General features: G+C 43.9%; 4 protein-coding genes and 3 non-coding genes across 7 annotated transcripts; 5 read left to right on the forward strand and 2 right to left on the reverse strand.

The window, feature by feature from the left end:
* Nucleotides 1-16,787: 16,787 nt before the first annotated feature.
* Nucleotides 16,788-37,057, reverse strand: ZWILCH (zwilch kinetochore protein). The gene is made up of 18 exons (XM_070953584.1): nt 37,012-37,057; nt 29,275-29,326; nt 28,352-28,447; nt 28,150-28,265; nt 27,578-27,774; nt 26,479-26,558; nt 25,994-26,164; nt 25,648-25,719; nt 25,173-25,266; nt 24,828-24,880; nt 24,212-24,308; nt 23,989-24,068; nt 22,277-22,433; nt 21,793-21,821; nt 20,916-21,052; nt 19,322-19,417; nt 18,070-18,188; nt 16,788-17,484 (listed from the first exon to the last, which is right to left on the reverse strand). Exons 3-18 carry the CDS (start codon nt 28,352-28,354, stop codon nt 17,399-17,401), a joined length of 1,587 nt encoding a protein of 528 aa, XP_070809685.1. The 5' UTR covers nt 28,355-28,447; nt 29,275-29,326; nt 37,012-37,057; the 3' UTR covers nt 16,788-17,398.
* Nucleotides 37,058-37,435: 378 nt separating this feature from the next.
* RPL4 (ribosomal protein L4) lies at nt 37,436-43,281 on the forward strand. Its single transcript, XM_070953332.1, has 10 exons — nt 37,436-37,537; nt 39,028-39,199; nt 39,795-39,901; nt 40,250-40,388; nt 40,976-41,100; nt 41,431-41,560; nt 41,816-41,972; nt 42,632-42,715; nt 42,913-43,033; nt 43,124-43,281. The coding sequence occupies exons 1-10, from the start codon at nt 37,535-37,537 to the stop codon at nt 43,205-43,207; spliced, it is 1,122 nt and encodes a 373-aa protein (XP_070809433.1). The 5' UTR covers nt 37,436-37,534; the 3' UTR covers nt 43,208-43,281.
* On the forward strand, nt 38,855-38,956 carry LOC139324223 (small nucleolar RNA SNORD16). Its single transcript, XR_011601059.1, has one exon. It is a non-coding gene; the product is annotated as a small nucleolar RNA SNORD16 (small nucleolar RNA).
* On the forward strand, nt 40,090-40,188 carry LOC139324228 (small nucleolar RNA SNORD16). The gene has a single exon (XR_011601064.1). It is a non-coding gene; the product is annotated as a small nucleolar RNA SNORD16 (small nucleolar RNA).
* On the forward strand, nt 41,618-41,689 carry LOC139324227 (small nucleolar RNA SNORD18). Its single transcript, XR_011601063.1, has one exon. It is a non-coding gene; the product is annotated as a small nucleolar RNA SNORD18 (small nucleolar RNA).
* Nucleotides 43,282-44,541: 1,260 nt separating the features above from the next.
* On the forward strand, nt 44,542-53,519 carry SNAPC5 (small nuclear RNA activating complex polypeptide 5). The gene is made up of 3 exons (XM_070953629.1): nt 44,542-44,653; nt 50,599-50,688; nt 52,919-53,519. Exons 1-3 carry the CDS (start codon nt 44,564-44,566, stop codon nt 53,018-53,020), a joined length of 282 nt encoding a protein of 93 aa, XP_070809730.1. The 5' UTR covers nt 44,542-44,563; the 3' UTR covers nt 53,021-53,519.
* Nucleotides 53,520-55,459: 1,940 nt separating this feature from the next.
* On the reverse strand, nt 55,460-107,524 carry MAP2K1 (mitogen-activated protein kinase kinase 1). Its single transcript, XM_070953574.1, has 11 exons — nt 107,153-107,524; nt 86,508-86,718; nt 82,869-83,015; nt 77,680-77,757; nt 75,207-75,258; nt 66,981-67,105; nt 64,318-64,525; nt 63,141-63,205; nt 60,790-60,851; nt 59,663-59,708; nt 55,460-56,790 (listed from the first exon to the last, which is right to left on the reverse strand). The coding sequence occupies exons 1-11, from the start codon at nt 107,230-107,232 to the stop codon at nt 56,677-56,679; spliced, it is 1,188 nt and encodes a 395-aa protein (XP_070809675.1). The 5' UTR covers nt 107,233-107,524; the 3' UTR covers nt 55,460-56,676.
* Between the last annotated feature and the right edge of the window lie 3,381 nt (nt 107,525-110,905).

Here is a 110,905-nt window from a genome sequence, read left to right on the forward strand (position 1 = left end):
CAAGGCTGGTGCAACCTGGGGGGGAATGAGGACTGGCACTGCTCCCGTCTGAAGCTGGTTTGACGGGCTGAACTTACCCACAGGCGGGCAGTACACGCTGCGCTGCCATGCCAGTTTTTAAGGAATCCTTTGAATGTTCTCTTGACCTTCACCTTGCGGCCCTAACCAAATCCTGAAGTTCCCTGCAGGCACCCAGCTTTCCTACAACTTCGGAGACAAGAGAATTTGGAGCAGATTTCCCTCTGCTGGAGGGGAAGAAGCAGTGGTGAAATCCAAATTTTTTTACTACCAGTTCTGTGGGCATGGCTTGGTGGGCGTGGCTTAGTGAGCGTGGCATGGGAAGGATACTGCAAAATCTCCATTCCCACCCCACTCCAGGGGAAGGATATTGCAAAATCCCCATTCCTCCCCACTCCTGGGGGAAGGATATTGCAAAATCCCCATTCCCTCCCCACTCCAGGGGAAGGATATTGCAAAATCCCCATTCCCTCCCCACTCCTGGGGCCAGCCAGAGGTGGCATTTACCAGTTCTCCGAACTGCTCAAAATTTCTGCTACCAGTTCTCCAGAACCTGTCAGAACTTGCTGGATTTCACCCCTGGGAAGAAGATTGTATTGGATGTCAGAGAAAAATATCCAAAGTGAATTTCCCAGAAAGCTGGGTGCCAATGAACAAAGTTGGAAGGAAAATTTCTATGCATTTCCCCGGGAGAAGGAGAAATTCTCCCATCAGGTCTCAAGGACGGGAATTCTCCTTTCAGGTACTCCTCAACTTATGACAGCTGGATAGAATTTCTGTTGCTGGTTGTTGATGACCTTTTTTTTTTGCAACAGTTGGTAAGTGGATCACTACTGTTGTTAAATGAATCATGCAGTCGTTAAGTGAATCTGGCTTCCCCATGGCCTTTGTTTTTTGTTGAAAGCCACCTGGGAAAGTAGTGAATCACATGAGCCCCCAGGATACTGTAAATACATGTCAAGTTGCCGAGTGCCCGAATTTTGATCATGTAACAGTAGGGAAATGCTGCAATGGACCAGTTGTAAGTCACATTTTTCAGTGCGGCTGCAACTTCGTTCGCTAAACAAATGATTTTAAATTAAGAACAGCCTGTGGTCCTATGCTTTTATTTTGATTTCAGATCTCTGAATCCAGGGGAAAGATTTTTAAGGTGAATGTTAAAAAGTACCATTCGTGGAAGTTTCATTCCATGAATTCATTCAAATGACTCTCAGCGCTTGAGAACAATTAACTTGTGGGTGCTCCATCAGTGGTGGTTTTGAAGAAGAGCTTCAAAGAAGAGGACACTAGAGGGTCTCCTGCTTGAGCAAGGGGTTAGGCTAGAACAGTGTTTCTCCACCTTTGTAGCTTGAAGATGGGTGGACTTCAACTCCCAAAATCCCCCAGCCAGCAGTGCTGGCTGGGGGATTCTGGGAGTTGAAGTCCACCCATCTTCAAGCTACAAAGGTGGAGAAACACTGGGTTAGAAGACCTCCAAGGTCCCTTCCAACTCTGATATTCTGTGAAATAGGAAGGAAAAATAAGACAAACCCTGAGCCTTCTTATGTCTACTCCAATTCGATCCTATAAGCTGCCCTGACGCGAACCCATCGCTAATGCTGCAAATTCGGGATAAACAGGAATAAGAATGGGCGAGGGAGTCCTCAAAAGATATGCAAGCTTTGGACTTCTCCAGAATTCTTCATCGGGCAAGAAGCTTTAAAGAAGCGGAGATAAAGAAGCAGCAAAGTTCCCAAAAAAAACTAGGCCAGATGTAAACGATTTCTTCTTAAGTTCAAAGATGACGTTGGCGACAAAATGAAATTTCAGTGCTGGCATCAGACGATGCTTACTTTCCAAGGACAGAGGAAATGGTGTCTCCTTCCCATCTCTGAAAACAGGAAGTCCATAATCCCTGCACTGAGAGGGGTTATGATAGCCGGCAAATCTCTCACAGGAGGAAGCCAAGAACTGTTTTCTCCTTATTCCAGAGTTCAGGACACCAAAACTATAGATTTAAATGACAGGAAGACAGTTTCCAGTGCAATGTTGGGAAAAAAAAAAAACTTCTCAGGAGACCAATCAGTTGCCCCAAATGAAGTCCTTCACTAGAGAGCTCTTTGTCCGGGATAATTTATTTTCTATTTCAGAATAGAAGCTGGAAGAGACCTTGGAGGTCTTCTAGTCCAGCCCCCTGCTCAAGCAGGAAATCCTATATCAGGGGTCTCCAACCTTGGCCACTTTAAGCCTGGCGGACTTCAACTCCCAGAATTCCCCAGCCAGCAAAGCAAAGCTGGCTGGGGAATTCTGGGAGTTGAAGTCCGCCTGGCTTAAAGTGACCAAGGTTGGAGACCCCTGCCCTATATTGTTCCAGATAAGGGACTGTCTAGTCTCTTCTGGAAACCCTGCTGTGGTGGAGCATCCATGACTTGTGGAGGCAAGCTGTTGCACTATTAATTAACAGAATAACAGAGTTGGAAGGCACCTTGGAGGTCTTCTAGTCCAACCCCCTGCTCAGGCAGGAGACCCTATTCCATTCTAGACAAATGACTGTCCAAGCTCTTCTTAAAAGCCTCCAGTGATGAAGCACCCACAACTTCTGGAGGCAAGTTGTTCCACTGGTTAATTGTCCTCACTGTCAGGAAGTTTCTCCTCAATTCTAGGCTGCTTCTCTCCTTGATTGGTTTCCATCCGTTGTTTCTTGTCCTGCCTTCTGGTGCTTTGGAAAATTTAAGACACTGAGCAGGTCTTTTGCCCAGTGGTTTAAATCCAAATTTCTTTACTACCGGTTCTGTCGGCGTGGCTTGGTGGGAGTGGCATGCCTTGGTGGGTGTGGCTTGGTGGGCGTGACAGGGGAAGGATACTGCAAAATCTCCATTCCCACCCCACTCTGGGGCCAGCCAGAGGTGGCATTTGCCGGTTCTCTGAACTGCTCAATATTTATGCTACCGGTTCGCCAGAACCTGTCAGAACCTGCTGGATTTCACCCCTGCTTTCGCCCTAAGTAGCCTACGGTACAGGGGTGAAATCTAAAATTTGTTACTACTGGTTCTGTGGGTGTTGCTTGGTGGTGGGAGTAATGTGACTGGGTGGGCGTGGCCAATTTTTTTTTTTTTTACTTTTAAAACCATTTTTTCTACAACCTCTTCAGCGAAGAGGTTGTAAAATAATGTTTTCAAAAGGCTCTGACGATCCCAGCTGAGTTGCCTGATCGGCAGAGGATTTTTTTCTTTTAAATGCCTCTGACGATCAGGCAACTCAGCTTGGATTGTCAGAGGCATTTAAAAGAAAAAAAAGGGTTTTTTTTCTTTTAAAAGCCTTTGACGATCCCAGCTGAGCCGCGCAATCATCAGAGGCTTTTTTTTTCTTTTAAAAGCATTTTTTCAGCTGAAGAGGTTGCAGAAAAAATGCTTTTAAAAGTAAAAAAAAAACCTCTGATGATTGTGCGGCTCAGCTGGGCATGGGGGGGGGCAGGGATTTTTGCTACCGGTTCTCCGAACCACCCGCCGCCATCGCTACCAGATCGGGCGATCCGGTCTGAACCAGGAGCATTTCACCCCTGCTATGGTGTCTTCTTTAACCAGAAGAAGTTTTCTCCCCCCACTCCCTTTCAGGTCCTGGAAATATAATATTTGCTTCCTTATTTGGGAATGGGGCCAGAGCCCTGGAATCCTCTTTCCTGGATGAAGGCTGGGATGGAATAGATCCCTCCCTCGTGCAGCAATCAAGTGAATGGCAAACAACATCCTTTCAATTTCATGCGCAATGAGAACATGGCCATCCCAACGGCCGGGGGCTGCCCAAGTGAAGAAAGGCTGGCAGGGAAAAACCCCTTTGAAAGAAAGCAGCCTTGAACGTAATTGGACAAAGCACCAGCGCTACATTCTTGGAGAGTTAAATAAGCAAGAGAAATAACCTATGAATTGATCAGGAGGCCCTGGGCTTCTTCTCCTTCTTTGGAACCCTTTGCAATTCCAGCCTTGTTGACAGTCACCAGAGGAGGTCTTGAGGAATGATGGAACACAGAACAAAGCCCCGGAGTTTGCACACTTTGAAGCGTTTTAGAGAAAATCAATTATGGAGGAGGGACCCATTACATCACATGCCAGCAGCATGCTTGGCAGGATGAGCGGAGATTTCATTTGGGCAACCTTTGGCTCCTGGTGGATAATGTTATATAGCAATAACACTTAGACATATATATTGCTTCATAGTGCTTTTATAGCCCTAAGCGGTTTGCAGAGTCAGCATATTGCCCCCAACCATCTGGGTCCTCATTTTACCCACCTCGGAAGGATGGAAGGCTGAGTCAACCTTGAGCCTGGTGAGATTTGATCTGCCAAATTGCAGGCAGCAGAAGTAGCCTGCAGTACTGCACTCTAACCACTGCACCACCTTGGCTCTTTTTATATATGCTCCATGCAGGAGTGGTGAAATCCCCTTACACTCAAGGCAATAAGCAGTTGCTAATGTTATTATTTGTACTCGGAGGATAATAAGGATGCTTCTGCATTACTTGTCAGGGGTTGCGATTGACAGTATATGTTGTAATTGGAACCTTCACTTCCATATAGCTTCTAAAGCAGGGGTCTCCAACCTTGGCAACTTTAAGCCTGGTGGACTTCAACTCCCAGCAAAGCTGGCTGGGGAATTCTGGGAGTTCAAGTCTGCCAGGCTTAAAGTTGCAAAAGGTTGGAGACCCCTGTTCTAAAGTAAACACCAGGAACACATCCATGAACGGAAGAGGAGGAGGAGGAGGAGGAGGAGGAGGAGGAGGGCATTGACTATGTTAAAATATTAAAATATTGTTAAAATATGTTAAAATATTGCTAATGCAATCCTAAATTGCATTAACAGTGGGATACAATCAAGATCAAGTGAGGTACTAATACCGCTCCATAAAGACCACACCTGGAGTACTGCACCCAGTTTTGGTCACCACACTATAAAAAAGATGTTGAGACTCTAGAAAGAGTGCAGAGAAGAGCAACCAAGATGATTAGGGGACTGGAGGCTAAAACATATGAAGAACGGTTGCAGGAACTGGGCATGGCTAGTCTAGGGAAGAGAAGGATCAGGGTAGACATGATGCAGTCTTCCAATATTTGGGGGGTTGACACAGAGAGGAGGGGGTCAAGCTATTTTCCAAAGCATCCGGACGCCAGACAAAGGAATAATGGATGGAAACTGATCAAGGAGAGATTTAACCTAGAAATAAGGGAGAAATTTTCTGACAGTGAGAACAATCAACCAGTGGAACAGAAGTTGCCTTCAGAAGTTGTGGGAGCTTCATCACTGGAGGCTTTCAAGAAGAGACTGGACTGTCACTTGTCAGAAATGGTGTAGGGTTTCCTGCTTGGGCAGGGGGTTGGATTAGATGACCTATAAAGTCCCTTCCAACTCTGTAAATCTAATCTAAAATGAAATGTCTGCAAGCCAACACTCAAGCTTGGCGCACCAAAAAAAAATCCTAGGTAAAGATTTTTGGGGTTCTAAACTTGATTGTTTGCTTGGAGACCTTTGAAAATAATCCAGATGGAGTAATATTTTCTGGTCATGGACTTTGATGGATACAAAACAGATCTGTGTGCATGGAAGGCAGATAGTTCAATTAATATTCTATTCGGGGTTTCCCCCCAAAAAACATCTTAGAAAGATTGCGAACCTCTCAACAAGATGGAAGATTGTAGAATGAAGAAATGGAGGAAAAGGAATGGAAAGGGAACTGCTTCTCCTTTTGAAAGACGGGACGGGAGGTACTTCTCCCCAACCTTTACTGGACTGTGCACGGAGAAGTCCCACTAGGGGGGAATGGCTGGACCCCACCCCCCCACCCCCAGCCAAGCAAAGTGAAATATGCACATCTGCACGGCTGATTTTTGAATTGTGTGTGTGTGTGACAGAGAGAGAGAGAGAGTGAGTGTGTAGAATTGTTTCACACTAGCCTGTTTCATACTTTCCTTTTTTTGCATGGCATCAGGCGGAAGAGAACAGCCGTGCCTTTGCTCAGGGTATTCTCCAAACAGGGCTATCCGCCTCTCTCCCGTTTCAAAGCTTAATGGTCCTTGGATTAGATTTGAACCAAGGAAGCGCATCCACCGCAGCACGCTAAATCTTTGTCAGGCAACTGTGAGCCTGCCTTTATTTTAAGGAAACGAGGCCGGCTGGGAATGAATTCAGGTCAACACCAATGTGCCAGAGAAACGGTGAAGTCTATTTTTGGAGCAATTATATGGCGCCTTTGCGTTTTTATGCGTGCTCTGCTCCACGCAGGAGCTGAGGAAGGAAGGAGTGGAGAATTCCCTTCCCTCTGTTAATGGACAGGTCCTTCGGGGCCATCTTTTCACAGTTTCTCCCTATATTGACACAACAAAAGTTGCATATTTGCTCCGAAGATTGGCAAAGAGAGAAAGCTGAAAAAATAAGCAGGAGGGACTTCTGCCTGGCTCAGCTGCCTTCCACAGATACATACATACATTCCTCTTTCCCTTGTGCCACAACTGAAGTCTGTGGGATGAGCCACAGAGGTATTTTGTGGTTTGTAATGTGATCCAACACACACACACACACACACACACCACTTTCTTCTTTTTAAACACCTTTGTTTTCCCAGGAACTTGGCATTATGAATGCTGAAAGGATTTCGGTACACAGAAACTCAATACATGTCAAAACATTTGAAAGACGGAGAAAGGAGAATGTTTTGTTCTTGAAACCCACCTTTGTCCCATATACCTCTCTGCAGGTAGAATCTTTTACAGGTAGTCCTAGACTTACAACCACAATTGAGCCCTAAGTTTTGGTTACTAAGGGAAACACTTATTAAGTGAGTTTTGCCCCATTTTACAACTTTTCAGAGGTGAGAGAGACACCAGACAATTGTTGCCTTTTTCACAGCATCTCTTGTGATCACCAGAACAACAGAGCAGAAGACCATATGGTATACCATTCCAGACAATTTGCTGGCCAGCCTCTTCTTAAAAGCCTCCAGTGATGGAGCACCCACAACTCCTGGAGGCAAGTTGCTTCATTGGTTAATTGCTCTCACCGTTAGTTCTGGTTAAATTAAATTAAAATTTTAAAGACATTAAACAGAAATAAGGTATATACTATATTTCTGATCCTGAGGTTCTGCCAACTATAGGAGATAACCAGGCTGAGCCTGAGGGAGGGATCAAACACATAATCAGTTTGGAGGGGTGAAATGCTCCCGGTTCGGACCGGATCGCCTGATCCGGTAGCGATGGCGGTGGGTGGTTCTGCGAGAGACCATGATTTTGGAATAGCCTCTGGAAAAGCAGGACCAGCAAATTGCAATTTTTGCTTTGATTCTAACCAGAATCAAAGCGTGAGAAAGTGGCTGTGTTCCCAAATTAGAGAAAAAGATGCCATTGGTCCCTGGGTAAGAGAGGATTGGAACCTGGGTCTCCCCATTGCTACGTCAGTCAGCCCCCTCCCCCATGTAGCGCCTTGGCTCTCTCTTTGAGGACACTCGCACACAAAGCATTGTGTTCTCTGGTGGTTCCCCTTCTCGTGCCAAAGACGGGGTGTGTTGGCAAACAAGGCTGCTTTCAGAGGCGGAGAAGTCAGGCTCTCGTTCAATGAAGTGGAGATGGAGATGGCTTGATGTACATAAAGACAGAATCCCAAAATGTTGCATGCCGGTAACACACACACACACACACACACACACACACACACACACACACACAAGGTACCAAAATAACAAGAGTCGGAAGGGACCTTGGAGGCCTTTTAGTCCAACTCCCTGCTCAAACAGGAGACCCTATATCAGGGGTGAAATCCAGCAGGTTCTGACAGGTTCTGGAGAACCAGTAGCAAAATTTTGAGTAGTTCAGAGAACCAGTAGCAGAAATTTTGAGTAGTTCAGAAAACCAGTAGCGGAAATTTTGAGTAGTTTGGAGAACCGGTAGCGGAAATTTTGAGTAGTTCGGAGAACAGGCAAATACCACCTCTGGCTGGCCCCAGAGTGGGGTGGGAATGGGGATTTTGCAGTATCCTTCCCCTGCCACGCCCACCAAGCCACGCCCACAGAACCGGTAGTAAAAAAATTTGAATTTCACCACTGCCTTATATCATTTCAGATAAATGGCTGTCCAATCTCATCAAAATACAAACTCCAAGAAGGGGAAAAAAAAAAAAGAACAGAGATAAACAAGACATAAAATAAAATAAAAAATATAATTGTGCATACAAAAAGAAAAAAGCAAACATATACATAATACATATACTTAACAAAAAATCAAATACACAAACATAAACATAACAAACATGTACATAATAACTAGTTGAATACTGATAGATACATTTCAAAAATAATACTCTCCTCACCTTGTGGAACAGACCCAGAGTTTATGAACTTCTACAACTCTTATTTACACAACCAATTTGACCCTGACATCCATCTACTATATACAAAAACATAGTTAACAAGTAAAGCCAAAACAGCAAGGTTAAACTTCAAAACCCTTTGTTAACAATCTATTCTCATAGGTCCCTCACAGAAAATCCACCATGGCTTCTAATCTACAATAAACCACAATCGTTATCTCTGGTCCATCCAGGGTCAAATACCTTTGATCGATTCTTCACGATGAAACTTTTAACAGGGATCTTTCCTATAAGTGTACAGATAATCCTCAATTTACGATCACAGCCCAAAATTTCTGTTGCTAAGCGAGACATTTGTTTAGTGAGTTTTGCCCCCTTTTATGACATTTTTTGCCATAGTTGTTAAGCTGGTAACACAATTGTTGTGAATTTGACTTCTCCATTGACTTTGCCTATCAGAAGGTCACAAAAGGGGATCACATGATGCCAAGACATTGCAACTTTCAGAAAAATGAGTCAGTTGCCAAGGATCTGAATTTTAATCACATGACTATGGGGATGCTCCAATGGTTGTAAGTGTGAAAAACAGTCATAAGTCACTCTTTTCAGTGCTGTCGTAACTTTGAACAGTCATTAAACGAACTGTTGTAAGTCAAGGACTACCTGTAGTCCAAAAGGTACCATGGTGGATGTTGGACCTGAACTTGGAGCCATTCTGGGCCAACACGCTAACCACTACTCCTGACTGTCTCTTGCAAAGTAGGTGGGATTGGTTTAGGATGGGTGAGAATTGCTGTGTTCTTTTTAATTAAATTATTTTACAGCACCCACGGGGTGTATTTTTCATCTTTCCCAGCACAAAATGACGGATAGCCATGTGGCCAATTTTCTGCAGCCGCATCCAACAGTTTGATGTTCCCTGGAATAGAATAGAATAGAATAGAATAGAATAGAATAGAATAGAATAGAATAGAATAGAATAGAATAGAATAGAATAGAATTTAGAATACAGAACATGTGAATAGAATAGAATAGAATAGAACAGAACAGAACAGAATAGAATTCTTTATTGGCCAAGTGTGATTGGACACATAAGGAATTTGTCTTTGGTGCACACGCTCTCAGTGTACATAAAAGAAAAGAATTGGGAACGGGAAGTGTTTCAGTACGAATTCATCTCTGGGGCTCCGTCTTGCCCACTGAATATAAATGTAGAGATGTCAGGGATTTTACACAAAGCTCAGGATAAACATTCCCTAAATAATACTGGGGTCTGGATGACGCTGGAGTCCTGTGGAAACCCAGATGAGACACCCTGGTCTCCCTCCAAGCAATTCAGCCAAATCAAGGAAGGATGTATCTTAATTAGCTGTCAGCTGTACCATTAACAGGGAGCTCAATTAACTGTTCTAAAATTGTAGCTTTTAAGTAAATTAAGATAGGCATTTACATTTTGCCTGGCTGGTGAGGGAACAGACGGACCAAGAATTAAAAAGACACAAACTTCCCTGGAAGACACCTGAGTTTGTTTCATTACTACAACTACGTAATAATCCACAAAAAATAAAGTTATTTTTCTTTAAATGAAGCCAAAAATCTTTGGAGGATTACCACATACCTCGACTTATGACCACAATGGAGCCCAAAATTTATGTTGCTAAGCGAGTGTTGTTAAATGAGTTTTGCCCCATTTTATGACTCTTCCCGCCACAGTTGCTAAGTGAATCACTGCAATTGTTAACTGTAATATGGTTGTTAAATGAATCTGGCTTCCCTGTGGACTTTGCTTGTTAGAAAGTCGCAAAAGGGGATCACATGACCCTGGGACACTGCAACCGTCATAAATATGAGTCAGTTGCCAACCATCTGAATTTTAATCATGTGACCATGGGGCTGCTGCAACCGTGCAGCAAAGTGTGGGAAAATGGTCATAAATTCGCTTTTTTAGTGCCATTATAACTTTCAACGGTCACTAAACGAATTGTTGTAAGTTGCGGACTACCTATATGTACAAATAGACCTTAGGAAATGTAAGAATCCCAATCTTCAGTTGTGCCCCATGAGACTTTTTGTCTTTGTGACTGGGAGAGGAGGCATCGAGGGAGCCATTTTTGAAGTGGGCAAGGCCCCTATCTTTGCAAGTGGCCAAAATTGTACTCTTAAGCAAGGAAGTGGATTGCAGAAGAGGCAACCTGGTTTAGCTTGCACTTGGCATTTCTTGGAGCCCCAGGTTTAATTAGCAACGGTGATTCCCTAGCTGTGTTGTTTGAACAGCATAGGAACTCACGCAAGGGAGTAAGAGCTTCGCTAAGTTATTAGCCTGATTTAAATATCTAAGGATAGGATAGGATAAGACAGAATAGGAATGAATAGAATAAGAATAGAATAGAATAATAATAACAAGAGAATTCAGGAATAGAACAGAATATAGAATAGAATAGAAAATAATAATAATAATAATAATAATAATAATAATAATAATAATAATAATATAACAACAACAAATAATAATAATAATAAATTCAGGAATAGAACAGAATATAAAATAGAATAGAATAAGAATGAATAGAACAGTACAGAACAGAATAGAATTTGGAAGGGACCTCGGAGGTCTTCTAGACCAACCCCGCTTGAGCAGGAGATCCTATATTATTTCAGACAAATGGTTGTCCAATCTCTTCTTAAAAAGTCTCCAGTGATGGAGCACCCACAACTTCCGAAGGCAAAGCCATTCCACTGGTTGATTGTTCCCTCTGTAAGGAAGTTTCTCCTTAGTTCTAGGTTGCTTCTCTCCTTGGTTAGTTTCCATCTATTACTTCTTGTCCTGCCTTCAGGTGCTTTGGTTGATCCTCCTTCTTTGCAGCAGCCCCTCAAAAATAGGTATACTACGATGTCACCATTAGTTCTTTTCATTAAACCAGACATACACAATCCCTGCTGTTCTTTGTACGTTTTAGCTTCCAGCCCCCTATTCCTTCTTGTTGCTCTTCTCTGCACTCTTTCCAGTGTCTCAACATATTTTTTGTATCATGGCGATTCAAACATACCTTCTTTTACACCCCAGTTACAACCATGATCTCCCCCCACCCCACTCTTTTGGCTTCATTCTTCAAACAGCCTCTATTTTATCATTTCCTATTGGGTGAGTGGGGAGATATTTTATGACTGAGGCAAGCAATTTACAGAGGTCTCTGTGTAATATAAATGCCTGTATGATTCTATTGGGTGCAGAAAAAAAAATTAAGACCAAAAAGCTCAACATCGGAACCCAATCCTTAAGAAGGGGGTGGGGGGAGGATTCAGGCTTGTGAGTTCGTGCCCAGTTTTGCTATCGCTGCACCGGATGCTCATGTTTTAAAGTCTACTTTGCTGGAGAAAATGGAGGGGGTGTTGGTGGTGGCTGAGTGCTGAATTGTTGCCTGGGGCGTTGTGTCGATGTCAGCGATACCAACTAAGCCTGAAAGTATCCGTTGATTACCAAGTGTGATTAACCAATTAATAGCTTGATTACAGACTAAATATACAGCTCTGGTTAATTGGTGCTGGTAGCCCACTGGTATCTTGCCTTAAGCCCTCTCCCAGGCTCCAAGTTAATAAATTATTGTTCACTTCCAAGGACTTCTATTTTTTAAAACCAGCCGCTTTTACATTTACATTTACTCACTGTTTGCAAATGTGAACTGAAGCCTCAGAAGCTCCAAAAGGATGAAGGGAAGGATGCCAAATGGAGCTGTCAACTAATTTCTCTTGATAGTGCTATTCTCCCTCCTTAAATTAAAAAAAAAAAAAAAAAGAGCAATTGAAGGCAAACTTAACTGGCAGAAATTTAAAATATCAGCTTTGGGACTTTCAACCACTCTGGATTACAGCCATCTTTTAAGCTGCCTATAGCTGACACAACAAATCACGAAGATTGTTTTCAGGGGATGCAACGGCTCTACAATTAATGAGCCTTAACATTGTTTCTTGATCACGCAGGATTGAAGGTTTCTTACCACACGGGTTAACCTGCTTAACCAAGGAAGAACATCTGGGTCACATTAAGCACTGTGGGAATGCTCACCAACTACAGACAAGTGCGTGTACATTCCCTTTTCAGGACTCGAGTCCCTGCCTGCATCAAATAGACTGTCAGCCACCAGAAATGTATGAAGCAAATATCTAAGTTGCCATAAAACTGTTATTTTTGGCTGCAAAGAGCTTCAACAAGGGTGCACCCTTATAAATGTTCTGGTGCTGCCATCTTGTGGCCTCAGCCAAACCTTACAGTTGCAAAGCCATCTTAACGCACTGCCACCACCAAAGTGCCGTGTCCCCTATTTGTGTTCCCCCACAAATACACTCCAAATGTGTTTGGGGCACAACTCCTGGCTTGGGGGCAGGGCAAAGGGCACAACAGGCAGTCCTTCCAACCGAAAAGCAAAGGAATTTGCACTCTCTACCCTGTTTCTCCAAGCATGGCTAAGAACCAAGTTGGTGGGCATTTGTTTTCTGTTTCCTTGAAATGCGCCCCACCACATTTTACTAATTTGGGGCATAACCAACCACAGAGGTGATTTTGTTGTGTGAAATTCCTGCCTTCTGGCATGTTTGGGTTGGCCACAAAGAGCATAGACAGTCCTCGACTTATGACCAAAATTGAGCCCCAAATTTCTGTTGCTAAGCAAGACATTTGTTAAGTGACATTTTTTTGGCCATAGTTGTTGTTAGTAACCTGATTGCTAAATGAATCTGGCATTCCTTGTTGACTCTGCTTGTCAGAAAGTCGCAAAGGAGGATTACGTTACCTGGGGACATTGCAACCGTGATAAATACACGTCAGTTGTCAAGCTTCCAAATTTTGATCATGTGACAGACCCTGGGCCTGGAGACCCAGCCTTGCAAGGGTTGTAAGTGGGAAAATTGATTATAAGTCACTTTTTTCAGTACTGTTGTAACTTTTGTCAGCAAACAAGTTCTTGTTAAGGCGAGGACAGAAGAAATAAGTGGGGTTTCCGTATTTCTCTGCTTGGAATTTTGTAAATGAAACACATGCTAAAAATCCATTTTTGAACTCCTGCTTCAGCAGAGGGTTGGACTAGAAGACCTCCAGGATCCCTTCCAACCCTGTTATTCTATCTTAGAACCAGAGCTGTTTCCAAGAGCATCTGCAGGAGGACTCCAAGAAGCCAAGATGGCAGTTGTGATCACAGGTGCCTAAAAAGAACAGGGCTTTGGCCCTCACCCCCACCATCACTCCTATTTCCAGAAATCTGCAGACAGGAAAATCAAAGCACCATACTGTCAGGGATGGGCAACTATGGCCCCTTTACAACCTGTGGAATTCTGGGAATTGAAGTCCACAGGTCATAAAAGTGACCTGTGGCCACCCTGCTATACGTAGAATTTAGGCATCGGAATGGAGCAGCAGCCCATTTGGAAGGAAAGAAGGGATATCAGCTGATTCACACACACACACATACAGTTGCAAATTTATTTTATGTTGCATCATATTTTGGCTGCAATGCTCACCTTCTTCCTGGTTCATCTCAGCAATTCCTTGGCTGCTTTGCAGAGGATGGAAAATCTGTCATCTGAAACAAGAGTTGTTCTGATCCAAGAGTTTCTACCGGCAACAGTGGCTAAGTTTTGCTTGGCTAGTAACAGGATGCTGGTTCAAATCTCACTAATTTTCCTTCCTTCTTTCCCTCCTTCTCTTTTCCTAGCTATTTGAGGGCTTTTTTCCAAGGATAGAATGCAACACTCCAACATTTATTCCTCTGGACACTTGAGTGAAAATAATTATTTCTATGAAGTTTCTGCTGGATGTCAAAACTGCAACCTCTTACATAGTAGGTAAAGCTCTTAGCCACCAAGCTGTAGGGGAGATTACTAAATTTATTAAGAGTACAAACTGGCTGGGAAGAAGCTGCTTGTCGTGCATATTAATTTTATAAATTAATTTGCATTTTAATTTACTACCTAGATGGAAATAAGTTAGTATGTATCAACCTGAATATTATTTTGCATGGGTTTGTTTTTAGGTTTATCTATGTGTGAGCATTTGCACATGTACTACAGGCATATATACACACACTTCCTCTCAGAGAAAAGCAACTGGTTTTCCCAGAGTAGAAAAGTGGGATGGCACAGCAACAAGAGGATGTTGTAGCCTTGGGTTAGGACTCAGAGTATGCTGCACATTGTTGCCAAAGTCTAGGCAGGGTTTTTTTAAGCCTGCGTGAGCACAAGAGGAGCAGTTTAAATTTTAAGTGTGCATCTCAGGGGTGTCCAACCTTGGCAACCCCTGGGCTTCACCTCCAAGAATTCCCCAGTCAGCATGGTGTATATCTAAACATATACATAGGCTCCCGATGCTCTCCGAATTAACTGAATTAATGGCAAGGTGGGTATGAAATGAAAAATAAAGAGAGAGAAAAAAACAGTGGAGGTTCCAAAATAATATATTTTACTTTTGCAGGCAAGAGCTTGAAATTGCTTAATATTTTTTTTGGCTAAGAGGCACTTCCCAAAAGCTGATTGTTCCCAATTCCAAGATTTGGCTGGATCACCATCACAGTAAGAGGAAATCTCCACAGAAATCAGACCCCAGTAGGATTCCAAAATGCTCAAGTGTTCCTTGAATTACCCTAATGTCATTAATAAAAGAAGGGAAGCCTTTTTGCTGCATCTCTCATCTGCTTTTTGTTATTCGGAGCAGTGAGGAGCTTCTGAGCTTTTGACAGCTTTCCTTCGATGGGGAAGGAAGCATCCATCAAGGGCAGTTATGGCTGTTTTTCAACAGGTACAAACGCAGCATCTGTTAACAGGAGCTGGCAAGCAGGACCTCTGCTCTTTATTTATCAAAAGCCGATGGATTAACTAAAATAAAACTGTAGTGGGCCGGCAGGGAGTTTTCTGTAGTCAAAGGCCTTCGGCTCATACCACTCCCATAGCAGTCATCGTAAATTTCAGGAAAGCAAGATGCAGAGGTTGCAAAATTGGGAGGGACAGCTAATACTTTAGAAGACAGAAGTAATATTCGAAACAATCTGGGCAGGTTAGATAAAAAGAGACCACAGATAATGTTTACAAAAGCAAATGCAAATCTTTCATTCAGGCAACTGAAACCAAACACAGGAGTACAAGAATAGGAATTCCAAGCTCTTCAGGATCTTGGAACTATAATCAATTATAAACTGACTACCTGGCAGCAGCATGATAATGGCACACAATTCTAGCTTGTTAGCAATAAAACTACTGCCTGCAAAAGGGTGGTAGGATTCCAAAATTCCGCTCAGTTTAGCATTGGTGGATCCTAGCTCAGTCCTGACCAGTTTTGTGTAACATGCTTTAAGAACTGATAATAAACTGGTTCATATACTACAGTGGTCTCCAACCTTTCTGGCACCAGGGATTGGTTTTGCACAAGACAATTTTTTCAGAGGGGTGTATGTGTGTGTGATTTTTCACACAACGTAGATCCCGTGCATGCACAGATGAAGATTCACTCGCTCAGCCACTTGTGTGGCCTGGTTGCTAACAGGTCAAGGACCGGTACCAGTCTGCAGCCCAGGAGTTGGGGACCCCTTATATACCAAGAAGGGCAGGAAGGTGCTTGGGGAACTAGACACAAAACTGTATAAGGAGACTAAACCCGTTTAGCCTTGAGAAGACTGACAAGGAAAGGGATCATTTTTCTGAGAGCTGAGAAAAATTTAAAGCAGTTAAGAGCAGTTGGATGGTGCAAGCATCCAAGGCAGGTATCAGAGATGGATTTAAGTGCAGGCTAGACAATCTACCTGCAAAGGCCAACAGTTGTACTCGATGCCAGGACTTCAGTGGTAATTCCAATTCTATGAAAAATTAACAACTTGCAATGCCACAGAAGTGAGAAGCTGTAGTATATGTTTATTTGGCAAATATATATGCCACCCAATCCTTGGTGGCTCATAAAATACATTTCAATGAGGCAATGCTAAAATTCCCAACAATTCCAAAACTAGTTAAAAGCCAACTTAACTCTTATGGCTGGGCACAAAAATGCAGTTTTTCCTACTGAATTCAGAGGCACAGCGTTTCAGAAATGCCACCAAAATCATTCCTGATGGGCTGCAGCTCGATAGAATCAGAACATGGAACCTTTTCTTGGCCCCAGGATTTGGCTCAAACAAAATCTGGAAGGCCTCTTGGTCAAAGCTGCTGGGCTTTCCATCACTCGGCTCCTCTTCCCTGGGCTGTAAGCCAGGCTGCATGTCAATCTTCCCCTCCTCCCCTTAGTGACCATCACTGCTTATGTCCTTGCCTTTTTTGCCCCTCTCCCTTCCACCCTAAAACCTTCTGCCTAGCACACACATTTTAGTCCAAAGTTGAAACTTGCATAAATATATATATATATATATATATATATATATATATATATATATATATATATATATATATATATAGCATACGTGATGTTTTGCAGAAAATTTTGATCTACCTTCTTTTTTCTTTCCTTGACCTGTTCTCCATATAATTGCCTCAGTTGACCTTCTCCTTTCTTCTCAACCTAGAGGTATGTCCACTTTGGGTCCAGACCCAGAACTTCCTATTCTGTGCACAGAACCTTTTGTGTAACCTCACCATCAGGAATGGGGACTACAAAAAAGTTGAGGCTTCTGAATTGTAGTGTTGCAGAAAATGGTTGAGAATATCTTGGAGTGCAAGAAGAATAAACTGTTCCCTATTAAATGAAATAAAACCAAACTGCTTCTTCAAAGCACTAATAATAAAAGTTCAGTGTTTTGAACAGAGAATATGAAAGCAATAATCAATGTGGAAGACTCACTGAAACACTGCTAGCAAAAAATACCCCTCTTTACAGAGGTTGCCACCTTTCTTTCCCCAGACATCTCATGGCTAGCTAACTCAAATCAGCTTTTCAATCAATATTGGATCCCTTAATCCAATTCCAAGGATTTATAGCAATGTTTCTCAGCCTTGGCAACTCAGTGTGGACTCTAACTTCCAGAACTCCTCAGCCAGAATTCTGAAAGTTGGAGTCTACACACCTTAGAGTTGCACATGTTTAGGTGAAGTCCACTTGAGAGCACTCAGAAAGTGTGATAAAATGCTTCTCTTTCTTGCCACAGATTTCAGTGTCATCCAGTGAATCTGCAGAACAAAAGGCAATGGTAACAAACATGGGGGAAAACTCAAAAGAAAACATTTTAACCGCTTTGGATGGGAGGGTCATTTATGAGGGCTCTTTCACAGTTACAGGGGAATTTTATTGACATTTCTACTGGGAAATACACCCACGACTCAGATTTGGAGAGTCTCCCAGCTATGAAGCCAATTAAAATTATGCAAAACAAGAAAGTCATTCACTCTGGAAACTAACTTCCCCAAACATAAGAAGAAAATAGGACAGAAGGTCAACTATGGGTTCTAGTTATTTTAACCAAAAGGAAAACAAAACAAGGGCAGTTTTCTCATAGACAGAAAACACAATTTTATCTAGATCTGTGGATACCACCTGTTAGAATAGAACACCCAAAACAAATAGATAGATACATTCCACAGATAAGAAGCCAGAGAATAAACAGAGGGACGCAAAATATTACATGCCACCAAGTGATCTGCTAATAAATTCCAGAAGGAAATTTCAGAACAGGGCTTTGTTTACAACAGCAGCTATAATGAATGAAAGGTAAAAGCTAAAGCCATTCTAGATTCCAGACTGCAAAAGTTCCTCACCTCCATTGGCTGGCTGCATGTGTTCAGCTGGAGGGGTGCTGCTAAGCTGCCATATTGTTTTCACCCTTTTTGGTCCTTGACCGCTGCTGATTTCCACTCTCCATATTTGAGGATGAGCACTGTAAAAAAAAAAAAAAAGGTAAGAATTGATAATATTAAAGAGGTGCGTATATTTGGAAAGTTCTGTGGTAAAAAAAGTCTCCTGCAGGTAGCCAGATCTCAAGACTATCTCTGAATGTTGTAGCTATGAAGGAAAGCTGCGAGTCTTGAGCCCTAACCAGAGAGAGCAATGACTTACAACAATTCTTGGAAATTATTGTTTGGAACTAGACTCTCTCGCTTAGCATCTGAATTCACTTGCCTGAATGGACTAAATAGGAATTCTATAAGAATTTGTTTTAATATTGTTCTGTGCTGACAGTGAGGGCTGGAATGAGAAGCATTTTCTTCAATGGTTCTCCTTCCCCAATGGCTGCTTCCAGTCAAATGAGACAGTGAGGAAAGGTCAAGCTGTCAGTCTCCCCATTAGTAGTTGTCAGGCGCAAAGAATCAGAACAATTCTGTGAATAGGCCAACATTGATCGGTTATTGCTGATCACCTGTTTATCAGAATCTCGCCAAACTGACTGCATACCCCTGAGAAACTGGAGCTAGTCTTTCATAGTCTAGCCTCTGTTGTTTCCTCTCCTGGAGCGATTCCATACTGGAATGTCTTTTTACTCCCTCCCTCCCTCTCCCTTGGCAGGTAGTTCCCCCAATAATTCCCCCACAGACGGATTACTGTAGTATGTTCTAGGTTTGACTGTTCTGGAAGATCAACTGGAAACCCCAGCTAGCACAACAAGCAGTGGCCCAGGTAATCATGGGCACATTGTGGTTTGTCCACCCACCCCATTATAATGGGAGCTGCACTGGCAGCCTGTTACCGGGTTTCCCCAAAAATAAGACCGTCTTGTATTTTTTTGAACCCTGAAATAAGCATTTAGCCTTATTGCCATGTGCTCAAAAGCCCGATTGGGCTTATTATCAGGGGATGTCTTATTTTGGGGGAAACAGGGTAACTTCTGATTGCAATTTGGGATGCTGGTTGTCACCTCGGAAGCCCTACATGACATTACAAATGTTATCTTTCCTCAAAGACAAAGTTTCAACTACTGCCCATGTTTGACTGACAAGGAAACTTCTATGCCATTTATTATTGCTTCTCTGCCAATTGATAGATGGCCCTTAACTCTCTGAGGACTTAACTTACTTTTGGTAAAATTCCTTCACCAAACATGTCCTGACTGGTAGCTGAAATGCATGCTTTTCATTCAGAGGATTTTCTTTATAGTAATTGATACAAGTCCTACAAAAACAAAAATAGTTTCACTCAACCAATTCTTAGATAAAATATTAGAAAAGTTATATAGATTACAATGTAAATGAAAACCAGTGGCAACTTCAGATTTCTGTTCAATACATACAATATAGTGTATGTATACACACACACACACTACATATACCGTATTTTTTGGACTATAAGACACACCTTTCCCCCCAAAAAAGAGGGTGAAAATCTGGGTGCATCTTATACTCCGAATGTAGCCCCGTCCAGCTTCTCAAACGGAGGTTTCAGAGGCTGAAAAAAGCATCAGAAACGAAGCTTCAGAAAAGAAGCCCCCAAACAGAGCTTCAGAGGCTTTTTTTCCTGAAGCTCTGTTTCGGAGCCTTTCAGAGGCAGGAAAAAAAAAAAACGGAGTTTCAGAAGTTTCAAAAAAAAAGCAAGGCCCAGAGCTCACAACCAAGGAACCTGTTGCTAAAATTCACCTCTGGGAACAGCTGATTGGGGGTATTCCGGGAGGCCGATCCACCTGCCAATCAGCTTTTTTCTTATTTTCCTCCCCAAAAACTATGGTGCATCTTATACTCCTAAAAATACGGTACACACACACAGAGATATAGTTATATAAATAGCAATTTAGATAGGTACCATGATGAATAAACTTGGACTGAACTGAATAAAAAGCAAAAGACACTAATTATACCCAAGCCTAGAAGTTGACCCACAAGGTATCCTATATAAGCCACAGAATAAGCAGATCAAAACAAGTGGGCAAAGCTAGGCCAAAACCTAAAGTTGATTTCATTTTTAATATTTAATCAAATGCAATACATACAATCACTTTCCAGTCATATTAAATACATTTCTGTTCTATATTAAAGGTTTAAACTTTGGTAAGAAATAGGGATATGCAAGTCTCAAAATATTTGTTTTGTGACAATTTTTTAAAAATTGGTTTTCTATTAAGTACATTTCTTAGTGCTTAATGAACATCGTGTTGTCTGGAAAATTATTTGTTCTGTGACAATTGAGAAGTCTTTTAAATTTGAAAGACTCATTTTCAGGGATTGTTCTGAACTTTAAACCCTTGCAAAAAATGGATCTCACAGCCAGACCTTCAATTTCAAAGTATTCCCCACTCAATACTCCTTGGAGATGGTTTTTAAATAGCATACATCAGGGAGAACTCTCTCTTTAAAAATAAATTGTGTTGTGACTTTAGGGACATAATGGGAAGAATAAAGTTTCTTCCCTTGCCTCTTGATTTAATACAGAGATAGGAATGGAAAATGAAGGTAAGAACGAAATGCTACTCCTAAAGGATCAAAACAATCGGTAACTATTAATTTATGGGTGTTCCCCATGCTGCTGAAGTATTCCTTTAGCCTTCCTTCTCCAAATGCAGAAAGAAGCGTAGGAGCTGCGCACTTTTTGCACAGCTATATGAAACAAAACCACCCCTAACATCACATTTATTCAAGGGAACCCTCTTATTAAGAGAAAGTTGCTGGCAAGCAATTACTGTGTCAGAAAGATGAGGTTCTCATGTTCTAGTTTGATAAGATCCAAGCAGTTGTCCACAATTTCCAACATGTGGTGTAGTTTCTGGATACGATGAACCTGTTCCTGAAGATCTACTGATGTGGACATGAAGTAATCCTTTAAAAGAGATAACAGAGAACAAACATCAGGAGCTATTGACAGCATCCCTAATCATAACCAAATGCTCGCTTTCCTAAGGATTGGGTAAATAACAATATGTAGACAGCCTCAGTTGCAAAAATCCAGTAAGAATCTCTCCAATGCTCTCCATGCCAGACATCTGTCGCTATTTAACTCTCAAGTAGAGGTAGTCCTCGACTTATAGCCATTTGTTTAGCAAGCGTTCAAAGTTACAATGGTGCTGAAAGTGACTTACGACCAACCAATTTTGCACTTTTAACCACTGCAGCATCTCTGCAGTCATGTGATCAAAATCCAGGCACTTGGCAACCAGCCTGTGTTTATGACACTTGCAGGGTCCCAGAGTCATGTGATTGTTATTTGTGGCCTTCCTCACTGGCTTCCAACAAACAAGCAGTCAGTGGGGGAACTTGGATTTACTTAACAACATGTGATTCACTTAATAACTGTGGCAAAAAAGATCATAAAATCAGATGTGGCTCATTTAACAATCAGTCTGCTTAGCAATGGAAATTCTGGTCCCAGTTGTGTTCATAAGTCGAGGACTACTTATATAATATTATTTCAGGGGTGTCAAACTCACGTCATCACCACATGATTATTGTGACTTTTCCCCCCTTCGCTAAAATGGGCGTGGGCGGTGTGTGACACATCCGCCCTGTGGGCCGCGAGTTTGACACCCTTTTATTATTTGGAAAGTGAAGACTATGACTTACCAAATGAGTCCGTATGGCAAATTCTTTGCCTGAAACACAAAACATAATTTGTATCACAATTTCATACAAAATAAATGCTAAAAACTGCAATGCAAGCCTTAATTTATTATTTATTACAAAATTAGAAAACCAAAAGCTGGAGAGAATGAGATTTGCCTCCATTTTTGCATTATTGGGGCCAACTGAGAAACTGAAAGAAAAACTGGAGTAAGGAGACAGCTAAAGAGTTTTACCTTCCATAGTTCAGAGGTTAGCAGGGGAAAGTGACGATGGGGAGGGATCCAGCAATGTCAGATAATCAATTTTGTTTAGAAAAAAAATCTCTATTTATTAGTTTGTAAATTAAATCAATACAGCTTGATGTCTGATAAGTAATTTGCTCACCACTTGTATTAGTTGACAAGATACTAATATCTGTTTTTTACAGAGAAAAACAAATCATTTGGACACAACTACCCAAAATCAGGATGGGTACCCAACATACCCACAAAATAGCTGATATAGTCTCTCTTCATTTTATCCACGCCTATTTCTACAAGCATTTGAACGGGAGAATCTCCATCAAGAGAAACTGTTTCCATCTTTCCATGATAAGATTGCTTGATCAATTTGCTCAGTAAACTGTTGCTTTCTTGATGAATCTACAAAGAGAACAAATGTTTTACATAGGTCTTCCTACTCTTTATAGTATATATCCCGAAATATCTCAAAATAACCATTTAAATAAATCTAATTCCAAATACTACATAAATTACACATTTTAAGTGTGCAAAATAAACCTCCTGCACCCATCATTCAACCAAAATATAGTCGCCAATCATCATCCTGTCTCATGTTAAGCTCAGTTTGGAAAAGAATCACAAAATGAGACCAGAATATTTGAGACTCCCTAATGCACAGGGCACAGATTAAATCAGGATAAAAAAAATCTGAAACATAAAGACTGAATCATGGAACAATGGGGGAAACACTTCTAGAAGCTGGGGTGTTAAACACATGGTTGTGGCTGCCATCTTGACTTTTTGAGCACCTAATAAGATATATCTGCTGTAAAGATCAGGAGGAAGAAAAAGGAAAACAAACTAAGTACTTTTTAGTACCATACCCTAACATTACTTCTAGCAATTAAGTACATATATTAAGTACATATATTTCTAGCAATTAAGTACATATATTTGGCCAGGTAAGACTATTTGACTGGATTGATATCTCCTGCCAAGCCACATTTTATTTAACTATGGTTTGGGAAATAAATGTGGAGTTTCTTAACAGGTATAGACCTAAGTCAGAATTAAAGAAACTACATGATACTGTTGTGTCATAACAGGCTGCTTCTCTGGCAACCAAAGACTAAGGGATTTGAATTCTATTAACTGCTCAATATAATATTATTGAGAAGATTTGAGGATGGAGGACCCATTAACCTCTATCAAGCAATTCCAAATCAATTAGTTTCCAATTTATACATTTCTATTTTTTTTTAAAAAAAAAACAAACATCTGTAGGACACGCCTTCTCTCCCCAGCCCCATGCGGCTCTCCAGCCCTCCCCTTTCCTGAAGTGGCTAAAGTTGCCCTCTCTTCACAAACCTTTCTGAAGGTAGCATAGCTTTAGCTATGTGTAGGAAATGTTTGCCAGTGGCTGGGTCTGAAAATGAGAAAGCAAATGCAGTGAAGTGCTGGGCACAACAGGTGAAAGAAAGGTTGGTGGGCAAGAAGGCAGATGGGTAAATGAATGCTTGCTGAGGCTTTCTGGGCATGGCAGCAGCCGCAGAGCTATTAGTTCTGGGAGCGGTTGCCACCCCAGAAGGCAGGGTGCAGGGTAGCCAAAAGAGCAGAGATGGGGAGGGGGGGCGACTGTGGTCAGAAGGGCAAGTGGGCTACCAAGTGCTTGACTTCTGATCACGTGACATGGAGGTGCTGCAATTGCTGTAATTTGGGGCACAGGTCGTAAGCCCATTTTTCAGTGCCATCCTAATTTCAAAAAGTCACTGAACAAATGGTCATAAGTCAAGGAATACCTGTAACTGCATTCAGCTTAGGTTTTGATTTGGTTCTGCCTAGTTCTTTCTCCTAATCTTGCCCCTGGTTTTAGGGAGTGCATCCTTTTGCACATCACATCAACTCCTGGTTCGAAAAGGCTGGGCATGCTGAAGTATAGGAAGTATAGCATTCCAGGTCTGTTACTCCGACTCACCCATGTCTGCAGTTCTCCATGCTGAAGGGCTCTTATTACCAACGATAAACACTTCACCAGCTCCTCATGCGAAGCAACGTCTCGGGGGAGAAACGTCAAGTATTAAATAAAGCAGTAGCCAACTCAACGTAGACCAGGTGAATTATAAAAATCCTTCCCTGGTCCCCTTAAAGACTGAGCATCTCACAATGTTTTGAGAGACAGAATCTAGAAACATACATACTTCTCCATATATTACACCACAGCAATTCAAGGAAATCAAGGTCTCCGCGCTGACTAAAAAGCGTTTTCATGGAATCAATGACTGCAGCAGTGTTATCCTGGAGAACCAGCAAAAAATGAATTTCAAATTTCAAAATGAAACTGGAATTACTATTTTAGTTATTTAAACATTACAGTTCAAAGAAACTTTACAACCATGTATTTACATTAATAAGAAAACTAGAAATAGAATTTTAAAGGTTCAAAATAACAAAGTGCATTAAAAAGCTATGAAGGTGGCAGGAAATATAACACTCTTGTCATCAACCCTCCAAGAAAGGGTGATTGACACTTCTAATATAACTTCTCCCATTTCTAGTTAAGTTTAGAGGCGTTGAGTAATTGAATGGCCACTGAACAAGGCAGTTGCTAAACAACAACTATTTGTATCAAATTTGGAAATAGGTTTCCCAAAAGGATGCCTATTAGTTTTGCCATTCTAGTTGAGACAACTCAACTAGAAAACTCACTGAAAGCTTCAATATTGAAACAGTCTTCAGTTTGCATCCAAGGTAAAATATTATGTCAATCTAGTGTTTTGAGGGAATATTTTTTCCATTCACTATCTTACCAAATACCTCAGTATCATCTTCATTTTGTGATGTCAGTCCATCTACTACATCTTTTAAATCTAAAAGAAAAAAAATGGCCATCAGCTTTAATGTAATGGAACATACTTTGTTCTCATGCAACTCTGGCTGGAAGGAACATTTCCTGAACACATCAATTCGTGATGACATGGCACACTTGCCTCCATGCCACTTATTGGCTCATATCTGGTGTTTTCCATTTGGGATTAGTGCACTGTGTGAATCCAGCCACTCTAATTTATTCAGCAGACCAAGTGTGCAATGCAAACTCAGCCATTACACATATTTCAGTTAAGACTTCAAGGGAATTATTTCCAAAATGCTTAGCTTTACCTTTCAAAAGTTTCTCTACTAGTTCAACAGCAGACTTTCTTCCCAGTGCCTTCGGCCATTTTATTACTCCATTCTTCAAGGTCTCAGCCAAACTCTAATGCCATCATCCAAAAACAAACAAGTCTAAAGTCATGGCTTGATACAACAGAGTGCAACACACAATGTCATTCGTGGCTATTTAAGACAGGCTGCTGCCTCAGAAGTAGACTGATCCAATTAAGGGGGTTTGCTCTTCAGTAGAATATATTACATATACTTATGTGCCCAGATGCACACACACACAAAATAAAAATGCTACTGAAATTACCAGGACGTTTAAGTGTTAACACATTAAAAACATTCATTTAAAGCATGTTTAACAATTCTACCGTGATTCCATTTCAAAGAGGACTGTCGAGTAAAATCTTGCAATCATCCCTGCTATTACTCAGCTAAGCATTATTTTCTGACTGGGAAATAAAGTCGCAATACTCACCAAGAGAAACTGCAATTCCCTGTTTGGCTCATATACAGAACTCAAGGGGCTCCCAGAGGTCATCTGAAGTGTCTGAAATTTTCAAAAATAAAATGATTCATATCTATATCTCTATCTATCTATAAATATGTGATCCCCTATATATAGGTTCTAGGTCTAGAAAGAATGAATCATTTACTTATATTCATTATTTCTTGAATTGCCTGTTTTGAGATTCGAATGTTATACAACAAGATCATTTGCACACTTCCTCATTTACCCTGTTCACAATTAAATTATTCCTAAATTAGCAGCAACATTTCAGCATCTGTTATTATCACAGTATTGAAACTGTTGATTTCCTTACCAACAGAGCAGAGGATGAGAGGGGAGGGGTCTCCAGCATCATTTTCACACCCTCCCAAGCAAAATCTGCATATATATTTCTCTCCAATGGAATAAGATAATCTTCCTGAGTCGAGGAGTCCAGTGAAGTGGATTCGAGAAAGTCATAACGGGCAAAGCCTGTTATTGTCAGCTACGACACAAGAGAGTTTACAGCTATAGCCAGCCATGCTGAATGACTGTAGCCATGAAAACATTATATTTTATAAATTACCTTAAAATCAGGTTAAGACTACAATAATAAAAACTCCCTAAAAGCCGCACTGAAAACAAAGGCCTCTCTCTGCATTCAGTATATAATGATCCAGCACATATTAAATTCAAAGTTATTGTGCTATGTATTAAAACACTATATACTAAACTCAGAAAATGTTCAATTGCGGTTTGTTTCATTTTTAAAATTTTTAGTATATATTTGGTTGTGAAGAAAAATCAAAATAAACATACATCTGAAGCATGATGTCTCATTCTATGATTTTCTTTCAGTTCTTCCAAGCCAATAGAATAATTATTATTTGAAACGGGACCTAGGGAAAAAAACCGAATGAGGGCTAACTAATTATCAAAGCTTGATAAAAAGCTTTGATTTCATTTTTAAAATCTTCTAATATTAATTCTATTATTCCTATCAGCAGCTAAAATGTAGTGGAATACTGTATCAAAAATTGTAATTAGCAACTAATAACATACCTCAATTAATCTTTAAGTTTGAAGTAGCAGAGAAAAACATATATCCAAAAGCAGAGAGATATTTCCAGAGGCTACTCTAAATAACCAATCCTAATTACATACAGTTTTAGCCCACAACTTCAAGAATAACACTTTGTTTGAATCAATTTGCTAAAACAGGTTTCATTTTAGAAGTACCCGTATTTTTCGGAGTATAAGACGCATCAGACTATAAGACGCACCTTGGTTTAGAGGAGGAAAACAAGAAAAAAATAGTTTTTTGCCTCCGTGCATTCCATTTTTGCCCTCCCCAGCATGCAGAAGCACTCTGCAGGCCAAAAACGCGACTGTTTTTGGCTTCTGGAGGCCTCCCTGGGAGGGCAAAAATGGGACCCCCGGAGGCCAAAAACAGGTGGATTGGCCTGGAGACTGATTCTGCATGCCGGGGAGGGCAAAAACGGGACACATGGGTTTGGGAGGGTAAAAATGGGCACGTATTTGCTGTATAAGACGCAAACACATTTGCATCCACTTTTTTTGGGGGGGGGGGAGTGAATCTTATACTCTGAAAAATACGGTATATACCCTAGATTCTGACTTTTTAAAAAAACATTAGTAGATTTTTCCATTTCTTCTACTCATTGCTGATGGAACCTCCCACCACAGGCCAACACCTTACCACCGCAATCCCAAAGGGCTTTTTCAAAAGGCAGCTGGGCTTTGTTTTTCCTTGAAGATGTTTTGTTCCTCATCCAAGAAGCTTCTTCAGTCTTCTCTCTTTCCATCTTCAAGGAAAAACATAGTCCAGTTGCCTTTTGAAAAAGCACCTTTTGGACAACCATGACCTGGATGACTAAGACTCTCCATAGACACTTACCACTGCAATTAACAGTGTGAAGCCTGATTCCCGAAAGGTTATTTCCATTCCTCAAAGGTTCTGCTCCAAGCCAAATTGTCTGTTTTGGGTCAGAAGGTTCACATCGTACCCAGAGCGGAGGAAGCTGCACTGCACCGTTGATTTGTAAATGTTTCATGTTTGGATTTTGTGACATTGTGTAGAAAGAAATCAACTGCCTATCAATGGTGAAAAGACATTATATCAGAATGGAAGATTGCTAATTACAAAGTATTTGCTGTATTTTAACTTTTACTTTTTTGTATCCCAAAACAGTTAACATTAATTTAAAAAGGAAGGTAGTGCTTATTCCATTAGGTATGTGAATGCTTATTATATACACACAAACCAAAGGAATCTTATAATTGTCCCTCTTTGAGGAATTATTGGTACAAAATTCTACTCGCTCAAATATTAAAAGTTGATACCATTTTGTAGAAACTAATATACGTTGAATTATAGCTGTTCTGCTAGGAAGTAAAATTAATTTTTGCTTTAGGAAGAATATATATTCTAAAGGATAAAGATTAAAATAATCACACAAACATGCATACCTGGCTTTTGAAAGGGCCAAAGGAGATGCTGATAAATTCTCTTTCAGGAAAGCCTCAGAAACAGAAGGCTCACCATTTTGCCATTCTTCCAGACTGCTGGTTTCTTCATATGATCTCTGCAAAAAAGCAGCTGTGCTAGAAAATTTGCTAAGTTCCAGAAAGGTGGAACATATAGAAATAGTCAACTTACTTACCAACTTACCATTTTCTCTACAATAAAAAACCCTCCATTTTGGTCCCAAAACTTTTCTAAGGGATTTGTATGGCCTTCATTGATCAAATGGACTTGTAGGTCAGTCTGGTAAAAAGCAACAAGTTGTTTCCATAGTACTTTTCTCAATTTAAATTTAAAAATAATTTTACTTACAGCACCATATGCTTATGCACTGAACGTATGGAAGGCAAATTTATAGCAATTTCCATTCATGCACATCCTTTCCTTTGCAGCCTAATCTTACTTCAAAGTAGCAGATGTCAGAATTACAGATTTTTCAGTAACTTTCTATAGTCTGGGATCTCCTTAGAGGACAGAGGATAAAGACTGTGTGTGAAGAATTAAGATGTTTTTCCACCAGACTATATGAGAGTTTTAATGTTGATACATGCATAACTTGGCAATCATGCTTTATAGCAGACTCCAGGATTTATGAATAATCCTTCCCTAGCAAAATAAAATTTATTTAAAGAAAACAACCATAAAACTATATAAAAATAACACAAACCAAGCTACAGAGAAAAGAGAAAATAAATCTATATTTCCTTTCATAGAATGTATTCAAATTAATTTGTATCAACAGTTGAAATTTGCAATTTGAATTATACAACATATCTGTTAAGATGACTTGTCATTTTTATTATTTATTATACTTATATCCTATGTTTCCCTCTGGAGTAAAGATATAGCATTACCTCTCCAAATTTATCCTTACAACAAGAAGGAACATTTCACAGACTTAAAAAATATAAATAAATTAAACTTCTTTCAGCATTATATATTTTCCCCTTCTAGAATCTATATCTAACATTAAACTATTTTAAATCTTAGCATTTCTAAACTTCACTACCTTTAACTGCAAAACATTTCCTGTCAACTAATACTATGTTTAAAACACTTAATAAACATACCTCAAAAGTAAAAGGGCCAGTTGTATTATTCTGCTTTCTTTCCTCATATACTCTGAAATATAAATAGTGATTTACTTATTTTTTCTGAATACTGGAAACAGATCTCAAAGAGCAAAATGAAATCCTGGTAGAATTTTCAGAATGTAACCACTGCTAAAATGCTGTTTGACATGAGATGTGCCTATATACTAATGTTACTTTTAAAGTCAGTCTACCATGTAGCAACCTAGAACAAAATAAGAAAATTCCATCCATCACCTTCCTGCTTATTACCAGCAGAGGAAAACACAAGACAACTCTACACCATTCTCTTGACTAAATTCCAAAGTATTTGATAACTATAAGCAAAATGGCAACTACATGCACACAGAAGAAAAGAAAGAGCTGAAAGATACTGGAAAAGATAATAAAAAAACAGACCTGCCAATACCTAGAAACCAGTAAAGTAATAACTAGCAGTCAGCACGGGTTTGTTAAAAACAGATCATGCCAAACCAATCTTATTTCATTTTTCAACATAGTGACTAAATTAGTAGACCAGCAAAATACTGTGGACATAATATACTTAGACTTCAGCAAGGCATTCGACAAAGTAGACTACAACCTACTTCTTTGTAAGCTAGAAAAAAGTGGGATAGCTTCACCACCAGATGGATTCGCAAGTGGCTGACAAACCGTACTCACCGAGTAGTCCTTAATGGGTCTAAGTCTACATGGAGAGAAGTAAGCAGTGGGGTGCCACAAGGTTCCGTCTTAGGCCCAGTACTCTTCAATATCTTCATAAACGACTTAGATGAGGGAATAGAAGGGGAACTTCTATTTGCAGATGATACTAAACTGGCAGGAATAGCTAACACCCTAGAACAGGGATGGCTAACCTTTTTGCCGTCGGGTGCCAAAAGTGGGGGGAGCACGGGGGGAGGGGGGGTCAAACACGTGTGTGCCCACACCCATAATTCAATGCCACCCATGCCCCCCTTCCCCTCCCCGCTCATGCATGTGCGACCTCCCCCGCACTCTCCCCGCTTTTGGCACGCGATGGCAAAAAGGTTACCGGTTGGCCAGGTCGGCCTGTTTTTCACCCTCCCCAGGCTCCAGAGGCTTTTTTGGAGCCTGGGGAGGGCAAAAACGGCCTCCCACACCCCCTCTGGAGGTCCCCCGGAGGCCCTCCAGAGGCCAGAAATGGCCCATTTCCTGACTTCTGGTGGACCTGGAAGGACTGAAAATTAGCTGGTTGGCACGCGCATGCACACTGGAGCTGAGCTAGGGCAACACTGGCGTGCCCACAGATATGGCTCCGTGTGCCACCTGTGGCACGCGTGCCATAGGTTCGCCATCACAGCCCTAGAAGATAGGCTCAAGATCCAGATGGATCTTGAGAGACTTGAACACTGGGCCCTATCTAACAAAATGAAATTCAATGTAGAGAAAAGTAAAGTTTTACACTTAGGTAAGAAAAACCAAAAGCACACATATAAACTGGGGGAAAAGATCAAGTGAGGTACTAATACCACTCTATAAAGCTCTAGTAAAACTACACCTAGTGTACTGCATCCAGTTTTGGTCACCACACTGTAAAAAAGATGTTGGGACTCTAGAAAAAGTGCACAGGAGAGCAACCAGGATTAGGGGACTGGAGACTAAAACATATGAAGAACGGTTACATGAACTGGGCATGGTTAGTCTAGTGAAGAGAAGGACCAGGGGAGACATGATAGCAGTGTTCCAATATTTGAGGGGCTGCCACAGAGAGGAGGGGGTCAAGCTGTTTTCCAAAGCACCTGAAGGCCAGACAAGGAATAATGGATGGAAACTGACCAAGGAGAGATTCAACCTAGAAATGAGGAGGAACTTTCTGACAGTGAGAACAGCTTGCCTTCGGAAGTTGTGGGAGCTTCATCACTTGAGACTTTCAAGAAAAGATTGGACTGCCATTTGTCAGAAATGATATAAGGTCTCCTGCTTGAGTGGGGGGGGGTTGGACTAGATGACCTATAAGGTCCCTTCCAACTCTGTTAATGACAACATAGAAAGATTGATAGTTACCCATAACAGAGCTCTCAATAGACCTCATTTAGCAACCATGTTGGGAGCAGCAACAAATGAAACCACAACTGTGCTTATGTTCTTACTTCAGGTTCCTTTACTTTACAGACCTGTGAAAGTCATACATATGAGTCGAATAGTTACTTTTTCATCACAGTTGTAACTGTTGTCGCTAAACAAATCAGTCACCAAATGAGGACTACCAATAAACTATACAGGTTCCAGCCAATATTCACAATGCATCTTGTAAACTACTACAGTTCTAATATCTGTCTACAGATAGACAGATATTAGATTTGCCTAATTCTTCCTGTAACACACAACTTTCCACCTGTTTGAGGCTTCTGAAATGCATATTGGATGAGACTAGGTAAAGCTGATCCTTTACTGGGCTTCCTGAGGCTGAAAACTGAAGTCTGAACTATATCTTTATTTAGAAAGATCTGGCAGAATACCTTCCTTCCTTCCCTTTGTATGCTGCCCATCTCCCCTATAAGGTGACTGGTATGGTAATTTTAATGTTAAAAGACTCACAAGGAATCAAAGTCAAAAGGAGGCAGCTCATTCTGTCCAAAGAATAGAAAGATGTTTGGGGTTTTGGGGGGATTTGAGTCCCCCAAATGAGCCCTGATGACTGTCTGGACTAGACCCTGCAGTTTTCTTAGCAAGATTTTTGGAAATAGCTTCCTTCTGCTTTCTTCTTAGGGTTGAGAGAGAGAGTAACTGGCCCAAGTTCACCAGATGGATTTTTCTGAGGTGTTTATAAAACTTCCCAGTCTAGTCTATTGCCCTACGATTTCTTGGGAGTGTCCCATCCAAGACTAACCCTACTTTTTATGCAACATTCATTTATACATTTCATTCATCCAGACCTTTTAGGAAACATATTTGGCCTGTGTGTGTATTTTCTTTAATTGGTTACACTGTGTAAATCTTTCCTTAAATAGTTTTGCCAAGGTACATGTTACATTTTTTCACAGCCACAGTTGTAATTTGAACCTAATGAACTGTGCACGAAGGGGGCATCACCCAAAGCGGATAAATATAGAAGCAAACCTCCCCCCAAACCTAAGAAAATGGAAAAACAATTGATTTGATATAACTAAATGTAATTAATTACACAATTAATTAATTGAGTTTAGTAGTTATTCTTATGGTATTATTTATTATTTATTGTGAATACATGTGGTGTAAAAAAATTCCCCAAAACAATATGAACAGCTTCCATTAAAATCCAAGCAAACATATTCATACGTTACTGAATATTTGGCCCCTCTCCAATCTTTCTAAATGGGAACAGAATACAGGTAGTCCATGATTTCTAACCATTTGTTTAATGTACATTGGAAATTATAACAGGACTGAAAAAGTTGACTTATGACCATTTTTCACACTTACGACCATTGCAGCATCCCCCTGGTCACATGATCAAAATTTGAGCGATTGGCAAGTGCCTCATATTTATGATGTTTGTAGTGTCCCCAGGTCCCCAGTGATCACGATGACAAGAAATGGGAAAGCCAGATTCACTTAGCAACCATGTTACTAACTTAACAACCATAGTGATTCACTTAACAACTATGGCAAGAATGGTTGTAAAATGGGGCAAAACTCACTTAACCTCTGTCTTCCTTAGCAATGGAAATTTTGGGCACAATTGTGATCATAAGTCAAGGACTGCCTGTATAACTCTCTTCTGGTACATTAAAAATACAATTTGGCAGCATTTTTCAAAGAGCCTCTGTACCACATAAGGCTTTGTGTTGCATGGGGTCCTTCCCACTGCATCACACACCTGAAAAATCAGCCTGGAAATATTGGCAATCCACCAGTCAAATGGTATTTGCATACAGGTAGTCTTCATCGTATGACCACAATGGAGCCCAAACTTTTTATTGCTAATTGAAGACAGTTGTTAAGTGAGTTTTGACCCATTTTGCAGCCTTTCTTGCCACAGTTGTTAAATGAATCACTGCAAGATCACTGAAGAGCCTTGGTAGTACAGTGGTCTAAAGCACCCTGTTATTAAGACCAGCTGCCTGCAATTACTGCAGGTTCGAATCTCGCCAGGCTCAAGGTTGACTCAGCCTTCCATCCTTTCTAAGGTAGGTGAAATGAGGACCCAGTTGTGGGGGCAATAAGCTGACTTTGTATAAATATACAAAAGGATGAAGGCTATTGCTGAGCACATTGTAAGCCGCCCTGAGTCTCCGGAGAAGGGCGGCATATAAATCAAATAAAAATAAAATAAAATAAAATAAAATAATTACATTTGTAACATGGTTGTTTTTTTTTTTAATAAAAAAGTTTTTATTTTCTGATCAAACAAGTATACAATATAAACAATCATTCATACTATCATCAGAAAAAAAGAAAAAAAAATCAATTTGGTAAACTCAATCTTCAACCCCTCCTTACCACCCCCCACCCCCGACTTCCCAGAACAAAAACAGGGCATAGATTTCACCAAACATTCGCTAAAATAAACTAGCTAACTGCAAGATTTAATAACTCCCAAGACCCCTTAACTCCCCTTTTACAATTTCATCAACCTCCCTTTATATAAACACAAAGTAACATGTAATCCAATAACTCTAAAAATTTTAAAACCATTAACAAATCTTAAACATTCAAACCTAAAAACATTTTTCCCCCTCCTATTTTTCTCAAAGTTCAGATATTTTGAAATCTCATAACAAAAAATAAACCTTAGATATTCACTAATTAAATTTCTACATTTTTATAATTAACCATTAGTACATTAACTAGAAAACCAAAAAAGATTAATCAACCATTAATACATCATATTTAAAAATCAATATTCAACTTTATACTTTTTCCCCCTCAGTAGTTATAACACCTAAAACATAATCAATTTAAACCATGAATAGAACAACTGCAAAGCCAAAAAAAAAAAAAAAAAAATCTTCCATTCTTGGTTTCTTATTTTGAAATCTCATAACAAAAAATAAACCTTAGATATTCACTAATTAAATTTCTACATTTTTTAAGTTTCTAAATTTCCCCCCTTCATTATTCCTCCCTCCAATTTTTAAAATTTAAAAGATAATCAACAACATAATTAACCATTAATACATAAACTAAAAAACCAAAAAGGATTAATCAACCATTAGTACATCATATTTAAAAATCAATATTTAACTTTATACTTTTTCCCCCCTCAGTAGTTATAATACCTACAACATAATCATTTTTAACCATGAGTAGAACAACTACAAAGCCAAAAGAAAAGGTTAATCTTCCATTCTTGCTTTCTTTTTATATTTTTTCCAATCTTTCTGCATCCCTCCTACTTCTATTTTGAGGAGGTTTTTCATTTTAATTTGAGGTTGATATAACTGCAAAAATTGTCCCCTTTTTAAAAAAGTTTCCTCTGATTTAGAGCCCCCAAATCGCCTCTTCATGCTTATATAAATCAGTTCATTCCTTCGTCTGTAAAACCAAAGTTTGTCAAGAGTTTGTGAAGAAAAGTTCAATTGTTTCTTTTCTATTAAATGTATAGATGCCACTGACAAGTCTCCTTCATCTTCTGAAACTTCGAAAGTCTGGTCATTTACTACTTTTTTCCAAACCAAGTCATAATTTTGAAGGATTCTATCAATTTTTCCGAAAAGAGCAGAGAGTAAGCTCAAAAATTCTTGAGAAAATTCTTCCACCCTCTCTGCTGCAATATCTCCTGAGTTGTCATCATGCTCCGTAGTTGTTTTGATTTCCTCAGTCATTTCTGTTGTTATCCCTTTAAGAATTGCTATTTGGTTACTTATAGCTGCAGTATGATTATTCATGGCTTCTTTTATAAATTCTGTAAGTTCTGCATCAAAATCCTTACAACTCTGTAAATCAGACAACTGTTTCGTTTCTGACACCTCCAAATAGCATCCAGCACTTTCAAGATCTCCTTTCTTAGAAGCCATTTTATTTTAAAGAAATTTTCTTTCTTCCCACAACCATAAAATCATAAAGTCAGAGCCATCCTTTTGAGCAGCATTCAGCAATTTCTTTATAAACAATCTTTTCCCAAACAGCTCTTCAAAATCTATTCCAGCAACTTAAAGCCAGTCTCTGAGCACGAGTCTATTAGCAAAAACTTTTTCTAACTTTCCCTTTTAAAATCGCAACAAAGAAACGCCATCTTAACTTCCAGCTCAGAAAATCCAATTAGAAACATTGTATCCCCGGAGTTAAGTGTTATACTTGCAAAAAGCTTGTCCTCCTGCTTCTGTTCCGCCTGCTTTTTTGAAATCATTTAATCTTCTGTTTGACAGCAGAAATTGGACGCAACACCTAGCTCTGTAAAAAAAACAGAGTCCCCCCGGATCCGGAGCTTCAGTGGGCTGAACGGGGAGCTCTCACCCTCCTAACCCCTGGAATTAATCCAGGGGTTTTCAGGGAGCTCTACCCTCACCCACCTGCTCTCCTCCCCTTCTTTTCCCGAAGGGGAGATTTTCAAGCCGTTTGACAGCTGATTAACGCTGTCAGAACGGCTCAACGGAATCACGGGGGCGGCGGTCTAAAAAGACCGTCAATGGTGCTGCGGAGCCAACCCGGAAGTCTGTAACATGGTTGTTAAGTGAATCTGGCTTTCCCACTGACTTTGCTTGTCAGAAGGTCGCAAAAGGGGATCATGTGACTTCCCAGGAAACTGCAACGGTCATAAGTATGAACCAGTTGCCAAGTATCTGAATTTGGATGACATGACCATGGAGATGCTACAAGGGTCATCAGTATGAAAAAACGGCCATAAGTGTGAAAAAATAAGTGTGAAAAATGGTCACTTTTTCCCAGTGCTGCTGTAACTTCGATCGTCACTAAATGAATTGTTGTAAGACTACCAATATTAGCATTTACTGAGAGCTGGAGAGAAACCATCAGGGTCTTCTTTAATTGGTCACACTGTAAACCTTTCCTTAGTTTTGCCAAGGTACATTTTTTACATTTTTTTCACAGCCTCCACTGAAAGCCCCCACGAATTTCAGCCCATTCCAGTATTTTAATAATAATAATTATAATATTTAATAATATTTAATAATAATAAGCTGACTTTGTATAAAAAAGAACAGCGCTTGGGGGGGGGTGAAAGCCCTACTAAGCAGGTATATACAAAAGTATGAAGGCTATTGCTTAATGCATTGTAAGCCACCCTGAGTCTCCAGAGAAGGGCGGCATATAAATCGAACCAACAAATAAATAAATAAATTTTCATGCCCAGCCTTGACAGGACAGAGCCTGGGTTCAAATCTTCCCTCAGAGCTAAACCATGAATGGCAAATACCAATCCAGGAATGATATTATGGGTTGTAAAAATTACAAAATAACTAAATCTGGGTAATTTCAGTTTACTTGATATTTTTTTTTTAGTTAGTTGTATGAGGCAAAAGAGCCCCAGCAGAAACCTAAATGCAATTATCTGAATGGCAGACTTTATTAGCAAGAGAATAAAAATGAACTAAATCATAATAATCGTCCTCTTACTGTATTGCAAGGCTAGTAAGGCTGCCTCCTGGTGTTTTTCCCCCTCTCTATTTTTATAATCATCCATTAAACTGGAGCTCCGTGAACCCTCAGCTCTGCCTTTCAAGCCTACCTCGCTGGGTTGTTGTGAGGATAAAGCGGAGAGCTAAAAACCCTAATTTTTTTTAAACAGTCCCAAGATTAGAGGAGCCCACTTACTGCAGGAGGAAGTTGTGGAAGCGGAGGATCTCCTCCTGTCGCCGCCGCGAAGCCATCCGAGCCCCGCCGCCTCAGAGACGGTCAGCTAACCGGGAGCCGCACGCATGCGCAGTCGCTTTCTGTAGCTCGAACTTGCGCGCCAGAACTACTTTCCAGAACTACCCGTGGACCCTTGAGGAATCCCTCCGCCGAAGAGAGAAACGCCTGCCGGATCCTTTCTCTCTCCCCTCCCCCCCCACACAGAATATAATCCCGACATCTCCTGAGGAGACTTTAAACGGAGAATGAGGCTGGAAAAGATTTTTTCCTTCATCTTCGCTAGACGAGGACATCAGAACGGAAAGGGACGAAGACGCGGGCGAGCTGCCGGCTGAGGGGCGCTTACTCGGCTCGTTAGGGGCGGGGCCGTGCGCGCAAGCGGCAAAAGCCTAGAGCTGCGAGGCGACCTTCCTTTTCCGGTCGGGGCTGAGGCGGAGACGGGCGCCGCGCGAGGGGCTCCTCAGCGGTCTTGAAGGCGCCCATCATGGTGAGGAGGGAAGCGGGCCGGATGGGGGAAGAAGCCGCGGGAGTCGCCGGAACGCCTCGGCTGACAAGCGGGAAACGAAAGGGGCTCCTCCTGGGGAACGCGGGGAGAGAGCAGGCCGGAGGCCGGCCGGGCAGGCGCCATCTTGGAGTCATGGAGGAGTCGCTGCCGCGTGGAGGCCGAGCGAGCCAAGGCCGAGGCCCGGCCCTCGCCTCGCAGGGAGCCCTCACGCGCTTTTAGGTCGGGGGTGGTGGTTGGGAAAGACGGTCGCCCTTCCAAGGAGGCCGCCACGCACCGTGGAGCCTATCCGCGCTCGCTCTACCAACAACAATAATGGAAACGTAGATTCCTGACCATATTAAAGCACGAATCTTGCTGTAACCCCGTGGTGGGTAGTTATGGTAATCTTGACAGTAATAAATAATAATAGTCTTAGGAATGGTTGTAGGAAGGAGGTGAAATTCACGCTTGGGCCTCTTGAAGCAAGTCAGCAGATCGGGGTGTTAAAAGGCCTTTCAGCTGCTCAAGGAGCATTGACTTAGTGTTAGTTGACACACGCACGCACGCACACCATCGAAATGCCGAGCCAGATGGAATCTCCATATTGAGTTACCTCTCAGGTGTAGTATTAAGGCCAAAAATTAGCCACATGCCTTCATTTCAATTTTATGATGTTTGTGTGTCTATATTTTTCTTGACTGTACACCGCCTTGAGTCCTACGGGAGAAAGGCGGTATAGAAATATAATAAATAAATAAATAAATTTCAGTTCTTTGTAGTTGCAAGATGAGAGGTAGGCTTGTGGTACTTTGTGTGACTACATAAGTATTGGTACGATCTAAATCAGGGGTCTCCAACCTTGGCAACTTTAAGCCTGGCGGACTTCAACTCCCAGAATTCCCCAGCAAAGCAAAGCTGGCTGGGGAATTCTGGGAGTTGAAGTCCGCCAGGCTTAAAGTTGCCAAGGTTGGAGACCTCTGATCTAAACTGTATTACTATGGTCTTATAATAGAGTACATAGATAGATTCCTGGAAATGATTGCAAGTGGGCCTTGTGAAGCAAATTACAAGTTCAATGGCTTGCGGAAGGATTGGGGTGGTCCTTGTGAGAAATGAAGTAATTCTTCCATTATTATCTTTGTGTTTGGACTACTCAGTGTTAGATAACATTCCCCCACACACACACACCAAGTGTTGAGGTAAATCAAATTTCCATGCTGAGAGGCAGTATAATTCATATTTAACATTAAAGTCAAGATGCACTATGCTGCAGCATGCTGGGTATAGGCGTGCAGAATCCAATGCATTGAACACATGTATTGCTATGATGTTGTAATTTGCGTCCTATCTGGTATTCAGGGACGGTTTGCCTGCTGTCCATAAACTGTTGCCATTGAACTGACGACTCTTCCAAACTGAGCAATAGTTCTATGTTATTGTGCATCAGCAGAATGAGTTGAATTGCAAGCCTAATGTGCCTTTTCCCTCTCCAGGCTTGTACTCGACCATTAGTATCGGTTTACTCCGAAAAGGGAGAGGTTTCAGGTAAAAATGTCACCATGCCTGCTGTATTCAAGGCTCCGATTCGCCCAGACATTGTGAATTTTGTTCACACTAATTTGAGGAAGAACAGCAGGCAGCCCTATGCCGTCAGTGAACTTGCAGGTAAGTTGCAGAAGAGTTGTGTTTTGTAAAAATTTGAAAGATGGAAATTCACTGCTTTTCAATATTAAAAGTGATGGCAGTTATCACATCCCAAGCAGTGATGACACTTGATTTGAAATATGCAGTAATCCACTATGAAACATACTTTCTTCAGATGATAACATTAAAAAAAACCAAACATCATAGTGGTTTCATTTAGTTTGAGCTTTAAAATAATCCAAAGAGTTATTGGGTTTGAAAATGAGATTCTGCAACAGAAAGCATTTTAGTATTCACAAGAATGGTGAAATTTTACTTAGTCTTGAATTTCCCATATTTACATACCACTGCAATCACATGTCTTTAGATAAAATATAAACTTGCAAAAAATCAAAATAAATTACAGCCACTTACAAAAAAATCAATAATATTTAGAATGGCTCATTATAGATTCATTAGGAAACATGAAGCAGATGTTTGTTTCCAAGCCCTGTTGGAAAAAGTTTGCTTTTATTAATATTACTAGACGATCTGATGTTGGTGCTTAAATCTTCAGGGAAATTACCTAATATCTATAATCTGTGTGGTGAATATATATATTTTTTCTTTTCCCTAGGACACCAGACCAGTGCTGAATCTTGGGGTACTGGAAGGGCAGTTGCTCGTATTCCGAGGGTTCGTGGGGGTGGAACTCATCGATCTGGCCAGGGTGCTTTTGGCAATGTATCCTTCATTACACAAATTATTTGATATGCATAGAAGCTATGCATATCAAACACTGAAGTTCAGTGTTATGATTTAAAATGTTTATATTTTGTTTGATGGAAAGTTCACTTAAAGCCCTTGTAGCATAGAAAACCCAATACCAATTACTTGTCTTGTTTTGGTTACAAGAAGAGAGGTCCCTTACTTGCAATGATGTTGTAATTTGCGCCTTACTCTGTATTCAGTGACAGTTGCCTGCTGTCATCAGCTGGTGCAGATGATTGATGATCCTTTAACTCTGAGCAAGGTGGAAGAGGGGCTTCCTGCAATAAAAAGACAGTTCCATCCTTGACGCCCGATGCATAGATGTGTCGTGGAGGTCGCATGTTCGCCCCAACCAAAACTTGGCGACGCTGGCACCGCAGAGTGAACGTCACTCAGAAGCGCTATGCCATCTGCTCTGCTCTGGCAGCTTCTGCTCTTCCCGCTCTAGTCATGTCTAAAGGCAAGTATCTTTCTGCAATGGCATTGGTATACAGGGTAAATGTAATTGAACTGAGCATATAAAATAGTATCTAGGGAAGGGTATTAAGTGTTTCACTTACTGCACTTGTATAAATATCCTTATAACCACATCAAGTTCACAATAGATAAAAACATAAAACCTAAAATAATGCTGCAACACAGGAATGATAAAATCAAAAAGCAGAAATTTAAAAGTAATTACAACAAACAGATATAAATTCCAATATAATAACACTACAAAAATGCTTCAGGAACCTTAATTGAGATGCCTGGGGGTAGGTGCCAAATGAACCCGCAGGGAGAAGGTATTCGACAAGGTCATGAGCATATAAAAACATAGCTTGCTTCCCTTTCAATTAGGATAGAGGTGGCAGTGATCTAAAGCATGCTTAACCAGGATGAGGGTATTGGACAGGCTACTTGCACAGAAGGTCATTCTGGAGACAACTAGATCACTCCATTAGTCTTTAAATGTACTCAGAAATTAATTGAAAGTCAACGGAAAAGTCAGGGTAGTAGGTTGCCAACTCTAAACTTTAAATGATGCTTTTGCTATCTTTATGTCAGGTCACCGCATTGAAGAGATTCCAGAACTTCCTCTGGTAGTTGAAGACAAAGTTGAAGGCTACAAAAAAACCAAGGAAGCTGTTCTCCTACTTAAGAAGCTGAAAGCTTGGAATGATATCAAAAAGGTGGGTTGATCATCAATTACAAAGCAGAAGCATTGCTGACTGATGGACAGACTGATTGTTTTATTTGGCTTGAAAAATCTGCTGGCCAGTTCATTACTAGAATTCACTAACTTCAAAGAGCTTAGCATTTAGTACGCAAAGAGAGATACCAAAGACGACTGAGCATACATAATAATCACTGTTGCCTTTGTACATGATGAATTTTTCACTGGTCCGTGTTTCAGATAAACGTTGACGATAGTGAAATTCTGAATTGCTGGGTACAGGATCTGTTTGTCGTGCAATAGTGAAGTAGTGAATTTGAGTTTTTACACACCTGTTTCTGTCCAGGTCTATGCCTCTCAGCGTATGCGGGCAGGCAAAGGTAAAATGAGGAACCGCCGTCGCATCCAGCGCAGGGGACCTTGCATTATCTATAACGAAGACAATGGCGTCATAAAAGCATTCAGGAATATCCCAGGTACTCCCTTCAGTTACCCTCCAGGATTCACAACAAAGTTGTAGGCTGGAAAAGGGCCCTGAATGATGATATTCCACTTCATTGGTCCGTGTTTCTGAAAACACATGATTTGGTGGAAGTTCTGACTTAAGTATCAGGTGGTGGATTTCATTTGAGATGCATTTACTTTCTAAACTTCATGGATTTGAGTTTTAAAAAATAACTTTGTGGGTATGTTTTACATGGAAGGACATCTGGCATTCTCTCCCCTAATAGGAATTACTCTTCTCAATGTGAATAAGCTCAACCTCTTGAGACTCGCTCCTGGTGGCCACGTTGGACGTTTCTGCATCTGGACTGAAAGTGCTTTCCGCAAGTTGGATGACTTATACGGCACTTGGCGCAAGCCTGCCACCCTGAAAAGTAGCTACAAGTGAGTCTGTCTTGGCCTGGTTTTCAGCTTTGCAAACTGGAACACTGAAAGTCCGAACCCAGGCATGTCCAACTCAAGGGGCCTTTGAATGGGGATGACCTCAGTCATTGTTCACCTTTGCTGTTAGCAATAGATTTATATACCGCTTCATTGTGCTTTTACAGCATTCTCTAAGCGGCTTACAAAGTGAGCATATTGCCCTCAACAATCTGGGTCTTCATTTTACTTCCATCCAAAGGATGGAAAGCTGAGTCAGCCTTCCATCAAATTCCTGGCACTGGGCACTGTCAGCCTGCAAATACTGCATTCTAACCACTGGGCCACCACAGCTCTTTTAGTAATTCATAATATATAGAAATATAGTAGGAGCTGTGCAGTACTTGAGCTTTGAAGGGGAGAGGGGCTTTCTTTAGTGTAATTGACGACACTATAAAGTAGTTGACAGGTGTTGCATAGATAACACCTGCAGGCTTTAATATCTGAAGTGCCAGAGCCATTCTCTGGATAATCACATTTGGAGGGGTTTGCACTATTAATAGTCTGGGCTTGTTCCACCTCTGTTTCTATGGTAACGTTATATATACCTTCCAATATATATTCCTCCTTGAAAAGAATAATGCATTAATTATATCTTTGTTCTAATCTGTCTTTCAATGCAGTCTGCCAATGCATAAGATGACGAATACTGATCTTGGAAGGATCCTAAAAAGCCAGGAGATCCAGAAGGCCCTACGTCCACCCAAGTACGTATCCAAACCACAAGCTTTTGTTCTCTGGAGGATAAAAGTGTGCTTGTGTTCCCATGAAGATGGAGTTGTGTTGTACTTTTCTGCATGCGACCTCTTCTCCCCAGTATTGGTCCTTGGTAGATACCCTTTATGCACACCGAGTGATCCACCAAAGTTGTGTTCACAGTTCTGTGTACCCATCTGTTCTGCAGGAAGAAGATCCGTCGTAGAGTCCTTAAGAAGAATCCACTGAAGAATTTGAGAATCATGGTTAAACTGAACCCATATGCCAAAACTATGAGGCGTAACACTATTCTGCGCCATGCTAAAAATGTGAGTGGCTTGACATTTCTGAAATGTTATTCCAGAACAACTGTTTTAAAGGAATAGAAATGACTGAACTGTTTTCTGTTTTTTTCATAGCACAAACTCAGAGAGGAAAAGGCAGCGAAAGGAAAAGCGAAGATCCAAGTGGCAGGTGCTGAAAAGAGTGAAAGTACAGCATAAAAAGAGTTTCTACACTTTTATGATTTAATGCTCAAAAAGTCTCAATTTACCCATAATAAAAAAAAATATCCAAAGTGGTGGTGTCATTTCATCTTTTATTTGCAGAGAGTAGCATAATTCAGTAGAATGCAAGATAATTAGAAACAGAGCAGCATGACTTGAGCTAAAGGATGCCCCTTGCATGAACATATTCACCTGAGGGTCCAACAACATAAAAATTAAGCAGATGTTGCAGGAATGGCAGGAGGAGAAAACCGGATTTCATTACCAAGCTGGAATCTCTCCATCACAGCCACAGAAAAGGAATTCTATCAAGATCTCAGGAGAAAAAATGTGGGACCTTTACAAATAGTTTCTGGCTTTTTTTTTGTTAATGCTTTTTGTTTCTGCATAAATATCTCTTAATGAAAAATAGAAATTGATAGGAAAAGCAGATTTGCTATTGGTGTATGTGCTATTAACAATGGTACTGTACTTTTGGGGAAAAGGATGCTAGGTTGCCTCCGATTTGGAGGGTGTTTGGCTTTAACGCTTTCTGCTCAGAGATCTCCCAGCTATATAACAAAGCGGATGTGAAGAAATGATGCCTGGGAGTTGAAGGCCTTCTGGGGTCCACCCAGGTGATACCGTTTCTGTGTTGGAGTAGATTTTACAAAATAGGGAATGCATTGTAAACTCACAAATTAACGTAAAGGTCTATAATGACACTTCTCTACCAGATTTAAAAATCCTTGCACATACGTTCCTTATACCTGGCTAAATCAATACAGGAAGATGGGGCCTTTTAATCTCTTGCAGATACTGCAGTGCTTAAATCTCGGCGTATCTGAATCCAGTGTTGTAAACTTTTGCATTCCTGAGCTCCGTTGGGACAGACCGGGCAGCAGGGGAAAAAAAACGTAGATTTGCGACACAAATTATTGGCAATATGCGAGGATTTATCGATCACATTTGTAAGCTGCCCACCTCCCTCACAAACGCTAGGGTGCTAACAAGCTTTCGAAAAAGGAACCCCACTCGCGTTTCTTCCCTCGAGGATAACGCCCTGGGCAGAGCGAAAAGGGTCTTTGGGCGGGTGGGTGATTGGCTCCCCTCTGCCGCTAGCCTTTCCGCCCACGTCATTGCTGGCTTTTGCTCCCCTCCCCATTTTGGGGGGGCGGGGCGGGGCGGGGCCACATTAAGAGCCTCTCACTTCGGGCCTCGAAACCAGGCACGTGTCTTTTCTTCCCTCTCTTCCGCCCTGGAGCAAGATGGCGGCTCCCGCGTCCCTCGCCTCTTCTCCCTCCGGCCGGCAAGAGGGCCGTCGCCGGCGACGTCATCCCTGCGCGCGCCCCCCGAGGCGGGGAGGGGAGCAGGATGCTGAGCCGCCTGCAGGAGCTCCGCAAGGAGGAGGAGACGCTGCTGCGGGTCAAGGAGGCGCTGCACGACCAGCTCACCCGCCTCAAGGTGCGCAGGGAGGGAGGGAGGGAGGGAGGGAGCGGGGCCAGCCCCCGGGGGAAGAGGGGGGTAGCCCCGAACTGCGCACGTGTGGACGCCCACACGCGTGTCGTACCCCGCCGGGGCGGCATGGGGCGCTGTCACCCCAAAGGCACAGCCTCTGAACGGGGGGAGGAAGGGAGTCTGCCTCCTCCCAGCGGTCTCTCCCCTCCCCCCCCAATTGTCCCAAAGGTGCTTTTTTTTTCAAGACTTGGTTTTTTTTTCTTTGAAGACGTTTCGCTTCTCTTCCAAGAGGCTTCTTCAGCTCTGACTTCCCTTCCCCACCATCCAGCCAGAGTTGAAGAAGCTTCTTGGAGGAGAACCAAAACGACTTCAAAGGAAAAAAAACCCAGAGTCCAGTTGCCTCTTGAGGCGGGGGGGGGGGGAAAGCACCTTTGGGACACCCATGACCTGGAGGACTGAGAATCTCCAAAGGTCTCTCCCCCCCCCCATTGTCTCTAGGTCTGTAAGACCCAAGGCACAGGATAATGGGTATGATAGTCCAATAAATTTGGAAGAGTGCAAGCGGGGGCTTTTGCACCCACACAAAAAAGAGGGGTTGCAGGCAGGGTTGTAACTCAACTTCCCCCCAAAATCCTCCTGAATTTATTTATTTATTGGTTAGATTTATATGCTGCCCTTTTCCGGAGACTCAGGGCGGCTTACAATGCATTAAGCAATAGCCCTCATACTTTTGTATATACCTGCTTAGTAGGGCTTTTTGCCCCCCCCCTTCCTAAGCGGTGTTCTTTTATATACAAAGTGAGCTTATTGCCCCCACAATCCGGGTCCTCATTTTTACCTACCTCGGAAGGATGGAAGGCTGAGTCAACCTTGAGCCTGGTGAGAATTGAACTCGCAGTAATTGCAGGCAGCTGGCAGCTAAATGCTACTTTAACAGTAGTTTAGTCCGCTGCACCACCAAGGCTCTTGAATAGCCTACCTCTCCTCTCCCCCCACCCCCACCCCAGGACCATTTCTTTGTCTGGAGATGATGGGTGTTTTAATCCAAAAGCTATAGGAAATCAGACATAGGGGGTAACAAAGCCTATGTTCCTTGCATGAATGCTTTGTAAAGGCCGGGGTGTCTCAAATTATGGTTCAAGGTCCCATGGGGATCCTTGAAATCAAAATGATTTGCCAGCCTATATAATTCAATATTAAAAATCCCATGAAATATTCTTGGCAAGTGGCAGGGAATGCATCAATTTAAAATTTTAACATGGTAAATATTGATAAATATGCGAACAAAAGCTTATTTGTAATTCTCTATAATTTTTAAAAGTGGGAAGGGGTCGTAAAAGCTTAAGATAGCCTGGTCCAGACCAAAGCAGCCATCCAAGCTTCTCCTTCAACCCCACACCTGCCTTTTGGGTTTATGGGATGGGCCCTTGTTCGGTGGGTGTTTGGCTTTGTATTGTGCTATTGTTGTTTACCATTTTAGTTGATGTGGCTGTCCATCTCAAGGACTTAACTCCGAGCAGCAGAGAATTGTTATTTTTAACCCAGTTAAGGATTGAGGAACTCTGGAGGAATGAGAACAGAAAATGCATCAAACCATAACGATAAAAGATTTTAAACGTTTTGATAAAGAGAAAAGGCTTGGTCTAGCTTGCTAGACAATCCAAGCAGATTGTTCCGAAAGAGGGCATTTCAAAAATCGAGGGCCATAAATACAGAAACCCATCCTTTGTGCCTGTCCACCTCTCTTCAATTTGTGGAGTTGCTTAGAACAGGAGTCTCCAACCTTGGCAACTTTAAGCTTGGTAGACTTCAACTCCCAGAATTCCCCAGCCAGCAAAGCTCTCTGTGTTAAGGTGCTGGGGAGTCAAGCCGTGAGAAAGCAGCAACTTTTCCAAGCCTGTGGGACAGATTTCTGGGGAAGACCCAGGGGTGAAATGCTCCCGGTTCGGACCGGATCGCCTGATCCGGTAGCAATGGCAGCAGGTGGTTCAGAGAACCAATAGCAAAAATTCCTGCCCCCCCCAAGCCCAGCTGAGCCGCGCAATCATCAGAGGCTTTTTTTTCTAAAGCATTTTTTCTACAACCTGTTCAGCCGAAAAAAATGCTTTTAAAAGTAAAAAAAAAAGCCTCTGATGATTGCGCGGCTCAGCTGGGATCGTCAGAGGCTTTTAAAAGCACTTTTTTGCAACCTTTTCAGCTGAAGAGGTTGTAGAAAAAATGGTTTTAAAAGTAAAAAAAAAAAGTTGGCTACGCCCACTCAGTCATATTACCCCTCCCCCACCAAGCCACGCCCACAGAACCGGTAGTAACAAATTTTACATTTCACCACTGGGAAGAGGGTACGATTGGCTTCACTGAGTTGGAAGGGACCTCAGAGATCATCTAGTCCAGTACAGGTTGTTCTTGATTTATGACCACAACTGAGCCCAAAATTTCTGTCACTAAGCGAGACATTTGGGAGTTTTGCCCCATTTTACGACCTATCTTGCCACAGTTGTTAAGTGAATCAGTGCAGTTGTTAAATTAGTGACGTGGTTGTTAAGTGAATCTGGCTTCCCCATTGACTTTGTTGGTCAGAAATTTTGCAAAAGATGATCATGTGACCCCGGGATCGTCACAGACATGAGTCAGTTGCCAAGCATCTGATTTTTGAAGATGTGACCATGGGAATGTTGCAGTGATTGCAGGTATGAAAAATGGTCATAAGTCACTTTATTTCAGTGCCGTTGTAACTTTGAGCAATCACTAAATGAACTCTTGTAAGCAAGGGTGGGCTTAAAAATTTTTAGCAAGGGGTTCTCTGCCCCGTTGCTGGGTGGGCGTGGCCTAGTTGGCCTCCTGCACCATGGCGGGGGGGGAGCGTTTTTGCCCTCCCAGGGCTCCAGAGGCTTTCCTTGAGCTTCTGGGAGGGCGAAAATGGCCTCCCCAGACTCCCGAGGCCTTTCCGAACTTCCGGTAGGCCCGTTTTTTTGCCCTTCCCGAGCCTCCGCGTGTGCCGTGCACTTACTTGCATCCAAAACAGGCCGTGTGAAGACTCCTGGGAGGGGCTGGGCAGGGCCAGCCAGGAGTGGGATTTGCGGGTTCTCCAAACTGCACAGAATCTTAGCTAGAGGTTCTCCCGAACCCCTACGAACCCCCAGCAGCCCAGCCCTGGTTGTAAGTCGGGAACTACAACCTTACAAACTTTAGATGCCGGGACCAGATGCAAGATGTGGCTAAATGGATACAGAATGAAAATGGGAGGAGGCAGAGGGCAGGGTAAAGGCACAACAAGAAAGACAAATATATATATATATATGCTAGTTAATCTGAAAAGGTACATTTTCTGAATTTTGGCTGTCAAAGATTAATATAGCTCTCCTCCGATAGTGGCTTGAGACTTAACACCCTGTTTCTCCCCACGGCGCTCAGGGCCATAAAAGGGCTTAACCAGCCATCCTCCAGGCCTGGTGTTGGCCATGTTGATTTGAATACCACAGGTGCTGGGGAATGCTCAGCCAGCTGTTGGCAAGGTGCTAAGACCCTGGTATGAATGAGAAAGCAAGACCCAGCCATATGCACAAAAGGCTAGCATTATAAATAGACTTCCAGGAATGTGCTTTCCGGAGGGGATTAGCGTTTAAGTCTGACGCTCAGCTCCATTTCCTCTTCTGCAGATCTGCTTACAATTGTTTGGATACCTAAATACTTAGATACCTAGAACTTAAAAGAAGCCCAGCCAGTTTCTAGGCCTCCTGATGTGGCTAGCCTTTGAAATGTGGGGGCAGTGCAAGTCTCCCCTTCATTCTGGGTCTCCCCGAGGCTTGATATTCCATCAAAACAGAGTATTTCTATCACAAAATATCAAGGGCTTTTTTTTGTAATTTCCAAAAATGCTTCCCATAACGACAGCCTAAATGGCAGGCTTCATTTGACCAGATTTGACTGCTCCTATGCAGCTCAGCTCATCCCTTTGTTTATTGGGATAAAATTAAACAGGAGACTTCATGTGTCGCCTTAAAATCTAAGAACTGGGCGTTTATAAAAGAAAAAATTGTTTGGTTTCTCCTTCTGAAATCAGAAGACTAGACAGCTTCTGTACGACACAAGACGTACAGATTAGTCCTTATCTTACAATCGCTTGTTTAGCAATTGTTTGACAATAGCACTGCAAAAAAGTAAATTATAACTACTCCTCACGCTTAAGGGCCATTGCAGCATTCCCAGTCGCATGATCAAAATTCGGGGACTTAAGATACAAATTAACCGAGTTGGAAGGGACCTTATAGGTCATCTAGTCCAGCGGTCACCAACTGGTGGTCCGTGAGAAAATTTTGGTGGTCCGCAGAAAAATTATTTGCATTTTTTATATTGCACTAAATCGGCGTCCTCAAACTACGGCCCCTGGGCCGGATATGTGCAATGAACGTTTGTGTTGCTGCAGAGAGTCTCCCCCTTCGGGGTCTTCTTGTGTGGGTTGGAGGGGGGAAGAAATTCTGACTTGGGGTCTGCTTCAGCCTCCTGGTGCGGGGCTTTGGCGAAGGCTGGAGGGAAGCGCTGCTGGTGGCAAGGAGCCGGAGGGCCTTGTTCCAGTGGGACTGCATCATGGCCTGACCATCTCAGTCTGCTGAACCTCCAGGCACCTGCCTTGCACTCCTGCAGGTCTTCCCTCTGCTTGGAAAGCCTATGCTGGTAGTCCTCAGTGAGGCGCTTCTGCTGAGCCTCCACAGTCAGATCCAATTTGAACTGAGCTGTTTTGCCAACTCTTTTTCATGGTGGCTGCTTAGCTCCAACAACTGCTTCCTGTTGGGGCCCTAAGGAGCCCAGGTGGGCAGGCAAGGAGTGGCTGGGAGGGGAGGGGCGAGTAGAGGCCGGTGAGGTGCCCCTCAACGCGAGTGACATTGAGTTGGCCACGCCCACCCAGTCACATGATCACCTAACCACTCCCACCCAGCTGGTCATTAGGCAGATCATATTAGCGGTCCACAGGATTTTAAATTATGAATTTAGTGGTCCCTGAGGTCCGAAAAGTTGGTGACCTCTGATCCAGTCCAACCCCCTGCTCAAGCAGGAGACCCTACATCATTTCTGACCGATGGCAGTCCAGTCTTTTCATCACTCCAGTGATGAAGCTCCCACAACTTCCAAAGGCAACTTCTGTTCCATTGGTTGATTGTTCTCATGTCAGAAAATTCCTCCTTATTTCTAGGTTGAATCTCTCCTTGATCAGTTTCCATTCACTATTCCTTGTCTGGCCTTCAGGAAAATAGCTTGACCCCCTCCTCTCTGTGGCAGCCCCTCAAATATTGGAAGACTGCTATCATGTCTCCCCTGGTCCTTCTCTTCACTAGACTAGCCATGCCCAGTTCCTGCAAGCGTTCATCGTATGTTTTAAATTGGCAACTGGCATGTATTTATGACGGTTGTGGTGTCCCAGGGTCATGAGATCACTATTTATTGACTTTCCCAGTGGCTTCTCTGACAAGCAAAGTTAGTGAGGGGAGCTAGACTCACTTAACAAATGTGTGATTCACTTAACAACTGCAGCAATAGCAAAAAAGTTGTCAATTCGGGTGCTACTCGCTTAACAATCGTCTTGCTTAGAAATGGAAATTCCGGTCCTTAAATTGAGGACTGCCTGTATTGCAGGAGAGGAATGGCCATTTTCCCCTCCTGGGACATCATTCGGGCTTAGTAGTAGGTTCCATAGCCCTTGGCTTGCCAAATTACATTTTCACCTCTAAGCCAGGGGTCTCCAACCTTAGCAACTTTAAGACTTGTGGACGTCAACTCCCAGAATTCCTCAGCCAGCACTGGCTGAGGAATTCTGGGAATTGAAGTCCACAAGTCTTAAAGTTGCCAAGGTTGGAGAGACCTGCTCTAAGCCACAAGATTTCATAAAGGAAGATGGACGGTCCCAAGGACGTTGCTTAACGCTTCTTTCAAGACTGACCATTATTTTCTGTTTCCAGGTGGAAGAGTTGGCTCTTCAGTCCATGATCAACGCCCGGGAAGGGACGGTGTTCACTCCCTCGGCTGCTGTCACGGAGGAGCACGTAAATGTAAGGCTTTTTCACTCCGCTGAAGTAGCTCTCCTGTTTAGAGGCCACAAAGACTGAGTCCCCTTCACAAGGAGAGAAAAGTCGCCTTTGCAGGTCTGGGGCTAATGATTGACAGTTACTGGTTGTAACTGGTCCCTCATTTACCAGAATGCTGACTGAGGGAGATTCTCCCCCCCCCCCATTCTTTCCACTGTTTCTGTCCAAGTAGGTGAACAATATTTCCAAGCAAAGAAGCTTGATTTTAAAAACACTCATGGAAGATAGCAATAACACTTAGACTTGTATACCGCTTCACAGTGCTTTACAACCCTCTCTTAAGCGGGTTACATAGTTAGCCTCTTGCCCCTAGCAATCTGGGCCCTCATTTTACCCACTTTGGAAGGCTGAGTCAACTCTGAGCCTGGTGAGATTTGAACTGCCAAATTGCAGGCAGCCGGCAGTCAGCAGAAGTAGCCTGCAGTACTGCACTCTAACCACTGCGCCACCGTGGCTGAAGATGTCTCATAGATGCTGTTTTCTAAAGGCAGCTGGGCTTTCTTTGTATTTTCTTGAAGACATTTCGCTTTTGATCGCAATTGGATTTTTTTCCTGAGAGTCATTGAGGCCAATTGGAGGTTTATCTGCACCCCCAGGGCCACCTGGATAGTGCAGATGGGTGTGTAACCTTCTTGGAACTGCGGAAAGGACTGTGTCGAAAACAGGAGATGGATGATGTCATATCCCTCCCCCTTGTCGAGAGAGGGCTGTTCAGTCTTAATGCAGATGCCTCGTTAACCCCTCTTCCAGACTTTTGAAAGAGTGCTAAGCAGTGGTGGGTTGCTCCCGGTTCGGCCCGGTTCGGCCGAGCCGGTAGCAGTGACACTATTACCTCACCGAACCAGTTCTCTTTCTTCGGGAGCTGGGCCCTCCCGCCCGCCCCCCGCATTATTCCGACCTTATATTTCTTCTTTTTTCGCCCAGCTGAGAGGTGCAGCAGAGTGGATTGCCGCACCTCAGCTGGGCAGATTCGCAATGCGCTTGCGCGAAGCCCTAATTTGGCTAAAGAGGCGATCGCGCGCAAAGCGCGCACACAAAGAGAACCGGTAGTAAAGCCGGTTAGAACCCACCACTGGTGCTAAGGACCAGATGACTGCAAGGAATATGAATCCTTCCGTTTTCCAACTTTCTGTCAGAACTGAAGAAGCTTCTTGGATGAGAAGCGAAATGTCTTTGAGGAAAAACAAAGAAAGTCCAGTTGCCTTTAGAAAAAAGCACCTTTGGGACAACCATGACCTGGATGACTGAGGATCTCCGTAGACACTCATGGAAGATACGCTGGACGCAGGCATGACGTCAGAGGTTTACAGACCCTCTGTCACTGTGGAGTGGGGTGGAAAACGCATCAACCACATAGGCAAGAGGAGGAGGACTTTAGAAACTTTTCCCTGGCAGATTCTTCTTACATCTTCTGGCCCAACGTGATTCACTGGGGTTCAGGAAGACAATATTAGAAAGACACGATTCACCCTTTTTACATTTTGTTTGTGGACAAGCATTTTTTTATAATGTAACATCTTGGTGTGCTAATACATGTAAGAATTTATAACATATATATGGAGGTTTTTTTTTTACCGTTTTACGATGGTTTTGCTGAAAAACCAGCAGTTTCTTCCCATTTTCGACAAAACTGTGCCATAGCGAACACCGGATTCATTTTTTTATTTATTATTATTATTATTTGTCATATTTCTATGCTGCCCACTCTTCGAGGACTCTGGGGGGCTTACAACAATCGATAGTATACTAAATAGCATATTGCCCCCAACAATCTGGGTCCTCATTTTACCCACCTCGGAAGGATGGAAGGCTGAGTCAACCTTGAGCCGGTGAGATTTGATCCGCTGATCTGCTGAACTAGCAGTCAGCTGAAGCAGCTGCAGTACTGCACTCTAACCACTGCGCCACCTCGGCTATTATTTTGAAATCATAGCGCTCATTTTACGATCACGTTGAACGATCGTTGTGTGAGAAAGGTGGTAAAATCAGGTCACGCGACCAACCTGTTTTACAACCATGACGACATACAACCATAATGGTTAGGCTCCATTACGGTCATATGTCAAGGACTATCTCTGTGTTCCCACCAAGCCCAGCATTTCCTCACCTGCTGCAAACAGCATTCAGGATGTTTCTCCACCCCTGACTTATATTTCTCGGCAGGAAGTGACCGGTTTCTTCTTTCTTTAAACAGATGGACAATGAAATGGCCATTAATCAGACTAAACTGCAGTTACAAGTGCATGGTGATGAGGAGGAAGAGGAGGAGGAGGAGGAAGAAGAATCAGATTCCTAGGGCACCAGTGTTGCTGTCAGGCCAGTGTTCCAGGACAGACTTCCGAAGCCTCCCTGGCTTTGATGAAACTCTGTGTGGTGCTACAGAGACTGAGCTCCAACCAGAAATGCCGCTGAGCATCTCACAAACTTCCAAAGGCGGTAATAAATTACGGGGCGGGTTGGAAAAAGGCAGTGTTGAAGCCTAACTATGTAGCACGAGTCATTTTCTAGAGTAGACTTATGTTTCAAAACAAGTAGCAGTTCAGGAAACGAAGCTTTTGAAGCAATAATCTGTCCATGAAACATCTCCTGCCTGGTTGTAAAAAAAAAAAGGAGCTGGGAAGCTGCCCGTTCTATGCCAGTTGGTTTTCCTGAACCTCCTATGGATAAATTGCACAAAAGTAGTGAAAAATGTGGGGTTTGTTTTTTCCTGTATGGCTGTATACGACTCCTTTATTCTGGTTGGTTTGGGCCCGTTTTATGAAACTTGTATGGAATAAAAATATATGTTTTGTTTACTGTGGGTAATATTAAAAATTCTTTCCTAGTGGGAAGATGGCATGTCGGTCCTTCCAACAGATGTCAAAATGACTCTGTTTGCTTTGCATCGCTGGGGATAAGTTTCCCTCTTCGGGAATTACAAATCACCCCAAAATAGGTTTTGGGGGTTTTTTGGCAGGAAGCATAGATATTTTCCCCCCGGGTTTGACTATCTAAGATACTGCAATGAATTGGCAGCTGTTTGGAAAGTGGCATCCCATATATTGGCACTGATTTTCAGGGAGAAGCAAACCAGCTGCAGCATATCTGGAATGGAATGGGGCACGTTGCAAACTTAAAGGCAGGCACACAAGCGCAAGCGTGGACAACTATGGCAACTGTACGACTTGAGGACTTCCAACTCGCAGAATTCCTGAGCCAGCTATGGAATTCTGGGAGTTGAAGCCCACAGGTTGTAAAGTTGCGATAGCGGCCCACCCCTGTACAAAAGAGAGTATATGTTAGTCACCACCATCCTTAATTTTGTGTGTCCCCCTCTCTTGTGCGTTTCTTCTAGTCTTCCATACTCCACATTGTTGAAAGTGAAGAGCTGCTTCCAAGGTTTCCTATAGGTGACTTGGTACAACTGGTTGCTTAGGGACCATAGGAAGTTACAACAGACCTCTAAAATGGTTCTTACAAACTGGTTCCAAAGTTATGACCGCCAGCCCCTCCCCCGCAGTCCCCTGACCGCATGTCGGCTGTTCCGTAATTGACCTGCCTTTACGGCTGTTCCCATGGTCACGCAACTGCACTTGACAATGCTTTTGGCCAAAACTCAGTACAGGTAGTCCTTGAGTTATAACCACAATTGAGCCTAAAATTTATGTTAAGTTAAGCATTTTTTAAGTGAGATTTATTTATTTATTTATTTATTTATTTAGTCGCATTTCTATGCCGCCCAACTCCCAAGGGACTTTTGCCCCATTTTTCTTGCCGCTGTTGTTAAGTGAATCATTGCATTTATTAAATTAGTAACATGGTTGTTCAGTGAATCTGGCTTCCCCATTTACTTTGCTTGGCAGAAGGTCGCAAAAAGTCATCACATGACCCCAGAACACAATGACCGTCAGAAACATGAGTCAGCAGACAAGCGCCTGAATTTTGAGCATGTGACCATGGAGATGCTGCAACCGTCATTAAGTGTGAAAAGTGGTCACAGGTCACTTTTTTCAGGGCCATTGTAACTTCTAACGGTCACTAAACGAACTGGTGTAAGTGGAGGACTACCTGTGGGTATGACAATCCGATTGGGGGCTGGATTACAAGGGGGCAGTAGGGGGAACGCTATGCTTTATGGCCATCGCCGGGTGCTATAGCATCGTTGTACCCCATGCTTTATAGTTCACAGTTGTTCTCCATCTGGAGAAGAGAAGAACCCATCAGTCTGGAAGATGGGTTATTATTTATTTATTTATTATTTATTGATTGGCTTGATTTATATGCCGCCCTTTTCTAGAATCTCAGGGGGGCTTACAATGCTTTTTAAGCAATAGCCTTCATACTTTTTGTATATACCTGCTTAGTAGGGCTTTCCCCCCCCCCCCCCCAAGCGGTGTTCTTTTTTATACAAAGTCACCTTATTGCCCCCACAAACCGGGTCCTCATTTTACCTACCTCGAAAGGATGGAAGGCTGAGTCAACCTTGAGCCTGGTGAGATTTGAACTTGCAGTAATTGCAGGCAGCTTGCGCCACCAAGGCTCTTTTATGGGTTATGGAGTATTTGCAGATGGGTTATGGAGTGTCTGCCGATCCTTTTTCCAAAGATCACACCTGGGAGATCAGAGGCAGAGCTAAATCCAGAAGTTACTTCCTCTCCCCCCCACCCCCAACCGCCCCAAAATGCCACGAAGTCCACCTTAAAAGCCAACCGAGCTTTAAACAGCCGTGTTTTAAAAACCCCACAACTCTCCAAGGTGATTTTGTGACATTTATTAAATGGTTAAGATGCGGTTGCTCAACATCTGAAAAGAGTAAAATGATTAAAAGAAAGTTTCCAACAACAAACGGATGCACAGATTTCATGATATCTAATAACTTCAGCCGTCCTAGAAGGGAAATAAATCCTGATGCCTTTAAAAGAAGAAAAGAGAAAGAGAGAGAAATGCATTGATTCTGCCAGACAGTTTCCTATCGTCCATGCTCAACAGACAAGATGCCAAATTAACAGATGGAGGAGATGAATGCCACTAAGACAGTGTTTATTAACCTTAGCCACTTGAAGATGGGTGGACTTCAACTCCCAGAATTCCCCAGCCAGCATAGCTGGCTGGGGAATTCTGGGAGTTGAAGTCCACCCATCTTCAAGTGGCCAAGGTTGAAAAACACTGCGCCAAGCCAGCCCAAAATATCCAACAAGGCAAATAAATAAAAGCATCAACAGGTGTGTTCATACTGACCCAGAAGGGGAGGCCAAAATAAAAACCCCTACTCAGGCTGAAGCCCACCAGTTCAGGACCCAGGATTCTTCATGGCTTCCACCTCAGCTTAGTGGCATCAATTCTATGTTGGGGACCGTCTCGTCCAAAGGCACCCCACCGCCCCTAATCGTTCTGACCAGGACTGGCTAAAGCAAAAGCCGGGGGAAAAAAAAGGGACCACCGAGTTATACACAAGGCTCACGGGACGACGTCTGCAAAGGCTGGGACAGCAACCAGGTCCAGTAAGGTTCCCCCCCCCCTCCCAGTAAGGAAAGACATCCCATCATTCACATTCAACTTTGCAGATTGGCGGCTCGAAGCGTCACATTTGGTCATTAAGAATCAAACACAACAGCTGTTCGCGCAAAAGCCTCAAAAAGGGATTCGACCTGGAAAAGAATTTGGCACGACAAGCTGAAGAAGGCGCAGCACGGAAGCAGGGACGGCGGTGGGGGAACAGCAGAATACTTTTGAGAGTAGGGGGGAGAAAGGGGAGGGGGGGAGAAAGGGGAGGGGGGAACCAGAACAGCATGGCTCTAAACAGCGGGAGGTGGCTGGGAACACCAATGTGCCACACATGCCATGCTCCCCAACCCCCGGTGCGCGTCGATGGGTCTGGAGTGAGCAGTTCCGAGTCGGCCTCCCCGTGGAATGGAAGTTGCATAGCAGCAGCGGCAGCCGGTGGAGTCTTCGTACCGTGTCCAGCGAGCGGGCTCAGAGCCCGCCGACATGGGTTGGGGTGCTGGGCTGGTTGAGGCCGATGGTGGAGCACAGCCAGCCCGCAAAGTCCACCTCTTCCACTTCCGATCTTTTAATGAAAATGTGGACCTGGCAAGGAGAAAAGACAACAGCAATAGCACTTAGACTTGTGTATCTCTTCAGGGTGCTTTACAGCCCCTCTCTTAAGCGGTTTACAGAGTCAGCCGCTTTGCCCCCAACAATTTGGGTCCTCGTTTTACAGACCTTGGAAGGAGGGAAGGCTGAGTCAACCTCGAGTTGGTCATCCCAAAGGTGTTCTGCCCCAGCTACGGACCCCAAAAAACGCAGCACACACAAAGTCCGTTCAAACCTTAGTTTACTGAATAAACCAGTCTTTTACAACAACGGCTGTTAATTAATTGCATTAACAGCCGCCAAGAATTCAAAGAAGAACAACTGAAAACTTACTATGGTTGGCAGAATGCCCAGAAGCAATTTGCAGGAAGCTGATAAGATAAGCAGGACAAGACAGGAAGGTATGTGAACTAAGTTGTTCCCTGCAAATTGCTTCAGTCGGCGTTCCTCCTTAAATAGGCTAAGGGAGTGGCCAATTAGCCCCAAGCCTTACTCTCGAGGAGATCTCCTCCTGAGGAGCCACTCCTGCCTTTTGGCAGCTCTGCGCGCCCGTGCATCGAGAAGAGGCTCCTCCTCTTCTTCCTCTTCACTTATGGGAGCTTCTGGAGGTACTGAAGGCCCTGGCTGAATCCCCACCTCTGGCACCACATCTTCTCCAGCCTCCTCATTGTCCGACTCGAGTGCCAGCTGCACAGGCTGCTGGCGCATCACTACCCCAACCTCCTCACTGTCGGAATCAGCTACTAGCTGCACAGGCTGCGTACGGGCCACAACAAAAGGTGCTTTTTGAAGAGGCAAGTGGATTTTCTGGTTTTTCTTTGAAGACGTCTCGCTTCTCATCCAAGAAGTTTCTTGAAGTCTGACTGAAGATAGATATCTATCCCCGCCATCCGGTCAGGGCTGAAGAAGCTTCTTGGGTGAGAAGTGAAATGTCTTCAGAAGAAAAACCAGAAAGTCCACTTGCCTCTTCAAAAAGCACCCTTGGGACAACCATGACCTGGGTGACAGAATCTCCATAGACAAAGTGATACACCTTGAGTTGGTCAGGATTGAACTGCTGGCAGTCGGCAGAGTTACCCTGCAATACTGCATTCTAACCACTGTGCCACCATGAGAGCAGAGTAGAGTAGAATATAGAGGAGATGGAATGAAATGGAATGGGACGGAACGGAACGGGATGGGATAGGATAGAATGGAAGGGGATGATATAGGGATAGAATATGGACTGGACTAGACTAGACTAGACTAAGAATAGAATAGCACTTGCACTTAGATTTATATATTGCTTCATAGTGTCTTATAGCCCTCTGTGATTTGTAGAGTCAGCCAACAATCTGTGTCCTCATTTTACCGACCTCAGAAAGATAGAAGGCTGAGTCAACCTTGAGCCAGTCAGGATCGAACTCCTGGCAGTGTGCAGAATTAGCCTGCAATACTGCATTCTAACCACTGCGCCACCACAGCTCCAAGTTGCTGAAACACAAGATGGTTGTATAGGTAGTCCTCACTTAGTAACTGTCTCGCTTATCAACAGAAATTTAAGGGTATAATAACGGAAACTTGAGCCCCCTCTTATATTCAACAAAACAGGGAGGGGGGTCTTTTTCTCTTTTTCCTTCCTTCTCTTTTCCCACCTGCGAGTTGTCTTCTTTTCCCTAAATGGTTGCTGCATAGTTAAACTAGATTATATTCTTCTACAACTGTTTCTCTCAACCTTAGAAACTGTTTTATAAGTGGACTTCAACTCCCAGAATTCTCCAGCCAGCATAGGAGTTGAAGTCCTCACATCTTAAGATTTGCCACTGTTGGGGAACACTGTAGTTAGCCAGTAATGGAAGGCCTTCGCCATTCACAAGTAGCTGCCCCAGGGCTCTTGCCTGTCACAGCCACCCCAAGAGAACCATCTGGAACTTCTCCAAGGCTGAGTTCCACACAATTTGCTTAGCCTGGTTACGTGATGTCTCCCTTCGACGACTCCTCAGATTCTTCCTCCGAGGTCGGCTCAAGGGAGGATGAGCTCATTCCTGGCACGTCAGGAACTGAGTTAATGACTCTGAACAGTCATCCGAAAGAGATTTACAGGGGGCTTCGGCTGGGGACAGCTTGCAGGGGTGGATGGTCAGTGAAGAGGAAGAGGAGGAGCTGCCTTCCGTGCTGGATCCGAGAGCACGCAGGGCAGAGAAAAGACAAGAGCAACGGAGATCTGCCAGATTACTCTGGAGAAGGCCCTGCCCGTCTTGATGGGCTGCACCGGAAAGCTGTTTATTGCAGCAGGCAGAGGGGAACAATGTGTTTGGTTTATGGCTGTGTGTATTTGTTCCTTGTGCTTTCTGCTTGACTTTGTGCTTTGGAGACTCTGAACTTCCCTCGCCAAGTGAGCTCTTGTGGGCGGATTTCAATTTAGCCAGGTGGATTTAAGTTTGTTTGGTGGACTTATTTATTGGAACAACTTTCCACTGTTTTATGGACTATCGGCCATTGTCTTGTGGACTAACCTTGGCCTGCTTGTGGCTGGACTTATTTGGGACAGTGCTGAGGCTGGGTGAAGGGAACATTAACGAATTACACTTACGTGTGTGTGTGTGTGTGTGAGAATGAATGAATGGGGCAGCACAGGTTACCAGATATGCCATTACCAGGAGTTTTCCAATTAACTCGGGCTTAGATAAATGGAAAGCATTTATACAATGCCAAAGTCCACCCCAACCAAATCAGGATTAAAAGCAACCCCATTTGGAAGTCGTGTATGTTGACTTTCTAAGTCTTTAATGAAACCACTTTAGCATGTTAATGAAACTAGTAGATTCCAAGGGGAGGAACCTTGCAATATCCATCTTTCAAAAAAACCCAGGAAGAATTCACTCACCATAAGCTGTTTCAGATCTGCTCTCTCAGCCGGATTCTTGATCAAGCTGTCAAAAAGGAGAAGTTATACATTGCAGCTGATGTACGGGAGCCCAACACACCCACACAAACACCCCCACACCCTGAGTATGGTTGTTGTATATGTTAAATTGGAGGCCTGTAGTTCTGGATTCCATGCAAAAGCCGAATGAATGACAAGCCAAAATACGAAGCTTAAATGCACGGTCCAGCTTTCATTACGGTCACAGACCAGAATAAAATTAAAACTTTAAAATAAAACAAACGGCAGAGGAAGAAGACATAATAGTGTATTATAATTAGGGATGAGATCATTGATGGGTGGCCAAAATCTGCCTAATTTTACAGATAAATTCAGCAAAATTTAACTATGTTCAAAGAAACTATCATACTGATCTGATGTACCTAAAAGTGATCAGAATTTCTTGGATATTTTGATGATGATTATATATATATATATATATATATATATATATATATATATATATATATATATATATATATATATATATATGGCAGGGGTGAAATTTACTTTCTTTACCAGTTTCTTTACCAGTTCGGAAGTGCACACGCCACACATGCGCGCGCAGACCCTCTGCGCATGCTCAAAACCTGCATATGCGCAGACGGTAAAAAACACATTACTTCCTGGTTAAAACCAGGAAGTAATGACACCCGGGTGAGTGGGCGGAGCCTCGCGCTGCCATCGCTACCGGTTCTCTGAACCACCTGCCACAATTGCTACCGGATCACCCGATCCGGTCTGAACCGGGAACATTTCACCCCTGATATATGGGCACAATCTCAGCTCAAGTCATGGTCAATAATTCCCACATTTTATTTGAATGAAATAGCATCGGTTTTGGATTCTGCCCTGGCCACATTGCTGGAGTGTGCATCCCAGCACATCACTCAAAAACAATTGAATGACAAAAAAATAAATAAATCTTGAAAATCATGTGCCATCATGTTAAATTGTGAGCAAGTGTGGTCCAGAAGAGCAGAAATGGGCCTTGTTTTATTAGTTACCAAAATGCCTTTTCAGAGAGTCGACCTCCCCACTGCATTTTCATTGACACCAAAAGGAAAGAGTCTGGAGACCGAACTCACCATTTGTTCACAAAGTCTTGGAATTCTGGACTGAAGACTCTGCTTGGCAGCTTTGGAGGGGGCTGAAAGCAACCCAGGGGGTCAAAGATGAAAAGAGAAACGATCTTACAACTCCGGGCATTTCTTCATTGCATTTTTAATCCCGCCTTTATTACTCTGTAAATTATCTCAAGACAGCAAATGTACCTAATAGTCCTTCAATTTTCTCCACAACAACAACTCTGTGAGGTAGGTTGGGCTGATTTAAAAGGGACTGGCCCAACGTCACCCACCTAAGGGGGGACTAGAACTCTCCATCTCCTGGTATCAAGGCCAGCACCTTAACCACTAGGCCAAATGGTCGGTCTGTCTCTTTCTTTCGATCTATCTATATTCTCTACCTGAAATTGCAGGAGTCACAATTATGTCAATCTTTCATGACTGTTGATTATTTAGATGCTGCTCCATTTTCAAAAACTGTCAGTTTTCCAAATGCCGTAGGGTAGGGTAGGGTAGGGTAGGGTAGGGTAGGGTAGGGTAGGGTAGGGTAGGGTAGAGTAGAGTAGAGTAGAGTAGAGTAGAGTAGAGTAGAATAGAATAGAATAGAATAGAATAGAATACAATACAATACAATAGAATACAATAGAATAGATAATGGAATGGAATGGAATGGAATAAGAACAAGAAGGTTGACTCAGCCTTCCATCCTTTCGAGGTAGGTAAAATGAGGACCCGGTTTGTGGGGGCAATAAGCTGACTTTGTATAAAAAAGAACACCACTGGGGGGGGGGGGTCGAAAGCCCTACTAAGCAGGTATATACAAAAAGTATGAAGGCTATTGCTTAAGGCATTGTAAGTCGCTCTGAGTCTCCGGAGAAGGGCGGCATATAAATCGAACCAATAAATAAATAATAAATAAAGAAGAAAAATGAGAAGAAAATTAGGAATAGAATAGAATAGAATAGATAATGGAATAGAATAAAATGGAATGGAATAGAATAGAATAACTGTCACTTTGAATGTACACTAATTGGCATATATTAAAAATGAAATTTCATTACAGCTCTTAAAGGGTCACTACCTCCTATTTTACACAACATAAACATGACCAGATAAATAAATAAATACAAAATTATGTATACACCCACATGTATTATATGACACAGAGAAACAACACTGTCTAGTTATACATGCTTATGGCGAAAAAAACCAATCTTGTGAGTTTACCAGACGGATGGCATAGGGAACAAAGCTGTCACAGAATCTATTAGTCCTGCTAGAAATACTACTAAAAATTAGGAGAAATGTGGGAACTAAATGAAGTCAATCGGAAGCATGTCCTTGAGGAAAGATGCAAGAGATTCGCATGTGCTACACCAAGAGGGAGAACAGTTACATCTGCCTCTATTCAGCGGAGTGGGGCCAACAAACCATCTTGGTTTAAAACTCCTTTTCGCATCCCAGCATCAGCTGCCTCTGAAGCCTGCAATGACTGACTTTAACGTTGCCACAGAAACGGGCATTGCAGCTCATGCGCCTGTTTCCCAGCCAGACTGGGAAAAGCTGCTTCACTTTCAGATGCACCCCTAAAATACCGTTTTTTGCATATCTGGTCTTGCTAAGATCTTGGGTGAGACTGTCTATCTCATGTTGTGAGATTTTTGGGAGAACATCCCAGCCATCGCCTGAACCTCCTCGGGGGTTCTGAGCACTGCAGAATGGAAGGGGCCCTGGAGGCCATTGTTCTGACCCAGCTCCCCAAACACAACAAACCCTCTGAAGTGAACTCAAAGATTCCTTTATTCGGAGCACCAGCAGCCCCTGCAAAAAGTTTCTCTCTCACCGCAGGCTCACAAGTCTGTCCGGCTGGAAGATGAATAGTTGTCTGCCACGTCTATTCATCTCCGCCCCCTGCCTTTTATCCCCAGAGCTAGAGTGGGGATTCGCTAGCAGCGGTGGCTCTTAGGTCCCAAGGACCGGCCCATAGATTTCCACTGCTCTCCTCTCCTCTGTCTTCTGTGCATCCGCGCATCAGGCACTGGACCCAGCTGTTCCTCCTCTTCCTCATCAACCACCTCCAGCCCTGGGGCTGTTGACTCTCCATCTGAGGGCTGACAGACGGCCCAGGCTTCACCTGTGTGTCTCTCTCTCTGACAGCTCCATTCCCCCTTCCCCCTCGGAGCTCTCAGGTTGCCTTGACCCTGACTCCCACTCTCCTCCTCCTCCAATTTGGCTGCTGGAGGGGCTGGCAGCTGACAGGCCACACCAGTCATCTATCCAGGGCAGCAGTCCATTACAACAGCATGATTCCGAGATGCTTCTTACGACAGCAAAAGCCCTTCCGCTCGCAGAAGGCCCACTATTCCACTCACCTCATTGACAATGTAGTCCAGGAGCTCAAAGATGGCCATAGGTGGTCGGCTGTCTGAACCGTAGGCTGAAAAATGACAACAATTAATTTCACTCTTTATTTTTCATTCTTTTCTGATGAGACTTATTTGTCTCCAAAATTCATTCAGTGGCATGTCTTGAAATTTGTTCCAGAAATGCTGATGAAGATAGCGTAGGTTTTGTCAGCGAATGTTTGATTAAAAACAAAATGTTTTTCAAACTCAACAACCTTGAGATGTGTGGACTTCAACCCCCAGAATTCCCCAGCCAGCATACATAGACCAAGTGCGGTGTAGTGATTAAGGTGTGGCCAGGGGTGAAATCTACTTACCTTCCTTACCAGTTCAGAAGTGCACGCACCACACAGACACTCTGCGCATGCGCAGAGGGTAAAAAACACATTACTTCCTGGTTAAAACCAGGAAGTAACCACACCTGGGCGGGTGGGCGCAGCTTCGCGCTGCCATCGCTACCGGTTCTCCGAACCACCCACCACAATCGCTACCGGATCGCCCAATCCAGTCTGAACCGGGAGCATTTCACCCCTGGTGCTGGCCCAGAAACGAGGAGACTTAAGTTCCAGTCCAGCCTTAGGCATGAAAGCTGGGTGGGTGGCTTTGGGTCAGTCCAACCCATTTCACAGGCTTATTGTTGTGGGCAAAATAGGAGGGGAAAGGTGTGTTGGATATGTTTGCCACTTTGAAATGTTTATAAAAATAATAAAGGCAAGACGAATGAATGAATGCTGGCATGAGAATACTGGGAATTGAAGTCCACAAAACATCTTTAACTAGCCAAGTTTGAAAATCCCTGGCCTAGGCTGTCAGGAAACCTTGGCACTGTAACCAAGCAGGGACTTCCTGAGTGAAAGCAGAGCCTTGGTAGAAGCAGGTATGGGCAGTGGGAAGAAATGGCCCCTTCTCTGAAGATGTTTCTGCAGAGCTGAAGACCAAGCTCCTAGCCTCAGTCCATGCTGGAAGGATTGAGTTGCTTTGGCATGGCCTGTGCTGCCTGTGCCCACCCATCCCAACCCAACTGCCATAACACGTCCACACCCACTCACTTTCCTAAAAACCCCAGTCACAACCGCATTCCCTTCTCAAAGGAACAATCCGTTTTCAGCCCCCAAGGTGGCATTGCCAGTTTGTGCCCTCTTACCGCTCATAGGCCGGCCTGGCGTTCTCTGCCGTGGAGACGTCTCCGAGACAGGATAGTCAGCCCCGACCGGACAGCCAAACATCAGCTCCAGCTCCTTGGCATCAGGTGGAGGGATGGGGTACCTGCCGATGGCCATCTCGACCAGGGAGAGCCCCATGCTCCAGATGTCCGACTGCACCGAGTAGTGAGTCCCTTGCAGTCTCTCTGGCTGGGGAACACAAAGACAGAACGAGTCACAACGGTGGGAAAACGTGAATCGTGCAGCAGCCAAAAGCCCGTCCAGTCACAGCATGGAAAGGATGATGGAGGAAGAAAAACTGACAATGTGAAACTAGATTCCACCTCTTCAAACCTTTACTTTTTTTGGCCAGGGTGTGGATTCAAGAGTTTGAAAATGGTCCATATAACATTTTAGTTTTGATTAATTCCTTTGGGGCATTAACACCTGCAGCCTTTAAGAAACTGCTCAGAGGGAACCTTTTTGGATCAAGGCTGGTTATGAGACTAGGAATCTTATATTAGTAAGTTGGTAACACATATCAGACCAATCATGCTTCTGTTGGATACAGTGCCATCAGATTGGTGTCAACTCTGGGCAACCATAGAGGTAGACCTTCTCCAAACTCATCTGTCCCCATCTTAGTTCTTCAGGCCTTTTGGATATCATCAGGTCAACCCTGAAACTGGCCTGACGGAGGCCATTTTCAGACTTCAGTGCTGACACACCAGAGAAGAGGAATAGGGAGGGGAGAATAGAGATAGTTTGGGGTGTTGTAGCCAAAACAAAATACTTTCTCGTGGAAACTAAGGACATTCCTGCAGGTGCTCAGAAGGAGGGGCTTGGAGTCACCTAGCAACTGGACAGTATCCTGATTGGACCCTGTGACTGATTGTTTTGAGAAAGTGACACTTTCACTTTTAATTAGGTGGAAAACTGCAGGAAAAGTCAGTCGGTTTTTCACCAGCCTGTGCCAATATGACATACCCAATAAACCTATTCTTTGAGGAAATTGCCTGCCTCAAGAGTTTTGTTTGCTATGGGTATGTTACTTGAAACCCTGACATATCACTGTAATTAAGTCCATCCACCTTGTTGCTGGCTGTTTTCTTTTTCTTTCCTTCTACCTTTCGTTGCATTATAGGCTTCTCCATAAGGTGTTCAAACTAAAATCATTTCAGTCTGGTTATTTATGCCTTGAGTGAGAATCTTGGGTTGATTTGTTCTACGATCTATTGTTGCTTTTCTTAGCCCAGGGGTCAGCAACCTGCGGCTCTGGAGCCACATGTGGCTCTTTCATCCCTCTGCTGCGGCTCCCTGTTGCTGGTCAGCTCCACATTTGATAGGTCTTTCGGTTAGGACAGGTAGAGGAAAAAGGATGCTGCGCTAGGAGGAGACTCTATGGTGGGGGAACCAGACTTCCCATCAGCAGGGGAAACACTGTGCTAGGAGGAGACTATGATGGGGAAACCGGAGTTCCAGTCAGCTCCAGAATTGAATGGGGACTTCCGGTTAGGACCTTTGTGACTCTGAATGTTTAAGGTTGCCGACCCCTGTCTTAGCCTATCCAAGACTCCTTAATCCACCAGGCTGAAATTTCCTATGAAGCTTCCTTCAATTCCTCCATTGAAAAACCAGGGGAACCTTTCAGCACTCTGAGAATCTTTGGCCCTTCTGGAGACCTCCAAGGATCATTCAGTGGGGGGAAATGGTGATTGGTGGCAGCCTAGTGCTTTGATTAGAAATAGGCCCCAGATTTCTGCCCTCCCGAAGGGAATTTGCAGGGGAACAGGAAGCACCCTTGTTATGTGTTTCTTTTGACGGCCCATGCCCACTAGGGCAGCTGATTTGTGGGAAGGCTAGATTCCAGATGTACATCTCCAGATGTACAACCAACCCAAGAAGCTCTGGATTTCAGCCCCCATTTTACTCCTTCAACATGACTGAAACTCTCCAAAAGAAATATCATAGAATCCTAGCACTGGAAGGGACGTTGGATGTCTTGTAGTCCAACTGCTTGCCCAAGACAGTAGTTCTTATACCATGCCAGGCAAATGGATATCAAATCTTTTATTGCAAACCTCCAGTGATGAAGCACCCACAACTCCAGGAGGGAAGCTGTTCCACTGATTAAATCTTCTCACTGACAGGAAATTTCCCTTTATTTCTAGGTTGTATCTCTTTAATGATCTTCCACCTGTTACTTCTGGGCCTGCCTTCTGGTCCTTTGGAGCAGGGCTCTCCAACCTTGGCAACTTTAAGACTTGTGGACTTCAACTCCCAGAATTCCTCAGCCAGCAAAGCTGGCTGAGGAATTCTGAGAGTTGAAGTCCACAAGTCTTAAAGTTGCTAAGGTTGGAGAGCCCTGCTTTGGAGAATAGGTCGACCATCTCCCTGTGACAGCCCATCAAGTAGTGGAAGATGGCTATCATGTCTCCCCTACATCTTCTCTTTGTTAGGCTAAATGCAACATCTCTCATCCTCTGCCTCAAACAACAGCCCTGGGCAGAAATGAGAGGGCACCCTTAACGTTGTACATTCCTGTGCAAAACACTTGTGCGCTTTGCGGGCAAGGAAACAACTCAACAAGAGATGGATCGCTACACTGATCTGCTGTTGTTATGTCTGAACTCGACTATTCATCTATTTCATGGCCTGCACTTACCGACATGTAAGATCGCGTGCCCACGAAAGAGTTGGCCATGGAATCAATCAGTTGTCCGCTGACCCCAAAATCGCAAAGTTTGATTTCCCCTCTCGAGTTTACCAAGATATTTGAGGGCTTCACATCTGGAGGGAGAGACGAGGAAGAGGGAGTGGGGGTGGGGGGAAGAAAAAAATGGAGAATACTTCAAATACTTTAGCTCTGGGACAGCTATTCCTTTTGGCAGCGCATGACATCGTAAAATCCATCCATGCGTTCTCGATTGTAGTGCTGGACCAATATTCAAACCCTTAATATAAAAAAGAGTAACCCATCGCATATACAGGTGTGGTCCTCGACTTACGACCACAATTGAACCCGAAATTTCTGTTGCTAAGCGAGACAGTTAAGTGAGTTTTGCCCCATTTTACGACCTTTCTGGTCACAGTTGTTCAGTGAATCATTGCAGCTGTTAAGGGTAACAGAATTATTAAACGAACTTGGTTTCCTCATTAACTTTGTTGTCCGACAGTCGTAAAAGGGGATCAAATCAGAGGTGAAATGCTCCCGGTTCGGACTGGATCACCCGATCTGGTAGCAAAGGAGGCGGGTGGTTCGGAGAACCGGTAGCAAAAATCCCTGCCCCCCCCCATGCCCAGCTGAGCTGCACAATCATCAGGGGCTTTTTTTTTACTTTTAAAAGCATTTTTTCTACAACCTCTTCGGCCGAAAAAATGCTTTAAAAGTAAAAAAAAAAGCCTCTGATGATCACGTGGCTCAGCTGGGATCATCAAAGGCTTTTAAAAGAAAAAAACTTTTTTTCTTTTAAATGCCTCTGCCGATCAGGCAACTCAGCTGGGATCGTCAGAGCCTTTTGAAAGCATTTTTCTACCTCTTTGCCGAAGAGGTTGTAGAAAAAATGGTTTTAAAAGTAAAAAAAAAAAAAAAATGGCCATGCCCCCACTGTCACATTACCACCAACCCTCCCCCCGCAAGCCATGCCCACAGAACCGGTAGTAACGAATTTTAGATTTCACCACTGGATCATATGACCCAGGGACACCGCCACTCATAAATATGGCCAAGGTCTGAATTTTGATCAAGTGACCATGGGGATGCTGCAGTGGCCATAAGTGTGAAAAATGCCACTTTTATATGCCACTTTTCAGTGCTGTTGTAACTTTGAACGGTTGCTAAACAAACTGTTGTAAGACAAGTGTTAATATCCTATGGAATCGACCATGGCCTTAGGCAGAGTCACCAGGGAATACTGTGTCTTTCTCTGCTGTCAATGATGATGGATAGCCTGCTACCGATGTGAATGTTGCAGTGAGAAGCATTGCTCTAGAGCAGGGGTCTCCAACCTTGGCCACTTTAAGACTTGTGGACTTCAACTCCCAGAGTTCCTCAAGCAGCTTTGCTGCCTGAGGAATTCTGTGGACTTCAACTCCCAGAATTCCTCAGGCAGCAAAGCTGCTTGAGGAACTCTGGGAGTTGAAGTCCACAAGTCTTAAAGTGGCCAAGGTTGGAGACCCCTGCTCCGAAGGACTAGAAGGCAGGCCCAGAAGTAACAGGTGGAAGATCATTAAAGAGATACAACCTAGAAGTAAGGGGAAATTTCCTGACAGTGAGAAGATTTAATCAGTGGAACAGCTTCCCTCCTGGAGTTCTGGGTGCTCCATCACTGGAGGTTTGCAATAAAAGATTTGTGGACTTCAACTCCCAGAGCCAGCAAAGCTGGCTGAGGAACTCTGGGAGTTGAAGTCCACAAGTCTTAAAGTGGCCAAGGTTGGAGACCCTTGTTCTAGAGACCTCTGAGAGTGGAGAAGAGGCATGGAACTCATTTAAAGGCATAGGAACAGCCACTGAAAGCCAATCTGGAGACCCTATATACCATTTTAGACAAAGGGCTGTCCAATCTCTTTGTAAAATCCTCCAGTGATGGAGTACTACAACTTCTGGACAGAAGCCGTTCCTGCACTTACTTGCTCCCACTGTCAGAAAATTTGTCCTTAGTTCTAGGTTGCGTCCTTCTTTGATAATCTTCCACCCGTTACTTATCTTTGCTGTTTCTTTGTTAATTGTACTGTATTTTTTTTTTTAATTTGATTTATATGCTGCCCTTCTCCGGAGACTCAGGGCGGCTTACAGTGCGTTAAGCAATAGCTTTCATACTTTTGTATATTTTTATACAAAGTCAGCTTATTGCCCCCACAAACTGGGTCCTCAATTTACCTACCTTAGAAAGGATGGAAGGCTGAGTCAACCTTGAGCCTGGCAAGATTCGAACTTACTTTAATTGCAGACAGCTGGTGTTAAATTACAGTGCCTTTGTCTGCAGAGCTATCCAGGCTCTATTTATCATCTTACTGTTTAACCTTTTATACAACATTGTTTGATCAGACTGTAAGCTGCCCAGAGCAAATAGAGGGGGAAGACATAGAGGTAGTGACAGATTTTATTTTCCTGGGCTCCAAGATCACTGCAGATGGGGACTGCAGCCAAGAAATTAAAAATTCGGACCGGTTCGATAGAACTGGTAGTAAAACTGTTGGGAGGCTCCGCCCACTGACCCTGACGTCATCAAAAGTGATCTGCGCATGTGGAACTCTGCGGGCACGATATGAACTGGTAGTAAAGGTAAGTAAACCCACCCCTGCTGATGACTGTTTTTCACACCACAATTTCAGCATCTCCAGAGTCACGTGATCAAAATTCAGATGCATGGCAACTGATTCATATTTATGATGGTTGCAGCATCCCTGGGTCCACGTGATCCCCCCTTTTGCCACCTTCTGACAAGCAAAGTCAAGGGGGAAGCCAGATTCACTTAACAACCGTGCTACTAACTTAACAACTGCAGTGATTCACTTAACAACGGTGGCAAGAAAGGTCGTAAAATGGAGCAAAGCTCATGGAACAACTGTCTTGCTTAGCAATATTAATTGTGATCATAAGTCAAGGACTACCTGTATGCCAAAACCCAGCTGTTGTCGGTATCCAAAAAGCAACAGCCAGTGCTGTCTGGCAGGAATATTTCCAGATGGCTCTACAAGCCACTCTTGTGGAACAAGCCAGGATCCACCTTTGGCTAGGTCTCCTGCTCATCTGAATGGGCTTCTTCCATCTGAAGTAAATCAGCAGAATCAGAATCTTCTTCCTGCAACATCTCGACCTCTTTGGAGAACCACCGGATTGCCGGGCAGGTGAGGACATGATGGGATGCTCCTCTTCCCTGCGGGAAGGCTGTTGGTAACCAGGCAACGGCTTCTCCACCAAGACTGAAGCCTTGCAAACAGCCCCCTTTCCCCCTCCTCCCTCCCTCCCGTGGGCGTAGGACACCACTCAGCAGAGCACAGCACTTATCCAGTCATTAGCCCTGCATTAAGGCTCCTGGAGAAAGAAAGCAATCCCATCTGCGATTCATCCCACCCGGGCAGGCAGAGAGGAGGAGGAGGAAGAGGAGGAGGGGACCGAGTTCGAGGAAAGCAGGCATCAAGCAGTGGGAAAGAGCTGCTTGCTGCTTCCACTTGAGGACGCAAAGTGCCTTAAAAACCACAAGAACGGATAGATTAGATAGATGGATAGATGGATAGATAGATGGATGGATGGATGGATAGATAGATTAGATAGATGAATAGATAGATAGATAAATAGATGGATGGATGGACAGACGGACAGACAGAATAATAAATAAATAAATAAATAAATAAATAAATAAATAAATAAATAAATAAATAAATAAATAAATAAATAAATTAATTCATCCATCCATCCATCCATCCATCCATCCATCCCTGGGCTGTGGTTTCACCCCTTCTTAAAAGGTAAAGGTTCCCCTCGCACATATGTGCTAGTCGTTCCTGACTCTAGGGGGCGGTGCTCATCTCCGTTTGAAAGCCGAAGAGCCAGCGCTGTCCGAAGACGTCTCCGTGGTCATGTGGCTGGCATGACTCAACATCAAAGGCGCACAGAACACTGTTCCCTTCCCACCAAAGGTGGTCCCTATTTTTCTACTTGCATTTTTTTAACGTGCTTTCGAACTGCTAGGTTGGCAGAAGCTGGGACAAGTCACGGGGGCTCACCCCGTTATGCGGCAGTAGGGACTCGAACCGCTGAACTGCCGACTTTTTGATCAACAAGCTCAGCGTCTTAGCCACGGAGCCGCCACGTTCCTTATTATTTACCCCTTCTTACCTACCCCTAAAGAAAAGGCCATTCAGAGCAACGGCGGATGGTTGTGTTTCATTTAGGCATAGCATCTTATGGGACCCTCACAGGGGAACATAGAAGAACTTCTCCCCCCACCCCTCCTTTTCCCTGAATTGTTATAAACAAAAATCAAAATAAACGCAACAGTGAAGAAAGTAAAATGGCTGCTGAAGAGCGGATGTGTTGCTGCCATTTAAAAGTGCGTGGAAATCACGGAGGCTTGGAGGGAAGAGCAGAAAAGAGCTTTGAAGTTTTCATACTCTTTGGCACCAAAGCGACATCCGGTTCTGGCACATTGTTTCTCACGGCTTCGTCAGTCTCCTTTTTCTCAGCTGTATTTTCCATCTTGTATTTTTCTCTGAACTCAGGTATCGATTTCTGCCACCTGAGCGTCCAATAATGACTAGCAGGAACAAGCCAGTAGATGTGAGAATATCGAGCGAATCGACTTGTGCAAATGGCATTATTTGCCCCTGGGGAGCTGTGACTGGTTCGTGCTGGGGCACAACCTTCCCCTCCCCCCCGCTCCTCTGCAGAAAGCCAACATAAGAGCCTGGTGGTGCAGTGGACTAAACTATTGTTAAAGTAGTACTTAACTGCCAGCTGCCTGCAATTACTGCAAGTTCAATTCTCACCAGGCTCAAGGTTGACTCAGCCTTCCATCCTTTTGAGGTAGGTAAAATGAGGACCCGGTTTGTGGGGGCAATAAGCTGACTTTGTATAAAAAAGAACACCGCTTTGGGGGGCGGCGAAAGCCCTACTAAGCAGGTATATACAAAAAGTATGAACGCTATTACTTAACCCATTGTAAGCCCCCCTGAGTCTCCGGAGAAGGGCGGCATATAAATCAAACTAATAAATAAATAATAATAAATAAGTGGCAAACCTCACACAATACAGGCATCCTAGGTAGAAAGTGGTCTGAAACTCGGTGCCTAAGATGAAGCTTTTTTTTGAATCAAGTTTTATTAGGTTTCCCCCCCACCCGACACATACCCATATATTTTATGAAACAGAGTATTGACCATATCATATCATATCATATCATATCATATACAATTTGTCATATCCAAATATATTTTAGTTGCAATTTCTGCCAAAGTATTCTTTTTCCGCATTTTTCAATCAAATCTTAATGTTTCTATTCTTGTTTATATAAACAGTATCTTCTTTCGCCCTCAAATTCTATTTTTTCAATTTTTAATCATATATATTCTCGTTTAATTTTTAATAATTCATTCTTTATCCTAGTTTATTTAAACATGTTCGGGGATGCTTTTCTTCCATTTCATCTTTTTTGTTTTACAGCGATCTTTCTTTCTCTTTCTCTTCCTCTCCCTCCCTTCTTTTATCCTTCCTACCTAAGGTGAAGCTTTTTCAAACCTCTCAAAATACAGGTAGTCATTGACTTATGACCACAATTGTGCCCCAAATTTCTGTTGTTAAGAGAGACAGTTGTTAAGTGAGTTTTGTCCCATTTTACGACCTTCCTTACCGCGGTTGTTAAGTGAACCACTGCAGTTGATAATTTAGTAACATGGTTGTTAAGTGAATCTGGCTTCCCCATTGATTTTGCTTTATCAAACGGTCACTAAAGGTGATCACATGACCTTGGGACACAGCAATGGTCATAAGTATGAACCGATTGACAAACATCTGAATTTTGATCACATGATCATAGGGATGCTACAAAGGTTGTAAGTGTGAAAAATGGGCATGTCACTTTTTTCAGGGCTGTTGTAACTGAACGGTCATTAAATGAACAGTTCTAAGTAAAGGACTTACCTGTACAGGTAGTCCTCGATTTATGACTGGCTGCTTAACAACCATGCAAAGTTACACCAAATTTTTAAAAAAGTACTTACAACCAGGGGTGAAATGCTCCCGGTTCGGACCGGATCACCTGATCCGGTAGCGATGGTGGCAGGTGGTTCGGAGAACCGGTAGCAAAAATCCCTGTTCCCCCCCCATTGCCCAGCTGAGCCGCGCAATCATCAGAGGCTTTTTTTTTATTTTTAAAAGCATTTTTTTCTACAACCTCTTCAGCTGAAAAAATGCTTTTAAAAGTAAAAAAAAAGCCTCTGATGATTGCGTGGTTCAGCTGGGATCGTCAGAGGCTTTTAAAAGCATTTTTTCTACAACCTCTTTGGCCGAAGAGGTTGTAGAAAAATGGTTTTAAAAGTTAAAAAAAAAAAAAAGTTGGCCATGCCCACCCAGTCACATTACCCACCCACCCACCAAGCCACGCCCACAGAACCGGTAGCAACAAATTTTACATTTCACCCCTGCTTACAACCTATCCTCAAAGTTACAAACTGCTGCACCCCTCCCAAAGTCATGTGATTGCATTTTGGGCACGTGGCAAACGCCTCGCATTTACAACAGTGTCCTGCAATGATCTGATCATGATTTGCCATGGTTTTTGTCATTTCCTGGCAAAAAATGGCAAAAAACGCCCATTAGCTGTGCTGGATTCACTTTAAGTGCTTCACTCAGCGACCATGGGATTCCATAGTGACTTGTTTTGCAACAATTGTACAGACAATCGTAAAACTGAGTCTGGTCACTCGAATTATGACAATAAGTTACGTCTGAAATTCTGAGTTCATTGTGGCCATAAGTCAAGGACTACTTTTATTCCCCCCGGTTTTCAAGCCAGGGGAATGCAGCAGCCTTGATGGGACTACTCCCCAGGTGATTTGCAAGGGGGGGGGTGTATGTGGAGTGGGAGGGATGTCAGGCCCTTTTGGGTAGAGCCAAGGGTGCTTTTTTCAAGAGGCAACTGGATTTTCTGGTTTTTCTTTGAAGACGTTTCGCTTCTCATCCAAGAAGCTTCTTCAGCTCTGGCTGGATGGTGGAGAATGGAAGGATTTGGAGACAGGTGGTCATTTGCATCCTTTTAAAGTTGTTGAGGCCGCTTGGAGGTTTGTCTCTGTTCTCAGGGTCACCTGAGTGGTGCAAATGGGTGTGGAGCCTTCTTGGGACTGTTGAAAGGACTGTGTTGTAGACTGGAGATAGATGTTCTTCCCCAGCTCCAGATTCCCAAGGATTGTGACACACACCAACAGTCTTTATCAAAGTTATAACGTACCAAGAATAAACAAAGTCCGGCAAAGGTTGGCAACCAGCCCAGAAAACAAGATACGATAAGATACTCACGCTCCAAGATGCTCTGTAATAATTACACGTTGTTTCCAGCAAGAAATTGCTAACTGAGTGCGACTTAAATAGGCTAAGGGAGTGGCCAATTATCCTCAAGCCTTACTCTCGAGGAGACCTCCTCCTCCTGAGTAGCCACTCCTGCCTTTTGGCAGCCCTGCGTGCTCGAGCATTGAGGAGAGGCTCCTCCACTTCGCTCTCTCCACTTGAAGGAGCCTCTGGAGGTTCTGAAGGCCCTGGCTGAGTCTCTGCCTCTGGCACCACATCCTCTTCAGCCTCCTCGCTGTCCAACGCGAGCGCCGGCTGCGCAGGCTGCTGGCGCGACACCACACCAGCCTCCTCGTCGTCGGGATCAGCCACGATCCGCGCAGGCTGCTGGCGGGCCACAACAATAGATGATGTTGTATCCCTCCCCCTCTGTTAAGAGAAGGCTGTTCAATTTTGACATAGATGGCCTCTTTGACCTCTCTTTCAAACCAGTGATCCTCTCTGTCCAAAATATGAACTTTGTTGTCTTCAAAAGAGTGGCCTTTGTCTTTTAAATGCAGCTGTCTGCAAGGAGTATCAATCCTTCCCTTCCCTACTATCCAATCCGAGCTGAAGAAGCTTCTGGGATGAGAAGCAAAACGTCTTCAAAGAAAAACCAGAAAGTCCAGTTGCCTCTTGGGGGAAAAAAAGCACCTTTGGAACAACCTGGATGATTCCATAGACCTTTGGGATAGAGTTCCAGTTTTGTAGTCACAGCTGCCATCCTGATTTTCTTGACATTTCTATCTCCCACCTACGGTCCCTGCTTGCAATTTTTAGCAAAACACGTCTAGTGAAGAAAATCTGGCTGCGTTGAGGACCAGCTCGAAGGAAAGATAAATCACCTACCTCTGTGCATGATCTTATGCTTTTCTCTCAAATACGTTAGACCTTTTATGACCTGTGAATCAAAACAAGGCGCTCATTGCAACAAGCAAACAATGATCAACATGCAACGTTCGAAGGAACGTAACCATATTCCGCCTTAATAGAAGGGAGGGGGAAACACCCCAGCCTAACAGGTATCCTGCTCCGGTTTACTGTTCCTCAGAAATTTTTATGGCCGTGCCATGCTTCAACAACAATTTCAGACACAGATCTCTTTAAAGCAGCCACCTCTTTGCTGCAGACGACACAGCTGCCCTCCACAAATTTGGAAGCGATTAGTATAACAGCTGAATGAAAAACTGCTCCTGACCTTCTACCGCTGCACCACAGAGAGTAATTTAATTTACTGCACCAGTGTATGGTGTGCCAATTGCACAGTGGCAGACGGGACAGCGCTCCAGAGGGTCAACGTCATTGCCCAGAGGATCACTGGTTGCCCTCTCCCCTCTTTGGAAGGGCTTTATAGCTCCCGCTGCCTTAAGAAAGTTCAAAACATTCTTAAAGATCCATCTCATCCTGGGCACCCTTTTTTTTTGAACTATTACCATCTGGCAGACGGTACAGGATAGTAAAAAGAAGGACAAATAGGCTGAAAAACAACTTCTATCCCAGAGCAGTAACTATATTGAATTCTACCATATAGTGCAATCTTAATGCAGTATCAGGGGTTTTCAATTCAATTGTATAGAATGTGAAGGATGTGTGTTTATGTTTTATTTTTTATAGCTTTCTTATGTATGATGTACACTGAAGATGGCATTTAATTTTGTTGTATGAGGTACAATGACAATAAAATAAACTAAATTATTATTATTATTATTATTATTATTATTATTATTATTATTATTATTATTATTATTATTATTATAGAACTAATACCAATGTAATGAATATTGTTGTAAACACTTTATTTCCTAAAAATATTTGTACCCAGACAAGACACTGTTTAACTAAAAATGGAAATTTTATGTTATATTTTTTTTAAAAAAATGATAAAAAAATATTATTTTAGACACAATCTCTTTAGAGCAGCCACCTCTTTGCTGCAAATGACACAGCTGCCCTCCATAAACTTGGAAGCAACTTTTTTCAACTGAATCTAAAGCACTGCAGAGTTATGGTTGGATTATGGAATCTGGATTCCCAAGACAAACTATCAAAATTAACTTTTTCTTGATAGAATCTTCCAGTTTGACGCAGGAACACCCAGGTACCTGTTATCATTTTCTCCAAGCCCACTATTTATTTTTTATTTTTTTTTGTAAATAAAAAAAGAAAAATTCTTTGCAGCTCAACCAAGCACAGGAGCAATTTCCATGAGGCAGGTTAACGTTTCTCAGCTTTGTCCATTTTAAGATGCATGGACTTTGACTCCCAGGATTCCCTAGGCAGCATTGCTAGCTGGGGAATTCTGGGAGTTGAAATCCACGCATCTTAACAGTGACAAGGTTGAAGGACATTGAGGCAGGTCATCTACGTTGTCTTAAAACTTTAGGAAAACTGGGAAGCGATTTTTTTTGGGGAGGTTTCGGCAGATTATGACAGATGGAAAGCAGAAAGAGAGGCACACAGATTTTTCACTTATTTTTTTCTGTTTTTCTCTCTATGTGACCCCAATCTATATTGTGTGCCAAGGAACGGAGAGCTGTTATTAAACACCATCGGCTTCAACTTCTGGCAATAGCACCCACAAATGTTCACCCATCTGGATTGGTCTTTCGTAATAATTCACAGATCTTCCAAAGGCAAGTGAGTCATTTCTTTGCGAGAGATGCAGGACCCAGCTAATGTGTTCCCGGGGGATGGAGAAATAGAGGCTGTTACATGATTTACAATTCCTGGCGGGGAGTGTTAAGGGGAGAAACATCCCTGATTTTGCCTCTTGCATAGTCAGCCCTATTTGAGGCCTTCATTTTGAAAGGAAAAGACAGAAGAAAAAGGAAGAAGGGAGGAGGTAAAGGAGGAGAAAGGAATAAGAAGAGAGGAGGAGGTAGAAGGAAGAAAAGGAAAGAAGGAGGAAGGAAAAAGGAAGAGAGGAGGAGGAACAAAGAAGGGAGAAGGAAAAAAGGAAGAAGAAGGTAGAAGAGGAGGAGAAGGAAAGAAGAAGAAAGAAAGAAGAGGAGGAAAGAATAAGATGGAAGAGGAAGGAAGAAAGGAGGAGGAAGGAAGAAGGCAGGGAGAAGGAGGAATGAGGAGAGGGTGAGAAAGGAAGAAGAGAGAAGGAGGATGAAGAAGGAGAAAGGGAGGAGGAGGAAAAGGAAAGAAGGAAGAAGAGAAGAGGAAGAAGGAAGGAAGAAGAAGCGGAGGAGGAGGAAGAATTCCATGTCTCGTTGCCTTAAAAATGTTCTCAGCGCTCTCTCCCTTCAGGACCTCCACCTGGTGACATTAACCACGTTGGCATCTGTCTTTTCACATACCTAAACTACATACTTACCGCAATGCTGACTTTGCCGAGAATCTTCTCCGGAATTCTGCCAGCCTTCTTTAAGACTTGATCCAAGGATCCACCATCCTATTAAGAAATGTTCAAGCAGAGAGTGTCAGGGTGGCAATTAAGAATGTGGAAGAAAGAATGTGGACATGCGCAGTAGCTTAGTGATAAGAGTTAGATCAGTCTACCGTAAGTCTCAGAATGGGAGCCCAGCTGACAAATACAAAAAACGCAGTGACAGAGAGAGCCTTTAATCGTGTTCATCCTCAAAGGGTTGAGGACACGACAAAAGAAAACCAGGAAAAATGCAAATCTGGCATCTGGCTGATGAAACTCAACATAAAAAAAAGATGTTTTCAGCATGGAATAATCCCACATGGCTGGAGGAATAAAGCTGAACCAAATCTTTACAACCCAACTCTTCCGAAACTGGCCCTTCCTTTGGCAATGTCAAGACTCTAGTCCTCAATTCTCCCAACTAAAACTCAGAATACGAACACATTCCCACAACGTGTCAATAGTTTGAAGAGCAAGCCAGAAGCTGCTAATCTTGTCCCACTGATATCAGGTTTCTCCAAAAGGATAAACACGATGCTATCTGTGCTGGAAGGCACCTTGGAGGTCTTCTAGTCCGACCTTCTGCTCAAGCAGGAGACCCTGTAACACCATTACAGACAAATCGTCAGGAGCGTCAATTCTGTCGCACGAGCCGTGCTTTGCCAGATGCCAGTTTGCCCTAGACAATGGGGGTGAAGGGAGCCGCAGGGAAGAAAGGGGGCTAGGAAGGAAGAATCAAAACTACTCATAGGGCCGTCCTGAGAGCCCTTGGCTGCTTCAAGATCAAGGCATGGAACCAGAGGTGGGCTGCTGCCAGTTCAGACCGGTTCGCCCATACTGGTAGTTCCGACCACCGGCTGGGCCCGCCTACCTGCGTGCTATCCCGTCCTATATATCTGTTGTGGCACATCAGTGGCCTGTGCAGTTAGTAGCTGATTCCAACAGCTACTAACTGTGTGGTGCTGTGCCAGCAGCCTGGTGTGGTGCTGTGCCAGCAGCCTGTGCAGTTGGCACTCGAGTCGGACAATGAGGAGGCTGGAGAAGATGTGGTACCAGAGGCGGGGATTCAGCCAGGGCCTTCAGAACCTCCAGAAGCTCCCATAAGTAAAAGAGGAAGAAGAGGAGGAGCCTCTTCTTGATGCATGAGCGCGCAGAGCTGTTAAAAGGCAGGAGTGGCTCCTCAGGAGGAGGTCTCCTCGAGAGTAAGGCTTGGGGCTAATTGGCCACTCCCCTAGCCTATTTAAGGAAGGACGACAACTGATGCAATTTGCAGGAAACAACTTCGTTCAAATTGCTTTGCGTCTTGATTCCAGAAACATTTGATTCGGCTCTTGTTTCTCTCTTGTCAGTTTTCCTGCAAATTGCTTCTGGGCATTCTGCCAACCACAGTAAGATTATGGTTATTTGAAATACTGTGCCTCAGAATTGAATTATTATTCTTGTCGGCTGTTAATGGAGTTAAATTAACAGCCCTTGTTCAGAAAAGACTGATTTAAACTGTACTTGTGTTCGAACAACTACTAAGAAAGCTCATTAGTAGTCTTTAATTAGTAAATTAAGGTTTGTACGGACTTGGTGTGTGCTGCGTTCTTTGGGGTCCATAGCTGGGGCAGAACAATATCTCACTCTTTGGCTTGCTCGCCCTGCCCATGCTGCCCAGCTGATTTCCGTGCCTCGCCCGCTCTGTCCGAGAAGGTGTGCGGGAAGCCATGCGCATGAAATTGCAAGTGCGGAAGGCACTTTCTCTCGCAAAACGCACACGCGCTCACATTTTCGGTTCTGCACTAGGCAAACCGGTTGTTAAATTGTGTGAAGCCCACGTCTGCATGGAACACAACATCACCCAACCCACCAAGACAGGGACCGTTACCAAAGCAATTTATTTTAAAGCAACCGAACAGGGGAAGATAACCAGGAGGAGAAAGGGAAAAATTATCCAGGGAGCTTTTACAGGCAAAAATTTCAGTTCCAGCTTTGCCTTATTGTAACCACTTGGCTTTTACCCTGTTTCCCCGAAAATAAGACCTCCCCTGATAATAAGCCCAATCGGGCTTTTGAGCGCATGCGCTAAAATAAGCCTCCCCCCCAAAAAATAAGCCCTCCCCGAAAATATTTAAACGCAGAGCTGGAAATGAGGTAAGACAGCAAGAGGAGCCCCATCTTGTTTCACGCACCCCAAAATAATAAGACCTCCCCGAAAATAAGGCCAGGCATTTATTTCGGGGTTCAAAAAAATATAAGACAGGGTCTTATTTTCGGGGAAACACGGTAGTAAAAGAATTCCTTTACAACTGGAGTTGGGACTCTTTCTTTCTTAGAAGACCAAGCTGGGACCCATCCGACTCAAATGGCTGTCCAGTCTTTTCTCGAAAACCTCCAGTATTGGAGAACCCACCACTTCTGGAGGCAGGTTTTCAGGCAGACTTTGAGCATGGAAGCCATTCCACCAAAATGCTGTGGCAAAAAAAAAAAAAAATTAAGGTTCTGCACTGCCAAAGGGAAAGTGAGATGCCCAATTGCAAAGTAAGTGGTATTTGGCTCAGAAATGGTATTTGTGAGAAAGGTCTAAGTGTCAGATTAAGCATGGACCAGCAGTGTCCTGCAGCTGCCAAAAAAGCCAACGCAGTTTTGGGGTGCACCCATAGAAATATAGCTTCAGATCACAGGAAGAGCTAGCAAGCATTCCATGCTACACAGGTCTGAAATTGTCAAGTGCCAGGAAAATCAGGAGATTCAGACAGCTCAATTGGGTATAAAGATTTATTGAGCTCTCTACAAGAATCCGAACTACTAACGGTCAAGGGAAATTAGCAGGATAGAAGAAGAAATTCAAGGTGGGCTGGACTTAAGATATCTTGTGGGCACGCAGGGACTCATGACTGATGATGTGTTTATTTATTTATTTATTTATTTATTGGTTCGATTTATATGCTGCCCTTTTCCGGAGACTCAGGGCGGCTTACAATGGGTTAAGCAATAGCCTTCATACTTTTGTATATACCTGCTTAGTAGGGCTTTTTTGCCCCCCCCCAAATGGTGTTCTATTTTATACAAAGTCAGCTTATTGCCCCCACAAACCGGGTCCTCATTTTACCTACCTCGAAAGGATGGAAGGCTGAGTCAACCTTGAGCCTGGTGTTTGATCTCTCCCTCCCTCCCTCGGAGCCTGATCATCTCCCATGGAAATAATGAGTTCAGTATTAGTTGCTTACCATACAAGAAGGAAGCTGAGCAACTGGATAGAGTAAAGAGAGCAGCAACAAAGATGGTGAAGAACTGGGAGACTAGATCACATGAAGGAATTGGGGCGTATGCAGTCAGAAGAAAGTGAAGAGGAGATATAAAACCATTCTTTCAATACGAGGGGTCCTTGGTGCTCTCTGAGCTTGGAGGTTTTCTTACAGACATTTCATTACCCAACTAGGTAACATTATCAGTGCTAATGGGTTTTGCAGAGTGGATTAAGAGGAGGAGGAGGACGACTGTGGGGTCCTTGGTGCTCTCCAAGCTCGGTTGTTTCCTTCCAATGTTTCATTACCCAACTAGGTAACATCATCAGTGCTACTCTACTCTTCCGATACTTGAAAGATTGTCAAGAAACAGGGGTAGAATAGGTGTTACCTTTCTCCTCGCATCACACAAACTAGATCTCCTCTGGACCATCCTTCCCTCTCTTCCATCTCTTGATGGTTCTTTCCCCAAAAGTCTCTATTTTCTGTGAATTCAAAACTAAATTTCCACCCCATAAGGAATATTAGCAGCCCAATGGGGGAAGATGAGTTAAAAGCTCTGTTTGGGCATGAAAGAACCTCTGTAGCAAACATGGCTCAAAAAAAAAAAAAAAAAGCAGAAATCAAAAGCTATTTTTTTGTTGATTTTTTTTTCCTTGCAGAGCCCCAAAGCAATTTCTTCCCCACATATAGAATTGTTCCGTCTCTCTTCAAGAGTGAGGCAAGGAGGGGGCACAACTGACCCCCAAGCACAGAAACAGAGCTCTAACGTGGGAGGGGGGGGGCTCCATCTGGCCAGACCAAGGCTGACAGATGTCCAAAATAAAGTGAGATTTTTGTTTCTATGAGCAGGAATGCAAACATTAAAAAAAAAAAAGAAAAAATGAACAGGAAGGTGGGAGTAGAAGGGAACAAGAAATATTGCCTGCAATGAAATAGAGGCAAACTCAGTCAGTTTCCAAGTTCAGTGTTTCTCAACCTTAGCAACTTTTAAGATATGTGGACTTCAACCCCCAGAGTTTATGTTGAAATCCATATGTTTTAAAGTTGTTCATTGGATTATTATACATTGCCCAGAATTGCATTGCTGAAGCTGGCAGCCATAAGAAGGTTTTAAATCAGGGAGGGAGGGAGGAAGGATGGATGGGTGGATGAGAAAGGAAGGAAAATAGAGGGAGGGAAAGATAGATTGGGGGAGGGAGGAGGAAAATAGAAGGATGGATGAGAAAGGAAGGAAGGAAAGAAAATAGAGGGAGGGAGGCAAAATAGAAGAATGGATGGATAGATGGATGGGTGAGGAAGGAAGGAAGGAAGGAAAATAGATGGAGGGAGGGAATATAGAAGGATGGATGGATGGTTGAGGAAGGAAGGAAGGAAGGAAAATGGATGGAGGGATGAGAAGGGAAGGAAAATAGAAGGATGATGGATGGATGAGGAAGGAAGGAAAATGGATGGAGGGATGAGAAGGGAAGGAAAATAGAAGGATGTTGGATGGATGAGGAAGGAAGGAAGGAAGGAAAATGAATGGAGGGATGAGAAAGGAAGGAAAATAGAGGGAGGGAGGAAAATAGAAGGATGGATGGGTAAGGAAGGAAGGAAGAAAGGAAGGAAAATAGACGGAGAGAGGAAATATAGAAGGATGGATGGATGGTTGAGGAAGGCAGGAAGGAATGAAGGAAGGAAGGAAAATGGATGGAGGGATGAGAAAGGAAGGAAAATAGAGGAAGGAAGGAAAATAGAGGGATGGATGAGGAAGGAAGGAAGGAAAATAGAGGGATGGATGGATGGAGGAAGGAAGGAAGGAACTTCTGACTCTGCTCCTCCAACCAACCTCTCTACCTAGCCCTTGATGACTTGAGCATCACAGGGCCCCAAGCAGCCCCCCAAGCAAAGAGGGTCACTTACCATGTGCTCCATGCAAATACTGATCTCGCCGTCACTGTAAAAGGCTCCGTAAAACCCCACAATGTAGGGGGAGTTGCATTCGTGCAGGACCTGGAGCTCCCGAATGATCTGGTTGCGAATTGCCGGCTTGATCTCGAGATGAATCAACTGCCAAAAGAACCAGCCACTGTGGGTTTGACCCTCGGCTCCTTCCATGACTTCCAAAGCCCAGCCCAGCCCACCCGGCTGCCCGCAGAGGACTCAAGGGCGAGGCCTCTCATCTGAGCCCCCGTTCCGATCTTTACTGGGCTGTGCCCACAAGCCGCCCCTCAAAAGTGCCTCTGTCGTCTTTCATTTACCAAGGAAGAAGGCATTTCATCGTTCCTTGCCTGCCTATAAGAGGCGGAATCGTCGTGCAAAGCCATCGTTTAACCAGACCCAGTTTTATGACAATTTTCCCCCAGGGTCATTAAGCGAGTCACGTGGCTGTTAAATGAACCACATGGTCATTAAGCAAATCCATCTTTCCCAGTTGGCTTTGTTTGTCAGAAGCCATCTGGGAAGGTCCCCGAATCACATTTGCATGACCAAAGACACCGCAAACCCTCACAGCTGCAAATTTGGGTTGCCAGAATTACAATCACGTGACGGGGGTGGGGGTGCAACAGTCCTTAACTTCAAGGACAGGTTTGCAAGTCACTTTGAAGGCTGATATAACTTTGAACCATCCTTCAATGAAGAGTGGTAAGTCAAGGACTGCCTGGACCCCATTTGAATCTCTTACCTACCTGAGCTCATTATGGAAGGAAAAGAAAGATTTTGATACAACAAGCCAGCAGGTGACTCATTTGTTAATTATGTCAAGAGTTTCTTATGCCTGGGACATGAGCTGCCCCCTGACCCCACTGGATGGAATCGCCAGGACCCGCTGCCTTAGCAGAGTGAGGAAAATCCTCAGGGATGATTCACACCCTGGTCAGCACTTCTTTACTCTCCTACCATCGGGCAGGAAATATAGAACAGGGGTCTCCAACCTTGGTAACTGGCAGACTTCATCTCCCAGAATTAACCTTGGGAACTGGCGGACTTCAACTCCCAGAATTAACCTTGGTAACTAGAGGACTTCAACTCCCAGAATCCCCCAGCCAGCTTTGCTGGCTGGAGAATTCTGAGAGTTGAAGTCCTCCAGGCTTAACATGGCCCAGGTTGGAGACCCCTGATATAGAAGCATAGCCAGCCGAACGAATAGGCTGAAAAATAGCTTCTATCCGTCGGCTGTCAGACTTCTGAACGCAACATAACACCACAATTAGGTTTTATATGGTAGACTTGCGGGGCCAGCGCAACTTGCAACATGTTCATACTGGTGTAATATAATATAATGTTATATACATATATGCGTATGGGAATATGTGCTAGTTATTACTTATTTGGGTTTAGGGATTTCTTTCTTTTATTTATTGAGTTATTGAGATGTATTCTGTGCTTCGTGGGGGGGTTGGGGGCTGCACCAAGGGAGGCTCACACAAGTTGTGCATTGACAATAAAGGTTTTATTTGATTTTATTATTTGATTTATGAAAGTGACCAGGTTCAGAGAGTGACTGGACTAAACACAGCACTTTCCGGCTCTGCTGCTTTTTTTTTTTTTTTTTAAATTTGATTGATATGCCGCCCTTCTCTGGAGACTCAGGGCGGTTTACAATGCGTTAAGCAATAGCCTTCATACTTTTGTATATTTTATACAAAGTCAGCTTATTGCCCCCACAAACTGGGTCCTCATTTTACCCTATACCTTAGAAAGGATGGAAGGCTGAGTCAAACTTGAGCCTGGTGAGATTTGAACTTGCAGTAATTGCAGGCAGCTGATGTTAATAACAGTGCTTTAGTCTGCTGCGTTACCAGAGCTCTTCACCTTTAAGCATTTTAAAAAGAAAAACAGGCGAGCAGAGAAGCTGGCTGGTTGTTGTGGCCCGTCGGCTGCCAGCAGAGCTAGCAGCAGAGTCAGAGGAGGTTGGGGGGGGAAGAGGGGGGGCTGGACCAGCTCCGGAGCCTTTGGAAGCACTGGAGACAGAGGCAGAGCCGGGGCTTTCCGTCCTCCCCCCAGGTGGAGAGGCAGCCGTCTTTGGGGCCTGAGCTGAGTGAGGAGGAGGAACAGATGGGGCCCATCCCAGATGCATGTATGCATAGAGAGGAGAGGAGAGCAATGGAAAACAATAAGCCGGCTCTCAGGGAAAAAAAAGTCATAGACGCTAGCCAGCTCCTTCCTGGCTGGGAAATAAATACCCTGTTTCCTCCAAAACAAGACATCCTCTGATAATAAGCCCAATCGGGCTTTTGAGCACATGGCAATAAGGCCAAGTGCTTATTTCAGGATTCAAAAAAATGTAAGACAGGGTCTTATTTTTTGGGGAAACACGGCAGTAGGGGTTTGGGGGTAGCCTGTTGTCACAGGCAAGCTGTTGTGGCTCCGTTGCCTGAGCCTGGGCTATCGACAGATGCAGACTCTGAGAGTGAGGGAGAGGAGTTGGCAAGGCCTCCCTTTCCAGGACCCTCCTCTCTGGCAATGCCTCCGGAGGACACCGAAGGCCAAAAGATAGGCTCAGAGCCAAGCATGTCCCCGCAGCCACAGGTGGACAGCGACGAAGGAGATAAGTGCTGGCTGGACCCTCGGCAGAGGCGCAGGGAGAAGCGTGCGCAGCAGAGGGGAAGGCATGCCAGAGATTAGCTGAGTCACTGGGCCACACCCCACAGGGTATAAATGTGGGTGTGGTGGCCGGTTCAGTTTGTGACGAGCAAAAACTAGAAATAATCCGTGATCTCTGCGTTACTGGACTTTGCCTGCTTTATCGGACTGCATTTGGATTAATCCTTGTATTGTTGAAAACTCTGCCTGCTTTATCGGAATGCTGGCAGTCTAATCTTTGTTTTGTGTGAGTAAAGTCTGAATTGGCAGCTAGCCACTGGGTTGCTGCCAGCTTTATCTTCAAAGAATTTTGTCGTGTGGCTTATTAACTCCAGGCCGTCTGTGGGGGTGCGTGAGTGGAATGGGGACAGAACACAAGCATTCGTTTTCCAGTGTACATCCATTAAGTTGGATTCCTTTGCCAGAACCAGGTTTGTCGGGACTAATTGCTCTGTATTTGAGGTGCCGAAAGTTTCCCTGCTGGGAAACAATAGGTAGTGAATTTGCCTCAGCCAGTGTGAACAGGGACTGTTCCTGCTTGGCTTAATCGTTGCAAGGACTTTTTATCTTGAGTTCTCATGCGAATAAAGCAGAGGTCTTCAAACTTGGCCGCTTTAAGACTTGTGGACTTCAACTCCCAGAATTCTCCAGCCAGCTGCTGGCTGGAGAATTCTGGGAGTTGAAGTCCACAAGTCTTAAAGCGGCCAAGTTTGAAGACCTCTGGGATAAAGACTGCTCCTGCCCGGTTTTAAAAAGGGGGGTTGTTTTACTCATGAGTGAGTGCTCACGAGTAATGAGTGAGTCATTGCTTGGAAAGGCTGAGTCAGAAAACTGGTAACTGGAGGGACATCGGTGCTCAGGACGTCACATTGTCCACCTCCGATGAATGACTTCTACAAATGGCATCCGATTGAGTAAACCACGCTCAGAAATGGCTTAGCGAGACACACGAATTTTGCCAGTCACGAAACTCACCTTCCTGGCCATGATGAGTCCAGAAGGCTTGTGTGAGACTTTGAAGACCACGCCACCATTGCCTGCGCCCAGCTCGCTGATCTTCTCGAAATCATCGTCCTTCAGTTCTCCCACTTTTTGCTTCTGGGTTAAAAAGGCCTCCAGCCGTTTACGCTGCTGCTCATCCAGTTCCAACTCCTCCAATTTTTTCTGCAGGGCTTCCAAATTGGTCCTGTGGGTCCCAGGTGAGAGAAGGGAGAAACTCCTATTAAAGATACGGGAGCCGAGACCTCCAGGCATTGTTGCTCTCCTCCCTCAAGATACAGAAAACTTGCAAGGAAAGAGGAAGAGTTTTGATGCACGTTAGAGCAAAGCTGCCTTGTTGTTTCTGCTGTCACCCGCTACCCTTACCAATTTTTATGGTGTTTGTGTCTTGCCTTTTGTCTGGAAGCCCCCCCTGTAACAGGAGGAGTGGCAGGATCTGGGGGTGGAGTCAAAAGAGGTCTAAGCCTAGAATCCCAATGTAGCCACAAGCGAGCCAAGTCCAACGACTCTTGAATTTCGTAGACCCTTATCTTAACTCCAAGCAGGTGCAAACCATGAGCTGAGAAGATTCCTATGCATAAGCTGTTTAGCAATAAATCAGTTTAACGGGACCTTCAGTTAGGTACCCTGTTTCCCCCCAAAATAAGACATCCCCTGATAATAAGCCCAATCGGGCTTTTGAGCGCATGGCAATAAGGCCAAGTGCTTATTTCAGGGTTCAAAAAAATAAGACAGGGTCTTATTTTGGGGGAAACACGGTAGATCTGATCTTTTTCTCTTGACATCCCCCTACAAAGAGCTCTCTCCTAGTTTTATCGCCCAACCACCCTGTGAGTAAATTGGGCCACAAGACAGCATGGCCCCTATGCATCCCAGGGAACTCTACACCTACTAAAGAAGAGGTGGAAGCTGCAAGACCTTCAGATCCCATAATACACCTCCCAAGATTTTGTTGGGAAGGGAAGGACCAATTCCACTTTCTATGAAATGGATGTTTAGTGACTGGCAGCCATCTTGTGAGAGGGCTCCACTTCTGTTCTCAACGTTCCAGGTATGTCCCTATTCACACACCTGTATTTTTCCTGCCTCTGTTCCTCCCTGCTGCACAGATGGAACACCTTATGGGACACCCATCCAGCAGAAATATTATCAATATATTTACGGGACCGCCTACTACCACAAGCAGCCTCCCACCAGCCGGTACACTCTCATAGAGGGGCTCCTCTGGGTGCCGTCAGCTAAACAATGTCGACTGGCGGCCCCCAGGGGGAGGGCCTTCTCTGTGGGGGCATCCACTATCTGGAACGAGCTCCCCCCAGAGATACGTAGGATCCCGGATCTGCGCACTTTCCGCCGTGCTCTTAAGACTCTCCTATTCCAGCAAGCCGGCCTGGCCTAATTTTCTCCCCTGTTTTAAAATTCTTTTAAATCGAAATTTTAATCTGTTTTAAATTATTGGGATTTTTAATTGTCTCGGGCTAAATTATTTAATCTGGTTTTAACTATGTTCTTAACTTTTGTATCTGTGTATTTTATTTTGTGCCTGTTCACCGCCCTGAGTCCTTCGGGAGTAGGGCAGTATATAAATCTAATAAAACAAACAAACAAACAAACCACATAAGCATGATTAATTAACTTTCAAACCGAAGACGTTTTCCATCCTCTGGCATTCATTGATTCAGCACAGCTGTCTTGTTCCCAGTGAGCAATCATTTCCCCTACAGAAAATATTCTGAGGTCCCATTTGCAGCAAACAGATAGTACTTTCCATCCTGCCGAGATGTTTTAAGCACTCAATGGAACCAAATTTGCAAGCCATTATGCAACCATTCACACTTTGCATGGACGCTCCTCACTTCTTCATCATTTCTCTCCTCTCAATAAAAACAAACAGCTTCACAAGAAGAGGACATGAGATGCTGCCCCTCTTGATCTAAAGCAGGAGTGAAATTCAGCAGGTTCTGGAGAACCGGTAGCGGAAATTTTGAGCAGTTTGGAGAAATGGCAAATACCACCTCTGGCTGGCCCCAGAGTGGGGTGGGAATGGGGATTTTGCAGTATCCTTCCCCTGGAGTGGGGTGGGAATGGAGATTTTGCAATATCCTTCCCCCAGAAGTAGGGAGGGAATGGGGATTTTGCAGTATCCTTCCCCTGGAATGGGGTGGGAATGGAGATTTTGCAATATCCTTCCCCCAGAAGTAGGGAGGGAATGGGGATTTTGCAGTATCCTTTCCCTGGAGTGGGGTGGGAATGGAGATTTTGCAGTATCCTTCCCCTGCCATACCACGCCCACAAAGCCATGCCCCACAAAGTCACGCCCACAGAACCGGTAGTAAAAAAAAATGGATTTTACCGCTGATCTAAAGGTCCATCATCTCTTAGATCCCCCCACTTCCCCCCCCCCCCCCAAATGTGGCAACCCTAAGGTATGAGGACTTCATTTCCCAGAATTCCATGCTGGCTGGGAAATTATGGGAGTTGAAGTCCACACATCTTAAAGTTGCTCAGGCTAACAAACACTGAATTAGGCTTCTTTCAGGTTCCTGCAGATGGTTCCTGAATGTGAACAGACTCCTTATTTTTAAGCTGAGAGGTGTAAAAGCTGTTCTGTTCTTCCCTTGCAGCAGATTCTGCCAGCTATGAAAGCAGCTGCTGGTGTATTTTGAGGTCTTCAGCGAAGCACATTTAATGAATTCAGGAAAGCCAGCTACCACTTTTGAACCTCGCTAATCAAAAGACAGAGAAATGAGAGTTGTCGCCAACTGTTAAGCCTAACGCTTTCTGCCTTGAATTTTGCAGATGTTGTGTAAGATTAGGCTTGACCAATTCTCACCATTAAGCAAGGCTCCTGGAGACGGCAAATTGCTTATGAGAAATCCAGCAGGAAAATCAGCAACAAATGATTTGCAAACTCAGTGTTGCACACCATCAGCAACGGATTTGTGGGACCAGTAAGTTTTAAAACAGCAAGAAATCACTTTTCACGCTCACAACGATATGGGTTTCGGTTAGAACACAGCTACGGAACATTGCAATTTCCACAGAATGGATGGTTTAAATTCTCTTGGGGGAGGGGGGGGAGAGAGCAGAGACCAATTTCTAAGCAGTAGCTGAAAGTAAAAAGCTGTTAAAAAAAATAAAAAACCAAAACAGCTGTCTTTGCCTACTCCTTGTCTTTAAGTTGACAATCTCAAATCGAAATGTTAATAAGCTATCATTAGGAGCAGCAGAGATCTTGCATTAGTACGCCACAGTAAATTTTCAACTGTCATTGCAATTGGATTATATACTTCCTGCTCTGGGAAAGATTCTTTTCCCTTAACTGTACAGAACACAGCTCCAGTTTCAAAAGGGCATCCGCTGGCTATCTGCTCCTTTTCCAGCCAACTGCTTGCGTTGAACACCCAAAAACCTGGGGATTTATTCAGTGAAAGAAACCCAATTCATGGAAGTCCAGGTTTACTCGTATGCTAGACTTCACCACAATCTGAGATACACAAAATCACATATAATGGCAAAGTCTACTCAGACATCAAGCTTAGAACACAGAATCATAGGGCTTGAAGAGACCTCAGGGGTTTTCTAATCCAATCCCCTGTGTTCAAGGCAGGAGACCACACTATAAAAAAGATGTTGAGACTCTAGAAAAAGTGCAGAGAAGAGCAACCAGGATGATTAGGGGACTGGAGGCTAAAACATACAATGAACAGTTGCAGGAACTGGGCATGGCTAGTCTAGTGAAGAGAAGGACCAGGGGAGACAGGATAGTAGCAGTCTTCCAATGTTTGAGGGGCTGCCACAGAGAGGAGGGGGTCAAGCTATTTTCCAAGGCACCCGAGGGCCAGACAAGGAATAATGGATGGAAACTGACCAAGGGGAGATTCAATTTGGAAATAAGGAGGAATTTTCTGACATTGAGAACAATCAACCAATTGAACAGAAGTTGCCTTTGCAAGTTGTGGGAGCTTCATCACTGGAGGCTTTCAAGAAGAGACTGGACTGCCATCTTCCAGAAATGGTGTAGGGTCTCCTGCTTGGGCGGGGGGTTGGACTGGATGACCTACAAGGTCCCTTCCAATCAGGGTGGATAAAAATCAATGATTTTTTTTAAAAAATCAATTTTTTTTATTTAAATCGGATTTTTTTGATTTTTATCGAATTTATTTTAATAAAAAACTTTTGGGGTAAAAATCTATCGTAAGATAGTTTTCTATTTAAGATACATAAATAATTTAGTTTATTCAGCATGAAATGGAGCTTAGTGATGTAGCATGAGGCTGTATATTCTGCAACACTGGGACTATCGGTGAGTCAACGGTGGGTCAAAGGAGTAGCAGAGATGACAGTTGCTGTTTAAAAATTATGATTTAAATCGAGTTGATTTCAATCAAGCCTTTTTACTAGTGATTTAAATCATGATTTAAATTGTGATTTAAATCAACTCGATTTAAATCAAATCCACCCTGCTTCCAATTCTGTTAATCTGTAAATTCCAAGAAAATGGTTGTCCAGCCTATTTTTGGAAACCTCCAGTGATGGAGCATCCACAATTCCTGTAGACAAACTGTTTCACTGATTAATTCTTCTCACTGTCAGAAAATTTCTCCTTCCTTCTAGGTTGGATCTCTCTTTGATAAGCTTCCGCCTATTGCTTCTTGTCCTGCCCTCAGGTGCTTTGGAGAATAAGTCAGTCCTCTCTTCTCTGGGACAGTCCCTCAAGTACTGGGAAATAGCTATCATGTCCCCCTTAATACTTCTCTTTGAGAGGCTAGACATATCTAGCTCCCTCAACCATTTGCCATACAATCTAGCCTCCAAATCCCATATCATCTTAGTTGTGCTTCTCTCGGATCTCAACATCTTTTTCGTATCGTGGTGACCAGAACTGGATGCAGGATTCAAAATGTGGCCTCGCTAGTGCAGTCAAATGGTACTACCACTTCCTGCGATCCTGAAGCTATCCCTTGGTTGATGCAACCCAGGATTGCACTGGCTTTTTTGGCAGCTTAAAATCAGGTCCCCCCTTTAATCAGAAATAAAGTAAAATACACAACTAAATAGAAGCCAGAGATCAGGAGGAATAACAGAGTTGGAAGAAACTTTGCAGGTCTTCTAGTTCAACTCCCTGTTCAAGCAGGAGACCTTATAGCAGTGATGGCTAACCTTTTTCCCGTCACATGCCAAAAGCGGGGTGAGTGGGGGAGGGGCGGTGTCGCACACGTGCGTGCCCACACCTATAATTCAATGCGCCCTGCCCCCCCCGCGCATGCGACCCCCCCCCTGCAGTCCTCCTGCTTTTGGCACGTGATGGCACAGGGGGCCCGTTTTTCACCCTCCCCAGGCTCCAGAGCCTTTCTAGAAGCCTGGGGAGGGCAAACAGCCTTCCACACCCCCCTGGAGGCCCCGGGAGGCCAGAAGTAGGCAAACAGGCCGGGCCTCCAGGGGGCAGGGAAGGCCATTTTTGGCCTCCCCAGGCTCCTAGAAAGGCTCTGGAGCCTGGGGAGGGTGAGAAACGGGGCTCCCCCTAAGGCCCTCTGGAGGCCAGAAACAGCCTGTGTCCCAACTTCCGGTGGGCCTTGAAGGGCCGAAAATCAGCTGACCGGCACACACATGCACGCTGGAGCTAAGCTAGGACAACGCTTGTGTGCCCACCGATATGGCTCCGTGTGACACCTGTGGCACGCATGCCATAGGTTTGCCATCACGGCCTTATAGCATTCTGGAGAAATGGCTGTCCAGCCTCTTCTTAAAAACTTCTAGTGATGGAGCACCAGGGATGAAATTCAGCAGGTTCTGGAGAACCGGTAGCGGAAATTTTGAGTAGTTCTCAGAACCAGCAAATACTACCTCTGGCTGGCCCCAAAGTGGGGTGGGAATGGAAATTTTGCAATATCCTTCCCCCAGGAGTAGGGAGGGAATGGGGATTTTGCAGTATCCTTCCCCTGCCACGCCCACAGAACCAGTAGTAAAAAAAAATTGAATTCCACCACTGTGGAGCTACCCACAACTTCTGGAGGCCAGCCACTCCACTGATTAATTGTTCTCACTGTTAGGAAATTTGTCCTTATTTGTAGGTTAGTTCTCTGATAGCCCCTTAGTAACCAACAACGGAAATGAATAAGCTTTCATGAGCTTCTGTCTTTATTTGAGTCTGAAAAAGTGTTCCAGGCTCCTGATTTTTGGCTACCAACCTGCTTCTGCTCCAACGATGAAGAAGTGCAAGAAGGGAATTTCAGAGTAATTAAACAGACTGCTGTTCTGGCTCTCACCCTTGCCAAGTAGATAATTCTCTAATTCAACAATGGGACCGAGCCAGAAGCAGGGAGACCGCAGGAAAAAGCCAAGCCTCTTGCTTCCGTTCAACTTAGTTTGCAGCTGTCATCAGGGTTGGCACTTCTGAATCACGAAGACCGTCCGTTTCTTCTCTCAAAGGGACCAGGTAGCAGATAATAGCTAATTTGGTTCTCAGCCCAAGGAGACAATTCAACAGGCTGGGCTAGATGGAAGAATAGGATGAGCTCACATCCTGCCTTAAGCCATCATATAATTTGGCCCTGATGGAATGGGTTGCTGCTGATGGTGCAATTCTAGCTGGAAACTATGGTTTGTGACTTAGCGTGTTATGGAAATCCAGCCCATTGTGATTAAGTCAACAAACTCTGATTTAGCACAGTGTGCAAACCCAATTACCGTATTTTTCGGAGTATAAGATGCACCTTTCCCCCCCAAAAAAGAGGGTGAAAATCTGGGTGCGACTTATACTCCGAATGTAGCCCCACCCAGCTTCTCAAACGGAGGTTTCAGAGGCTGAAAAAAGCATCAGAAAAGAAGCCCCCAAACAGAGCTTCAGGGGCTTTTTTTTGCTTTTTTGCTTTGCTTTTTTAATTTATATGAATTAAATTGATAAATATAATTTATATTTTTTTTCTGAAGCTCTGTTTCGGAGGCTTTCAGAGGCAGGAAAAACAGTTTTTTTCTGAAATGGAGTTTCAGAAGTTTCAGAGGCAGGAAAAAAAGCAAAAAAAAAAAAAAAGCAAGGCACAGCGCTCACAATCAAGGAACTTGTTAAAATTCACCTTTGGGAACAGCTGATTGGGGGTATTCCGGGAGGCCGATCCACCTGCCAATCAGCTTTTTTCTTATTTTCCTCCCCAAAAACTATGGTGCGTCTTATACTCTGAAAAATACAGTATAATCTCTCTTGTTAAGGATACTTTCTGTGTCCTTAAACAGTTTCCCCAGCCAGATATGTTAGAACAGGAGTCTCCAAACTTAGCAACTTGTGGATTTCAACTCCCAGAATTTTTCAGCCAGCTGGCTGAGGAATTCTGGGAGTTGGAAGTCCACAAATCTTAAAATTGCCAAGTTTAGAGACACCCCCCCCATAACCATCTCTTTCTGGGTTCACCAGCTAAGCATTCTGGGAGTCAGAATCCTCAAACATCTGGAGAATGCCTGGCTGAGAACAGCTGTTTCAAGCATGCTTGGAAAACAAATCACAGGTTCTTTGTTTTGTTTTCTGCTCCAGCAGTCAAGGATAGAAAAAGATGTTGCCCTTGAAAATGTACCAGGCTGTCTCCAGAACCCCTCCCTCCCTAAAAGCCGCCTCCACCACCGCCCCCCAGTAATTGCTCATGCAAATTGAACTGTTAACTGCCTCCTACCTTCTCAAAAGTGCGTGGGAACTCAGCAGAATAATTTCGAGTTTTGCACTTCATTCCCCACCCCAGATCCAACTTTTTCTAGCGATATAAATGCAACCGGACCCGAGACAGATCCAGGGGTGGGATTGAAAAATTTTAGCAACCTGTTCTCTGCCCAGTTGCTGGGTGAGCGTGTCCTACTCGGACTCCTGCACCACGGCTGTAGGGGGTGGTGTTGCCCTCCGCAGGCTCCGGAGGCTTCCCTTGAGCCTCCGGGAGGACAAAAATAGCCTCCCCCGGGCTCCGGAGTCCCTCCCAGAAACTCTGTGCACTTACCTTGTATCCAAAACGGGCCGCGTGGAGATTCCTGGGAGGGGAGGGGTGGGCAGGACCAGCCAGTCCTTACAACTACCGGTTCGGAAAACCAGATGTAAGTTTAGCATCCGCCTGAACCGGTCCAAACCAGTTGAATCGCACCCCTGGACAGATACCTTGGGCAAATGTGAATTTGTTCAAAGGGGTGATGATAGATAGTGGGCAGAAGGGAGAGTCACTCTTCAACTGTTGACTGGAATTGTATACAGGTAGTCGTCAACTTAAAACCACAATTGAGCCCAAAATTTCTGTTGCAAAGCAAGACGTTTTTTGTTTTAAGTGAATTTCAGCCCATTTCACAACCTTTCTTTCCACAGCTGTTAAGTGAATCACTGCAGCTGTTAAATTAGTAACATGGTTGTTAAGTGAATCTGGCTTCCCCATCGACTTTGCTTGTCAGAAGGTCTCAAAAGGGGATCACATGACCCCAGGACACTGCAACCGTCATAAATGTGAGTCAGTTGCCAAGCGTCTGAATTTTGATCATGTGACCACGGGGATGCTGCAATGGTCGTAAGTATGAAAAACATACTTTTTTTCAGTGTCGATGTAAATGCAAACGGTCACTAAACGAAAGGTTGTAAATTGAGGATTATCTGCATATAAACCCATGTTGGATTATATGCATTAGTCCTCACAACTATGTGGTTAATGTTTAAAGTAAGACAATAGGGTGTGCAAATTTCCCTATTTTAAAAGATTCCAAATTTCGTACGGCTGTTTCAAATATTCCAAATTTGGGAAAAAACACTCCATATCCCAAAGTTTGATCTGCTCTTGGGGCAGGATAGGGCATTGTGTTTCAATATGCTACCATTTGGAACAAGGGGAACTTGAAAGAAGCTCTGGTTTATTTGTCCCATGACCACAAAAATAGCTGGGCATCAGTCCACAATGAGTGCTCTCTACAACCAAAGTTAGATAAAAATTGGCCAAGAGGATGATTTTTAAAAGAAACTTTTTTAAAAAACTGCCTTTAGAAATTAATGAAAGTGCTAAGTAGAAACAAGCACATCTTTGCAAAATGATTTCACAATATATATATATTTTTAAAAAATATAATATAGGCTCGGGGCAGATCTAAGGGTTAGTCATCCCTCCGGACTAGAACGGAAGCTAAAAAAGTTCTTAAAGTTGCCAAACTTGAGAATGCTGCAAAACAACTAGACACAAAGACGGGTTTTTTCCCCTCGTGAAATCATTCTGCTGAACACCTAATTACCACAGTACTGTCTTATGTCTATTTGCCCATGTAGTAGGGCTGTATTACTATTACCTACTCATCTTTTTTCTACTACCTTTCCCTATTGGTATCTTATGATTATATTGTGTACATTGAGAGATTAATTCCTTGTGTGCAGTGGTGGGTTTCACTTACGTTCGTTAGCGGTTCACTTGCGCATGCACTTCTGCACATGCGCAGAGCATATTTGAGGACGTTCGGGCAGGTGGGCCGAGCCTCCTGCCATCGCCGCTACCGGTGGTAGCAAACCACCACTGTTGTGTGTCCAATCACACTTGGCCAATAAAGAATTCTATTCTGTTCTGTTCTGTTCCACTCCATCCCATTCTGCGTTGTTCTGTTCTGTTCTAGTTCTAGTTCTATTCTATTCTATTTTATTCTTCTGCTCTGCGTTCTATTCTGTTCTGTTCCCTTTCACTCCACCCCATCCCATCCCATCCCATCCCATTCTGCATTCTGTTCTGCTCTATGTTCTATTCTATTCTATTCTTCTATTCTGTCCTTCTTTGTTATTCTCTTCTCTTCTTTTCTCTTCTCTTCTCTTCTAATTTCTATTTCTATTCCATTCCATTCCATATTTTCTATTCTATTCTATTCTATTCTATTCTATTCTATTCTATTCTATTCTATTCTATTCTATTCTATTCTAATTTCTATTTCTATTCCATTCCATTCTATTCCATTCCATATTTTCTATTCTATTCTATTCTATTCTATTCTATTCTATTCTATTCTATTCTATTCTATTCTATTCTATTCTATTCTATTCTATTCTATTCTATTCTATTCTATTCTAATTTCTATTTCTATTCCATTCCATTCTATTCCATTCCATATTTTCTATTCTATTCTATTCTATTCTATTCTATTCTATTCTATTCTATTCTATTCTATTCTATTCTATTCTATTCTATTCTATTCTATTCTATTCTATTCCACTCCACACCAAGCAACCAACCCCATTCTGCATTCTATTCTATTCTGCTCTCTTCTGTTCCCCTCCACCCCATTCCGAGCTCTATTCTATTTTACCCTGCTCTGCATTCTATTCTGTTCTATTGCTCTGTTCTGTTATTCTATTCTATTCCATCCTACCCCACCCTATTTTGCATTTCGTTCCATTCCATTGAAATTAAATGCATGTCAATTTCACATTAGACCGAAGGTTATTGTTGCTTTCAGAACAAGCCTCCCCAAATCTGGCCCATCTGTCCTATAATCCGCCATATTGTCACTTCATATAATAAATAAAATCTCACAACCTCCACAGAAGTTGGCAAAGCAACCAACTGTTTATTTCTGTTTGAAGAGCGAGGAAAGGCTGTTTTAAAAATCCAGATTTAAACTGCACACAATCCACAAGAGGGGCAAGTTTCAAGATTTAAAATAAGCATGGCTATATGGAGTACTTTTGGCCAAGTTGAAGGAACTTCCAACGCTCCATGTCCTTCAGCAACGAAGAATTTTGGAGAAATTTAGGCTGTAACTTGGGAAGGCTGAGATTAGATCAGGGGTCCCCAACCTTGGCAACTTGAAGTTGCCAAATTGAAGACTTGTGGACTTCAACTCCCAGAGTTCCTCAGCCAGCAAAGCTGGCTGAGGAACTCTGGGAATTGAAGTCCACAAGTCTTAAAGTTGCCAAGGTTGGAGATCCCTGGATTATATGTCTTCTAGGAATAGGAAATGTTTTCTCAGATTTACTTTGAAGACAATTTCCCCCAAAGGCTATAAATTCACTTATCAAGAAGAACCATTTTGGAGGGCTGAGATATGGTAGTAGAGAAACGAGTCTGAAACCAATATTTGATTCATTGGGATTCATCTAAAAGGAGATCAAGTTTTGCCATCTTGACATTTTTGGATTGCCACGGTATGGCAAGACCTATTTCGTATTTCACATGATTGATCTGTAAGGAGGATTTTTTCTTCCCTGCAGGCCCACTCACAATTGCAATTTGGTGGGAACTTTGGAAGGTCACCATGGGTGGCAACCATCCCTGAAAAACCTGTAGTGATACCTTAAGCTTTACTTCCTGGACAGAGCTACCACCAATTTACCTAGCCCTTATGTGCTCCTGAGAGAACAGTCCAGAAGTAGAGAAATCATGAGCGGAGGTTGTCTCGTCCTAGCTGGGAAAGAACGCCAGCCAGCAATGTTCCAAAGGAATTCTTGGTGGAGAAGGCCTCAATCAGAGATCAGATGTTAGTCAAGAATGAATTGCTTCTTCCTCTCCAAGCAACCTGAGTCTATGCAGGCCACAGCAAGCAATTATGTCATTTCCCCCACCAGATGTCCTCTTTGTGCAAGGAGTGGTGCGGTGGCCTAGAAGTGGAGCTCTTGCCTCACAATCAAGAGGCCATGGGTTCGATCCTAGGTAGAGGCAGATATTTCTCTCTCTGGGCACCATGAATATATCTGCTGAACAAAACTCCGCATTGGTAACAGGAAGGGCATCGGGCCAGTAAACTCTCTGCTAGCTCCATTCAATTGCCCAGACTCCACCCCGCAAGGGATTATGGGGTCGATAAAAGATGATGATGTCCTGTTTATGCAATGGGAGAAGAGGAGGTGAAGGAGACTCAACCGGGATGAAAGAAATCTTGTCCACGCTCCTAATGAAACTCATCAAGTTGTTCTCCACAGTCAAAGGCTTCTGTGATCTCAAGACTTTATCAAACTGACGTTCACAGCGATAAAAGTCTCCTGCAGCCTTCCCCAACCTGCTCTCCAGATGTGCCAGCCTGCAACACTGATCACATCAGCCCCAAGGAAGGCTGCCCCTGCTTAGGGTGAAGACCTGCCTGGAATAACTGGAGAATGCAGAAGAAACCAACTGGCATCTCCCGAAGGAAACTGGATTTGGGCCAGGGAATGTTTGCGCGCAAGGCAATTTTGCTGTAGCACAAACCACAAAGGAGCAGATGCTAGGTTGGAGACCAGCTGAAGTTGTCAGCTGCTGCTTTCATGATGAAGCTACCAGAAGCATCTGGCTAAGAAGCTAACAGAATGCCAGATGAGAACCAATCTTTGGGCCAAAGCGATGGGCTTGCTTTCCTCTGCTACGAAAAAAAGGAGACACACACAAAATTGCTCCTTTCCCTGTCCTATAAGGCATATAATAATATGATTTAATAATATCAGAGGTTCTCATCAACTTACTACCATTTGTTTAATGATATTCTGAAGTTATGATGAAGCCGGACAAAGTGACTTACGACCCATCCTCAAAGTGATGCTTGCACCGCCCCCATGGTTGCGTGACTGAGATTTAGGCACCAGTAAAATGACTCGCATTTACAAAAGTTGCAGCGTCCTGTGATCACATGATCGCAATTTGCAGTTTTCCCAGACGGCTTCCAACAACTCAATGGGGAAGCCTGCGGGAAAGGTTGCAAATCGTATCGCCTGATGTCTCGCTCAATGACCATGGTGGCTCAGCTAACGAACGTGGCGAGAAAGTCATAAAATAGGGTGTGGTCGCGTGATGCCTCTCTTAACAACTGCAGTTTCACAATGTGTTTTTCTGGTCCCAGTTTGTGGCTGTACGTCAAGGGCTACCTAATAATAATGACTATAATGAAAGCAGAAAATAAATGGCTAATATATTGCACCAAAGGCTGTTCAGCTGTTTGTTGCTGGGGGAAGTGGTGGGTGGAGGAGTGGAGAAACTAATTTCCTGTCCTTCTACAACACTTTTGTTCCTTCAACGTGAACAAGCTGTGAGAGGTTGGTGGACAAAGTCTTCAGAGATGCTAGACTGGAGTCCCACAACAGTGTATTGCATTAGACTTATTCACTCCAAGAAAGGAGAGGATCACCTGGGAAAAGTTTCTTCCAATCCTATGACTTCATGCCCAGGTGTAATGGAAGGCAGTCTGGATTCCCAGGAGGGATTGGGTGCAATCCAGAGCAGCAAGAGACAGCTCAGTTCAGATAACTTGTGTAAGAGAAAGAGGGTGAAGATGACTCCTCCCTATCAGTTCCCAGAGTATATGCTGGAATATCTATGGAGATTCTCAGTCATCGGGGTTGTCCCGAAGGGCCTTTCTTTCAAAAGGCAATTGGACTTTCCTTGCTTTGCTTGAAGACAGTTTGCCTCTCATCCAAGAAGCTTCTTCAGTTCTGACTGAATGCTGTGGAACTGAAAATGCTTCTTGTAGGAGAAGCGAAACATCTTTAAGCAAAAAAAAGGAAAGTCCAGCTACCTTTTGAAGGAAAGCCCCTTTGGGATAATGAGGCTGCTAGTTTGCTTTAGTCTGGCAAGAGTCTGTCAACAGGTGAGGAAGAATAAAGGAATCTGCTTGGAAAAATTACAATACCCTGTTTCCCCCCAAATAAGACATCCCTTGATAATAAGCCCAATCGGGCTTTTGAGCGCACGGCAATACGGCCAAGCGCTTATTTCAGGGTTCAAAAAAAAATATAAGACAGGGTCTTATTTTTGGGGAAACACGGTATATAGGTAGTCCTCGATTTACGATCATAATTGAGCCCAAAATTTTGTTGCTAGGTGAAATATTAAGTGAATTTTGCCACCTTTCGTGCCACAGTTGTTAAGTGAATCACTGCAGCTGTTAAGTTAGTAACACGGTTGTTAAGTGAATGTGGTTTCCCCACTAATTTTGCTTGTCAGGAGGTCACAAAAGGGGAACACATGATCCCGGGACACTGCAACCATCATAAATAGGAATCAGTTGCCAAGTGTCCAAATTTTGACCAAGTGGCTATAGGGACATTGCAACTGTCGTGGGAAAAACAATCACAAGTCACTTTTTTCAGTGGTGCTGTAAGTTTGAACAGTCACTAAATGAGCTGCTGTAAGTCAAGGATTACCTGTACATCTTTCTTAATTTTTGGAGCCTGACATCAGTAGACTAAGCAGACCCGTCTCACACTGAGGACAGGCCTCTTGAGATGAGAGATTTCTTTCAATCCCCAGAAACTCTGCCAGATGGGTAGAGAGCATCATGAACTGTCCATCTGGAAGGGAGGTTGTTGTGAATAACAACAACAGCAACAACCAAGATTGTGGATTCCAGCAAGCTGCTTGCCATAAAGTCACAGGTGAGGCTATCTTGACAACCAACATCCAGAGGTCTTCTAACTTGGCAGCTTTAAGACTTGTGGACTTCAACTCCCAGAATTCTCCAGCCAGCTGGCTGGAGAATTCTGGGAGTTGAAGTCCACAAGTCTTAAAGCTGCCAAGTTTGAAGACCTCTGGCATATACAATATATATATATAAACCATCTATTTCGCAGGACCGGGTCCTTCATTCCCCATCCCACCAGAGCCAACATTTTTAGCATTTAGCAAATAAAAGAAACAGGATATTTTCCACGATCCATGTTCTGGTAACGGCCAGATGTTTAATGTATTATACATGGGCCTGCCCTTAAGATGGTTTCATAACAATTCATGGATACGGCTGCCAGATGACTAAAATGAGACCAGGCTCTGATCCTATTATATCAGGAATGGCAGAGTATAAATCAAATCTAATAAAAAATACTTCAGCTGCCCTGTGTGGTCCTATTTTAGGTCACAGTGCTGGCTTTGATCTTTACACCTTTTTATCTGCATCTATATTATTATCTATATTATTTTGACACTAAAAACTTTGTATTTTCTCAGGTGTTTTAATTCAATTTCTTCTACTCTCATCTTGGTTAGGTGTGTTACTTACCGCATTTTTCGGAGTATAAGACGCACTGGAGTATAAGATGCACGTATCTTTTTTGGTGAAGAAAAAGAAATCGCCCTCTCTCTCTGAGCAATTTTGCCTCGTTGCAGCAAATAGCAAACAGCCTGCTTTACTTTCATTTTCGTTTTCAGCATAGCTTGATTAGCACAAGGAAAAAAAAAATCTGCTACGGCAATTTATCTCTTTGCAGCAAGCAGCAGAGCCCTGTGCAAAACAGCTGAGAGCAAATCAGCTGAGAGTCGGGAGGCTGATCCAATCAACTTGTGCTAACCAGGCTGTGCTGAAGCTGAAAGGAGCTCTTTTTTCTTGCATTTGCTTGCAAGGAAGTAACTGCTGCAAGGCAGAGGCCAAAGGGTGGGGGCCAGTGGTTGGGCGGGGCTATATTCAGTGGATAAGATGCACCTAAATTTTCACCCCCTTTAGGAGGGAAAAAGGTGCGTCTTATACTCCAAAAAATACGGTAAATGTTATTCTAGGATTGTGTGATGCTTTAGAATCCATGTGACAGATGTTCTGAAAAGCAAGGAAACACAAACTCAGCATCTCTGGGTGACTCATTAAAGCAGCCCCATCCCGGACAGTTTCCTGCAGCTGTAAAAACAGAGGTGGCTGCTTTCATAAGTGACAGATGAGACGGAATTAATGCTCCCACTGTTCCAAAGCACATCTGCCAAAATTACACATGAAACACCCACATCCCTCTTCAACTATTGTGAGTTTCTTAAAAAGAACATTTTAACTTGCATGTTTTATTCTGCAATAGGTTAACTTTATTTATTTATTTATTTATTTATTTATTGGTTCGATTTATATGCCGCCCTTCTCCGGAGACTCAGGGCGGTTTACAATGCGTTAAGCAATAGCCTTCATACTTTTTTTTTTTTTTTGGTATATACCTGCTTAGTAAGGCTTTTGGCCCCCCCTAAGCGGTGTTCTTTTTTATACAAAGTCAGCTTATTGCCCCCACAATCCGGGTCTACACAGATTATAATCTACAGTTATTAAAAAATGCAGCACCCCCGGATAAACTGAAAATTCACACATTCAAAGAAAGTTTGCTTGTACATGGGGATTCACACCAGACTTCCATCTCTGAAATGCAGAAAATTACAATTTCTGTCATCTACTCAAGCAGTATACCTGGATAACATTTGGCTTGGAAAAAGCAGTAAAGGTTCAAATAGCTTCAGCCTTTTAGTGGAATTGAATCTAGTACCGTGTTTCTCAATTGTGCCAATTTAAAGATGTGTGGACTTCAGCTCCCAGAATTCCCCAGACAGCATGGAGTTGAAGTCCACTAATCTTTGTCAAGATCAAGAAATATGGCCCTACATTCTGCTCATCTCCATTTTACTGTGCATAAAGGCAAAACTTGGAATTATAATGATCATTCCCTTGGTCTTTTCTTTTGGGACAGCCAGGGTGCTTTTAGGCAAAATCTCAGAATGTAATTCCAAATTTATTTTCTAGGAATACCTATGAATTATGGTGGCATTTTGCTCTGCAAGGTGTCAATATTTGTATTTCTGCATTTCGGTCTTAACAAATGGTGATAAAATATAGAGGTCAAAATACAATCTTTTTTTAAAAAAAAATGCATGCCATGTGCAGTTTTCAGTTAAAATTCTTCTCTGCTCTCTCATTCCTGAAGGCTTTTTTTGGGGGGTGGAATAGTCTGGGCAAATAAAAGCTGGATGAATCACTTCATTTCCTTTGCAAACTGCATCAGGGATCCAATTCTCCCCACAAAGAAAGGAAGGAAGACTCTCCCGTTATTCCATATTTTGCCAACTAGTTGTTCTCTATAGGGGCTTAATAATATGTTAACAAATCCTGCTCGATCCTACCATTTAATAAATTATTATGGTACTATTTGGAGGAAAGTTGGAAAAAACAACTGTTCTGGAAATACCGCTGAGAACTAAATATTGATCTTGGATCACTTTTCTCTAATAGTGTTTGGATTATGACACTTCAGCACAGACGGTCCAATTGTTAGTCAATGACTTTATTTTACTTTTTTGGCTATATGCTGCCTGGAGTCTCTCACACTTCTTCTAAGAGGGGCAGCCATACAGGTTTGATAGCTTCTTCACCTATTCCTCTCTCGATAGATGGATCACCTCCTACCGCCGGCCTCCTACCGCCCAGTGCGGTCACATAGGGCTGCCCTCCTCCGGGTGCCATCGGCCAGACAATGTCGGCTGGTGGCCCCCAGATTGAGGGCGTTCTTGGTGGCTGCGCCGACCCTCTGGAATGAATTACCCACCGAGCTCGGGACAGCCCGAGCTCCGTTCCTTCTGCAAAGATAGACCTGGCTTTTTACTCAAATCACCTGATCTGGTTGGGTTTTTTAGTTAACTGTGGGATTTTAAATTGGATTTTTAATGCTATCTAGTGATATTGTTTTTATTGTCATTTTATACTTGTGAGCCGCCCCGAGTCCTTCGGGAGAAGGGCGGCATATAAATTTTAATAAAATAAATAAATAAATAAATAAATAAATAAATATAAATTTGATAGTTTATCCATCTATGGGGGGGAGGGGGAGAGAGAAAAGGAAGGAGAGAGAAAGAAATAAAGACAGAAAGAAAGAAAGACACAGAAAGAAAGAAAGAGAGAGAGAAAGAAAGAAAGAAAGAAAGAAAGAAAGAAAGAAAGAAAGAAAGAAAGAAAGAAAGAAAAGAAAGGAAGGAAGGAAGGAAGGAAGGAAGGAAGGAAGGAAGGAAGGAAGGAAGGAAGGAAGGAAGGAAGGAAGGGAATGTAAACTGGTCATTTCTGTAATGGAGGAAGTCAGCACCTGATTTTTTCAAGAATTGCCATTGCTATTGCTCATGATAATTAATCTGGAGTTTAAAATGAGGGCAGTGTTCACCAGGTTGTCGAATCCCCCCATTTGGAAGGGATCTGTCCTCCACTTCCAACTCCTGCTGGATGCCGTCTCAGGAAGGCAGGAGCCAGAACTGCACACAAGGGATTCTAGCTTGACACCACCATCACAGCCTCCGCAGTAGCCAGGGTGCCAAAACAATTAAACTGAACACCCTCGGCTGCATGGCAGGTGGGAATATTTCCTGGCTCCCGGAAGACCTGCGTCATTTGCTCCAGACTGCCTTTCTGGATCCCTCTCCAATTTGGTTGCTCCCTTTTGTCCACTATGATGAACACTCGGTGCCCAGAAGGGGACCCAATAATCCAGGGGCAACCATCGATCAAGCAGAGAATCACGGCTTCTCAGGCTGCGGTTGCTTTGCTCACCCTGAGGCAGCTTAAAATGGCGTTGGCTTTTTTCGCAGTTAAATCGCCCTCTGGGCTCAAGTTTGTTTTGCAGGGTGTGAGCTTCCATTTCTAAAACAAATAAAAGTTTTTAAAATCAGACGGGACGCGAAACCTGTCAGCAACCGGGTGCCTTACTTGGGCCAGGCATCCTTCTCACTTCGAACTGTAGGTTATTTATCACCCCTGCCCCAATATCAATGGCAATTCTTGAAAAAGTGAAGTGCTGATTTCCTCCATTGCAGAAATGACCCCTTTGCTCCTAGTTTTCCATTACCTAATCTGATATATATATATAGAGAGAGAGAAATCGCAAGAACCAATATTCAGATCTCAGTGCATTTCCAGAAGACAGTTTGGTTCTTTTCCCAACTTTCCTGCAAATAATAACAATAATTTATTAAACTTGTAGGCTGCTGGACTCTCGTGAACTCTGAGTGCAAAGCAAACAAAGAAATTACAGTGAAATAAATAATGGAAAAATACTGAAAAAAATTTACTCTGCACAAAGGCTAAATAAAGGAGAAAAACAACCTAGTGCTTATGGGTTGTTTTTTTTTAAAGGAAAAGTTTATTACTACCAAAATTTCTGCCCAGAGCCTACATTCTCCCCACACCCCCATCCAACCTATCTTGCGCCCCAGCACTTCCATCCATACTGTTTAATCTGTCCTAACCAGCTGACCTGCAAATTCTAAAGCCTATTTTTTGGCCACAGACTCTACAAATACTGGCAATTACCACTCAACATTTTCAGATCAAATCAAGCAAATGCAGAAGAAGAAGAAGAAGAAGAAAAAGAGCTCCCAGATATAATCAAAGCACCATGTTGATAGTTGGGCTCCCTCCTTCCTGGGCCCATTAGAACAAGTGAAAGCAACCTTTCTGAATGAGAAGCCAGAGCATCAGCTGCCTAAATCAAGAGCAGCATTATTGTCAAGTCTGCTTGGCCTCCTTTCCTCCTCCTGCCCCGTGTCTGCCCCCAAATCCCTTTCAATCCCACCTAAACCAGTGTTTCTCAACCTTGGAAGCTTGAAGAGGGGTGGACTTCAACTCCCAGAATCCCCCAGCCAGCGCTGCTGGCTGGGGGATTCTGGGAGTTGAAGTCCACCCCTCTTCAAGCTTCCAAGGTTGAGAAACACTGACCTAAGCCTTCTTTCATCCAGCCCAAGGATGGAGCCTGGCTGCCTTTGGCTTCCTCCAGGCCAGGGAAAGCGGCGGGGAGAGACCCTCAGTCCCACGGGACCCCCCGACTTCCAAGCAAGGCTGCAGCCCCCCGGAGGGAGATCGCGGAGCCCCGCTGCCCAGCACCAGCAGGAGCGCACGGGCGGCTCCTTCCGCGGGCGATGCCTCCCCGGGGCGCGCCGGCTCTCTCGCTCGCTCGCATGGCCGGCAAGGTTCCCCTGCACGGAGAGGAAGAAGCGGCCCCCGGAGCCTCCAGCAACAGGCAGTCCAGAGCCGGCCGGGAGGCCGGGCGAGGGCGCGGCTGAGAGCTGCCCGCACCGGTGGCCGCAGAACCTCCGGCTTCCTTCCTTCCTTCCTTCCTTTCCTCCCTCCTTTCTCTTTCTTTCCTTTTCTTCCTTCCTTTCCTTCCTTCGTTCTCTCCTCCCTTCTTTCCTTTCTCCCTTTCTCTTCCTTCCTTCTTTCTCTCCTTCCTTCCCTCCTTCCGCCTTTCCTTCTCTCCTCCTCTCCCTTCCTTCCTCCCTCCTTTCTCTCCTTTCCTTTCCTCTTCCTCCTTCCCTCCCTCCCTTCTTTCTTCTTTCTCTCCCTCCTTCTCTCCCTTCTTTCCTTTCCTCCCTCCTTTCTCTCCTCCCTCCCTCCTTCCCTTCTTCCCCTCCTTTTGTCCTCCTTTCCTTCTCTCCTCTCTCTCTCTCTCTCCCTCTTTCCTTTCTCTTTCTTTTTTCTCTCCTTCCTTCTCTCCCTTCTTTCCTTTTCTCCTTTCCTCCTTTCTTCTTTCCTTTCCTCCCTCCTTTCTTTCCTCCCTCCCTCCTTTCCTTCTCTCCCCCCTCTCTCTCTCCCTTCCTCCCTCCTTTCTCTTTCTTTTTTCTCTCCTTCCTTCTTCTCTCCCTTCTTTCCTTTCTTTCCTTCCTTCCTTCCTTCCTTCCGCCTTTCCTTCTCTCCCTCCCTCCCTCCTTTCTCTCCTTCTTTCCTTCTCTCCTCCCTTCGCTTTCTTTTTTCTCTCCTTCCTTCTTGTCTCCCTTCTTTCCTTTTCTTTCCTTCCTTCCTTCCGCCTTTCCTTCTCTCCCTCCCTCCCTCCTTTCTCTCCTTCTTTCCTTCTCTCTCCCTCCCTTCCTCCCTTCCCTCCTCGCTTCCTTCTTTCTCTCCTTCTCTCCTTTCCTTCTCTCCTCCCTTCCTCCCTCCGCTCCCTGCGCCCCACTCACTCGGCGGGGCTGGTGCCGTTGATGGCGGAGCCGTCGGGCGCGGGGGTCAGCTGGATGGGCCCCGGCTTCTTCTTGGGCATGGCGGCGGCGGGCGGGGGGCGCGGGCAGGGCGAGGCTTCCTCCGCCGGGCGAGCCCGGAGCGGGCGCGGGGGCGGCGGGGCGGCTGCGGTCGGTGCGCCACGGCGGGGCCCGGCGGGCGGCTGCGCTCGGGGGGCGCTTTAAGGCGCGGGAGGCGGGCGAGGGGCAGGGGCAGGGGCGCTCCCCCTCCCTCGGGCCGGCTGGCGCGCAGGGCGCATGTGCTCCTGGCTCGGCTCGGACCGGCAGCAACAAGACGCCGCCGAGCTTCCGGCCCTCCTGCCCGGAATGCGGGGGAGCCGCCACGCCGGGGGGGGGGAGAGGAGGGGAGAGGAGAGGGCGGGGGAGGAAGAGGGGGGAGGGGGAGAGAGAGGAGGAGGAAGAGGGGAGGAGGGAGAGGGAGAGGAGGGGGCGGTAGAGGAAGAGGGGAGGAGGGGGAGGAAGAGGAGGGGGCGGTAGTGGGGGCTGCGCTGCCCCTTTCCTCCGGCCCCCTGAGCGGTGGGAGGGCGAGGGGAGACCCCTCCCCCCCACGTCGAGCCGAAGAGCCCAGGGACGCCGCTCCCCAACCGGGCGCCCTCCGCACCGCGACTGGGCTGGCCAGCGCACGCGGCTCCCTCCGATCCTCTCTCTGCTGTCCCCCCTGTTCCAGCTAGGTGGTCCGCACTACTCCCAGGCTTTGGCCTCTTTTTGGACTCTCCCATTTATGCTGCGGGGTGGAGGTGGTGATGGTGGAGGGGGGGTCTTCCCAGATGGGAACTTGCCGGATTATTTGGTGAGAGGCACCATCGTTACTCTTTGTAAACACCCTCACACAAATAGGAGGCTGTATACAGTACGGGTGATCCTCAACTTACGACGGTTCGCTTAGTGACCAAAGTTACAACAGCATTGAAAAAAAGTGACTTACGAACACTTTTCACGCTTACCGCCTTTGCGGCATCCTCAGGGTAACCTGATCAAAATCCAGACACTTGGCAACTGACTCATATTTATGACGGTCGTAGTGTCCTGGGATCACGTGATCCCCTTTTTTGCAACCTTCTGGCAAGCAAAGTCAAGGGGGAAGCCGGATTCCCTTAACAACCGTATTACTAATTTAGCAACCGCAGCGATTGACTTTAACAACGATGGCAAGAAAAGTTGTAAAATAGAGCAAAACTCACTTAAGAAATATCTCGCTTAACCACAGAAACGTTGGGCTCAATTGCGGTCGCAAGTCGAGGACTGCCTGTATTGCATTCACCTAGATCAGAATTTCCGAACCTTGGAAACTTTTTAAGACTTGTAGATTTCAACTCCCAGAATTCCCCAGCCGGCTTCTCACAAGCAAGTTTAATGGGGGAAGCCGGATTTGCTTAACAATTTACGTGATTCACTTAGCAACTTGTGGTGATACAGTTAATAACCGTGCCAAAAAGGTCAGGTGCCATGGTGGGTGCTAGGGAGCATGGGGATTGAGGCTGGCCTTTGTGGACTTTGAGGCCTCACTCCGGCCAGTGCTGGCCCTGAATTAGAGGTGTAGAAAAGTGGCAGCAGACCGAGAATGCAGAAGGCCACTGGTGTGAAGGGCCAATTTAAGTCCTCTGCTCTCCCTGTGGCACCTGCCTCTTCCTGCTTAACGACCTGCATGGTGCTGGGGTTACGACAGCAAGCAGGACTGCTAGGATTGTCATCCCTAAGTGATGCGGGCATGTGCATTGGGCTGTATGATCACCGTGACAAAAAGCCTGGTCCCAATGACTGTCATAAGTCGAGGAGTATCTGCGCTGCAGATGTCCTTGTATTGTCCTTGAGATGCAGTGGTCTGTGAATCCAATCCTTCCACGATTTTAATATTCTGCGAGGCTCTTAAAGTCCCAAGTTCATACATCGCCTTAAACCAGGGTGTCCTTAACTTGTTCATTCGTTTGTTGCTTATATCCTTATGATTTATATTGATAGTTTCCTGATTGCTTATTTGTACCCTATGACTATCATTAAGTGTTGCACCGTATGATTCTTGATGAATGTATCTTTTCTTTTTATGTATACTTAGAGCGTATGCACCAAGACAAATTCCTTGTGTGTCCAATCACATTTGGCCAATAAAATTCTATTTTATTCTAATTGTTGCAATGGCACTCTTGTTACAGTAGCTGTCAAAAAGACAAGCTGTGTTGTGCACAGGTCAATAATTGAAACAATCGTGTCTAGTTCACTCAAACATGTGTTGTCCAGCAAAGACAACATACTTTGGCATATCCTATGCAACATACTGTGTGTTATATATGTGGGCACATGCATAATTTTATATTTATTTTGTCATGTTTATGTAGTGTCTATTGGAGGTAGAGACCCTTTTGAGACCTGCATGCAACGGAATTTCATTTTAATGCGTGCCGATTAGTGTACTTTCAAAGTGACAATAAAGTTATTCTAAATCTAAAGAACTACAACTCTCATACGCCCCAGCCAGCAGGGGAAGTGACCAGTAATAAATCACTGGGCATGTCCAAACGGGCAGGGAACTCAGCAGATGCTGCAGCAGAGAAAAAGCAGCGTTGCCGGAGAAGTGTCCTAAAAAACCCCCCCATGCAATAAGATTTCATGCTCAAATAAATCAGATAACAAAAAAACCGCACAATTTTAAATCCAATTATTCTTACCTATTTAATACATGCAGCATAATATTAGACTAGAAAAACGTACATTTCATGAAAACCAAGAAACCCAGTCAAGGATTTAAAAAAACTTAATATTTGGGTTTAAAAACCTTGCAACTAGCAACCCTGACCAAAACATAAATGCACAGAACAAATTGCCCACAGCTCTATGAAGTTGCAGCGGCAACAGCAGCGCATGCGCATTCGGCAACAGCAGAGAGGCCCAGAAATATGAGGGCGGGCGGGAAGTAAGTACGCATGCGCAGAGGAGCGTGGCAGAGATAGGAGATAGTTTCAGTAGAGGTGACTTCTTCCTCATTCAAAACTTCTCTCGGGTCACGCGAGGGCGCCTCTTAGCTGGGCTGGCTTGGGCTTCCTTCACCCGAGCTACCTGGAATGGTGGGCAGCATTTGTATCTGAGGGTGGGATTGCACCAGTGGTGAAATCCAAAATTTTTTACTACTGTTCTGTGGGCGTAGGTTGGTGGGTGTGGTTTAGCTTGGTGGGTGTGGCAGGGGAAGGATACTGCAAAATCCCCATTCCCACTCCACTCCAGGGAAAGGATACTGCAAAATCCCCATTCCCTCCCCACTCCTGGGGGAAGGATATTGCAAAATCTCCCTTCCCACCCCACTCCAGGGGAAGGATACTGCAAAATCCCCATTCCCTCCCCACTCTGGGGCCAGCCAGGGGTGATATTTCCCAGTCCTCCAAACAACTCAACATTTCCGCTAACGGTTATCCAGAACCTGTCAGAACCTGCTGGATTTCACCCCGGATTGCAGAAGACCGAGGGGATCACCACGAAGGATGGCCCTGCAATGTAGGACAGCATTGCTTTTCCTGGGTTGCAGCATCCGGAGTTTGCCTTGACCACAGTAAAAGATGAGGAAAAGCCTGGCTTGCTTCCTGACCAGTCTTCACAGCGGTTGCTTTTCCCACTTCTTCACCCATAACCTGGGCATTTCCTCGTGGTCTCCTTTTCAAGTTGCAACTAATTTTGACCAAAGGGCCCAGCCTCCGTAGTCAAACTAAA

This window comes from Pituophis catenifer, unplaced genomic scaffold (assembly GCF_029215685.1).
Source record: "Pituophis catenifer annectens isolate HBS135680 unplaced genomic scaffold, rPitCat1.0.hap2 SCAF_14, whole genome shotgun sequence".
NCBI lineage: Eukaryota > Metazoa > Chordata > Lepidosauria > Squamata > Colubridae > Pituophis > Pituophis catenifer.

Bases quoted from the DNA above. Each gene is read 5' to 3' on its own strand.
- ZWILCH (XM_070953584.1), bottom strand. The intron at 27,775-28,149 runs GTATGCATGTTT...CACCATTGATAG, and splicing joins TTGGCCCTTTCAAAAGCCAG to GCAGTTGATTTCTTTCTACA. The intron at 22,434-23,988 runs GTGAGTCGGAGT...TTCTCTTTGTAG, and splicing joins ATGGAGAACTGCAGACATGG to ATTCATCAAGAAAGCAACAG.
- RPL4 (XM_070953332.1), top strand. The intron at 41,101-41,430 runs GTGGGTTGATCA...GTTTCTGTCCAG, and splicing joins CTTGGAATGATATCAAAAAG to GTCTATGCCTCTCAGCGTAT. The intron at 42,716-42,912 runs GTACGTATCCAA...TCTGTTCTGCAG, and splicing joins AAGGCCCTACGTCCACCCAA to GAAGAAGATCCGTCGTAGAG.
- SNAPC5 (XM_070953629.1), top strand. From the start codon at position 44,564: ATGCTGAGCCGCCTGCAGGAGCTCCGCAAGGAGGAGGAGACGCTGCTG. The intron at 44,654-50,598 runs GTGCGCAGGGAG...TTCTGTTTCCAG, and splicing joins ACCAGCTCACCCGCCTCAAG to GTGGAAGAGTTGGCTCTTCA. The intron at 50,689-52,918 runs GTAAGGCTTTTT...TTCTTTAAACAG, and splicing joins TCACGGAGGAGCACGTAAAT to ATGGACAATGAAATGGCCAT.
- MAP2K1 (XM_070953574.1), bottom strand. From the start codon at position 107,232: ATGCCCAAGAAGAAGCCGGGGCCCATCCAGCTGACCCCCGCGCCCGAC. The intron at 83,016-86,507 runs GTGAGTTTCGTG...TTCTTTTGGCAG, and splicing joins GACTCATCATGGCCAGGAAG to TTGATTCATCTCGAGATCAA. The intron at 77,758-82,868 runs GTAAGTGACCCT...ATTTCTTAATAG, and splicing joins GTATTTGCATGGAGCACATG to GATGGTGGATCCTTGGATCA.